This window comes from Prionailurus viverrinus, chromosome E2 (assembly GCF_022837055.1).
Source record: "Prionailurus viverrinus isolate Anna chromosome E2, UM_Priviv_1.0, whole genome shotgun sequence".
NCBI classification, from domain to species: Eukaryota; Metazoa; Chordata; class Mammalia; order Carnivora; family Felidae; genus Prionailurus; species Prionailurus viverrinus.
The window spans coordinates 34,555,390-34,699,568 of NC_062575.1; the positions used below are offsets into that span (position 1 = coordinate 34,555,390).

General features: G+C 40.9%; 2 protein-coding genes and 1 non-coding gene across 9 annotated transcripts in view; all 3 read right to left on the reverse strand.

The window, feature by feature from the left end:
• Nucleotides 1-1,637: 1,637 nt before the first annotated feature.
• TENT4B (terminal nucleotidyltransferase 4B) lies at nucleotides 1,638-77,218 on the reverse strand. 5 transcript variants are annotated; one of them, XM_047836416.1, is made up of 13 exons: nucleotides 76,397-77,215; nucleotides 22,499-22,622; nucleotides 20,688-20,734; nucleotides 19,089-19,209; nucleotides 17,083-17,190; nucleotides 14,615-14,743; nucleotides 13,650-13,863; nucleotides 11,886-12,012; nucleotides 11,683-11,786; nucleotides 11,392-11,579; nucleotides 9,436-9,600; nucleotides 7,706-7,751; nucleotides 1,638-2,040 (listed from the first exon to the last, which is right to left on the reverse strand). In XM_047836416.1, the coding sequence occupies exons 1-13, from the start codon at nucleotides 77,029-77,031 to the stop codon at nucleotides 1,988-1,990; spliced, it is 2,061 nt and encodes a 686-aa protein (XP_047692372.1). In that variant the 5' UTR covers nucleotides 77,032-77,215; the 3' UTR covers nucleotides 1,638-1,987. The 5 variants fall into 5 exon arrangements, 4 of the variants coding, with proteins under 4 accessions (XP_047692372.1, XP_047692374.1, XP_047692373.1 ...); XR_007147464.1 differs by lacking the exon at nucleotides 1,638-2,040 and adding an exon at nucleotides 2,894-2,904 and having other exon boundaries at nucleotides 6,815-7,751; XM_047836418.1 differs by lacking the exon at nucleotides 7,706-7,751 and having other exon boundaries at nucleotides 76,397-77,216.
• A 14,649-nt stretch (nucleotides 77,219-91,867) lies between these two features.
• On the reverse strand, nucleotides 91,868-91,974 carry LOC125153854 (U6 spliceosomal RNA). Its single transcript, XR_007147596.1, has one exon. It is a non-coding gene; the product is annotated as a U6 spliceosomal RNA (small nuclear RNA).
• A 16,239-nt stretch (nucleotides 91,975-108,213) lies between these two features.
• The window catches only part of HEATR3 (HEAT repeat containing 3), a 40,237-nt gene continuing 4,271 nt past the window's right edge, over nucleotides 108,214-144,179 (reverse strand). Inside the window, exons 4-15 of one of the 3 annotated variants that reach the window (XM_047835942.1) lie at nucleotides 143,946-144,058; nucleotides 141,582-141,691; nucleotides 138,724-138,864; nucleotides 136,744-137,021; nucleotides 132,355-132,445; nucleotides 132,090-132,247; nucleotides 131,740-131,822; nucleotides 130,678-130,814; nucleotides 124,080-124,168; nucleotides 117,158-117,301; nucleotides 113,513-113,689; nucleotides 108,214-109,035 (exon numbers count right to left, since the gene is read on the reverse strand). In XM_047835942.1, coding sequence (XP_047691898.1) covers nucleotides 108,913-109,035; nucleotides 113,513-113,689; nucleotides 117,158-117,301; nucleotides 124,080-124,168; nucleotides 130,678-130,814; nucleotides 131,740-131,822; nucleotides 132,090-132,247; nucleotides 132,355-132,445; nucleotides 136,744-137,021; nucleotides 138,724-138,864; nucleotides 141,582-141,691; nucleotides 143,946-144,058 — 1,644 coding nt within the window. In that variant the 3' untranslated portion in view covers nucleotides 108,214-108,912. The remainder of the gene's footprint in view (nucleotides 109,036-113,512; nucleotides 113,690-117,157; nucleotides 117,302-124,079; nucleotides 124,169-130,677; nucleotides 130,815-131,739; nucleotides 131,823-132,089; nucleotides 132,248-132,354; nucleotides 132,446-136,743; nucleotides 137,022-138,723; nucleotides 138,865-141,581; nucleotides 141,692-143,945; nucleotides 144,059-144,179) is intronic. The other 2 variants (XM_047835943.1, XM_047835944.1) reach the window with 2 other exon arrangements.

Genomic DNA, 144,179 nt, shown 5'->3' on the forward strand with positions numbered 1-144,179 from the left:
CAAGATAAGCTCAAGTACTGGATATTTCATAAATCTATCAGTTTAGAAGGGCTCTGGGGTATCTGACATGTTAATGTACTAAAGCTACCTGCAAACAAAAGTCAGCATCATAAAAGGAATGAAATAGACCTCTGTCTGCGTAGACAGGGAAAGAGCTCTCTGGAGGGTAGAGGGATTACAGAATACCACAGTATGTTACCACTTATGCAAAAGGGGAAGAGACTCCCTGACATGTATGTGCAGATAGGTTTATGTATGTAAATACATTTTTAAAAATCTAGGCAGCTACATCCGCAAATATTAAAACGGTAATGGGGCGCCTGGGTGGCCCAGTCATTTGAGTGTCTTGACTCTTGATTTCAGCTCAAGTCATGAGCCCAGGGGCATGGCATTGAGCCCCGTGTTGGGCTTTGTGCTGAGTGTGGAGCCTGCTCGGGACTCTCTCGCCCTCTAAAAATAAAAATAAATAAATAGAGCAGGTAGCTCCAGGGAGCTAGGTGGGATTAGAGGATGAAGGGTAACCAGATCCTTACATTTAGATATTTACATATTATTTACATTTCTTCACAATGGAGCATTCACACGTTAGTTGAGAAATTAAGTAAATGCACTGTGTCTAGGTAGATGGACAAAGTCGTCCTGTATATTCAGTTCATTCTCTAATTTACCATTTGAGCAACTTCTGGGATGCTAACAAGATATTTTGATTATACTCTTTAAAAAAAACAAAAAAAAAAAAAAAAAGGACATTTCCAGTACATGTGCAAGAAGAGACCAGGCTGGGGAGGGGGGCGGGAGAGCTGGCTTTACCAGCCTGTTGTCTAGACTGCTGAGCTACTCTTCACTCTAAGTCAGCTTGTGATGATCTGGAAGCAAACTATCCAGGATTTTCTTCACCACCACTCAGCTGGGTTCCAGGCAACCACCGTCAGTCCAAGTCCTAGGGCTTCCCCCCTTGGGAAAACACGCTCTGGTTGCACTTAGTTATTAACCCCACTTCTTTCTCTGTTCTTTGGAGAACCAAACATTTTCATTATTCTATTTTTAGTCTGTGTAACTCGTGGCTCCACAAAACCTATGGTTAAAGTATCTCGGGGCGCCTGGGTGGCGCAGTCGGTTAAGCGTCCGACTTCAGCCAGGTCACGATCTCGCGGTCCGTGAGTTCGAGCCCCGCGTCGGGCTCTGGGCTGATGGCTCAGAGGCTGGAGCCTGTTTCCGATTCTGGGTCTTCCTCTCTCTCTGCCCCTCCCCCGTTCATGCTCTGTCTCTCTCTGTCCCAAAAATAAATAAACGTTGAAAAAAAAAATTTTTTTTAAAAAGTATCTCAACTTCTTAGTACAGCAAGCATAACCCCTTGCGTCAAAGCAAAGGATACAAATGGGGCAGTATTTGCAAGTAAGCAGACTGTGGGGAGTTGGCTTCAGTCTTGCAGTGGCTGTGGAGACCCGTGCAGGAGAGACCCGTGCATCTTAAAGCATCTCCCACTCCATGACTGGCATTACAAAGGCTGGAAGCCCACAGAAATGCTATCTATGTACAGAAGAATCTCTCATTGGTCTAAACAGGGTCGTCTTTAGAATTACAAGATAATTTTTTTAATAGCCATTCAAGTCTTATATAAAGGCTCATACCAGAGGTTTTGAAGATAAATGAAAGCACAAAGCCTTTATTGAATTGCAGATTATGAATAATAAGCCCAATGGTAAGCACTGGGGGCAGATGTGCGTAGAAATGCAATTTATAAAATTTTCGAGGCAAACAATTGATGTCTTTGAAGAAATCGTCGTGAGCTTTAAAAAAAAAAAAGCAAAAAGCGAGCTTCCAGGTGTGCAATTCATTCATAGTATTGGTAACTGGTGCCCAGTGATAATGACCTCAGGAAATGTCGAGATTTCATAAACCATTTGTATCAAATCTCTTTTTCTGGTAAATTCCTTAGTGCCTCTGCAGCGGTAACTAGACAAGAGTGGAAAGCTTTCAAGATGACTCAAACCTCCAGCACCTCACAGGAGTCCACATTTCTTAACACAGAAGGCAATGCTGATCAAGGGAGGAAATAAACGAAAAGGTTATTAAAAACAAACACTGGCGGGCCAAACTTCTAAATATATACATCTATGTATATTTCGCTAAAAGATGTTTATCTCTATAGCCCTTCACGTTTTATATCCAGAAACTATACTTTCACCACACTGTGCGATAAGACAGTGCTTTTTAGAGGTGAGTGCAGTGAACACTTTGATTGATACTCTTGTAATAAGTCTTTGGAATATTTTAGGATTATAGGACTTTCAAGAGACTTTTTAAAAAGTGACTCCTTAAAATTTAAATATGTAAAAACCAGAGCAGGAGCTTCCATTTTGGAGATTTCAGTTTAGGGACAAAGAGACAGGTTATGACAGACTGCAACCAAATATAAAAGGTAATCACAAAATGATTTAGGCAACAGCCACGAACTGCACAGAACCCAAGTTGAAAGGGGAGATAAATTTCAACTCAAAGAATCTGGCTGATAACCAATAAATAATTTCATTCTCTTTGGAAGGTACAGGTCACTAATCCATGAGAGACAGCTTCACCAAGTCACTGTCTTCGATAGTTTCTCCTAGGCCTCTGTCTCCCCTCCCCACCTACCACACGATTCTGCTAATGCCCAGCTTGTGAGACTTCACAAGCTCTCATTATTACAGCATCTTGAAGGTAAAACAACACTCCTAACAAATTTATCCAGACTGTTTTCTTAGCGGAGACCCGGCCTGTAATCAGGCCACATGGAAACTGCTGCTTTGACCAGGAGTCAAGGCCGTGTAGAACCACAGAGACTTATGTTAGAATGCAAAAATAAAGATAATGTGCAAATATCAACAAACACTTTCACTGAAAATACACAAATTAAGAGACTGTCTGTTATTGTCTGTTCTTAGCGATACAGCTAACATTTCTCTCGGCAAATCCTGGCGATTCCTCAAGTTCATAACCACCAAAGGGGATGTGCTATCTCCATCTGTCTGGTTCAGTCTCTTCTACGGTGTTCCCTCCTTCTGGCTAGTAGACTGTGGACTAGGTTACACTTAATAGGGCATACACTTAAGTAGAAAATGTAAAGGCCAAATACTTAAAATCAAAACCCTGCCTAAGAGTAAAACAAACATTAGCAGTGTATTAACTGAAAAGCTGCCCTTAAGTAAATATTTAATTCTGGATGTCAAATACATCCGCAGAGTTTATATAAAGCAATTCTTCTGCTTAATTCTGTCAACATTCAATTTATACAGATATTTAGGTCATTATCTTTGATGAAAAAAAAAAAAAAGGTGCTCAAGGCATAAAGTTAAAACAGCTCACAAGAAGACGGTAAAGAACAAGGCTTCTGGGTCACGTCAAGTTTCCGAGCCATGCAAATAACTTCCACGGTCAGCTTGGACTAGTTTCTCAGTTATGTTAAATATCAAGTAGCGTATTAAAATTTGTTCTTTTAATGTTCATTCCGCCCATAAATATTTTGATAAAATAGAGTCTTGAGGTTCAGAAGCTGAGGCAAGATACAGACATCACTTCCAAGAACTGCTTTTACACATCTTTGCTCCCACTGTGATGCTGCACCATTCTCTAAATACATCACTAGATGAATTAGGTCACTGATGAAAATTAGGATAAAGAGTAACTATTAAATATAACTTCCTACTCAATTAAGTTCAATAGAGCCATTTATGGAATATTTTCCTCACAAAATACTTGATGAGAATGTTACTCTCCACTAACCGAAGTAATTTAAATGAGCTCAGAGAGCAAGAACTGATGGATAAGAATAAACTCTTCTAATCATTAATTTAACATTTCAATATTTATCACAGGAAAATTAGGAATGTCTTTTTTTTATATGTTACCATTTAGTTCTTGAAAAGTTAAGTGAGAAGCAACCAATCTCCTATCAACATTCCTAGTCAGTGATTGAAACACTAAGAGATCAACAGCATGTAATAATCAAAGGAACTGATCAGTTTTGAACTGTACATCCACATTAAAATAAAATTGAAATGTAACTATGAACAAAAAAAAAATCAACAAAACTTATCAATAATACCCAATAATGGTGATTTCTAGGGACTTCTACAGAGCAACCTTGATAACTACATCCTAGTCAGTGGGGAGGTCTTTGCAATGAACACATTGCAGTAAGAGGGCCCTACAGCTCACCGTGGCCATCCGCTCTCCTGGCAGGCCTACAGCTCTGGAAACCCCAAACACGAGTCCATAGGTTAAGACAAACACAACTCACACTAACCATGACACAGGGGAGGGAACGAGAAAACACATGGAGGTACGAGACTTCAGAGGAGAAAGACTATTAGTAACGCTCTCCCTCGCATGCATGTTTTTACCCTGTGAAGACTTTACCCAGGAATATCTGGAGCCACAGCAAATAATCCAAGTATTAATGACAGGCTCAAAATGCAAGTAAAAGTAAAACACACTCAAAATAGGACAAAAAAAAAAAAAAAAAGAAAAGAAAAATAGGCTGTTGAAGCCTGGAGGGCAACTGTATGTAAAACCAGTAGATCCCGAGAGCAAAGCTAGATTTGAAAACCACATGCAACATCTCCAAACAAGACAAAGACGCTAAAAACCAGGCTCCTTCACGGACACCTCAAAACTGCAGGAAAAAAATGCATTTACCTTTGTCATCAAAACATAACTATTCAGGTTTTATGCTGACGTGTCTATGACCCATCAACACTTCTGAAAACCAGTACTGAAATGTTTATCAGAACTTTTCAAGGCGCTCCAACACCGACCAGGCACACATACATGACTCCCCGAGAAATGTCACCACAGTGAGGCAGAATTGGTGAAATCCCATTCTACAAGTACGAGCAAAGGAAGGTTATGACTCATGAGTATGGATGGACTGTAATATTTAAATGACACATTTCTGATATACTCACAAAATCTTCATAGAAAGTATTAAAACTCAAAAGAGAAAAAAAGACAGGAGTCAAATACAGAGATGAAATGTACAAAACAAATGAGCAGGCAAACTAAAAGTTCTTGAAAGTATTTTACTTCAGATTGAAAAATGAACAGCTTCCACACTGTTCATTGCAAGATACACAGTATTCACGAATACAATGCTGGTCATTTGAGGATATGTACACACCTCAATTTCTCCTTCATGCTTTTTCTTTTAGAAAGATACTGTTTACCAAAAAGAAACTTCAGCAGTACAGGAAAAACTATTTTCCCAATAAATTTACGAAAACCTAAGATTCCCAATGGAATCAAGATTATCTTCCCGCTACCACCACCTTAATATAATCACATGCTTATTGGAACGCTAATATCTGCACCCTAAGAGTACATTTACTTTCAACAATGAGGGTGATTCTTAAAACAAAACAAAACAAAACAAAACTTCAGTGTGGTAAATGTAACAATGGATCTCTGCAAGTATTAAGTGTCTGAAATAGGCAGCTAATACTGGATTTAATATCATTTTATAAATAATTGTTCCCTTAGCAGTAAACATAAGTCTACACATTCACAATAGTCCTAGAAAATAAATACTGTGATTAAGCACAATATGTTATGACAAACTAGTTTCAAAACACAAAAGCTCAACATCTTGATAAAAATTCTGATCAGAATAAAATGTGACTCTAAAATTTAAAACATTGTCAAAATAACATCACATTTAAAATTTTCCACGATTTACACAAGTATCATGAGTTTCCAGTTGTGGAACACATTTTCCCATTGTGAATTAAAATACGAACATATTGAAAACTGTCAATTTCAGTGATAACATCAGTTTTGGTCTTACTTTAGCATTATTTTCTTTATAAAAAGTTGCACTAAGTGTCCATTAATGATCTGATTGGTCTTCAGTATTTCATAAATGTATATAAAAGAAATTCCTAAAAGCCAATAGTACTTTATATGTATATATATAAAAGAATCTCATTTCCCAAATGGCTGTAATTAACAGAGCCACATACACTGATGCTAAACACAAGAGCCTTCACATTGAAAGAGAGCATTTTCAGAAATGTCACTTACATCCTATTATAGTCAACATTCCCGAGTTTCAGACTCAACATGTGATGGGTAACAGAATTATACATCTCATTTGCGCTCAAAGCTGACCACAACCAAAATTTACAGTATGATTGAAACAAGCCAATGTTTTAAAAAGTTTTAATTAAAGATAACAATTCCATGGAAGGAGAGGATAAAGAATGGGATGACAAGAAGTATTTGGTCTTAATAAGGCAATACAAAATAGATCCATTATCAAAGACCATTTAATTTTTAAAGATCAACAATACCAAAAGCATAAAGTGGAGTATAAGAAAATAGTTTTTTATAAGTATGATTTAATTAAAGCTGTTTACAGTTAATCTCTCCCACAGTAGTTAAGCATGGATTTAGAAAAGAAGAAGAGACGAGAGAACCAAGCACACACTGCACACAGGGTTGGGAGCCAGCATGCAAAGTCTGTGGGACTCGGGGTTTCACCGCAACAGGAATGGGACCAGACGCGGGCGGCCTTTTTTTTTTTTTTTTTTCCCCTATTAGGAAGAAAAACAAAACAAAACAAGACTGCAAAGGAAACAAACACAAAGTCATGTAATTGCCCATTGCCCAAGACGACAGCACTATAGAAAACAGTTGCAAGTTAATTCTTAGAGATGACTAGAGCTTTTCAGTGTTTACACAAAAGTACATAGTACGTTTTTTTTTTCTTTCTTTTTTTCTTTTTTCTTTTCTTTTTTTCTTTTTTTTTGCTTTTTTTTTTTTTTTTACAAAATAAAACGTCATTTGCCACCATAAACCTTTTCTTTAGAGGAAAAATTTTTGCAGCAGGTCACAAGGGTTCTAGAGTAAGTCATTTCAATGCTGAGGAAAACAAATTGAGTAATAGAACTAATCACTTCCCTATATATGGATGTTAAGATGACAATTCAGATTATTTTTGAAACTAATCCTGAGAAAAATCTGTTTACAATTTAAACAGTAATGTTATGTAAAAAGTATTAACAAATCCACTATTACAAATATCAATTTCCTATATGGTCATCTATATATACACACAATAAAATGGTAAATATATGCAAAAATATTAAAAAAAAAAAAAAAGAAAACATGCACAGATCACTTTCCCCTTTGGAATCTGGACTTCCTATAAGATACTTTTGTTTTCTTTCCCCACCCCATCCTCTGAAATTGGTTTTTGTTCCTATCACCCTACCCACACTGAATATTATTCCCTATAACTCTGCATAAAGCCAATGAGAAATATATTTATTTTACATTCAAGCTTTAAATCTTAAAATGACCCTGTTGTAGCATATGACTTATCAAATGAGCAGCCTTTTTTTTTCCCCCTTTTTTGCTTGCTTTTTGTTTTTGCAGTTGTCAGTCTTCATGATCCATTCCGTGGCGAGCTGGGAAAAAACGCAGTTGCTAAATCAAAGTCTGAACAGTGTAAGGCTCCCGAGCGCCAGGAGTCCCTATCCAACTGTCCTGAGCATGAGACCATTGCACACAGAAGACAGTCCATCGCACAACGCCGACTATCTACAAAGGTCTGAGAGGGGGGCATCCCTCTTGTGTTTCCTCTTTTTGCCATGGTAATACTGATTATTTGATTTGCCTTGATGCTGTTTGTTTGTCATCAAGGAACCATGGCTTGTTTGAGTTGTACCTTGGAAGCCTTTGCTGGAAGAACGAAAGAGCCTTGCTGATCCATGCTGCAGAGAAAGAAAGCGGTCAAAGAGACATCAGTATTGTGAATTCAGTGGAGCACTCACTAAGACCTGACTCAGGGAGCTTTCAAATGAGGAATATGCCAAGTTACCCAGCAGGCAAAAAACGATACTTCAGGGACTCAGTCTCCTGAGCTCTAAAACTTTTGTTTCTTTTTTTTCATGGAAACACTGGAAAACACAGACCATTGCCTTCCTTGCCTTGCCCTCTTCCCTCTTCAGAGTATATGGAATGTGAAACTTTTCTCAAGGAACCTATCCATCAATATACCACATAATAAACAGCATTACCGAAGAAGCTCTTAGACACAAAGGTGTGCTGCCAGGTCAGGGGTCATCACGGACCCCTGATCACTGTCAGGTCACGGTCATCTTACATCCTGCTATCACCTGTCACTCTGTTGCTGTTTCTACATGGATGTGTGTTTGGTGCACATGACCAAGGCTGTATAGGTGAAGTAGATTCTGGGAGTCAGACATGAGGTGACTGACGTAACAGTCCATCTCTACTCCAAGAGGCCTTCCCCAGGGTCTCCACCGTACGGAGAGAGGGTGAGATGGCCTTGGGTCAGAGCCCAGTATGAAATGGCTTCTTTCCTCATTTTGATTCCTTACTCATGATTAATAAAATTTTAGACAACTTACACAACTGAAAATAGAGTATTCTCTGTGGCCTAAGTCAAAGCTGATGTTCATCGACAGCTGACCCACTATCTGATCATTTCAACACAAGCAACTATGTACTGAATATTAAAATATAAAAAAGGTGAGGGTGCCTGGGTGGCTCAGTCGGTTGGGCGTCTGACTCCAGCTCAGGTCATGATCTCACAGTCCATGGGTTCGAGCCCCGTGTCGGGCTCTATGCTGACAGCTCGGAGCCCGGAGCCTGCTTCTGATTCTGTGTCTCCCTGTTTCTCTGCCCCTCCCCTGCTTGCTCTCTCTCTCTCTCTCTCAAAAATAAATAAACATTAAAAAATTATTTTAATATCAAAAAGGTAAATAAACATTAAAAATAAAGAAAACAAAATATAAAAGAAGGATATATTACTCCCAGATGTGCAAAACATTGCCATGAGGTCATGCAAAAGCTTATAGTGGGCTTACTTCAAGTACAACTGAATCTTTTAAAAACTCAGTTAAGGGGCGCCTGGGTGGCGCAGTCGGTTAAGCGTCCGACTTCAGCCAGGTCACGATCTCGCGGCCCGTGAGTTCAAGCCCCGAGTCGGGCTCTGGGCTGATGGCTCAGAGCCTGGAGCCTGTTTCCGATTCTGTGTCTCCCTCTCTCTCTGCCCCTCCCCCGTTCATGCTCTGTCTCTCTCTGTCCCAAAAATAAATAAACATTGAAAAAAAATTTTTTTTTAAAAAATAAAAACTCAGTGCAATTGTTTAAATGCTGAATCTGTACTAAGGTGGGGTGGCCGGGACGTCTTATGAGGACCAGTCGCTAAATGCCCACAAAGGTTTACATTACAGTGGCGTCTCATAATGATCTTCAGGACACCCTGTTACAGGAAGCATTGTGCTTTGGAACCTCTTAGAACAAAACAGGTTTGTTCTTCCAACCTAGAGTTTTCTTCAAACCCACAATGTGTATATATATTCACGCTTGAGAAATTCTAAATAGTCTGTATTGAATATGAACAATTAAAAACACACAAATTCCACACACCTGAGATTTGTTGGTGCTGTTGGAGGTGTTACTGGTCTGGGTGCTCTGCATTTTCCCAACCGCCTGGGATGATTCCAAGGACACATCCTGCGACCCTACCCGGTTCCCAGTGGACGGACGGCAGAGCAGCTGTTTCGGGGTTTTGCATGGTGTCGCATCAGAATCCTAACATAAGTCATATGAGTTATTATGTGACGTATTAGTAATTCAGATATTCATCTTTTAGACTAAATTTAGCCATTTGGGAGTTAAGGGAAGCACCTTGACGAATTGACAAAATTAACCGCTTGAGTTGCCTCCACAAATTTCCCTCCAAACATCTTAGGTGGCTTATTTTATCAGAAGGTTTCTGTTCGTTGTTAAACCTATTGTCTAGACCTGACCTTGTTAATAAGCCTGGAAGGGGCTCACAGAGGTCCAAGTTTATCTGCACCTCCACTGATAGGAAATGAACCACGGTACAGTGCAAAGAGCACGGCAAAGATAAGGCCCCAGGTCCCGGACTCAACGTCTTCAACCAAATACAAAACGACTGATTCAAAAGGCTCAATTTCTGCGCATCTGTGATAAACAATCAGTGAGTGCTCCAACCGAACACCCCGCGTGGTTAAGAACTTCCGGGAGACGACGGGCTGAGCCCCACCTGTTTCTGGGCTGCCTGGGACACAACTGTGCTACTTCTCTGCTCAGGTCTACCCTTCACCTTCACACTCATAGTCCCTAAAGCTCGCTCTTGAGGCTGTCTTTGTGTCTGCCCCACTGTGTCTGTGACCTCTAGCTCAGCTCCGTCCTCTAGAACTCTCCCCTAGGAAGGAAAAAGGCACGCAGGTAGATGGTGCATATGAGGATTCATGATTCCATTACGATCCGTGGTCATTGCCAACAACATAAAATGAAGTCCCTTCCACAGTTAGATTACTCTATATGTCACAGACTTAATGAAGTCAAAATTCAAATAATGGGTAAGCCCATTTTATATCTCAAGGAAGCACACTCACAATTAACCCTGATGAGGAACAGTAACTGTAGGTATAACTGTAAGTTAGAGTCCGAAAGCAGAGGTGGGGCTGCCGAGGGATTCGGGGAGGGAGGAATGGTTAGAGGTGGCTGATGGGTTTCTTTCAGGAAGATGGCAATATACTGGGCTTAGTGGCAATGGCTGCACAACACTGAATATACTGAAAACCACTGAACTGTGTATTTTAAAATAGTGAACTTCATGTTATGTGAATTATACCTCAACTGAAAAAAATTCAATCAAGAAGTTCAAAAACATTACTGAGTGGAAGAAGCCTTACACAAAGGAGTATACACGATAATGATTCCACTTATGTGAAATTCTGGAACAGGCCAAACTAATCTGTGGTATTAGAAAATCTTAAGAGTGGTTACCTCTGGGGTGGAATTCGGGACTGACTGGAAAGCGTCATGAAGGACCTCTCTGGGATGATGGTAACAGTCTGTACTTTGTTATAGTTGGGGTCACACATGTGCACACAGTGTTAACATTCACTGATGCACAATTTAGATTTCTTTGTACATCAATTTTGTATCAAAAGAAAAAACGAACCAAATACTGAATACTGGTCAGTAATGAGCACGCTAGAGTATTTTAGGGGAAGTGTACCGATGTTTGTAGTTTACTTTGAAATGTATCAAAGGATAAGATGAATTAGTGGATAGAGGGATGGATGGATGGCTAGCTATGGGATAAGTACGTAACATGTTAATGGCAGAGTCTAATGGCGATGTATATGGATGTTCACTAAAATTCTCTCACTTTTGCTGTATGCTTCAAAATTTTAATCCAATGTTGGGGACATGTACAATCAATATAAGTTATTAAAATTTCCCAGTAATAAATAAGCAAAGGAATTAAGTTTAGCCCTCTAGACAGCTAACCCCCCAACAGAACTCCTAAGCATAGGTTCAGAAAAGCCACGTCCTCATACTTACGACATCACTAGAGCTGGACTGTGTGGCAGAAGAGGAAGACACTGGACCTGATGAAGAGTTTGAAGAGTGTTTACTAAGAGATTCCGAAGTTTTACTTCTACATTTTCCAAGGGCTTCATTTTCTTCAGATAGATTATTATTACATTTATCTAACTGCTGAGTATCTACTATCAAGGTAACACCATTTCCTGAAAGAGTGGCAAAAGATTGGAAAACGTTTCTTCCCATTAAACACACACAACACAGAAGAGCCACTAATGTTCGGTCAATCAATCAATGAAAAACTCTTACCATTGCATGAAGGCTCAGGCCTATTCTGCAAGCCCCACTGTTTTGATATCCAATCTCTGTACGTGGCAACTTCGTCCGTTACTCTAATTATTCTACCTAATATGCTGCATGCGTTTAAAGAAAAAAGAGGGAGTACGTTAATTCGGAGATACGAAGCCACAACCAATTTTGACCCAAAGGGCTGTCTTTAGTTAAGCCTTTACCTCTCCGTTTCATTGTTGGGATAGTATTTCGCTATTGGTGATACAGCATGACTCAAAACAACATAGGCATAATCAAAGGCCTGTTTCACTTGCATGGCCCCATATGAACTCCTTCCAACATCATTACCTTTAAAAGAAACATATATAGAAGATAGTAAGCGTGACCAGTGCTTAATAAGAACTAAATGTGCACAGGCCCTCTTCCAGAAGAGCAAAGGTAATTGCTTTCCTTATACAGTTGCACAAAGAATCTGGGCAGAGCGGGTGGCCATCCCCACAACTCCCCAGGCTCTGAATGTGTGTATCCTGCAGTAAGTACATTATGGCATATAAATTGCCTCAATGTATTCTGGCCCCACAGGGACTATCTTACATACAGTCATGCAAACAAAGGAGTTAACTGCCTGCTCTCTCCTAAGAGTGAAACCAAGCTAAATGAGATATCCCTGTCTTTTGTTTCTATTAGCTATCTAAATATCTCCAGCACTAAATTATAAGCTCCTGAAGCAAGGAGCATCTTGCTGAAAATCTTTGTGCCCTTTACGTAGAGAAGCTTCCTGATAAACATTTCCTCCATGAATGAACACGTAGAACTATTAAGGTTTACAATATGGCACAATAAGCCAGAGAAGGGCCCCTAGATGACTACTCTCTTAACTCCCTTTCCTTAATCATTTTCAAAGTTAACACAGTGAAGCAAACGACTAAAAGCATCTCCACTGAAGTCTGGTAATACAGAATCTAAATATCCTACAATGATAGCAAGAAAAAATAGTGCCCAGAAAAACTAGGATACAAGCAAACAAACACAACCCCATGACAGCAAGGAAGGAATCTGCTGTTCCCTTTCAAGCCACCATGAAGCTGGAAAAGGCACAGGGAGACTGTGCAAAATTAAAAGAGGAAAGAAGGGGCTCAAAAGGAAAACAGTCTCTCTGAACCCTTCTGCTCATCATTTCTGAGCTGTATTACCATGTTTATTGCCTTGTAGGGCTTCAGGAACCTCGCTCAAAGCCCTGACTGACAATGGGCTAAAATCAGGGCCAACAAGGTCACGACAAAGAAGAAAAAGGCCTGCAAACTGGAGACGCGCACAAGCCACCCAAACCAACAGCTAGTATCTATACTCCTTTGCCTCTCAGGGCCAAACAGCCTCTACTCCCAGCTCACTGGGAATATGCAGCGTGTTTTTCTGGCGTGTGTGTTGTGTTTTCATGTTTTCTTGCAAGATATTTTGAGGAAAAATAATGAGTACAATTAGAAGTTAATTTTTTATTTTCACTCTCTAAAGAGAGTTGTGGAGGGGCACCTGGGTGGCTCAGTCGGTTAAGCATCCAACTTTAGCTCAGGTCATGATCTCACGGCTCTTGAGTTCAAGCCCCACATCAGGCTCTGTGCTGACAGCCTTGGAGCCTGGAGGCTGCTTTGGATTCTGTCCCCCCTCTCTCTCTGCCCCTCCCCCGTTTGCACTCTGTCTCTGTCTCTCAAAAATGAATAAATGTAATAAATGTTTAAAAAATAAAACAACCTATAAAGAGAGAGAGAGAGAGAGAGTTAGTTAGTTGTGGGGCTTTTAAAAAAGATTTATTTATTTATTTAAGTAATCCCTACACCCAACATGGGGCTCGAACTCCTGACCCCAAGATCAAGTCATACGCTCCACCTACTAAGCCAGCCAGGTGCCCCTCTTCTAAAAAGAGTTTAAAGTACAACAGTGGCAATGCCCTTTCTTTGAATGCCCACAAATTTACCTAATTTCAATACCTGGTTGTAAAGGATCTTCAATATAAAGCATCGATGGCCTGTAGCCATCAAGCATATTTTTCTGTACTTCATCTTTGGCCACATACGAACCACCATCCTTTATCCGGATGCCAGTCTTTAAATAATTGAAGTGTCGTCCGTATAATTCAAAAAATTCTATTAAAAGAACACCATAGTTTGTATTGGGGATGCAAGCATCTTCCCTGGGATGTAACTAAAACCAGGAAAAAAAAAAAAAGAAATTATATTGGATTTTCTCTCAATTATCAAGGTGGGTAAAATAAGAGACATCCTCACTCCTATAAAACAATACTATTAGAATTCTGGTTAGGCTAGCAGCCAACAGGGAACTGGAGTAACGGCAGGCTGTACTGCTTCAGACAACACTAAAGCCCCACCAGTACAGAACTGGTGGGGGACAATTTATTTACAAAATTCAAGGCTGAATTTCACAGCTGCCCTAGGATGCTAACAGGGCTGGCTTGGCCCAAAACGTCAGGGAATCATTCTGACTCATGAGCGGAGTCGGGCCATTGACAGCACTGCGGTTCATGAACACATTCACAGACAACATTAAGACTTCTAAATCACTCCACCCAGATAGCAGATCTCCATTCCAGCTAAACTTCCAAGATTTGTTGCTTAGAAGATACTATTTTTGACATTTATACTACCACTTACACTTACAAAAAGCACGCCATACCTATGCATGTTAAAATTTCAGTGAAAATTCTTAAAACCACTAGAACATATGGGGTTAAAAACAAACCAAAAATTATTTCCTGAGATTTAAAAATACTTATTTATAAAATTATAAAGAGTCCCATTTTAAAGTGAAAAGTCATAAGTAATTAAGGGAAGCATTCCAATTAGAGCTTGATTTAAATTTTTTTCCAAAATGATTTCCTGATGGATTAATTTTATTTTAGTGTACACGAGGCATGATATATAATCATACAACTTACCTGAAGGAAACTGACTGCCATTAAAAAGAGACTATAAGAACCAATTCCACCTGTAAATACTTCATTAAGGTCCCTCTGTAATAAGAATTGTTTCAATACTAAAACCAAGTACGGTAATACAGGATATTTCTGAAAAAGAAAATTGTATTTTCAGTGAATTCCTACATCAGTAATCGTGCTAAGCATCAACAGGAGCATAAACTGGGTCCTTATATTAACAGACTTTAGTGGAGATATCCAACACACTTAATTTTCTATTTTAAGAGCAAGCTATAAAAAAGTAAGCTATAAATAATTAAGGATTTTCTCCTCACAACGAAGGATCTAAAACATGTAGATGTAAATAATGGCATCCAAGCACTCACTATGGGACAGAAACACTAGCAATATATATTTGATGACACTGATTTATGGCCATTACCATAGGATAATTCACTTGTAAACAGGTTAACACCAACAGTACACAACAATTCTCAACTTGTAAAGTACTACATCAGTGGGGTTTTAAAGAATCACTTTTCTTAGGTGGCCCTCCACCAAACAGACCAGGGTCCTTCAGAGGACGGTGCACAGCCTAGGAGCAGGGGCACTAAGGGTCCTGCCTGCCGCCTTCCATGTGGGCAGGTGACCACGCTTTACAGAGATGGTGAGGACACCTGAGCTGGCAAACATGAAGAGTGTGGGTCCATCCTTCACTCATGCTCATACTCATTAAGTGCTCTCCACAAGCCAGGCCCTAGCTAAGGACGCTGAGGGGAATACAGCAGGCCCAAACATCTAGAAAGAAGTCTTAACAGCCATCACCGAGGAGTGGTAGAACTACTAGTGACTTGTAGTTTGTTCTTGACACTCTGAACACACACTGGTACTGCTTCCAAAAGAAAAAAGTCTCTACTTTTGCAAATCATGTCAAAGTCGGCAAGCATGAGAAATAACTACAAATCTATGGAGAAATAATCATTTTTAAACGTTATGGTTGAAGTTGTAAATAGTCTCTTTAAAGAACAATCAGGCACATTTCCAACAGACTTTGATCTGCATGTATCCTTTGACTTGTGAAATTCCACTTCCAGAATCTTCCTACAAACATTTTACAAGTGTAAAGAAAGATGGCAGGTATGGACGGATGTTCAAGCACTTTCTACAATAGCAAAAAACCCTAGAAACATCACTAGAGGAATGCTACACAAAGCATGACATGTGCTGACAAAAGACTATTGTGTCGTCAAGGAAAAGAATGAAGGAAACCTGTCTGTGCTGATACATTAAGTATAAGACAATGTGTACATAGCACGCTATTCCTTTTGTTAAAAATTTCAAGAGGATAAACAAGCAAAAAAGAGGATGACTGGGGTGCCTGGGTGGCTCAGTCAGTTAAGTGTCTGACTTCGGCTCAGGTCATGATCTCACAGTTTGTGAGTTCGAGCCCCATGTCAGGCTCTGTGCTGACAGCTTGGAGCCTGGAGCCTGGTTCAGACTCTGTGTCTCCCTCTCTCTCTGCCCCTCCCCCGATAGCATGCATACTCCCTCTTGCTCTCTCTCTTAAATAAACATTTTTAATGTTTTTTAAAAAATTAAAAAAAAAAAAAAAGGTTGATGATGGCAAATCCCATGAAACCGATCTAAGCATATAAGGTATAAAGTGACTTGCTTTTCGTTTTCCTTTGGTAGTGGTAAATTTTCTATCATGCACATTATTCTCAATTTTAAAAAGGTTTCCTTTCTGGGAAAAAGAAAATTTACATACACCCAACACCTCCAAAAAGAGTGGGATTATGGACAGTATTTTTCTTTTTCTGCTTTTCTATACTCTGCACATTTACATGAGAATATAATGTTTACAACATGACAAAGTAGTTAAATTTATTTCTTACATGAAGAGAAAAAGGTGAATCTGTAGAGTTGATAAAAGTATTGTGAACGGACAGAAAAGATATTCTACATAAACCAAAGCAGTTAACATTTTTAGCTTAATGAGAAAAAGGCTGACACGTCTAAGCACGTGAATGCTTTGAAGATGTTGACAAATTCTACCCCATCTTGACAGAACCAATGAAAACAGACATTCTATCACTTCAAGACAAAGTCAGGAAACCTGCAGGAACTACCTTACAGGTGATTTGGGGGCCTACAGAGGTGCTTCACCTAAACTCTTAAGAGATTAAAGCAGATGACAAGAATCAACTGTTTGGCTCGATTTCAGCCCTTGTCTCCCTAAAAGGAAGGATCTAGAGCAGAGAAGTTCTTCAAAACGCTTTCCCAACCCTTAACCTTAAGTCACGTTATAAATTACTGATTATTACAAGCAGATTCAAGGAAAGTAAAACCATCCCACAGAAAAGAGGCAATTGTCAGCAATACACACATAAGTATAGTTTAGCAATGCATATCAGGACACCACGACAGAATCACAAAGCAAAACTCCACTCCTAGTAGTTTCACTGCATAAACACTATGCCTTCTCTGACCTTGGTAAAATCTTTGATGAGGTCAGCTGCTCGCACGCCATTCTGTACATTAAAGCTGATATCAACTTTCACTTCAGTAAAAGAATCTGTCAATTTAATAATAGGTACCTAAAAGAGAAGAAAGGCAAAATTAAAATATGTGGACCAAGTTAAATAACACACCAGAGGATGGGAAAGGTTACTAGACTTAAGGTCTTGACCTCCTCATACGGACAGAAAAACTCTTGAGTGTTCTGATTACTACGTACTACACAGTCTGCTTGGTCTTCTAGATACTTCACATATTTAGCACGGAGCCTCATACAATGTATATTATCATTTCTATTGGTTGAGAATTTTGAAATCAGGTAACAAAAAACCTTTCTCAACCTTTTGTACTTTGGACCTTTCTCAACATTTTGTACTTTGGACAACAGTTTCCAACTCGATCCTTATGATTAATGTCAGGTGTATCGGCAAATTGTTCCTAATAAGAAATCTGCTCTCTTAAGTCTGTTAATTATTGGCATTATTGGTCAGTTTTGCAAATAGCCCATAAAACAACCTACCAAGAGAAGTTAAAACCTGAGAATTATTCTCAAATAAAAAATCACTGGATGGTTTATAGAAGATATTAGAAATTCTCTTAAAAAAAAAAAAAAGGCTTGGGGCACCTGGGTGGCTCAGTCAGTTAAGCTTTCAACTCTTGATTTCGGCTCAGGCCATGTCTTGCGGTGGTGGGATCAAGCCACATGTTGGGCTCCATGCTAAGCTTGGAACCTGCTTGGGATTCTGTTTTTCTCCTTCTCTCTCTGCCCCTCCCCCCTCCACCAAAATAAATAAATAAACTTTTTTTTTTAATTTTATTTAAAAAAAGGCTCTATTTGCACTGTGTATTAGAAAACTCAGGTCAGCAAACTCTATGTACCAGAACTGGGTTTTCAAATTAATAGCTTTTTATAAGCTGTTTTGTTCTAAGAAAACTTAATATACAAAACTCCGAACTTCTAAAATAGATAAATTTATTTCCATAATGAGCATCTATGAAAGTTTTTTAATGGCTATTCTAGATAAGAGTTAAAATATCGAGTTGCTTGATCTACAAAATTTCAATTACAGCTGACCCTTGAACAACACAGGTTTAAACTGCGTGGCTCCTCTTTTACACAATTTTACACAATACTGTACTGTATTTTCCTTATGATTTTCTTAACATTTTCTTTCCTCTAGCTTACTTTATTGTAAGAATATAGTAGTATATGATATATATAACATACAAAATATGTGCTAATCAACTATTTATGTTATCAGTAATCCAGTCAACAGAAAGCTCTTAGCAGTTAAGTTTTTGGGGGGTCCAAAGTTACATGTGGATTTTTACCAGTGTGGGGAGTTGGGTCCCCTAACCCCCATGTTGTTCAAGGGTCAGCTGTATGAAGAATTTTTTTAAGGACACAAAGTAAGAGAGGACAGCAACATCCTCTGTGTGACTATAAAACTGTTAAATAAATATCCAAATTTTTATTTACACTTTTTAAATATAAATACACTTAGGGGCGCCTGGGTGGCTCAGTCGGTTAAGCGGCCGACTTCGGCTCAGGTCATGATCTCACGGTCCGTGAGTTCGAGCCCTGCGTCGGGCTCTGTGCTGACAGCTCAGAGCCTGGAGCCTGTTTCAGATTCTGTGTCTCCCTCTCTCTGACCCTCCCCCGTTCATGCTCTGTCTCTCTCTGTCTCAAAAATAAATAAACGTTAAAAAAAAAAATTAAAAATAAATAAATAAATAGAAATACACTTATATTTAAAAACTCTACAGTATTATATATGATAAAATGGAGTACTATATTTTAAAGAAATATATAACGACAACGAGTTCATCTGTTTCACATAAGGTAGTGTGATCATTAATGAAACCAAAGAATCATTCACTGAGAATCCAACTATGCTCTCCAAAACTAAATTTTAATTTTGTAAGCTTCATGCATAAGTAACTAGAGATTTTAAGATGAAATGCTAGAAGAACTTACAGTTGCTTTGTCTAGAACTTTGACCGAATCCTCATCTGCAACTTTATGTTTCCGGAGAGCTTCTTCCAGGGTCCAGAGGGGAAGGTTCTCCCACTTCCCAAATACCACAAGATCAATGTCACTGGGCACAGAACACACACACAAAAGTTGTTTGAAGAAGAAACTGTACCTGTTTTCACTTGCATTCGGGCTTACTTACAGACTTCAAAGTGCAATTAAAACCTATTTCTCACACTGCCCAATGAAGACTAAATGTGCTGTTCGTAGTTTTTTAGAGCAGAAGTGGAGGGTGGGGACTTTAACAACCTCCTCCTCCTAGTTTTTTCACAGAAGTCAGGCCTCAGGAAATGGTGATTCTGAAAGAAGTTAAAACCTCAAAAAATACCAGTGAACGTTTCCTGTTCATAAAGGTTTCTGGGACTAAAAAACTTAAGACGTTCTTACATGGATGAGATTAACTAATTAACTCTGATTTAGATTATTAAGTGTAAAAAGAAAGTTGCAAATGGTTTATCTAGGATCCTACCATCTGTGTAAAAAAGGAAGAAAACATACACACATTTCCTTTTCTAGGTATAAAATGTTCCTGGAAGGATGTGCAAGAAACTGGTACCAAGGAGCAGGGGACAGAGGTGGGATCCACACTTTTCATTGCAATTTTTTGTGCCCTTTTCAATATGAACTATGTGAATATACTGCCTATTCATAAAATTCAATTAATTTTTTTAGAGTGACACAGGGTTTTGCTGAAAGTCAGAATCTAAATAAGGAAAAATATTCATGAACTCAAAGTTGAATACTTTATGGCCTCTGTAGGCCTATGATAGCAATGGGCAGAATAGAAATTGCAAGGATCCATCCACATCAACACATTTTTTGTTTTTAATTTGGGTAAAGTAGATCAAATCAAGCTCAAATAAAAAATCATGATGGATGCCTATAGTTAAAATCATACTGTACTGCACACTCAAAATTTTGTTAGGAGGTTAAATCTTACATTAAGCATTCTTACCACAATAAAAGCAAAAACAAATACATGATGAAATTTCAGTATGTAGAAAACAGGTATTTACACCTTGGGGAAGCCTTATCATCCCCAAAAGGTCCTGCCCTGCCCCAGACTTCAGGGCCATGACTGCCGTGATTGAAGAAGACTAAAATTAATAAGGGACCTTCCTCAGAGAAGCTCCGGGTCAGGATGTGGGAACAAATCTAATAGTAGGAGTTCGTAATAAGAAATGACAGACCTGCCATTCCAGAGTAAATGCGGCTTTACAGTATAATCGGGTGTTTTGCCAGAATATTATATCAACCTCTGTGTTAGTGGGTTACGTTACAGAAGTGAACAGGCAGGGTAGTTCATTGTTAACTGATTCCATTTGCTACATGTTCTCTTTACATCTGACAGGATACAGATATCAGTTTGAGAAGATCATCTGAAGTGATGTTCTACCCCCAAGGTAATTCAAATAAAATACAGATAAAGTGAATTTGCATTCTGTAAATCTGTTTTGTTCCTACTCGCCTACATTCAACAGCCAAAATGAACACATTCTAGAAAAGGGCACAATATCCTGAAAGCTTCATAAATGTACTAACCTAGTAGGTAAATACAGGCCAGTTTTAAAGCTTCCAAATATCTGGACCTGAAATAGAAAAAAATTATTATATTAAGGTATTTATCAGATGAAAAGCCACCATGCTTTAGAGAAAGGTTGGTTTTTTGCTCCCCTCTATTGGTATTTTTTGGTACTACAAGGGCACTTTTTAATAACACCACGCTTTCATGAAGCAGGAATACTGTATCTCATAGGCAGACATTAGGAATATAGTTTAAATTTATAAGGTTAAAAGAACAAATGTACAGACTGAAACAGAAAACTCTCAAAAGTAATACCCAAGTTACTCATGCTCCCTTATAATCTAGAGACATGTTCAACAAATCCTTAATTTTGATTCCCTAAGCAGGACTCTTGTCATGGGTTACTGAGTTAGGGTCAGACTACTTCAGCTGCAGGCCAGCTCCATGCAGAGCACCAGGCAGTGTCATCCCAACAAGAAGCTGTGGCATAAAACTAGACACATCCTATCCCAACCGTGGAGAAGAGTGGAAGATTCAGTGTAGGCAAGTAATTGCAACAAAGGATGAATGGTGAAAAAGCTCAGCCTCTGAGGTGAGATGCACCCAGGAACCTAATCACAGCTACATGTTTTTCACCTGTAAACAAAAATATGGTTAAAACCCCCCCACCTCTAAAGGAGGAAGATTCATTTAAATCAGAGTTTCTCAACCTCAGCACTACTGACATTCAGGGCAGATAACTTCACGAGGGGCTGTTCTGTGCATTGTAGGATGTTTAGTATCAGCCTTGGCCTCTACTCACTATATGCCAGGAGCACCTCACCAGTCAATGATAACCAAAAATGTCTCCAACATCGCCAAGTGACCCCTGGGTGGCAAACTCACCCCCCAGCTGAGAGCTACTGATTTGGATCACACAGGAGAATCAATGTGAACACACAGAAGCTGCTCAATAAAATATTAGTGTCCTCTCCTCTTCCCTTTACCTACAGTATCTCATTTAAAGCTTTTCTGTTTTGCCACCTGAACAAAAGAAACTTCCCTGGCTTCCCCTTTATCATCCCAAGACAAAGTCTAAAGAAAAGCCATTTAACACAGAGTAACAGATTCTAATTTCTTTGAATGAATAAAATTGTAGAACAGACCCTCAAAAAAACCTCTAAAAAGTATTTAGTTTCAACAAGAACCACAAATAAGCAAAGAGGAAATCCTGGGCAAAAGTCCTATTCACCAGGTGGGTCTGCACGGGGAGACAAGGAGGGGCCAGAAAGAAGAAAGAAGGAGTGCCAAGATAGGAAAACAGACTGATGCCTGCATTAGCCTAAGAAAATGAGCTTCTTAGGACCTAAGAGATTCCTACTTGACATTTTCATTCAGCTATGAACACTTACAACGGTAGGCTGGAACAAAACAGTAATGGGATTTTGATCTATCAGATCCAAAAACACAGCTACTACAAAAAAAGGCCTGCCTTGTCTGTCTTCTCTTTGTACTAATGCTTCCTAAATATAGTTTACCTCTAGTCTTGCTCTTCAGCACTGCAAAGAAATAGTTTTAACTAAGTCATCCGATTCACTGCAAATAATTAGGAGGCCCAAAATTCTTTTTTTTTTTAATAGGAAATTTATTGTCAAATTGGTTTCCATGCAACACCCAGTGCTCATCCCAACAGGTGCCAGGAGGCCCCAAATTCTAAAGGCTAGAGAAGACTATCGCCCCTAAGTGTACAGACGCCTGCATGTGGGGACTCTGAGACACCAACACGTGCCCTCCCCCGCTACGGACAGGGATGTTGCCCTCAGCACGCAGCAACCAGACAGATACTCACGTCAGCGCTGGGCCAGAGCTCCTTAATCACACTCTCGATCCTGTTCACCACCTCCATCCGCATCTTTTCTTCCTCCGGTCTCGGAGACATGTATTCATAAAAATCACTGATTTCTTCATGCAGACTGAAGGGGGAAAAAAAAGCAGAAAAGCTAATGTGGGCAGGGCCAGTCTAATGAGAAATCACTATCTTAAATAACCTTATCTAATTAAGTCTTATGACTCCGCTGATGACTTTATGTTCATAGATTTCTACCTAAATGTTAATGCTATAACTGATGCTAGCCTAAAGTGGGAATATACAGAAGTTAATAGAAACTGCCAAAATAGTTACATAAAATAAGAAGTTCTAATAAGTCTTACCAGCCGCTCTCATAGCATTTATTATCTGCCTGTGCAGAACCCTGCCGGGTGTATGCATGCTGGTGATTTAAAAAAAATTTAAATGTAATACGTAAGGCCTGGCCTCTGCCTTTACACTTCCAATCCAGCAGACACACACAGAATCCAGATGACACAGGCAAGCTTCCTGGCCAAGGGGACCGGCCATCTTACCCCTCTATAATCCATTCCTCACAGGAACAAAACAGCTTATCTTTTGTAATGTTTGCTTAGTGAATCAAGAGTCAGATGAACAGGAGAGTCAGTGAGCATCAGCAAAGACCTGAAAAGAATGGCTGGCAGACAAGGCTCCATGGAGGAGCTAAAGACTCCCTGAGACCAAGAGGAACAAGGCTCATCCAGGAGGCACTGAGCAAACTGGACAGGCTGAGGACAACAGAGGAGGGAGAGAAGCCACCAAGGAATGCAGGCACCTGACCACAGTAGGCTCGGACTTTCCTAGGGGAACAAGGAGCTACTTCAATGTTTCTGAGAAGAACCAGGGAAAGACTGACTTTGAAAATGCAGCGTTTAAAGAAGATTCATCTGGCACCCGTGCAAACAATGGACTGGCAAAGAGACAAGACTGGATGCAGAGAGTAGTCCATAAATTACTGCAACTGCAGAAGGGCTGGATGAAGGCCTAAGGGAGGTGCTGGAAAGGAATGGGCTCCAGAGACATATCACACACACACACACACACACACACACACACACACACACACACGCAATGGCTGGGCTACAGAGCTCAAACAACAGTAGGAAAAAGGGAGGGAGGAAGGGTGCCTGTGAGTGCTGAAGCCTGACAGGCTGGGGAATCAACGAACAAGATGAAAGGAAAAACCAATGAGGCTGGCTACGGAGTTGAATGCAGTCAATTAATACCAGAGGACAGAAGAAAATGAAGGCAGCAGGTACAGCTCTGAGCAGTGACCTCTGGGAGGGAAAGCGAGGATGAAATGGAGGGAGATCTGCTAAACTTGTGTTGAATGGGGGCGACCCGGGAGGCCGGCTCCAGGGGCAGGCCTCACAGGGAGGGTCTCCTCTAGTACAACTGTGGTGGGCCAGGAGGCCAGGAGAAAAACACTTAACAGCAATGGCTGCCAAGTGCCTGGAAGAAAGAGGGGCACCCTGGGGAGGGGGGTGGCCACGTAGGGTGGCCTTGTAGTAACACAGTCTTGAAGGATCCCGGTCTAGAGCAGCTACAGGATTCACGGCAAACTGGAAACACCAGGAAACTAAAAATGGTTTTGAGGAAGGGAAAAAAAAAAAGATGTCTAATTCCCAACCCCCACTTGGCTATAACATTTTAAACATGGCTAAGTAAGCAATCAACAGTTTCTGCCTCTTCTAATGTTTTATTTTTAGGCTAACAGTCAAAAAACCTTGAGTTCTAGACTCAGACTTTGCCTGAGGGCAGTTGTGTTCCTTCAAAAAGTGACTGGCGCTTCCCAGCCTCGGTGTCCACAGGCACAAACTAGGGGCTGGGAACCAGGATCCTTTTCAGGCCTTAATGTCAAAACCTGGGCCATTCAGTAAGGAATGATTTGTAGCAGTGTTCTGCATGCGTACTATGCAATACTGCAGAAAAACTGGGTTTTAAAACTCCAGACAGTCCTGCACATGAATCCAGAGACTCCCAGTGGGGTCGACTCTTCCCAGGTACGCTTTTGGGTACCTTAGGATCTTCACCTTCTGATTTTCTATAAGGATTATTCCTTTTTCTCTAAATCCCTTTCAGCTTTTTTTTTTTTTTTCCCTCCCTTTCAGCTTCTTGAAGACAACAGCTAAAATAATCAGTGTAGAAAGTTCAGAGCTTGCACTGCTCTTCTGCATGTGTCTTTGGAAGGATGAGGACCACAGAGAAAAAGGAAAACAAACAGATTTCTTCTTATCTAACTGGATCGTTTGCTATAAATGATCAAAGCGTATTTGTGGTTCAAAAGCACTAGGGGATACTTCCATTTTAACCAATGAGGAAAAAGACCTCCTAAATGTGACTGTATCTACTCCACAGAGGCCCACTTCCCGTTTCTAAATATAGACGAAAAATACGTAGCCCAACTTCCAGTTAATCTTCAAATCACAAGAAACTGAATAAGGATTTATTCTCTAAACATTACTGAGTGCCTGTGTTCAACACACTAGAAGGAAAGAAGGCTAGTCAAACATGATCCTTGCCCTTGGTAATTTCCATCTAACGAAAAGAAATATGCATTCAAAGTAGTTTTGTGATGGGTAATATATAAGTGCTACACTGTTCCACCACAGGCAGGCTTCAGATGACCAGAAGGAGAGCTTGCCAGTGACAATAGCTGCAGGGAATGGAGTGAGTTGCCTTGCAGGGTAGTGAGGTCCCTGTCGCTGTGAGTGTAAATAAAGAAGCTAAATGGTCATGAGGCAAACAAAGGTCTAATAAGACATTCTTTTAAGATTTATAAGCAACCTCTACACCTAACGTAGGGCTCAAACCCACAACCCCGAGATCAAGAGTTGCATGCTCCACTGACTGAGACAGCCAACTCCCCCAAGACACTTCTGAACTTGTAAAAAGTAGAGAAGATTCTAAAATTCCCATTTATCACTAGATTTTAAGTTTCTAATTAGCATATTAAGTTATGTAAGCTTAAAAAAATTTTGTTAATCTTTATTTATTTTTGAGAGAGAGACAGAGTGCGAGCAGGGGAGGAGCAGAGAAAGAGGGAGACATAGAATCTGAAGCAGGCTCCAGGCCCTGAGCTGTCAGCACAGAGCCCGACATGGGACTCGAACCCACGAACCGTGATATCATGACCTGAGCTGAAGTCGGATGCTCAAACGACTGAGCCACCCAGACGCCCCAAGTTGTACAAGCGTTTAAAATAAGACCACCCTAGGGGTACCTGGGTGGCTCAAGTCGGTTAAGCATCCGACTCTTGATCTCAGCTCAGGTCTTGATCTCAGGGTGGTGAGTCCAAACCCTGCATTGGGCTCTGTGCTAAGTGTGAAACCTACTTAAAAAAGAAAATCTTTAGGGGCATCTGGGTGGCTCAGTCAGTTAAGCGTCCAACTTCAGCTCAGGTCATGATCTCATGGTCTGTGAGTTTGAGCCCCACTCTGGGCTCTGTGCCGACAGCTCAGGGCCCGGAGCCTGCTTTGGATTCTGTATCTCACTCTGCCCCTCCCCAACTTGCACTCTCTCTTGCTCTCAAAAATAAGCACTAAAAATAAATAAAAGGGGCGCCTGGGTGGCTCAGTTGGTTAAGCGGCCAACCTCGGCTCAGGTCATGATCTCGCGGTCCATGAGTTCGAGCCCCGCGTTGGGCTCTGTGCTGACAGCTCAGAGCCTGGAGCCTGTTTCGGATTCTGTATCTCCCTCTCTCTGACCCTCCCCTGTTCATGCTCTGTCTCTCCCTGTCTCAAAAATAAATAAAACGTTAAAAAAAAAAAATTAAAAATAAATAAATAAATAAATAAATAAATAAATAAATAAAATTAAAAATCTTTAAAATAAGACTACTCTGAACGTTAATATTCCATGGAACCATCTCCCTATTTAGGAAAAACTGGTTCCACAGGTTATCCGATTTCTTTTACTGATTTGCATGTGCAATATTGGACGAGGGAAAGAGGAACATGGAAAAAAGGAGGGCCACTAAAGCTAAAACAAACTTGAACAATAAGAACACAAGAACCCATCTCACGTCAGCCAAGGCCATCTCCTTCCCACACTGAATACAAACATGACTTCCTCTCTTGCCTATATGTAACTAGCTGCATGTAAAATACTTAAAGACCTGAGTGTGAAATCTTAGTACATTTAGGAAATCAACTTCCAGTATAGCTTTTACATAATCTTGAGGGGACTCTATCTCTATGGACTTTTACTGGCATGGCACCATGTATATCTAGGTGCCTAAAGAATCCGGAAGGAACAGAATCCCATTTTTGGAGTGCCCACTACATGCCTGGCACACTTTATTAAGGTCAGCACAATGACCTAATAAAGACTGGAGACTAGAGAAACTTTGCAAGCTTGCTTTCACAAATTAACGGAACTTTATGCCTGTGAAATCCTCCACTTACACAGGGGAATTTTCAGTTCCTCCCACATCTGGATCAAAACTCAGTATGATTAATTAGTAAATACAGCTGAAGGCCTCATATCCAGTTTTACAGTTTCTCATTTTAATTAGAAAATATAACTCTTGATCAAAACTCATGTATGACCAAAGCACAGTGCCCTCTATTAGGACATCAGTGGAGGATGATGTGAGTTGGAAAAGTGAGCAAGAAAGCACACCACACCTCCTCTTTACAAAGGATAAGTATGTAATATAAAAGCAATATAAAGTAAGTGTCACTATGTAACTGGAAAGGATGCCATGCTCCAAAAAAGAATGAGAATCAAAATTAATTTGCTGGGGTAAAATTTACGTTGACCTCAAAATTAATGGTAACACAAAAGTTTAATGTGACAAAGAAAGAGATATAAACAAAAAAAGTTTCTGTATTTTAAAAACTACAACGCACAGACAATTTAAGTCAAAATAGAGAAGTGAAAAAAATCACTTTTGCTCTAAGATAAGCTCTACCAGAGGAGAAATGCTAGCCTTTCCAAATTATACAAATTCCATAATGCTTATCATATGGCAGGGTTAAAAAAAAGGCTAAAAAAAAAATGGCCCTCAGAAAGCTCAATTTCTTGCTATAGAAAAGGGAAGAACTTGTTTTCACCTGGACTGCCCAGGGATGGATGTGAGCAGCTGAGGAGTTCAGCACCCTTAAAGCCAGAGGCAGCCTCCCAGATTCATCCCAGGCCAAGGCAGGCAGAGGAGCCCCCGTTGGCCGCCACTGCGGCTCAGCCCACATCCGTTCACGGGCTAACACCCGTTAACTGAGGGACACCTGCTGGCCTGCAACACGCCTGGGCCACCTCCACACATCAAGGTCCAGCTTTTCAGTTTTCAGAATTGAAGTCCTCATTAATTATTAACTTCAGACTCACATGAAGGCACTGGCAAAGTTCTATTTAATTACCGTCCATAACAAGATACCCACCCCCCTGCAAAAATGCTCAGGTTAATAATAACTAATTTTGACAAAGACATATGGAAAAGGCACCTGCATGCTATGTGTGAAGGTATAAATGACCACGACCTCTCCAACAGTTGTTGTATTCATTGATGATAAAAAACATTTCTATGAATAATTTTTAAAATTCCCCTTCTTTCATTAAAATCAGGATTCTGAAGAGACACCTGCACTCCCATGCTCGCTGCAGCATTACTCACAATAGCCAAGATATGGAAACAACCCAAATGTCCACGGACCAACGGATAAAGAAAACGTGGTCTATACCTATGACATTATTTAGTCTTTAAAAAGGAAATCTTCAAAGTTGCAACATGGATGAACCTCAAGGACATTATGCTAAATGAAATAAGCCAGTCCATTTATAATGTGTTACCCAAAATAGTCAAACTCACAGAAACGGAGAACAGAATGGTAGTTGCCAGGGGCTGGGGAGATGTTCAATGGGTATAAAGCTTCAGTTAGGCAAGATGGATAAGCTCTGGAGTCCTGCTGTTCAACAGACCCGTAGGTAACAATACTGTATTATGCACTTAAACATGTCTGAAGAGGGCAGATGTCATATTATGTTCTTACTGGAAAAAGGGGGAGGGGGACACAAGGAAACTTTTGAGGTGCTGGATATGTCTATTACCTTGATTGTGGGGATGGTCTCATGGGTGTATGCATATGTCCAAACTCATCGGGTTGAATATTTGCATTAACCAAGCATGGTGTTTTGTATACCCACTATACTTTAATAAAGCTGATTTAAAAAAAAAAAAAGTCACTTCCTGGGGTGCCTGGGTGGCTCAGTTGGTTAAGCGGCTGACTTCAGCTCAGGTCATGATCTCATGGTTCTTGAGTTCAAGCCCCACTCTGCGCTCTCTGCTGTCAGCGCAGAGCCCGCTTCGGATCTTCTGTCTGTCTGTCTGTCTGTCTGTCTCTCTCTCTCTCTCTGCCTCTCCCTTGCTCATGCTCTCTCAAAAATAAAAAAACATCAAAAAAAAAAAAAGTCCCTTTCTTTTCGCCCTTCAGAAGCATTTCCACGAGGGAATGATGATATTCACCACAGTATTACCTGGAATACGGAAAAACTGAGAAACAACTCAATGTCCATCAATGGAATCCAATTAAATAATCACAGCAGTACTCACTGACCTTCTCTTAAATTATAGCCAATAAGCCATAGAAAAGAATGAAATAGAGCTATATGAGCCAATAGAGGAAAATCTGAGATTTGTTAAGTTTAAAAGAAAAAGCATAATGTGTTTCACAAGATTCATTTTATGTTCATTCAAAAGACACACACACACATTTCTATCTTCATTCCAAATTTTCTAGGAGAATTGTTAACAGCAATTACCGATCACCTTAAGGACAGGGCATGACAGGACAGTTAGGGAGACTAAAGGTTTTTTTCACATCATGCTGTACTAGTATATGCTTCTTTCTAAACCACCAGTGTATATTTGTTTGTCTGCTTTTCTAAAGGGGTTATTATCAGTTTAAAGAGCTTATAGGCCATTTGTCATTTTTTAAATATTTTCCCAAGTGTGTGTGCGTGTGTGTGTGTGTATTTCTCCACACCCCCAACCCATATAACAGGATTTATATACCATACTGTTTACTGTGATTAAATCTGGTGAGTGAATTGGGGGTGGGTGGGGATTCCCTTTTTTTAAATGTATACATTTATATAGTCTACCTTGCAAAAAATACATGCATATTAATTCCCATTATGTGTGCGTGCGCATGCATGCATACACATATATTTAAAAAAAAAATTTTTTAAGTAAGCTCTATGCCCAATGTGGGGCTTTGGGCTTGAACTCATGACCCTGAGATCAAGAGATGCATGCTCTACCAACTAAGCCAGCCAGGTGCCCCATGGTTGTATATTATTATTACTTTTTTAAAGTTTATTTTATTTATGTATTTATTTTGAGAAAGAAAGGCACAGAGAAAAAAGGAGAGAGAGAGAATCTGAAGTAGGCTCCGTGCTGCCAGCACACAGCCTGATGCAGGGCTCAACCTCAAAAACCCATGAGATCATCCATGAGCGGCAACCAGCTGGACACTTAACCAACTGAGCCACCCAGGCACCCCAGCCCACCACTGTATATTTTTATAACAAGATCTTTATAACAATTAATATTCACTGAAGAAAACTAACATTTAAAGGAGAAAAAGACTCAAGTATCTAGCCTCACACATCAAAAGGTTATATACCTAGTCACTGGAGACCCTGAGCAACTGTAGAAGGAACTCAGGGGTCAGCCTGTGAGCAGCACTGACCCCTGGGGACAAAGAGGGACCCCAAATTCACACACACAGCAACAGACACATGACACAACATTTGGGAAGCTACTACATGCCTGACACAGTATGTGTATTGAGTTTCTGTTGGTGTCTGACTCACCCTTTCTAGGGATTTACAGACTTAGATGTGTGTGTATACAAGACAAGTTTCTGAAGAGTACACAAAAACTGCTGTAGTCCTCTGGGGAGGGGGGACTCTGAGGTGCTGGGATTTATATGCTGTACAGTTTGATTTTTCTGAAATGCACGTAGGCACCAAGAGACGTAACTAACAGCAAGCCCCGGGGCGATCCTGGTGCAGTCTGAACATCTTCAAGGAGGCTCTAGAAGCCGATTTTTACAAAGAAATTGCCACACACACACACACACACACACACACACACACACACACACACACTGGTGCTCCTGCATTTCCAGCTGCCAGCTAGACACCCTACCTAGATGTCACCACAAAATCAATGAATCCCAAACTAAATTCCTTATCTTTCTCCAAAACCTATTCCTTCTCCTTGTGTTTTCCTCCTTCAATTACTGTTTCCCCAAATGGAAACTTCAGTCTTTCCTGGTTCATCCTTCTTCCTCATCCTCTGGAGCTAACAGGTCTCCATATGCTGTCCCTCCTACAAACACACACAAACAAAAAACTTCCAAATCAGACTGTGTGCTGCCTTACAGCTCCAGTCCTTTCTCTCTGTCTGTCAGTGCTCAGACTCTACAGCAGCCTCCAAACTGGCCTCCCTGCCCCTGGCCTCTCCCTTCTTTAGGCCATCTTCCACTTCCTCAACCGACTTTGCTTCACCTCCAAACTCCTTATCAGGACACTTCCTACCTTTTTAGGCTCTTCTCCCCAGTATGGCCACCAGAACTTCCAGGCCTTCTCAAGAACCCTAATCCTGCCTGGGCAGGCCTGTGTCTGGAAGACCTTCTCACTCAGCCTTTGAGAGCTCAAGTGTTACCTCCTCGATCAACTTCCCAGACATGACATTCCTTTGGATCCTCTTCAGTGCTTCTGAACCGCTCTGGTCCACTCCTGCTTCCCACCTAGCAGTCAACCCCAGAGCCATTACCTGCCTCCAGGCCTCCTCATTCGGACTCGGCTCTCCTGCCTTCATTCGGCTGTGTGCCCAGATCCAGGATGCAGCACAGAAATGCCTCTTTAGGAAGGGACCCTCAGATCACTGGTGTACATCTATCCACACCCACGTCTGGTGATAAAAATGGCGATTATATGCCTTAAAATGAGCTCAGTACCAGGATCCAAGGAGAGGGACACCCACACAGTGTGGGTCAAAATGTCAGAACAAGAAAGGAGGGCAATTTGGCCCAAGAGCTAGAGATGTCCATCAGAGGTAAAGATGGCTATTCTACTTTGTCAAATGCAGCCTAAGGAGACAAGTCTGCACATGCACTGAGATACGGCTACAAGAAAATATCCCCGGTGAACATGTAGGTTTTTTTAAAGCCAAGGCTTACAAGTATTTCAAAAGTGGAATACCTTATTATTTTAAATTTTAAAGTCTGCACCATGTGTATGATCTTCTACAATATTGATAAGGATACAGCAAGGTTGCTTGAAAAAAACCCATGCCTAAGTTAGGAAGATCACCAGTATCAAAGCTAAAGAAAAAGCCCTCTATCTCTTCTATTTATTGACAAGAAATATATTCATACCCCCAAATAATTCTCACTGTACTCTAAAGACGTAAAAGGAGGGAGAGGGGCATCTGGGTGGCTCAGTCAGTTAAGCGTCTCACTCTTGATTTCAGCTCAGGTCACAGTCTCCCTGTTAGTGGGTCTGAGACCTGTGTCGGGCTCTGGACTGACAGCGTGGAACCTGCTGGGGATCTTCTCTCTCCCTCTCTCTGCCCCTCCCCGCACTCTCTCCCCCCCCCCCCCAAAATTAATAAATAAACATTGAAAAAATAAATAAATAAGGGTGCCTGGGTGGCTCAGTCGGTTAAGTGTTCGACTTCGGCTCAGGTCATGATCTCGCGGTTTGTGAGTTCGAGCCCCACTTCAGGCTCTGTGCCGACAGCTCAGAGCCTGGAGCTTGCTTTAGATTCTGTGTCTCCCCCCTCTCTCTGCCCCTCCCATGCTCAGGCTCTGTCTCTGTCTCTCCATAATAAATAAATGTCAAAAAAAATCAAAAATAAAAAAAAATAAATAAAAGGAGGGAGAAAATATGGATGATGGCATAAAATTATTCAAAAGGGAAAATGGTCTACAGTCTTACTTCTGCAAACTTTGCAGGCATTTAAAACTGTTACTCATAGTTAAGGAGTGTCCCGTTTGCCCTGTCAACCCCTTCTTGGTTAGGACATGGGAGTGAAAGTGCAGGGAACAGATCCTGCCTCTGTGTCCTAGAGTATAAAGTTTTCATTTTTCTTCATCTTTTCGGAAGCGCTCATACCTGCTTTCCTAGAAATGAGAGCATTCCTTTCGATGCCATCGTCTGTTGCTCTCGGTTTCTGGAGCACAGCTTTATTAGGCCAGTGTTTCACAAGGATGGCTTTTTCATTTCATTTCCTCTCTGTCCCTTCGCCCTTTACTGCTCTGAAGAGAGATAATGAAAACCATCTGACTTGTTTCCCCAAGACTCTTACTTTTGACACCCTCCCCAGGCACTACTTTCAAGCAATTATAAGGTAAAGGAGAAGAGAGAAAAAAGGGAAGGACTTGCTTTATTTAATTCAGCCATTAAATTCTTTCCCCTTCCAGTAAAAATTCTGAACAACTCCGTGACTCTGAGTACATCTAAGAAAATCGGGACAACGCTGGGAAGCTCAAAGAATAGTTGATAGCATTCCCCAAACGAGATCAAACATCTTGACATAAAAGTTTAGTTATTAAGTTTACTCCCCAAAGGGGAGGTCTTCAAATATTTGCTGAGTGGAAAAAACAAATAAATGAGGTTGAATCTTTCCTTATTGGCAAGGTCCAAATGCCAATGAAAGTAGTTCACTCTACAGAAGTTTGTTACAGTCTTAAAGAGAACGATAGAGTGTAGATGTGTTTCCATGCAACTCTGATACCAAAATTTTATTTTTTATTTATTCATTTATGTATTTATCTTTGATGAGGGGCTGGTGTTTAAGAACAAACACTGCTCCATAAATATATAAGCACTGGGAATGTCTTCCCCTGTGCTGGGGTTCTGATAAAAAAGGCACAGAACCAACACAGGGGTACCTCACTTTCGAGGACTACTACTCATGAAAATCCAGATATCTAAAACATATTAGAGGTGACTATTTGCTTAATAAAGAATTTATATCAAACAGGGTAAACTCCTGATGCACATTTAAAGTACTGTAACTATGGGTAATGATTACCTTGGCTAATGGACCTGGGAATTAGCCTAACATGGAGAAAGGCTTCCATAATCTACTGCTTTTTTTCCTGAACTGTTGAGATCTTTCAGATAAGTATTGGTATTGTTCACAGAACTTTTTTTTTTTTTTTGAGAGAGAGTGAGCATGTGAGCCAGGGACAGGGGCAGAAGGGAGGAGAGAGAGAGGGAGAGACAGAGAGACAGAGAATCTTAAGCAGGTTCCATGCTCAGCCCAGAGCTTGACACAGGGCTCAATCCCATAAACGCTGGAATAAGGCCTGAGCTGAAATTAAGAGTTGGATATTTAACCGACTGAGCCACCCAGGTGCCCGTATTGACAGACTTTTAAAGTTGAAGTGAAAAAAAATGAAAACAAATGGATTTCACAAAGAATTTTACACATTCACAGAAAACCTACTGTACGTCAACCTAGGGTAACTTTATGAGGTCCTATATTCTTTCAGAATTACCAATATAATAAACTCTGAAACAAAGTATGGGAATTTACAGCTGTTTGGAAAAGTACGTGGGGGGAGGGGGACATAAAAATCACCTTTAGCTCCACCCCCTCTAACAGCAGCAAACACAGTAGGGGGTGAGTATGCGCCAGACATATACACTGCCAAACACCTGCTGCAAATTGCTTTCTTTACTCCACACAGCACGTTAGAGTCAGTGGACAAACACAGTGGTCATCTGATACTGTAAGGAAGAATCTTCAATTACCACATATTATTCCAGGATATGACTATACCATAATTTTTTCTACCAGTCCTTTATCGCTGGGCATTCAGGCTGCTTCCAATTTTTCACTACTATAATTAACATGATAATGCTACCTTTGCACATAAATCTGTAATCAACCCTAATTTTTCTCTTAGAATAAATTCTTAGGGGGGGAAAAAAAGAATAAATTCTTAGGGGGCACCTGGGTGGCTCAGCGGGTTGAGTATCCAACTTGAGCTCAAGTAATGATCTCATGGTTCATGAGTTCGAGCCCTGAGTCAGGCTCGTGGCTGTTAGCACAGAGCCCGCTTTAGATCCTCTGTCTCCCTCTCTCTCTGCTCCTCCCCTGCTTGTGCGCTCTCTCTCTCTCTCTCTCTCTCAAAAATAAATAAACCTTTTAAAAAAAAAAAGAATAAATTCTTAGAAGTGGAATCCCCTTGGTTAAAAGTTATGAACAGTTAAAACTTTTGAAGAAAATTTCCAAAATACCCTCTACCAGAATGGACACTGATGTAGCCTCCCACAGAAATACATGAAGACCCTTCCCCAAACTCCACAGCAATGGGAGGTATTTTGGGTTTAGTCTTTGATTCCTAATATGGTTAGAAATGTTCTCCATGTTTACTGAACATTGTATTCTTTCTTTTTCAACTCATTTCAATAAGCTATTTGATGGAATTAACATAGTAGCTTAAAGAATATCAGTTGGAATCCAACCTGAGTGGGGGCTTTATGTCTCCAGGCCCGTGTCCCATCTGGGCAGTGAGGATCATGGCACTTATCTTGGCAGGTTTCTAGAGGGATTCAACAAGAGCACGGGCGGGATTTAGCACAGGGTTTATGGCTTACTTAAGTACATAGTAAACCCTCAGTACGTATCATCTATCACTAATTATCATTAACAAATATTTGTTGACTACTACAAAGTGGGAGGCACTAAGCTAGGCACTGAGATACTACATTGAACAAGGCAGACATACCCCCAGCCGTCACGAAGTTTATGGCCTATTGGGAATTAACCTCTTTTTTTTTTCTTTAATTTTAATTTTTATTTTTTGTGTTGCGTTTGTCTTATTTTCTTTCTGATGCATTAGCGTTCTTTCCATATTATGGCTATTAACCTTTTGCCACAGACAGCAAATACACTCCCTGTTAGTTTCTCCATGTTGTGAAGTTGCTTCAGTGAAGTTGCTTCGTAACTTACACTATGAACCTTTATCTAAGAGGAAGAGACAGCTAAGGTAAATGAACCTAACTAAAATAAGAAAGGTCAACTCACACGTAACCTCACTGCTGGGAGGCACAAGAGAGTGTAGAGGAGGTGGTGTCTGAGAGCCCCACGCCCCGTCTACAGGAAGTGGCTCCACTTAATGCGGCCAGTTGCTGCCACATAGGAATCTGAATCCATTGTTGCCAACACTTCCCATTTTTTCAAGATAAGCCAGAAATCCTGACTTGTAGGTAAATTTTTATTTTACAATCCTAGCACGGGGGCCCCTGAGTGGCTCAGCTGGATAACTATCTGACTTCGGTGCAGGTCATGATCTCACGGTTTGTGAGTTCGAGCCCTGCGTCGGGCTTTCTGCTCTCAACGCAGAGCCCACTTCAGATCCTGTCTCCCTTCCTCTCTGCCCCTCCCCAGCTCGTGCTCTCTGTCTCAAAAATAAACACATGAAAAAACATTTTTAATTAAAAAAAATAAAATTCCTGCACAATTTTCAAAAGATAAATTACACAAGACAAAACAGTGTAGGCAAAATAGAGCACGTGTGTGCAGTCTGCTCCAGTTATTAGGCTATCCGCCCGTAGTCTCTGCTTTTCAGCCCTCCTTTTTCTATGTCTCAAAAGACTTTTTTTACTTTGAGATTAGAAAAATATCTGACTATAAGGAGAATGAGAAGACCAGCCACAGACTGGGAGAAAATATTTGCAAAATACACAATGTGATAAAGGGCTGGTATCCAAAACACACAGTACAAATAACTCCTAAAACTCAACAATAAGAAAACAAACGACCCAATTAAAAAATGGGCAAAAGACGAATAGAAATCTCACCAAAACAAACAAACAAAAAAAACAAAACAAAACAACAAAAAACCCACCACAGATGCCAAATGAGAGTATGAAAAGACACTCGACATACGTCATCAGGGAAATGCAAATTAAAGCAACAAGAAGACGGTTCCATACACCTATCAGAATGGCCAAAATCCAGAACCCTGACAACATCAAATACTGGTGGGTGGGTGGGAGGGTGGGTGGAGCAACTGGAACTCTTGTACATTGCTGGTGGGAATACAAAATGGTACAGTCACTCCGGAAGGCAGTCCGGCAGTTTCTAAACACACTCTTACCATAAGATCCAGCAACCATGCGCCTCAGTATTTACCCAAATGAGCTGAAAACTTGTCCACACAAAACCTATAAACAGATGTTTAGAGCAGCTTTGTTCACAATTGTCAGAACTTGGAAGCAATCAAGATGTCCTTCAGTAAACGACCAGATAGAAAAACTACGGTACATCCAGACAATGAATATTACTCAGTGCTGAAAAGAACTGAGCTATCAAAGCCATGAAAAGTCATGGAAGAAACTTCAATGCATCTTACTAAGTGAAAGAAGCCAATCTGAAAAGGCTACATACTTTATGATTCTAACTACATGACATTTTTTCTGGGAAAGGCAAAACTATGGAGACAGTAAAAGGTTCAGGGGTCACCAGAGGCTGGGGGAGACGAAGGGATGAACAGACAGAGCACAAGATTTTCAGGGCAGTGAAACCACACCGTATGATATTATAATGGTGAATACAGGTCATTATACATTTTTCCAAACCCACAGAAGGTACACCACCAAGGGTGAAAACTAATGTAGACTATGGACTTCGGGTGATACTGATGTACCAATGCAAATTCATTGATTGTAATAAATGTACTCCATGCTGGTGGGGAATGGGAAGAAATCTCTGTACTTTCCACTCAATTTTGCTGTGAACCTAAAACTGCTCAACAAAACAAAGTCTATAAAAAAAGTTGACATTATTTCTTCTAGTTAGTTTTTTTCCCCTGTTTAACGATCACTTACTTATTTGGAATTTTACTGAATATGGTCAAAGGCAGGGATGTAATTTTTTTTTTCAAATAGTTAACCAAGTGTGCAGCACCCTTTACTGAATACTCCATCCTGTTCTTAATGACTGAGTATACATTTGCCACCCCAGTCTGCCCAATACTCTGTCTCCACCTTCCCCCAGTAATTCTGTCACCCCGTGCCGCACCCACCTTGGGAACAATTCCTCTCCTGATTGTTCCGTGTGGTTCTGGTGAAACTGCACAGCAGAGACAGCTGGAGTCCTGGATAGAACTGGCATGGGTGACCCTGTTAGTGCAGCATCCCATGGTCATGGCCCAGGGACGGGCACATGACCCCAGCAGCACACACGGCGTCCTTCCTTAAGATTTTACATACTGACAGCAAGAAAGGTCATTTTCTTCCTTGACCTCTGCTGTAAAAATAGAAGCCTGGAAGTGTCAACAACCACACCTCCTTTTCCTCTAAGCTGCAGAAAGGAAGTCCATCAGCAATAGGACAGAAAGGAACCAACCCTGAGAAACAAGCAAAGTCAGGAGAGAGAGGGCATTTGAGCCTCCTCTGGAGTCACCGAAGCCAGTTATCACCCCAAGGGTACTCCAGGTACTTGACAAAATAAATGCCTTTGTTTGGTTTTTGCTTAAACCAAGATGATTGATTTTCTTTCTCTTGCACTTGAAAAAGTCCTGATTTATACACAAAGCCTTTGTCTATATATTAAACTCATGCATAGTTGGGTCAGGTGTTAGGCTTTCTTTTCAGATCTACTGCTATTTCTATCTATTCTAGGGCTCAGATTACTCTTTAAAATTCTTGTATAAATCTATAAATACCTGATAGTACAAAACCAATCCTCCCCCAAACTCTTAGTTTTCAAAGTGTTCCTCGCTATTCTTGCCTGTTTATTCTCCTGGATGCTCTTCAAAATCATTTTAACAAGTCACTCTCCCCCGTCAGAAAAAAATTCACTGGGATTTTTCTTTGAATTACATTAATTAAAAAATTAACGAGTTGGTTTAACATCTTCAAGTATTCTATGTCACCACTGTAACGTTTTTTGTTTTCTTCATATTTCTGGCATTGTTTTAAATTATTTGGGGAGTTTTGATGCTGTAGTGAGTAAAGTCTTTTTCTTTTTTTAAATTATATCCTCTGTTACACAGCAAAGCTATGGACTTTTGTATGTTTATTTCATAATCGACCAATTTTCTAGCCCTACTTCACAGGCTAGAATTACCAAGATAAGGCCAAATAATATAAATAATTAACAGACAAATTTCATTTAAGCCTCCCTCAGTAAACTCATTTTCAATAAACATGTGTTATACATTTTGCCAGTATAAAGCAACATGGTAGTATCTTTCTTGCATTATAACAACGATGACGATGACTAAAATAAAATAAAAGCCACAACTCTAAGTATGTGGCTTCCCTCTAAACAAATTTTACAAAGAAGCCAGTAAAATACAGTAAGAAACAAAAATTCTTTAAATTAAACAGAAACCCACAACCCTAATAAAAAAAAATAAAAATAAAATGTTGGCTCCTCCCCCCACCCTATTCCTAACTAGATAATTTTCTTAACAGAATAGCAAACAAAACAAAATAGAAACAATACATCTGATACTTTCACTGAGTGGCCAACCAGCATATCACAGGAAGACCTGTTTGCTGGATGTGCATAAAATTTAAAACATTTGATTATAAAAATGATCTGGACCCCATACTGTTTCATCAGGTTAAATCTCTCAGACCAAATTTATTTTAAATACAGTAGCTCTCTGTTTACCACCTAACTTCTCTTGAAAATCTGCATAAGTCCTTAGCAGTCCCACCTCTCTGCAATGCACTGTGAAGTTCTTCGACACTATTTCTTCCACTCCAAAGTGAGGCCTGAGAGGACGGCTATTTTAAGAGTATTTCTAATATGTCTACACTGGGCCACACAGAACTTTATCACAATAATGCTTACTCACCAACCGTGTTAAGACTCTCACTGAATTTATCCCTAATCCCTGAAAACAGTTTAGAGTTCTTAAGAACTACAGACAAAATAGATCTATTAGCCTGCGAAATTAAAGCATATGTATTATATACACTTTGCATACGTACACATTTTTTGGAAGACATGAGTACTTTGATAATTTTAAAAGCCTTGTAATAGTAATAAAATAACGTTGCGATTATTCTTCACTCACAGAAGATGAAATATGTAAGTATTGCCAGACTTTCATCTCTACATGCTAAAGCTTTAATAATGGTAAAAATATGCTATATCACCATACCAGACATGATTTAAAGCTTTTCTGGGGCGCCTGGGAGGCTCAATCGGTTAAGCCTCTGACTTTAGCTCAGGTCATGATCTCACTAGTTTGTGGGTTCGAGCTCTGCTTCGGGCTCTCTGCTATCAGTGTGGAGCCCGCTTTGGATCCTCGGTCTCTCTCTGGCCCTCCACTGCTTGGCATGCACGCACGCACATTCTCCTTCTCTCTCTCTCAAAAATAAATAAACGTTAAAAAAAATGTTTAACTTTGCTTTTGGTTTCATAACTCTGGACCATCATGTGCACACCCGTAGCTGTGCAGCATCCTTTGGATCAGCCTGGGGTCTGAATATGCCCTCTGGGGCTTTGCTATCAGCTCATTCTTACCTTGCCATTCTGACTGCCGCCCTTTCTCTCTTTTCAAGCTCCTATTCCACTTAATACAGGCATTTAAAAAAGTAAACTCACGAGAGCTTAAGGGCTCGGCTTCTCCAAAGAATCAAGCTCCCAGATCTGGTGCAAGGCTTTGAGAGCTACACAGACAGGACCAGAGTGCCCTGTGGAGGGGCCTCGCCTTGACAAAGCATCTTGCTTCTGTATGGTACTCCATATTTTTCAAAGAGCTCTTATCTATTCCCTCTTTCAATCACCTACAATAATTCTGTGAGGCAGGCTTGGCAGAAGTTACTTGAGCTAAAATAATTTTTTCCTTCTTGGATGGAGAATAATTTCCCTAAGCTCACACAGAAAATCAACAGCAGAACCAAATCCGAAAAACAGGTCTCCTCACTGGAACACGCCAACCATTAGGATCAGAGAGGTAAACTTACTTTCAAATCCCAGCTAAAAGTTTTCCAGCTGAGTGACCTTTCAGAATTTACCAACTTCCCTCCGTCTCAGTGCTTCCATCTGTAAAACAGGGATGGTAATACCCACCCAGCAGCTCAGTGAGGCCCCCAGCCTGCTGCCTGGCACCTGGTACACTTTAGAGCCCTACTGACCCCAGGTTTCAGCTGCCTGGGGTCTTCATGAACTCACACACACACACAAAGGCGATGACAGGTTACCCAAACAGCAGTCACTTAATATGGCCCAATCCTTCTCAGACCTTGTTCACCTTTCTCATCTTACCTACATTCCCACAGACACTTATGGAAAGCAAAGATGTGCCAAGAACCATGCCAGAAGTTAGCTGGATCACTTAATCTTTGTTACATAAGGCACACATCCCATCTGGGATTCCAGCATCTGCTACTCTGAGCTTACTATTCTTCCTTTCCAGCAGCCTGACTCCCTTAGCCCTTGGCCCTTTGCCTGGAGCAAAAGCTAACTCCAAAGTGTTTCAAAAAATAACCCAAGTATCACAAGAGTTCCACAGCACCTCTAATACCCACTAATTCCTTCATACCACAGATCAACAAACCACACCCACAGGCCAAACCCAGCCCATCCACTTCCTACTTCTGTACAGCTCACGAGGTAAGAATATCTTTACTTTTTTTAATATTTATTTTTGAGAGAGAGAGAGAGAGAGAGAGAGAGAGAGAACACAAGCAGGGGAAGAACAGAAAGAGAGGAAGAGAATCTTAAGCAGCCTCCAGGAGGCTGGGGCGGGGGGGGGGGGGGGGGGAGGTGGGGGGGGTGTGTGTGCTTAATCTCATGAACAGTGAGATCATGACCTGAGCTGAACACAAGAGTCAGATGTTCAACTGACTGACCTACCCAGATGCCCCAGAATATTTTTACATTAAAAAAATTTTTTTTAATGTTTATTTTTGAGAGAGAGAGAAAGCCGAGTGGGGAAAAGGCAAAAAGAGAGGGAGACACAGAATCCGAAGCAGGCTCCAGGCTGTTAGCACAGAGCCCAATGTGGGCCTCGAACCCACGAACTGCATGATCATGACCTGAGCTGAAGTTGGCTGCTTAACCATCAGAGCCATCCAGACGCTCCTGTTTTTACATTTTTAAGTGGTTTCAAATCAAAAGATGAATAACATTTTGGGACAGGTATGAGTTAAATGCAATTCAAATAACCGTATACAGGGGCCCCTGGGTGGCTCAGTCGGTTAAGCGTCCGACTTCAGCTCAGGTCACGATCTTGCGGTCCATGAGTTCGAGCCCCACGTCGGGCTCTGGGCTGATGGCTCAGAGCCTGGAACCTGCTTCCGATTCTGTGTCTCCCTCTCTCTCTGCCCCTCCCCTGTTCATGCTCTGTCTCTCTCTGTCTTAAAAATAAATAAACGTTAAAAAAAAATTTTTTTTAAACAAATAACCGTATACATACAAAGTGTTACTTGTATAGCCATGCTCATCCATTTACATATTTTCCATGGCTGCTTTCATGTAGGACAACAGCAGAGTTGAGTGGTTGAGACAAAGGCTTAGAACCAACAAAGCTTAAAGTATTTACTACCTTTACAGGGAAATGCTGCTGACCCCTGCTCTATATGTAAACTCTATAATATATCCAACAATAACTTGATAGATCAAGTCTACCAACTTACATCAAGTACTGCCGTGCACTACCTTGTCCATGACTTTGGGGGGTGGGTGGGTAAATAAATCTATACAGTTAGACTTACAGTTTTTATTTATTATTATTTTTTAGACATAATTTTTGGAAGTACTATAGTAACAATGGTCTCCTCAACATTTTCAGTGCTCCCATCCCAGTTCATATCAAACAGTCAACTAAGGTCATACTTGTTACTTATTAAAAAGACTTACGGGCACCCAGGTGGTCAGTTAAGTGCCTGACTTTGGCTCAGGTCATGATCTCACCCTGCATCAGGTTCTGTGCATACAGCTCAGAGCCTGGAGCCTGCTTTGGATTCTGTGTTTCCCTCTCTCTCTCTCTGCCCTCCCCAGCTCACTCTCTCTCTCTCTCTCTCTCTCTCAAAAATAAATATTTTTTACAAATTTGAAAAAAACTTAGTGTTAAGTGCTATGTGCTTGCCTATACAATGACATTTAATTATAAACTAAAATTTAAAATACATATTTCAAGTAGCCATTAGGATGGCACCTATCAAAAAAAAACAAAAACAAAATAATAGGTGTTGGCAAAGATATGGAGAAACTGGAACTCATCTTGCGCATTGCTGATGGGCATGTAAAATGGTGCAGCCGCTGTGGAAAACAGTATGGTAGTTCCTCAAAAAGTTAGATATAGATTTACCATATGATCAGCAATTTCACCTCAGGGTATATAGCCAAAAGAACCGAAAGCAGGGACTCAAACAGATACTTGTACACCCACATTCATAATAGCATTATGAGCAATATTCCAAAGGGTAGAAGCAACCCAAGTGCCCATCAACAGATGAATGGATAAACAAAACATGGTATAATACGTGCAATGGAATATTGTTCAGCAACTAAAAAGCAACTAAAAAAAATTCTAACATGTGCTACAACATGGATGATCCTTGAGGACTTTATGCTAAGTGAAATGAGCCAGGCACAAAAGGACAAATACTGTATGATTCTACTTTTCTTAAGGATCTAGAGTAATCAAGTTCCCTATCATTGAGACAGAAAGTAAAATGGTGGTTGCCAGGGACTGGGGGAGAATGGAGAATAGGAAGTTAGTATTTAATGGGTACAAAGTCTCAGTTGGGGAAGATGAAAAAGCTCTAGAGGTAGACAGTAGTGCTGATGACTGCACAGCACTGTGAGCATACTTAATGCCAGCAAACTATGTACACTTAAAAATGGTTACAATGGTGGGGTGCCTGGATGGCTCAGTCAGTTAAGCATCTGACTCTTGATTTTGGCTCAGGTCATGATCTCAAAGTTCATGAGTTCGAGCCCCACCTCAGGCTCTATGCTGTCAGCATAGAGGCCGCTTTGGATCCTTCTCCCTCTCTCTCTGCACCCCCCTTGCTGCCCCTCCCCACTCTCTGCCCCTCCCCCTCGTTCTCTCAAAAATAAACATTTAAAAAAAATGGTTAAAATGGTAAATTTTAAAGTATGTGTATTTTAACATAAGTTTTAAAAATTTAGCTAACCAAAAGACTTGTCATTAATAAAATATGACATACCCAATACAATAGATATAAAAAGGAATGAAGTACTGATTTATGCTATAATATATAGATGAACTTTGAAATCACCAGTCACAAAAGACCACTTATTGTATGATTCCATTCATATGAAAGGTCCAGAACAGGTAAATCCACAGAGACAGAAGCAGATTTTTGGCTGTCGGAGCCTAGGGGGGCGGGGGGAAGGGAAGTGACTTCTTAACGGGTATGGGGCTTATTTGGGGATAAAATGTTCTGAAACTACACAATGGCAATCATTGTACAACACTATGAATTACGTGCCACTGAACTGTACTCTTAAAAATGTTAATGACGGTAAATTTATTTTTGCGTATTTTACCACTATTTTAAAAATAAAATAAAAAATTGCACTGTTCAGGGGCCCCTGGCTGGCTCAGCTGGTAGAGCATGTGACTCTTGATCCTGGGGTTGTGGGTTCGAGCCCCATGTTGGGTGCAGAGATTACTTAAAAATAAAATCTTTAAAAAAAAAAAAATGCACTGTTCAAAAAAAAAAAATTGCCAACAGCTCACTTAGACAGCAAATAGCTAAACAGCAAAGACACATCACTGAGAACTAGGCCCTAGCCTACTACTAACACAGCAATATGTGTTATGTCATATAAATGCTATTAGTCTGGCCAAAAAGGGGGGGGGGGGCATTTTCTTAATAAATGTAATTCTCTGGTTATTTCTTGACACAAATTTGGAAAACTATTATATTGTTAATAGGAAGATTTCATCACGTCCTGGAATTAGATGAGAGCACTACTTCATGTCACACACAGACGAGAACAGTTTGATTTTAGGTGCTATATATAGGAGTTCACGCCAGTAAGAAATGAGCTACACACTGGAACACTGGAGAGAAGGCGTGAAGGTGATCTCTTCACAGGAGGCAGCCCAGGGCCCCAGTTCATGTCTCAGCCATTTGCCCCCAGACCTGTCCACAGAAGGGAGAGGGCTCTTCCTCCAAAAAAAAAAAAAGCATCAGGGAAACGCTATCTTCAAGTAGAAACAAACGCCAAACGCATTTAGAAGCAAAGGAACATGAAGGTTGTTGCTCTGCAGCTCTATCTCACTGTAACTCACTTCCAATATTTAAAATCAAACTGGCAGTCTCGCACTTTCAATAGGGACAGCTCAGTTGAGAATTTAAGTCAGAAGACATGGTCTTCAAGGGTTGTCACGTTAACCACATAAAACTAATGTAATAAAAGCCAACCTGACAGATTCTTGGCAGCAAAATTATTTGTAAACACATATATCATGAGCTTAGATTAAGAATAGAAGCTTTTGGGGCGCCTGGCGGGCTCAGTCGGTTAAAGTGTCCGACTTCGGCTCAGGTCATGATCTCACGGTTTGTGGGTTCGAGCCCCACGTCGGGCTCTGTGCTGACAGCTCAGGGCCTGGAGCCTGCTTCAGATTGTGTGTCTCCCTCTCTCTCTGTCCCTCCCCCACTTGTGCTCTGTCTCTATCAAAAATAAATAAAAATGTAAAAAAAAAATTTAAAACAAAAGAACAGAAGCTTTTATTTTGGTTGTATTCAAGGGAAGAAGCAGTAAAGTAAAAACACTAAAAATAAGCAATATGAGAAACCAAAGTTACAAGAATAACCAAAGCTAATAAATGCAATTAAGAAAAAGAGGCAGACGCCCAGCTAAGGGGAAGGGACCCTTTACCACCATCTAGGACAGAGGCAATACAGAAAGCAGGCAACAATGAGATGCCCTCTAAATGGTTACTACAGAAAAAGAAAAGGAAAACAAAAAAGCAAAACAAGCTCCTCCTGCCAAACTTGAAGGTCAGGATCCCTACCTTAATTATTTAAACTTGAGGGGGAAAAATTAAATCCACCAGCAGCAGAGGAAATAAAACAGTGTTTGTCAAACATTGAGAAGTGCGTCTCAAACCAGGTCTGCGGATACTTCTCCCAGTCTATACACTCTCTGTGAGAATTTTTAAATTGTGTGTTTTCATTTTAATATTACCCTAAAAACATTAGCATAAGCCTGTTCTGGATCATCCAGACACTTCCCTGGAAACAGAGAGCTGCCCAGGGATTTCCCGGCCCACGTGTGCTGTTGTGCCTACCACGAGGCTTAGGCCAAATAACAGGATGTTAATTGGTCTGTACCAATAGTCAAGAACAGAGTAAGAACTGATAAGTGCATAACGCACATATCCAACTAAAGGTCAAATGGCACCCCTGCACAGTTTTATTGTTTTCAGACTTGAGAAAAGTGGGGAGAGAACAGAGGAGTCAGGTGGCCAGGTAAAAAAGGCATTCCCAAATTCCCAATGCATTCCCAACACCACAGCAGATAATACTATAGTCGCAGTAAATGTACCAAGTTGAGTAAAACATCATCTGTCCCATAAAATTGATTTTAATTTTATTGGTTTTGTCATTTTATCTATATCTAATTTGTTAATCTGTCTTGTTTTTAAAATCTTTTAAGCATAAGAAATTCATCCTTGCGTGTATTCTTACATTACAATAAAAATAACTTAAACTAGGGGTGCCAAGAGGAGTCAACTGGGGAAGGACAGTCTTTTCCACAAATGGTGCTGAGGAAAGATTTGAATGGGCTTTTCTTCAAAGAAGATATACACATGACCACTAAGCAGAAAAGATACTCAACACCATAAGCCATTTGAGAAAAACAAATCAAAAGCATTTCAACCCATTAGGAGAGCTATTATAAAAAGGAAAAAGAAAAAAGAAACAGAAAATAACAAGTATTGGTGAGGATGTGGAAAAAAATCAGGACTTCCCTGTACTGCTGGTGGGAATATAAAATGATTTAGCTGTGGTGGAAAACAGTTTGGCAGTTCCCCAAAAAGTTAAACATAGAATTATCATATGATCCAGCAATTCCACTCCTAGGTATAAATCCAAAACAACTGAAAGCAGAAACTCAAGATACTTATACACCAATGTTCAAAGCATTAATCACAATAACCAACAGGTGGAAACACGGCAAATATCCATCAACAGATAAATGGATAAATGAGATATGGTATAACTATACTGCAGAGTATTAGCGTAAAAAGGAAATTCTGATACATACCACAACATGGATAAAACTTAAAGACATTACACTAAATGAAATAATGAGCCAGATAACTAAAGGACAACTATTGTATGATTCTCCTTATATGTGGTACCCAGAATAAGCAAATTCATAGAACAAGTAGAACAGAGGTTAGTTGTTACCTAACAACTGGGGGGTCGGGGGGGGGGGGGGGACGGAGCATAACTGTTTAATGGGTATAGAGTTTCTAGTTGGGATGATGAGAAAGTTCTGGAAATGGATAATGGCAATGATTGCACAACAATGTGAATGTATTTAATGCTACCGAACTGTATGCTTGAAAATAGTTAAAATGGTAAATTTTAGGGGTGCCTGGCTGGCTCAGTCAGAAGAGCATATGACTCTTGATCTCCGGATTATGAGTTGAAGCTACACATTGTGTGTAGAGATTACTTAAAAATAAAATCTTTAGGGGCACCTGGGTGGCTCAGTTTAAGTGTCCTACTCTTGATCTCGGCTCAGTCATGATCTCACGGTTCATGAGACTGAGCCCTGCGCTGGGCTCTGAACTGACATCACAGAGCCTGTTTGGGATTCTCTCTGTCCTTCTCTCCCTCTTCCCTGCTTGTGCTCTTTCTCTCTCAAAATAAATAAACTTTAAAAACAAAAAAATAAGGGGCGCCTGGGTGGCGCAGTCAGTTAAGCGTCCGACTTCAGCCAGGTCACGATCTCGCGGTCCGGGAGTTCGAGCCCCGCGTCAGGCTCTGGGCTGATGGCTCAGACTGGAGCCTGTTTCTGATTCTGTGTCTCCCTCTCTCTCTGTCCCTCCCCCGTTCATGCTCTGTCTCTCTCTGTCCCAAAAATAAATAAACGTTGAAAAAAAAATTAAAAAAATAAAAATAAAAATAAGGGGTGCCTGGGTGGCTCATTGGATTAAGCATCTGACTTCAGCTCAGGTCATGATCTTGCATTTCATGAGTTTGGGCCCCGCATCGGGCTCTGTACTGACAGCTCAGAGCCTGGAGCCTGCTTCAGATTCTGTGTCTCCCCCTCTCTCTGCCCCTCCCCTGCTTGTGCTCTCTCTCTCTCTCAAAACATGAGTAAATGTTAAAAAAAATTTTTTTAATATATATAAAATAAATAATAAAAATAAAAACAAAAAAATAAATAAAATCTTTAAAAAAAAGTAAATTGTATGCTATATATATTTTATCATACCACAAGAAAAACTTAACACCAGATATGTGCCAAAAATATTGTTTTGGTTTTCTTTTAATGTTTATTTATTTATTTTGAGAGAGAGAGAGAGAGAGAGAGAGCAAGGGAGAGTCAGAGAGAGAGGGAGAGAGAGAGAATCCCAAGCAGGCTCCACACTGTCAGCACAGAGCCTGATGTGGGGCTCAATCTCATGAACCATGAGATCATAGCCTGAGCCAAAATCAAGAGTCAGATGCTTTACCAACTAAGCCACCAGGCAGCCTTCTGTCAAAAATGAGAAAATTTGAGAGACACTGCTACAGTTAGAATTAAAAATTGAACTATTTATGTAATGTTTAAAAATACAGACATAATCAATATATATTGCTAGGAACATAAACACAGGAGCATAAAGACATAAATGAAAAGGACATATATCTACCTGTCTTGCAAGAGTGGTTACGCCTGAGAAAGGGGGGAGGTATATGGGAGGCGTACCAAAGGATGTTCAAGTGTATCCAAAAAGTTGCATTCCTTAAATTTCAAAACGGAGGGAAGGAGAGAAGGGGAAAAGGAGAGAGGCAGGAAAAAGAAAAAAGAAGTCAAATTTGTTAAATCCAGTAATCGGGTTCATCATGTTACTTTAGATCCTCTCCATACCTTTAAAGTAGTTAATAACAAAAATATGAAATGACTAAGAATCAAAAGTTACATAATGAGCCGCTCTACACAATAAATGAGCAGACGGCCCACTGACAGGCCGACTTACCATCAACAGAACCTTCTACTTCCCTCCTCTCTCTCCACAGATCTAAGATGCCATCAACAGCAATCAGAACTGCCAATCAGCCTTCACTAGCCAGACTTACCTCACACTCTGAGCACACAACTGGTCCTACAATTTTTGCATGCCTCCCAACTGCCAGTTAAAGAAATGCTAGTTCCCATTAGCAGTAAAACTGCAGCCATTTTTACCAACGAACAAATAAATTCCTATCAGGCTAGCAATACAGTAAAGACTCTTTCATCATTACTTACTGTGAGTTATCTGAAAATTGTCATTAATAAAAACTGAAAACAACTGCAACTTTTGCCAGTTATATCAAGACTGTACAAATATGATCAGGGTAGAAATAACCCTGGAGTCAGCCCCCACCCAACATATCCAGGCACACACACAGACCAGGTCTCTTCTCCTCCTTTGTAGCTGAAACACTATTTCTATTTCACTACTAACACTATTTCATACTGTGCAAGTATGGGAGATGTGAAAGCATACCAGGTCAAAATGAGACTAAGAACCAAAAGGGGAAAACTCCTAGGTATCTACCCACAAGAACTGAAAATGCAGCCCACACAGAAACCTTTCCTAGCAGCATTATTCACAATAGCAGAAGAGTGGAAACAGCCCAAGTGTCCAGGACTGATGAATGGATAAATACAATGTGCTCTATCCGCACAATGCAATGTTACTCTGCCACATAAAGGAATGAAGCTCCAGCACCTGCTACAACATGGATGAACCTTGACAACATTATGCTAAGTGAAAGAGGACAGATACCACATATACCGTAGGATTCCATTTACAAGAAATGTGCAGAACAGGCAAATCTATAAGGACAGGAAATAGACTGCGGACAGCCTGGGGCTGGGGAGTTTTGGGGAAAGATAGAGAATAACTGCTAATGGATATGCGGTTTCTTTGGGGGGATAATGAAAATGTTCTACTTAATTCTGGTGATGCCTGCACACAACTCTGGGAAAACACTAAAAACCATTTGAAGTGTACATCTCCAATGGATGAACTATATGATTGTATGATTTTTAGCTCAAAAAGGCTGCTATTTAAAAAAAAAAAAAAAAAAAAAAAAGGAGGGGGGGCAGGACAGGCTGCCATCACAGCCCTAAAAAGATTCTGCCTTAATTTGTATGCACATAAGAGGAATAGAACCTGTAAGTCAATAAAAAGATGTATACATCCAGGAAATTAATGACTTATACAAACCAAAATAAATGAAAACAACTTAACATTTTAGTTAGTACGTGGACTAAGGTAACAGGCAAATTGTTGCAGACCACATTACATTAGGACCCAAAGTGTCTAGAAATCCCAGGGTCACCACTTAACTGAGGCCATTCAGAACTTTTAATGTAAAAACTACCTAATACTTGAGTCCCAATAGCTTCTTACATGTCACTACAAAGTCCACAAATCTGTACCTGCCCATCTCAGCTCCCTCCTGGGCACTGCTGGTTTCACAAGACAAAGCATCCACAGAAGGTAAAAACAAAAACAAACAAACAAACCACAGAAACCTCTTTTTACCATTAACTTTCTTTTATTTATCTATTTATTTTTTATTTTTTTAATGTTTCTTTATTTTTGAGAGAGAGAGAGTGAGCAGGGGAGGGGCAGAGAGAGAGGGAAACACAGAATCCGAAACAAGCTCTGAGCTGTCAGCACGGAGCCCAACGCAGGGTTTGAACTCATGAACTGCAAGATCATGACCTGAGCCAAAGCTGGACACTTAACCGACTGAGCCACCCAGGCGACCCTCTTTTTACTATCAACTTCCTTACCAGTGAGCACATATTACATGTCCTTAAATTTCCCATTACTTAGGGAACTTTGTCTCATTCCATGGAAAGGTACATGGACCCAGATAATTCTTTGGCATTCTTCTTCACTGAACAACACAATCGCCCATTTCTGGAACTGCTGACTCCCTCACCTTACCTTGCTCCCGGTCATCTGATCTTCTGGCCAAGGACAAACAGCCACTGTTCTAAGTCAGTGGTGCCAAGTCCACCATCACCTATCAGATATGAGTTGATAAGCATGAGAAAAATGAAAACATTAACACACTAGTGCGAATCCAACGTAAAATGACAAAACAACACACTGACATCGATGTCAAAACACCAACACCAACACCATAAACCCACGGGGCAAAAATCTCACAACCCTATACCAAGACAAAAATAAGTAAAATGATAAAAGCTCATCTACTTGGGGGGAGAAGAGAGGAGCCTGGGTAGCCCCCAGAAAGTGGTAAAGCTCCTCCCCCTTCACTGTTAGCCTCACAATCTTCCTGGCAACATAGAAGAAACCCAGCGATCTTATTTTGAGGAACACAGATGGAGAAAGTAGATGAAAAGCAAACAACGCTTTGCGCAAGTATGCTTCCAGCGCTTTCTTCACACTAGAAAATCAAAAGTGACTTGGAAGTCCAACAATAGGGGAGAACTAAAGTAAAACTTCGTATATTCACATAGGAAAATATATTAAGCCCCTCCAAGAAAGGCTGCATTTGTAGACTATGTAAATACATGGAAAAGACCACGCAAAATGTAAACTAAGGGAAGCACTAACACTATTTGTGTTGATGAAAATTATTTTTAAAAACGGATCTTTTACAATGACACAAATAAGAATTTATGGAGACTAATAAACAGTTGACACTTTATAATGAAAAGCTTCTTTGAAATGGCCAAGTTATTATTTTATGGTCAAATTGATCAAATATACAAGAAAACTTACCATATACCCAACCTAAAGTTTCTAATGCTATTGCAAAAGGCAAGCACCAAAGAAAATGCAGAACACATCAAATTCTCTTGATATTTCTTGCTGTTTTGACACAATTATTCTGGCTACCATTATCTGTTAATTGTCTTCACATCACTACCCTAATTCAGCATTTTTTACAAAATGTTTCCAAGTCAGCACCCAGCACACTGGCACTGGGTACACAGTTATTAGCAGACGTAATTCGGGGTCTACATGGCAAACCCAAAATACTCCTCGTATTTATGACAGTTACAAACAAAAAGCTGACACATGCTCTGCCATTTTGTGCCTTCACTCAAATACCTGCAAGTTCAGTGACGCCCAGCAAATTCTCCTGAGTCAGTTCAATCAGCTTCTGCAGCAGGGCCTGGCTGGAGGACGATTCGGCACTGAACCGTACAGCCCCTGCCCCAGCAATCACACTGCGCACGTGCACACAGAGCCATGCACAAGAATGCTCCCTGCAGCACTGGGAACGGCCTCCGTGTTCATCAATAGGAGAATGGCTTAAAGAACTATGGTACAGCTATACAGCTGCACAGAAGTGGACATGAAAATAAGCAAAAGTTATGGAATAGTATTTATTTTCTTTGCTCAGTCTACCTGATACGGAAAAGTTCTGGAAGAATCCACAGGACACTGGGAACCATCACTATCTCTGAGGAAGACGCTAGGACTCAGAACGGCAGTCATATGGGACTCCCGACTTTTCTGTAACGTTTCAGTTTTTACAAGGAGAATAAATTCATGCCTCATTTATATAATTAAAATTTAAGAAATATCTCTGGGTCATAAACTGCATGTGCTTTATCTAGTATTCCATTCAGGGAATTCAAATCCATATGAACGCAGGCAGCTCGAATCTAAGTGCAAAAGGGCATTGAAGGCACAGTGTCTTCACATGTAAATACACAAACATTTCCCTCTATACTCCTCCAACAATATAATCTTCCTCGCTTAAAAACAAATCCAGACCCCGTCCTCTACAAAAAAATATTTTTAAAAAGGTGCTTTTAGTACAAGACCAAATTTTTAAAAATTTTACACACCATCTCAAATTCTTTAAGAAGCAGTTTTATTTTTAGTGTAAAAAAATAACAGCATTATAAGGCCTGAGCCAAGCTTCACTTCATTAAAATGATATCTGCTGCCCATGTAATGGTTCTGAAATTGTTTCATTCACTTGGTCTGGTTTTAAGCAACACAGAAAAATTAGTATTCCACCTTGAGTGTGGCCTCGGAGGACTTCCAGTACCTCACAGTCCTCCTGGACCAGGAAGGAGTCCTTGAACAGCAGCGGGGTCTGAGGGTTCTGAGCTCCCTAAGGGATTTGGGAATCAGCCAGGTTTGGGAAGCCATGCTTTAAAAGAACCTTTAAGCAGCACCTCTCAACTTGTGCTGAATATGATCATTATTTTTTAAAGTATGATGGGAAAGCCACCCTTCCCCCCTACAGACCTATTAAATCAGAATCTCCGGAGAGCAGGTTCCAGTCATCAGGAATTTTTCCCCCTCAGATTGAGAACGCTGCTTTGAAGTAACTGGTTTAGGAGTCACTGATCTCAAGCTCATTAAGCAGAACACCATTATCTGCATGGGTTGTAGAAACAGTGGCCATGCTAGGGGAGGAGGTAAGACACCAATGCCGGTTTTATTTGAAATCAGAGTTTGGACTGATAGGGCCCAGACTACTGATACACAGAGACCTGTTATAAAGTAGGACTAAGAAGCTCTGGTTTCAGGTAAAGATAAAGTCACTCCATTAGCTGTGAAACTTGGTAAAGTCATTTAACCTCTCTGAGGTTCAACTGATCACTTTTTTAAAAAGGATTGAAATAAGTGACCTCTGAAGATCCTTTGATCTCAAATCCCAGTAGCTACAAATCAGTCAAGGCCACAAGCAGGGTGGTCCTTAAATAAATGCATGAATATCTTCTATAAGTATCAGATTCATCATATATACATTTCTGTCTTGTCTACATAAAAATCCTATTCCTCATCACACCATAAGAAATCCTAACTGAACATAATTATGTTCTATCAGATCAACCATAAAAGAAATTAGGGGGGTGTCTGGGTGGCTCAGTCAACTGAGCGTCCGATTCTTGGTTTCAGCTCAGGTCGTGATCTCATGGTTCATGAGTTTGAGCCCTGCATTAGGCTCTGCACCTACAGCACAGAGCCTGCTAAGCATTCTCTCTCTCCATCCCTCTCTCTCTCTCTCTCTCTCTCTGTCCCTCCTGCATACTCACTCACTCTCTCTCTCTCAGAATAAGTAAACATTAAAAAAAAAAAAAAAGAAAAGATAATTAAACTAGTCAAATAAGTCCCAAGATAAATAAAAACATTTGGCATAAAAGAAAATTTCAAATAACTCTTTAACCTTTTCCTTGGCAACATTCTAATTTTTAAAAAATCTTTCCATTTTAAAATATTGTATTAAAATACACATAACAGGGCGCCTGGGTGGCTCAGTCAGTTAAGCGGCTGACTTCGGCTCAGGTCATGGTCTCGTGGTCCGTGGGTTTTAGCCCCGCGTCGGGCTCTGTGCTGACAGCTCAGAGCCTGGAGCCTGTTTCAGATTCTGTGTCTCCCTCTCTCTAACCCTCCCCCGTTCATGCTCTGTCTCTCTCTGTCTCAAAAATAAACATTTAAAAAAAAATTTTTTTTTAACAAAAAAAAATACACATAACATAAAATTTACCATTTGAACCACTTTTCAGTGTACAGTTCTATGGCAGGAAGTACATTCACAGTGTTGTGTGACCATCACTACTATCCACCTTCTTTTTATTATTTATCTTTTATTATTTATTCTTTTTATTTTTTATTATTTTTCTATTTTTTTTTAAATTTTTTACATAGGCTCCACAACCAGTGTGGAGCTCAGTGTGGGGCTTGAACTACTCACAAACCTGAGATCAAGACCTGAGCTGAGATCAAGAGTCTGACACTTGACCAACGGAGCACCCAGGTATCCCTACAGAACTTTTTAAAAGACCACTTTATTGATTAGAACTTTGCAATCTTCCCCAAGTGGAAGTCTGTACCCATTAACACTAAAATTCTCCTTTCTCTTCTCCCGGCAGCTCCTGGCAACCATAATTCAACTATCTGGTCTCTATGAATGACTACTCTCTAGGCACCTCACAAAAATTGAATCATTCAATATCTGTCCTTTGTGACTGGGTTTTTTTTCATTTGGCATGTTATCAAGGTTCATCCATGTTGTAGCACATATCAGAATTTCCTTCCTTTTTAAGGCTAAATAATATTCCATTGTATGTATATACCACATTTTGTTTCTCCATTCATCCACTAACAAATACTTGAGTTGCTTCGTTCTGATTTTTCTAACCATATGTCATTTTGAATGAAGTCACATACAGTAGAGATGAGAGAACCTTACATCACCAGCGTCTCTTATAAATAAATAAATAAATAAATACATACATACATACATACATACATACACAAGCAAGCAAGCAGACCACACTCTGCAACATAAAACAGACCTTCACATATTTAAAATAACAGAAATTGTACAAAGTATGCTCTTGAATTACACTAGATATCAGTAACAAAAAGATAGCTGAAAAATCCCAAAATACAATATTTGGAGATTAAACACAATACATGGAGATGAAATAAAACATAGGTCAAAGAAGAAGTCTCAAGAGCTATCTCTAACTAAATGAAACTACAACTTATCAAAACTTGTGGAACGCAGAGAAAGCAGGACTTAGAGAAAATTTATAGCACTGAATGCAAATATTAGAAAGATGACAGATCTAAAAATCTAAGAACCTAAGTTTCTACCTTATGCAACTAGAAAAATATGAGCAAATTAAATTCAAAGTAAGAGCAAGCAAATAAATAAAGCTGGAGCAGAAATCAATAAAAATAAGATCAATAGAGAAAAATCAAGGAAGCCAAAAGGTAATTCTTTGAAAAGACCAATAAAACTGATAAATCTCTAGCCAGGTTAATTGAGGAGAAAAAAGAGAAGACACAAATTACTATTATCAGAAATGAAAGAACGGTCATTACTACTAAGCCCAAGGACATTAAGAGAATAATAAAGGATTATTATGAACAACTCTATGCCCACAAATTAGATAATCTAGATGAAACAGACCAATTCCTTGAAAGAGACAATCTATCAGAATTTACACAAGGTGAAAAGAACAATCTGAATAGGCCTATATCTAGTAAGGAAACTGAATCAATAACTAATAACCTTTTAAAACTGGAAACAGATGGGTTCACTGGTGAAATCTCCCAAAGCTTTAAGGAAGAAATTATCTCAAGTCTCTACAATCTCTTCCAGAAAACAAGAGAGAAAATACTGTCTAATTCATTCTATGAGGCAAGCATTACCCTAATCCCCAAACCAGACAAACACATTAAAAGAAAGAAAAACTACAGACCAATAGCTCTCATTAACACAAATGTAAAAATCCTGGACAAAATACTGGTGGACTAAATCAAACAATGTACAAAAAAAAAAAAAAAAAAATATATACCATGACCAAATAGGATTTATTTCAGGTATGCAAGACTGGTTCAAGATTCAAAAATAAATTTATGTAATCCATCCATACATCAATAGACTAAAGAATAAAAAAAAAAATCCCACAATCCCATCAATAGATACAGAAAAAGCATTTGAAAAAATCCAACACCGAATCAAAATTCTCAACAAACTGAAAACAGAGGGGAAGTTGCTCAACTGGACAAAGAACATATACAAAAATCCTACCGCTGATATCATGCTTAATGATGAGAAATTAGATGCTTTCCTGCTAAGATTAGAAACAAGGCAAGATGTCTGCTCTCACCACTTTTTTAAAAAAACTTTTTTTAATCTTTATTTTTGAGAGAGAGAGAGCGAGCAAGCAGGGGAGGAACAGAGAGAGAGGAAGACACAGAATCCCAAGCAGGGTCTAGGCTCTGAGCTGTCAACAGAGAGCCCAATGTGGGGCTCAAACTCATGAACCACAAGTTCATGACCTGAGCCGAAGTTAGACGCTTAAACCGACTGAGCCATCCAGGTGCCCCTCATTCTCACCACTTTCATTCAACATCATATTGGAAGTCTTAACAGATGCAACAATACAAGAAAAGAGAAGTGTACAGATTGGGAAGGAAAAAAATAAAACTTCCTTTGTTTGCTGATGACACGATGATATGTAGAAAATCCCAAAGAAACAACAAAAAAATTCCTGGAATTAATAAACCATTAAGGTTTCAGGATACAAGGTTAATAAAACTCAATTATTTTTTGTTCTATACCAACAATAAACAACTGGAATTTGAAATTTAAAATGCAATACCATTTACATTAGCATCCGAAAAAAAGCAGAAATACTTAGGTATAAATCTAACAACATACGCGTAAGATCTCTATGAAGGAAACCACAAAACTCTAAAAAAATCAAAGATCTAAAGAAATGGAAGACAATTCCAGGTACATGGATAGGAATCAAGATGTCACTGTCATTTCTTCCCAACTGTATCTACAGATTCAAGGAAATCCCAATAAAAATTCCAGCAAGATTATTTTGTGTGTTATCAATAAACTGATCCTAAAATTTATATGGAAAGGGAAAAGATCCAGAATAACCAATACAACACGGAAGAACAAAGTTGGAGGGCTGTCACTACCTGACTTCCAAGACTTAGTATAAAACTAATCAAACAAAACAAAGTAATCAAGACAGTATGGCTAAGAAGACAAATAGATCATAGAACAGAATAGAGAGCCCAGGAGTGCCTGGGTGGCTCAGTCAATTAAGCGTCTGACTCTTGATTTCAGCTCAGGTTATATCTCATGGTTTGCGAGTTCAAGCCCCACACTGGGCTCTGTGCTGACAATGTGGAGCTGTTTGGAATTCTCTCTCTCTCTCCCTCTCTCTGTTCCTCCCCTGCTTGTGCTTCTTCTCTCTCAAAATAAGTAAATAAAAAGAATAGAGAGCCCAGAATGAAACCTACACAAAATATAGTCTACTGATCTTTGACAAAGGAGCAAAGGCAATAAAAGCAAGAAAAGATGGTCTTTTTAGCACGGTGACAGAAGAACTGGACATTCACATGCAAAAAAATGAACCTAGACACTGATATTCCACCTTTCATAAAAATGAACTCAAAATGGATCACAGACTTAAATGTAAAACACAAAACTATAAAATTCCTAGGACATAACTTAAGAGAAAATCTAGGTGACCCTGTGTTTGGCAATGACTTTTCAGACACAATACTGAAAGCACAATCCATGAAAGAAAGTATTGCTAAGGTGGATTTCACTAAAAGTAAAAACTTCTGCTTTGCAAAAGACACTGTCAAGAGAATGAAAAGGCAAGCCACAAATTGAGAGAAAATTTTTACAAAACACATATTGATAAAGGACTGGTATCCAAAATACACAAAGAACTCTTAAAACTCAATAATAAGAAAATAACCCAATTTAAAAAAACAAGACCCGAGCAAACACCTCACCAAAGAATATACAGAGGCAAATAAGCATATGAAAAGATACTTGACATTATACGTCACTAGGGAACTGCAAATTAAAACGAGACACTATTACACACGTATCAGACTAGCCAAAACCCAGAACACTGACAACATCAAATGCTAGCAAATATGTGGGATGGCAGAAACTCATTCATTGCTGGTGGGGATGTAAAATAGTACAGTCACTTTAGAAGACAGTTTGGCAGTTTCTTAAAAAACTAAACATACTCTTACCATAAGATCCAGCAATCTTCCTCCTTGGCATTTACTCAAATGAGCTGAAAACTTATGTAAACACAAGAACCTGCATACAGATGTTTTATTCATAATTGCCAAAACTTGGAACAACCAAGCTATCTTTCAACAGGTAACTAGATACATAAATTGTATTACATCCGTACAATGGAGTACTATTCAGCAATAAAAAAAATAAATAAAAGTAAAAAAAGAGCTATCAAGCCAGGAGAAGATATGGAGGAAATCTGAATTCATAGAATGGAAAGCAGACACATACTACATGATTCTAACTACATGACATTCTGGAAAATGTAAAATTATGAAGACAGTAAAAAAATCAGTGACTGCGGGGCTCAGGGAGAGAGGGGAGAATGAAGCACAGATTTTTTTTTTTTTTTTTTTAATTTTTTTTTTTTTCAACGTTTATTTATTTTTGGGACAGAGAGAGACAGAGCATGAACGGGGGAGGGGCAGAGACAGAGGGAGACACAGAATCGGAAGCAGGCTCCAGGCTCTGAGCCATCAGCCCAGAGCCCGACGCGGGGCTCGAACTCACGGACCGCGAGATCGGGACCTGGCTGAAGTCGGACGCTTAACCGACTGCGCCATCCAGGCGCCCCGAAGCACAGATTTTTAAGACAGTGAAACTACCCTGTACGATGGTATGATGATGCATACAAGTCATTATACATTTGCCAAAACCTACAAAACGTACAAAACAAAGACTGAATCCTAATGTAAAAACCATGGACTTTAATTGTACTGCATTGATAATGCAGCTCATCAGTCATAACACGCAAGATGGTAATTATAGGAGAAATGGGATGGAAATAGGGGAGAGTGGGAGGATGAGGATTCTGTACTTTCTGCTCAATTATTCTGTAAATACAAAAGTGCTCAGGGGCACCTGCATGGCTCGGTTGGTTAAGCGTCCGACTTTGGCTCGGGTCATGACCTTGTGGTTCGTGGGTTCAAGCCCCATGATGGGTTCTGCAGACACGGCAGAGCCTGCTTAGGACCCTCTGTCTCCCTCTCTCTCTGCCCATCCCCCACTCATGCGCACACACATGCTCGCTCGCGCGCTCTCTCTCTCTCTCTCAAAAACAAATAAACATTAAAAAAAAGTGCTCAAAAAAAATTCTAATACACACACACAGATGCCTTGTGGTGGAGAAAAAACAGAGGAACAGCTACCTCAGGACAGAAAAGTCCTTGACTGCCTCTATGTTGCCCAGGCCTCAGAGATGACCTTATGTACTGACTTCCACAGAAAGGGCTACGACAAACTCCTAAGGAAGCTGAAGCCACACTGTGACCGGGGGGTTGGGTTCTGGTCATCATCTTGGAGCCTTCTTTTACAGAGGCCATGCAGCCCTTTCTTTACACAGCTGCCACCATGCTTGCTATGTGGTTTTTATACGTAAATAGCGGCTTTTAAAATAAATATTTGATTGGGGGGTAAAAAAAAAATCACTTGATTTACTAGCGATAGGAATCCTTCCTATAATGCTGTATGGGTTATGTTAGCCTGAGGGGAGGAATGATTCACACTAAGGTAAAAGAATATTAACACAAGAGGAAGAAATACAATCCAAGTTTAATTTCAAGCAAAAATAAATGTGTTACTCCTGGTTGCTGGCATTAAGGCTGTGAGAACTCCGTCCCCTAAACAGAGGCTCACAGGCCACTGGATCCACCATGGTTTTCTTCAGCTAACACAAGTTGAAAGCAAAGGTCAGGTGTGGCTGCGGGCAAAGGGCTCCCTTGGCCAGTCCCAGCCACCGACCAATAGCCAAGCACAGCTCACTACAGGGCGAATTACTTACTGCTTTTTCCACACATCGTGCACTAGCCAGCCCAAAGCCATTTCAGCTTTTTGCATGCAGCCCACATGCTTCTCTCTGCTCATTAACAGAACCAGTCAGAAGTTATATCTCCTCTTCTCACTCCTATCCTGTGTCCCCAGTAAGAATTGTACCCTAAGGATAACTTAACAGCTGAGGAGGAAAAGTTCCTCCTTTTAGGGGTGTTCCAGCTGACAACTGATAAAGGTTCAAGAGAATATCACAACTTTACAACCCTAACAATGAACTAGTAAATATACGCAATGATCATTAATGGCTACTAATATCACAAAAGGAAAGACACTCAGACATTATGTATCTTATGGGAAAAGTACAGATCATCATCTATGAAGTATACTTGCAAAGAAAAAAACAATAAAAAAAACATAAATAAGCTGCTAGATCTAATTACAACTTTATAGAAAATACAGGGGGACAAAGGAACATATTAAATCGACACCACAGGAATGCAATCAGCAAAACTCAGCAGAAGAGTCTACAGGAAAAACTCAATTTCTTCAACAAATAAGTTAATGGGGAAAAGAGATGGCAGAGAACACTGTAGTTCAAAAGGCATTCCAACCAGGGCACCTTGGTGGCTCAGGCTGAGCATCGGACTCTTGATTTCCACTCAGGTCATGATCTCACAGTTTGTGGGATCAGGCCTTGCGTCAGGCTCTATCTATGTTGACAGCATGGAGCCTGCTTGGGATTCTCTCTCTCCCCCTGTCTGTCCCTCCCCCCACTCACGCACACACTCTCTCAAAATAAATAAACACTTAAAAAAAAAATGAAGGCATTTCAATTAACAGCAATGCAAAACCTCATGTGGATTCTGATTTTAACCACTAAAAAAACACTTATGGCACAACTGGAGAAACATTAACATCGGATATTTGATGCAACTAAGGAATTAATGTTCATTTGTTTAGGTGTAATCATGGTATTGTGACTATGGTTTCTTTTTAAGTCCTTATCTAAAGACACATACAGAAACATTATACAAAATGATGTGACACTTGGAATTCACTCCAAAATAATGTGGGGTGGGAATGAATGCAGGGGGGGCTGGTGAAGTAGTCTGGTCCACAACTGATCACCGCTGAAGCTGCATGATGCATACATGGAGGTTCATTATTCTATTCTTTCCACTTCCACGTTGCTTGTAATTTTCCACAGTAAGTAGATTTTACCAAATTAATTGGAATAATTTCAGATCTCAAAATTCCTTTGGTTGAGGTCAACCATTACAGTAGAGCCTGCTGACTATCTCAGTTATGCTAAATACCGTATAGCCAACCTGCTCTTTCAGAGCTTATCATTTGAAACCGATACAATCAGTTTTTCTTTTCCAACCCTCCACCACCTAACCAATCTTTCAAAATGTGAGCAAAAATCTCCACTCAAAGCTTGCCCTTACATCACTAGTCAAAAGCAACCTCTCTCTCATGCACTGCCTATCCAACCAGACCATAATTTTCCAGAAGGCAAGGAATATGTTTTACTGTCATTACTTCTCACAAAATGTCTAGCACAATAGTCTGCACATAGCAGTTGATTATCCAACCAAAAAACATGTGGATCAGTTCTGGCCTGTGCAGAGATGAGTGGCAAAACCAACAAGTAATATAGTATCAAAAGCAGAGGACACATTTACAAAGTCTACAGGTCATGAAGAATGGATGAACACACTGTGGTAGATCCATACGATGGAATACTACTCGACGTTAAAAAGTAACAACAATATTACACACAACAGTATGGCTGAATCTCCAAAACGTTGTGGTAAGAGACAGAACTTAGGCACAAAAGACTACAGAGTATATACCATTTCATTTACATGAAATCCTGGAAAAGGCAAGTGGTTGCTTAGGACAAGAGATGAGGTAAAGGGACTTGCTGTAAGAGCATCAGGGTACTTTTTCAGTGATGGAAATGTTCTGTATCTCTTCCTGTATCTTGATTGTTATAGTTACACAACTATATATATTTGCCCAAAGTCCCTAAATGGTACAATTAAAATGGGTGGCTTTTATTATAAATCATGCCCTGATAAAACTATTTCACAATCATAAAACTAGATTTAAAAATTATAAACATTTATAATAGGACAGACCAAGAACTCTTACAAATCAATAAGACACACATAAAAGAAAGGTAGGCAATGCTCTTTCTGCCATCTTTCCGTGCCCCATAATGGTGTGCATGAATGTCCCAGCAGATCCGCTCCAGAGCACTAACAGTACTAAGAAGAGAGGCAAACGCCAAGTTCTTATTAGGCCATGCTCCAAAGTCATCTTCCAGTTTCTAACTGTGACGATGAAGCATGATTACATTGGCAAATTTGAAAATCACTGATGATCACAGAGCTGGGAAAACTGCTGTGAACCTCATAGACAGGTTAAACAATGTGAAGTGATCTGTCCCAGATTTGATGCACAACTCAAAGATCTAGAAAAACTCCAGAATAATTTGCTCCCGTCCCACCAGTTTGGTTTCACTGTACTGGCAACCTTAGTTGGCATCATGGACCGTGAAGAAGCAGGACGAAAACACACAGAAGAGAAAATCCTGGGTTTTTTTTCTAGGGATGTAATACATAAGCACAGATAAAATGCCTCAATGGAAGAAAGAAAAGAAAGGAAGGAAAGAAGGAAGGAAAGAAGGAAGGAAAGAAGGAAGGAAGGAAGGAGGCAAGGCAAGGCAAGGCAAGGGATGGGTGCCCGGGTGGCTCAGTCAGTTAAGCACCGGACTTCAGCTCAGGTCCTGATCTCAATAGTTCGTGAGTTCTAGCTCCGCGTGGCACTCTCTACTGTCAGCACAGAGCCCACTCAGATCCTCCGTCTCCTTTTCTCTCTGCCCCTCCCCACTCACACTCTTTCTCTCCCTCTCTCAAAAATAAACAAACATTAAAATTTTTTAAAAAGAGGAGCACCTGTGACACAAGAACAGACACTCAGATCAATGGAACAGAACAGAGAACCCAGAAATGGACCCACAAACATATGGCCAACTAATCTTTGACAAACAGGAATAAAGACAGTCTCTTCTGCAAGTGGTGCTGGGAAAACCGGACAGCGACATGCAGAAGAATGAACCTGGACCACTTTCTTACACCATACACAAAAATAAACTCAAAATGGATGAAAGACCTAAGTGTAAGACAGGAAGCCCTCAAGGAGAAAGCAGGCAAAATCCTCAAGGAGAAAGCAGGCAAAAATCTCTTTGATCTTGGCTGTGGCAACTTCTTACTTAACACGTTGCCAGAGGCAAGTGAAACAAAAGCAAAAATGAACTACTGGGACCTCATCAAAATAAAAAGCTTCTGCACAGAGAAGGAAACAATCAGCAAAACTAAAAGGCAACCAACAGAATGGGAGAAGATATTTGCAAATGACATGTCAGATAAAGGGTTAGTATCCAAAATCTATAAAGAACTGATCAAACTCAACACCCAAAAAACAAATAATCCAGTGAAGAAATGGGCAAAAGACATGAATAGACACTTCTCCAAGGAAGACATCCAGATGGCCGACACATGAAAAAATGCTCAACATCACTCATCATCAGGAAAATACAAATCAAAACCACAATGAGATACCACCTTACACCTGTCAGAATGGCTCACATTAACAACTCAGGCAACAACAGATGTTGGCGAGGATGTGGAGAAAGAGGATCTCTTTTGCATTGTTGGTGGGAATGCAAGCTGGTGCAGCCACTCTGGAAAACAGTATGGAAGTTCCTCAAAAAACTAAAATAGAACTACCCTACGACCCAGCAACTGCACTACTAAGCATTTATCCAAGGGATACAGGTGTGCTGTTTTGAAGGGACACATGCACCCCCATGTTTATAGCAGTACTATCCACAATAGCCAAAGTATGGAAAGAGCCCAAATGTCCATCCATGGATGAATGGATAAAGAAGATATGGTATAGATATACAATGGAGTATTACTTGGCAATCAAAAAGAATGAAATCTTGCCATTTGCAACTACGTGGATGGAACTGGAGGGTATTGTGATAAGTGAAATTAGTCAGAGGAAGAAAAAAATCATATGACTTCACTCATATGAGGACTTTAAGAGGCAAAACAGATGAACATGAGGGAAGGGAAACAGAAATAATATAAAAACAGGGAAGGGGACAAAACAGAAGAGACTCATAAATATGGAGAACAAACTAAGGGTTGCTGGAAGGGGTGTGGGAAGGGGGATGGGCTAAATGGGGAAGGGGCACTAAGGAATCTACTCCTGAAATCATTGTTGCACTATATGCTAACTAATTTGGATGTAAATTAAAAAAAAATATGTAGGTTTGGAGTTTGATCTCAATAGTGACTAAGGTTTTTTAAAAAACAAAAACAAAAGCAAAACAAAAAAAAAGAGGGGCACCTGGGTGGCTCAGTTGGTTGAGCGTCCCACTTCAGCTCAGGTCATGATCTTGTAGTTCATGAACTGGAGCCCCACAGGGGGCTCACTGCTGTCAGCCTGTCAGCGCAGAGCCTGCTTCAGATCTTCTATCCCCTTCTCTCTGCCGACCTTCCCCCCGCTTGCACTCTCCCCAAAAATAAATCTTTTTTTTTTAATTTTAAAAAAGAAAAGAAAAAGAGCTAGGCTAGGAAAATAAGAAATTCAAACAAAATTAATAAATAGCCAATTAATGTGAAGGTATATACAAATTACATCAGTAAAATACTATTTTCCCCTATAAAATTGGCATAAACTATTTTCTTTATATTGGTTTTAGTAATTTAATATTTATTTAATTTTTTTTAAACGTTTACTTATTTTTGAGACAGAGAGAGACAAAGCATGAACAGGGGAGGGGCAGAGAGAGAGGGAGACACAGAATCTGAAACAGGCTCTAGGCTCTGAGCGGTCAGCACAGAGCCCGACGTGGGGCTCGAACTCACGGACCGTGAGATCATGACCTGAGCCGAAGTCGGACGCTTAACCGACCAAGCCACCCAGGCGCCCCTAGTAATTTAATATTTAGCACTGGGAGGGTTTAGGGGAAACTGGGACTCTTACACACGGCTGACCCAATCTTTCCACAAGAAAGGGTGCAAAAGCCTTACGAGATACAAACACCGTCCAGTCTAAAACTATGTGTCAAGACAATTCACACAGAAAGAATAGTCTTTAACCCATGGTACTGAGATAACTGCATCTCCACAGGCTAAAGAATGAAGCTGGATCTGTACCTCACACCATATACAAAAGATGAACTCAAAATGGATCTAAGACCTAAATGTGAGGGTCGGTAGAACAGGCAATTCTTTAGGGTGCCTGGGTGGCTCAGTCAGTTGAGTGTCCAACTCTTGATTTCAGTTCAGGTCATGATCCCAGGTCCCACACTGGGCAGAACCCACATCAGGCTCAGCGTGGAGCCTCCTTGAGATTCTTTCTCCCTTCTTCTGCCCTTCTCTCCTGCTCATGCTTTCTCTTAAAAAAAAAAAAAAAAAAATACTAAGAACATGGAACTCTTGGGGCACCTGGGTGGCTCAGTCGGTTAAGCGGCCAACTTCGGCTCAGGTCATGATCTCGCGGTCCGTGGGTTCGAGCCCTGTGTCGAGCTCTGTGCTGACAGCTCAGAGCCTGGAGCCTGTTTCAGATTCTGTGTCCCCGTCTCTCTGACCCTCCCCCGTTCATGCTCTGTCTCTGTCGCAAAAATAAATAAACGTTTAAAAAAAAAATTAAAAAAAAAAAAAGAAGAACATGGAACTCTTGATCTCAGGGTCGTGAATTTGAGCCCCATGTTGGGCAGAGAGATTATTTTTAAAAAATAAACAAAATTAAAAAAAAAAAAAAGACCTAAATGTAAGAGCTAAAACTATAAGACTCCTGGAAGTAAACCATAGGGTTAATTTTCATGATCTTGGATTAGGCAGTGGTTTCTTGGCTATGACACCTAAAGCACAAGCAAGAGAAAAAAATAATAGATAAACTGGAATTCATAAAATAGAAAAAAACAACAACAAAAACCCCTGTACTTCAAAGAACCTATCAAGAAAGTAAAAAGACAATCCACAGAAAGGGAGAAGTACCTGCAAATCATTTACCTAATAAGGGTCTAGTATCTAGAATATTATAAGAACCCTTATAACTCAACAAAAAGACAACCCAACTAAAAAATGGCCTATAAAAGCACATGAAAAGATGTTCACCATTAGTTTTTGCAAACGCAAATCAAAACCACACTGACATACTACTTTACACCCCCTAGGATGGTCATAATCGAAAACACAGATAATGAAATAAGCTGATAAAAACATGGAGAAACTGGAAACTTCATACATTGCTGGTGGGAACAAAAAATGTTACGGCTGCTTTATGTGATCCAGCAATTCCACTCCTAGGTATTTACCCAAGAGAAATAGAAACGTATGTCCACATGCAAACTTGTATATAAACGTCCATCGCAGCGCTATTTGTAACAGCCAAAAAGTGGGAACAATCCCATTACCCCTCAAATGATAAATGGACACACAAAATGTGGTGTATTATACAACGGAAAATTCAGCCACCAAAAGGAATGAAATACGGACACATGCGACAACACGACGAACTGTGAGAACATTACACTAAGTAAAAGCAGCTAGACACAAAAAGCTACGTATGATAGGATGATTCCATTCCTTTTTTTAAGGGCTTTTTTTAAAGTTTATTTACTTGAGAGAGAGAGCAGGGGAGGGGCGGAGCAAGAGGGAGAGAGAACTCGAGCAGGCTCTGCACTGTTAGCACAGAGCCCGACGTGGGGCTCAATCCCATGAACCGTGAGATCATTACCTGAGCCAAGATCCTGAGTCGGACACTTCACTGACTGAGCCACCAAGGCAACCCAACATGATTCCATTCTTATGAAATGTTCAGAATAACAAATCCATAGCGAGAGAAAGTCTGTATGAGTTTGCCAGGGGCTGAGGGTGAAAGGTAGAGTGGGGACTGATAATGGGTATGGGGTTTCTTTCTGGGGTGATGAAAATGTTCTGGAATTAGGTAACAGAGATGGTTATACAATCCTGTGTTATTCTAAAACCCCTGAACTGTGCATCTTAAAAGGGTGAATTTGATGGCATGTGAATTACATCTCAGTTAAAATAGTAGAAAATGAAAGAAATAATCCTGTCTGGAGCAAAGGCTCATCTAAAAATGCGATTTTTAGGGCCACCTGGGTGGCTCAGTCGGTTTGAGCGTCCAGACTTCAGCTCAGGTCATATCCCATGGCTTGTGAGTTCAAGCCCTGCGTCAGGCTCTGTGCTGACAGGTCGGAGCCTGGAGCCTGCTTTGGATTCTGTGTCTCCCTCTCTCTATCTGCCCCTCTCCTGCTCACTCTCTCTCTCAAAAATAAATAAAAACATTAAAAAAAATTTTAGCGTGATTTTTATACAAAACAAAAAATTGGAAACAAAGTAAATGTCCAACGGGGGGATCAGTGAAATAAATTAAGGTGCATTAAATCCATGAATACCATGCCCACACATAGCAGGTACACAGAGTCCTACTAAAGGTCATGAGGTATTAAAAATTGCCTTAGAAATAAATTTTTGGGGTGCCTGGGTGGCCTGACTTCAGCTCAGGTCATGATCTCACGGATTGTGGGTTTGAACCCCACATCGGGCTCTGTGCCGACAGCTCAGAGCCCGGAGCCTGCTTCGGATTCTATGTCTCCCTCTCTCTCTGCCCCTCCCCAGCTTGCACTCTGTCTCTGTCTCTCTCAAAAATAAAATAAAAAATGTTAAAAAAATTTTTAAAAAATAAAGAAATTTTACATGAAAGATGTTTGTCCTATTAATAATTTTTTTTCAGTCAAAAAAAGTAGGCCCACAATATTCTAATGCCCTCCTCCCAAAGAAGAAAACAACCTTAGAGTAAAACCAGTTCTAACTCCTGGACTGCAGATTGTGAGACAATAAATTTTCATTATTTAAAACAACTTTTTTTAACTCTTTGCACTAAAAAATAAATTCTAAGTATACTCACTATAGAAGTCCATATTAATAAAAAGAAAAAAGGAAATATATGTATACATACACTAAAAGTTTAAAAATATTCACACCAGTATGTTAACAGTAGTTCATATCCTGGCAATAGTATTATGGAGGCTATTTTTTTACTTCTTTGGTTTAGGTATATTTTCCAGTTTCTTGGCAATTAGTATTAATTAGTAGTATTTAAACTATATGTTGATTTTATTTATTTATTTTTAAATGTTTATCTTATTTTTGAGAAAGAAAAGGAGAAGGGGGAGGGCCAGAGACAGAGAGGGATCGAGAATCCAAACAGAGGATCTAAAGCAGGCTCCGTGCTGACAGCAGAGAGCCCGATACAGGGTTCCAACTCATGAACTGTGAGATCATGACCTAAGCCAAAGTTGGAGGCTCGACTGACTGAGCCACCCAGGCACTCCTTTATGTTAATTTTAAAAACAAGTATTCTAAGGGACAGTGGTATTAACACCTCACACAAAGAAGTAAAAAAAGGATGAATAACTAACTTCAAGGAATAAAGATCTCAAAATTTCGAAAGTCATCAGACACCTAACACTTCATTAAATACCAATCATTGGAAACTAACTTTTAAACCTCTATGACCATGATCCTAACAGATTCTTATTCCTGCTTTGGCAGAAATTTATAACACTTGACGGTACTGAAAGTAATGTTATTTTGACAAAATCAAAACACTAAGGGAAAAATGAGGGACCAGGTCCCAGATCTCAGTCCAGAAAATGGTTCTGATGAAACACAGTTTACTCTAGGATAAATTTGAAGATAAAAGTATTCACTCTGCACAGTCTGAACACATTGTTCAGATATAAAAATACTGTAGAAAAACTTCACCATTGGGGCACTTGGGTGGCTCAGTCAGTTAAGCGTCTGACTTTGGCTCAGGTCATGATCTCGCAGTTCATGAGTTTGAGCCCTGCGTTGGGCTCTGTGCTGACAGCTCGGAGCCTGGAGCCTGCCTTGGATTCTGTCTCCCTCTCTCTCTTCCCCTCCCCCACTCACACTTTCTCTCTCTCTCTCTCTTTCTCTCTCTCTCAAATAAAATGAACATTAAAAAAAATATTAGGGGTGCCTGGGTGACTCAGTCAGTTAAGTGTCTGACTTCAGCTCAGGTCATGACTTCACAGTTTGTGAGTCTGAGCCCCACATCAGGCTCTGCACTGACAGCTCACACAGCCTAGAGCCTGCTTTGGATTCTGTGTCTTTTGGTCTCCACTACTCACATTCTGTCTCTCTCTCTCTCTCTCTCTCTCAAAAATGAAATTTATATTTATATTTATATTTATATTTTTTAAAAAAACCTCACCATCAACAACAAAAACCAACACTAACAATAGTGTTTACTCCCCAAAATATAGCCAAGCCAACAGAAAATAAAGCTTACTCATAACATATGAAAGGACAGGACTCTAAATTCTGAAATCAACTCTGCAGTTGTTTTTTTTTAACATGTTTTTTATTTTTTTTATTTTTATTTATTTTTTAAAGATGGGACTTTAATTTTTTTTAATGTTTATTTTTGACAGAGAGAGAGAGACAGAGACAGAGACAGAGACAGAGACAGAGACACAGTGTAAGCAGGGGAGGAGCAGAGAGAGAGGGAGACACAGAATCCAAAGCAGGCTCCCGACTCTGAGCTGTCAGCACAGAGCCCGATGCAGGGCTCAAACTCACAGACCGCGAGATCATAACCTGAGCCGAAGTCGGATACTCAACAGATTGAGCCACCCAGGCGCCCCTTTTACGTGTTTTTTTTTTTTTAATATGAAAATAAAGCTCTACTTCATACTAGTTTCTAACTAGTTTCTAAGAAAAAGCAACATGTAAAGGAAACACAGCAAAGTACTTCAAAGATAAACCAAAGTAAAAGTTAAAATGAGTTTCACTTAAAAATTTTTAATTAAGGACATTCTCAATACTGCCAACAAGTTTTTAAACGAAAGTTAAAGTTAAAATTAGGTGAGGTTATTTATGAGGTTAATATGATAAAAACACAACGAACCATCACTACCTATAACAGAACAGCTAAAATAAAAAACAGCGATAACACTCAATGCTGGCTAGGATGCAGAGAAACTGGATCTCACAGGGCTGGTAGGCATGTAATATGATACAAAACTCTAAAAGAGAGTTTAGCAGTTTCTTTCAAAACTAAGTATGTACTTACCATATGACCCAGCACTTTTAGGCATTTATCCCCCCGCCCCCATGAAACCTTATGTTCACATAACAACGTGTATGTGAATATTTATCGCAGCTTTATCTGTAACAGCCCAAAACTGGAAACTTTTGGGTTATGTCCTTCAACGGGTGAATCATTAAACAAACAGTGGTACATCCACACTTTGGAATACTACTCAACATTAAAAAGGAATGAACTATTAATACATGAAAACAATTTGGATAGATCTCCAAGGAATTATGGTAAGAGGAAAAAAGCCAAAGTAACATACTGTGTGATTCCATTTATCTAACACTTTCAAAATGACAAAATTAGAGAGATGGAGAGATTAGTGGCTGCTCAGGGTTAGAGATGAGGGTGGGTGTGTGCAAGGGAAAAAGGGGGTAGCATGAGGGATCTCTGAGGTGATGGTACCTTGATGGTGGGGGTGTCACACAAATCTACACATGATAAAATTGCACACACACACAAACACAAATGAGTGCATGTAAAACTGGGGAAATCTAAGCAAGGCTACAAATTGTAACAATGTCAATTTCCTGGTTTTGCTATGAAGCTATAGTTATATAAGATGTTACCACTGCATGAAACTAGGTGAAGGGAAGATGGGATCTCTCTGTACAGTTTTTTGCAATTTTCTGTCAATCTGTATTTCAAAATAAAAAGTAAAACAAAACAAAACAAAACAATCAGATGGGGCTATGCATGAGAAGCTTGATACAGCAAACAGAAAAAATTTAACACAGCATTTGGAACATGGTAAAAACGCTATCTACCATGAGCACTCTGACTTTATTGAGTACTTTTAATAAATCAACTAATTTGAAAACACGGGTTCTGCAGACTATTCAAACTACTTCAGCAGAGAGAATGATTGAAACTAGAATTCCTGAGTTTAGTTATCAGATACCACATGAAAAATCTCTTACATACATGGCAAGATTTTTTTCAGATTTGAAACTGTTCGAGTAAGAAGCCAGTATAAACATCTCCATATTGTTTTTTCCTCAAACCTCCAGCTTCAATCTCCATATGGCTTGAAGCCCTTAGTATACAAAAGTCTCTTAGATCATCAAATAACTTAAAAAATGAAAACAGATATATCACTTGCTGTTCGAATCCAAATTAATGTAAAGCCTAGCTCAGGGCCATCCTCAATTTCAATATTCTCTTAGGGGAAAAAAAAAAAATCCATGTCATGTTCAAAATGGTAAAATGAATTTGAAGATGCTGGTGTCCTGAAGCAGCTGAGTCCCTAGCAAATATTCCTAAGGACAGAAAGAACATTCTACCGGCAGTCCTCTGAATTCCTCAAGCAGGCTCTGAGCTGTCCGGTCAGCTCTGTAGGAAAAGAGCAAAGACAGGAGTCTCAGACCAGCTGCTGGGAACTAGATTCTAATTCTTCAAATTAGCACCCTCTTTGGTTTATAGCCCCCTTCAGGATTACTCCACACCTATGTGTGTGTAAGTGATTATACATCCAGTCTCTAGTGCCGTGGGTGTGATCCTGAAATAGTTTCCTCCACTAAATATTACTCCAACGGATTCAACAGAAGGAAGAATAGAAAGCTGAGTGAAATTACACAACAGCTTGCTTTTCTATTTTCCATAGAAAAAGTGGCTGAAATTTTTCTCAGCTTCAGCAGGTATAAGAATATCTAACTACAACCATCTGACCAGTCCCATATCAGCAAGGGAGCCCCTAAATTTTCTTCCCATGGGTTCTTCTGGACTCCTAACACTAGGATTTACTAGTAGGGGTTTCAGGGGAGTATTTGTGATATAAGGCCATCCGTCACACCAGGACCAGCACTGTTCTAACACGCACTCCGCCGCCCTCCCCCCGCTCCCCCCGCTCCCCCACTGCCTTGGACTTTTCTAGTATCCCCTTCCTATCCTTCCTTCACTGCAATATATACTAAACCTTCTGCGGAAACCCAAGGTAGACTCCAAAAAGCTCTATTTACTCACTAGTCTTTTGTTTTTCAACAGCTAAAAACTTAATAGGGGATGAAAAAGATACCACATCCTGAAATACCAAGGAATTCTGACAGTGACAGTGTTCACTGATCACAGATTTTAGACAGAACACGAGTTGTGGCGTGAAGTATCTTAGTCGAACACACCATACCAGATTTGGGGAAATTCTCAAATACAAACTGCACTGTTAGTATAGAATCAACACTGTAGAAAACCTAATGTCTTTTTTTTTTTTCTTCCAAGATTTTATTTAAAATCCAATTAGCTAACATAGAGTGTAGTATTGGTTTCAGGAAAACTTCCTGTCTTACTGAAATCACATTTCAGTACCGAAATGCAGCAAAATTCAGAGACCCGAAGATTCCAGTTCACTAAAGAATTACTGTGGGCTACATTTGTGAATGCACAAAAATTAATACAGCAAGCACTTGGAAAAAGGCTTCTAAATTCTCTCATACTCAACCCACGTTAATCTATCGGATCACTTACTTTGGAGCCTAGCATCAACACCAACCTACTGATCACACAGTATAGAAACCAGCAGAAAGAGGCCACGATGCCAGTGCTGAAGAAGAGTGTCAGCATCTTGGAACTACTGTGATACAGTGTACAATGCATGTGAGGAAGGACCCGGCCCACTGGGCCACTGGAAAGACTACACCTTGGCTTGGCCCCCAAACTTCAACTCCCTGTTAGACAGTTCCACCTAAACCCCACCGTATTTTTCATTCCAAATCAACAATCCCATCCTTTATTGGCAATAATAAAAGCAACGTTTCCCCACTCTAGTTCAAAGCTGTGGTGTGATCAGTGAACCCGGGAGCCAGAATCCTCTCCACCCTCACCTTACAGCATTTCTCACACTCATTCATTCTTTACCAGTTCCCATCCCCATCATCGCAGTTCAAGAAATTATTCCTTAAGCCCAAGTTTTCCAACGGGGTCTTCTTGATGTCCCACCGTCAGATTCCTGCTCCAAAACATTATTTTGAACATGTCATCGAAGCCTTGAAAAAAAATATCTACAGATCTGGCAGTGCAGCCAACACAAACCTATCCTGATGAGCTTGGAGAAGCTCCAAGCACCTTCCACAAGAAGCTTCTAGAGACAGGGGGACTCGGGACCAAGGGCTCTGAATCTCCATACGTTAACTGCGTTCGCTTTTTGTCGTGGCTTCTTTCTCCATGGTAATGAACAATTAAATCTTTGAAAAGGGTTTCGTGGCTCATTTTCATGGACAACCAGAAGGAGCAGGTGGACTGCTTCCTACACCACAGCCAGCCTTGGAGGAGCATGAAGTCCAAGAAGTAGAATACTGAAAGCAACTTTAAAAAGGGGGGAAAAGAAAAAAGGAACATGAGCAAACCCCCTAGCTCTGCGGGTACATGGAGAAGGCTGAGATGGTGAGCTTATACGGATTTAACTTTGAAAGAGGAATATGAAAGCGTCAGGATGAAATCCAAATATCATACTCTACATTTAAGAAATGTCCATCCTAACTAGTGACCTAGTGGGTAAGAGGAAACATGTACATAAAAGGAAAAATAACCACAAGCAGGCTACAGCAAGAGCATGAGGCAAGTACTTCAAGACTCCAAAGGAGGAACACCAAGAGAATCAAGGACCTGGACGATGGAGAAGTATCTTAGGATCCTGAACTGTATCTTAGGAATGTTCAGGGAGTATGCTGACCACTTTGGCTGAGGCAGAGATCACAGAGACCAAAGATGAGCGACAGTATATGTATACAGCTGTCCTAGAGTTCCAGCCCGTTGTTCAATGTGCTGCCTTCTCCTCCCCCTACCTGGACTGTCAGCTCAGAGGCCAGGAACCACTACAATCTGTTGACCTATCAGCTAAATGTGAGTCCCAAGAACTCAGAATGTTAGTAACAGTTTTAGCAAATTTAATCTCAGCATAGCATAACATTGAGATGCCCTGTGAATTCAGATTTTTAAATACCTGTACTAAAAATAGCAAAACTTCTGGAAAAGTCAAGACATAAGGACTCACAAATCAAAGCAAGAATTTTTAAACACCCAGCCACTCTTACAAAAACACTCTTACGAACTGCCTGATAGAAAATTTTACTACTGATATCTTCTAAAGGAAAAGGCAAAAGAATGGAAGGTCTGATGAAGTGATAAACAGTTTTAAAAACAGGTTTACAATCAGTTTTTAAACAGTAATCTATCTGGGAAATGGAAATTCCTCCCCTAAATCCTTTTGGGGGCAATACATTTGAATCAAGAATAAGAACATCCTGCCTCTACACAAGTTCAAATGTGAGCCTTTTACAGTATCCCCAACATTACAAAGCAGGTAGAGGAGAGGACAATTTCTAACCCATCAAAAAGAAGAACAGCCAGTATTCTGGATTTCTTCTCTATCTCTGCTAGACATATATGCAAAAGCTTCGGTAAAATGAAACCAGGGAACTCCAAGGTTTTAGTTGACAGTGATTGCTTAACTGGAGCTTTTCCTGTGAAATGAAACTACCAGAACCTTCAAAACATCAATTTGCTTGTCGCTAAACCACAGGTTTATGCTCCGTCTTGGAAATGCGAACAGGATGGAACCCATGAGCCTTTTATTAAAACGTGATGACCATGGAGAGCGCCCTTGAAGCATAGCAACAGAGGACTCAACCCTAAAAGGTTCCCCTCTGGAAAGTGAGGACAGGTTTGACATGTAACCCCAGCGTGCCAGTCCTAAAACGCTGGACTGCATTTTCCATAAAAGGTGGGAGTTGTAATAGTAGCATATAGCAGACACCAGCCCACTAGAAGCAGATGGGAACCCACCAACTCATTTTACCCAGACCTCCAAAAAGGTACACAGAACTGTCTGTGCTTGCCAAAGCAGGGCAGATCTGAATGGGTGAATCTAAGAAAACGTTTCACAAAAGATTACTAATGGTAATTTCATGTGCCTACTGTAGCCCCCAGTGTAAAACTGGATCTGAAAAATGAAAAGCAATTTGAAAGCTCATTCTCCATACTCAAGCGACACACACACACACACACACACACACACACACGCCCCAAATTTTTTATTTTACAAAATATAAATGACTCAGTAACCTATTCCAGCACAGGGGCCCTTCTAGAAGGGAAAGCTAGCTGGAAACATTCCCTGCTTATGTACATAGTTCACTAGGGATCAGGTAAGATTCCATTTTGTAACAGCTGAACTTTAAACAGAAAGTCATTAATGGTGCAACATTCACTCATTAGCATAAAGTTACCCCCTACAATGAAAAGCATTGGCTGTATCTGCCAGGATGACAACTTTACAGTAAGAAGCTGGAGCCAAGGTCCATGAACTCCTAGAAAGTTCTATCGGCCTCAGAAGAGCTCACCATCTCCACCAGCCTAAACTTAGCTGTCACCTCATTCCTCAATCCCCACAGAAAAAAAAGCATCGCTAATGCAGGATTTTTTTTTTTTTTAATAAAAAAAATTAAAGATGGGCAAAAGGGTCAACAGCAGGCAAAGCCTTACGGGGCTGAAATGATTCCTGTTTGGGATTGGGGGAGGGGGAGGAGCTTTCTGGATGTTTCTATTCTTGGCAAGGAAAGCACCTCCAGGTCCTGTACCATCAAATGGCACTAACACAGGAATGTTCTCAGGAAATCAATGATTTGTCCATGCTAATAGATTTCATCTTGGGGTGTGCTGGTGGGGAGCAAGATGGGGAGGATTGGAGGGGGGAGAATGGGGAAGGTGTGTGTGAATAGGGGGGATGGGAGCAAAGAGTAGATGGATAAGGGGGCCGGGGAAGGTGTGGACTGTTAAGAGGGAGAGTGTGGATGACTAAGGGACGTGAGGGCAGGGTGTGGATGGCGGAGGGTATGTCCAGAAAAGGCCTGGAAAGCTGGGGGGGGGGGGGGGGGGGGCGGGGAGGTGTGGACCGCTATGGAGTGGGGGAAGGTGTGAATGGTGGAGGGATGGAGGGATGGCTGGCCATCAGCCCCCTCAGAAGCAGCAACGAAGGCAGGCCAAGAGGGGTGGCCTCGCCCAGGCTCCCCCTAATCCACCTTCTGTGGGCGTGTGCCCGGATGCGCGTATGCAAGGGCCAGGCCACCAGGCCGCAGGGCTACCACTCACCCCACGACTCCCTGGTTGTAGTTCCTCCGCTTCCACGGGGTCCCGCTGTACACGCCCCCGCTGCCGTCGGCCCGGCCGCCCCCCGCGGCCCGCCCTCCGCTGGGCTGCAGCAGGCTGTAGTTGAGTCCGTAGGTGCTGGCCTTATTGTCGCGCTTCCTCTTGTTGCTGCTGCCCGAGGCCGGGTCCGCGGGCTCCGCGGCGGGGACGGCGGCGGAGGAGTGTGGGGACGAGGACACGGAGGGGGACGGGGACGCCGAGGAGCCCGCGGCAGCCCGGCGGGCCCAGGCCGCGGGCTGGTGGTGGTTGTTGTTGTTGTTGGTCGTCTCCAGGGGCAGGAAGTCCCGCTGCTCCGCGGACTGCGCGTGGCCGCCCAGCAGGCGCTCCCCGGAGCGGTACATGCCGGCCGGGGCCGGGGCCGGGGCCGGGGCCGCGCCGCCCGGACTGCCGGTGCTGCTGCCGCTCCCGCCGGTGGCCGTGCTGCTGCCGCCGCCGCCGCCGCTCGCGCCGCCGCTGCTGTGACAGTGGTGGTTGAAGTAGAGGTTCCTCAGCCCCTGGGTCGTCTCCCAGATCTGCATCCACAGACTGTTGGACGGTCCGAGCTGCTCTGGCTGGAACCAGGCGATCCTCGGATCCATCAAACGGCGGCGGCCGCTGCCCCCGCCCCTCCCGGCCGCCCGCAGGGCCGCCGCCGCCGCCGCGCCTCAGGCGCACGCCCGGCCTCGGCGGCTGCTGCTGCTGCTGCTGCTGCTGCTGCTACTGCTGCTCGGGGCCCGCCGCGGGCGGCGCGGTCGCGCAGGGAGCCCGGCCGGCGCCGGCGGCGTCGCTCCCGCCCTCGGGGGCTCCGCGGGCCCACCCCCCTCCCTCCGCCCCTCCGCCGAGCCCCTGTCACTGGGGTCCCCGTGCAAATGGCGGCGGCGGCTCTGGAGTAGGGCAAGCGGCAGCGGCGGCGGCGGCGGCGGCGGCGGCAGCAGCGGCGGCGGCGGCGGCGGCAGGACGCGCCTGCTCCGTAGCGTCCTCGCTCCTCCGGCCCCGGGGCGGGGCCTCCGCCCGCTCCGCCCCGCCCACCCCCCGCCCCGCCCCGCCCCGCCCCGCCCCGCCCCGCCCCGCCCCGCCCCCGCCGCGCCGCGCCGCGCCGCCCGGCTAGCCCCGGCGGCCGCGGCGTGCGTCACAGAGGCCGTGGTGCGGCGTGGCGGGGGTTGCAACCGCCCGACTTAACCGTCCCCGTGGCTCCTGAGGAAGGGGCCGCTCGTACCTGGGCGTTTAGGCGCCCGTGAAGCGTGCGCCGCCCTCGGTCTGGGTTTCTCGGTCCCTGAGACCGGGCGAGGCCGGACGGACACCGGCTCCGCAGGGAATGGATTGTGGGAGGCACCGCCCCCTCGTCCTCCCCTCCCCCACCCAGGGCCTCCGGTACCCGCCCCCCCCCCCAACGCTCTCGCGACCCTCTCGAGAACTCCGCTCCAAGTCGGGTTCGGGCATGGGCGGGGGGGGGGGGGGGGGAGGGGAGAAGATGCGCCCCACTCCCGAGCATGTGCTCGGGACCCTGCGTGGACGCGGGCTGCGCGGGCTCCCCACCGGTCCCCGCGCCATGCGTGCAGCACCCCAGGCCCTGGCGGAGCATCCCCCGCCCCAGCTTAGACTGGAGAGAGCTGCGCCAGCCCGCATGGATGTACGCGCATCTTCGTTGGGTCTGTAAGCCAGGGGCTCAGAACCACCGTCACACACCCAAAACCCGTTCTGCACACATAACGCACACAGAAGCGCGCACAGCTGCACAGGCATGGAGACTGGCACACAAGCTGCTCGGCGTGTAAAGAATTCTCACTTGCCATCAGGTGCACCGGCAGCCATAGAAAGCTCTCCTCGGTTCAGAATTAACTTAAAAAAAACAACCCCCAAACCTTTTAAGCCCAATATCGTTGGCATCAGTAGAGATTTTCCACAAAGTGGTTATTTGCATGTCTTCCCAATTCCTGTGGTAAAAACTACAAGGAAAAGGGAATTTTAAGTATTTTAAATACTGAGAAAAAATAAGTGAGCATGTTTCCTGTGTGCCCTCTGAGGTTGGTCCAAAGTCCAGAAGGAGTCCCTGATGCCTGATTTTGACCTTCTATTTTGGGAGCTCAATATCCTGGAAAGTTGTTTGTTAAAATTTTTTAACGTTTATTTTTAAGAGACAGCGTGAGTGGGGGAGGAGGAGGAGAGAGAGAGGGAGACACGGAATCTGAAGCAGGCTCCACGCTCTGAGCTGTCAGCACAAAGCCCAACACAGGGCTCGAACTCAGGAGCCATGAGATCATGACCCAAGTAGGGCTCTTAACCGACTGAGCCAGACAGGTGCCCCCCAATATCCTGGAAAGTTTTTATTGTTGTTGTTGACTGTTGTTGTTGTAGTTTTGGGCAAAGATGAAAAAATATTTATCAAATTAATAAGCACTGCTCTACCGTTTTTCTTGCTGAGAGAATAACATACCCCTCCAAAAAACCCTAAAGAACTTTGGTTCATCTTATTGGTTGTTGATTTACTACATATCAGTATTAAAAGTGTTCTCAGAATGAAATTTGCTGTATACTGTGAATTACAAAGCCAGGAAAATAAGTAGTGGTACTTTTTAGGCTATACCTACTGACAAATGATATAAAAATAAAGCATTTTAGAAACAGGTTTATTTTGACAACTTCAAATTTGTTTTAAAAATCAACCAAGAAAAATGAAAAGCTGAAAAAAGTAAGCATTATCAAGGTCCCCACTGTCTAGATATAATCACCTTGAAGACTTTGTTAAACATTTCCAAAAATCTCTCCCTGCACATGTTACATGACAAGATAGCTGTTTTTATTTTTATTTTTATTTGTTTATTTTAAGCATTATTCGGTCTTTAAAAATATTTTTTCAGGCATCCAAGAACACATTAAATGCCACTGATATCTAAGCAAAAAAGTATTCAAACTAAGTGTTCATGTCAGAAATTAATATTTGTTATATCTGAAAGCTCATTTCTTTAGACAAACCTCAAGAACTACTAAAGTTCTGGCAAAATGATCAAATGAGTTAATATAAATAAAAGAACCTTGTGAAGTGTGGGCTGAGAGGCAAGACATTACTGTTTGTTCACCTGCAGGGAATGCTGACTGGTTAGCCCCATAACAACACATCCATGTTTCAGGGCATTCATTCAGTAAATCTTGGTTGAATGTCTATCATCCATGCAGAACTGAGCTAATTGCTTTAGAGAGGATCAAAAAGCAACCAGGGTCTTTGGCTGCCTTCCATGAATTTACTGTCTGGTTATGGAGGAAAAAAAGGTAAATATCTAAAGTCAAACTGCAATTTATTCAATTAATTTCAACAAATATGTCTTGAGCAAATTATGTACCAGTGCTGGGGATACAGCAATGAACAATACTGATGAGGTTCCTGCTTTCATGGACTTTACTTTCTAGTGGGAAGGCAAGCATATAAAGTCAGACAGTGGATAAGTGCTATGAAGAAAAAGAAAGCCAGCAAAAGGGATAGTGACAGTGTGCTATTTTTAGATAGGCTAACCAGGGAAGGCTGCTCTGAGGAAGTGATATTTGAGCAGGGACTTAAATGAGGCAGTGGGCCATGACCATCTAGGGAATGATCCATCAGGCAGCGAGAATAACAAGTGCAAAGGCCCTGAGGCAGGTATGTACTTTGTGTGCAAGATGGCAAGGAAATGTAATTGAGTGTTGAATGTATGCCATGCTATAAAATTGTAATGAATGTTGAATGTGTACCATGGTATAGAATTATTATAAAGTATTTCTTGCGGAAGTTTCCTCAAAAATCATCCAGTTTAAAGTAAAACAGAAGGGAATATTATATACACAAAAATGTATTCATTTCCCCCAACAAATCTGCAGTGTTTTGTCTCAAAATAATCTACAACTGCATCCAAAGAGACTACACTAATTTCAATAATAAATTTTGATTACTCAACCTTTTCATTTTGCTATTTAGAACAAAAGAACAGACACTTATTACAGTCTTTAAAACCATCTGCATTAAATTGATGAGCCAAAAAAAACACAGCTATCACAAACCCAGACATTTTGCTCCATAATCTAATGTCCTATTCATTCTCAGTATTCTTATTCTTAGGGGGGAAAATGTTGAGTCGATGGTTTCAACTTGAAAGATTCACTGAAACATCAAGTTTCTGCAGAGTCAAAACTGAGTGGAAAAATGAGAAGAAAGCCAGTTATCAAGCAAATTTAAATATGACTTCATTGATTTATCAACTTGGATAAAACTGAAGGGAAATTTCACACACATACTACTGCACGGTATTATTAATAATTGTCATTATAATTAAATCTTAGGCAGTATGTGACTATATTACTTCAGAGTTAACAAGAACCATGAATAGTAAGTCATAAATTATTAGTATCTTCAGCGTTTGGGCTATGACGTATTTGCTCCAGGTGTTAATCGGGCTTAGGGCCCATTTACGAACTTTCCCCTTTTGCACACAATATACATCATTGTACCATGTTTTTTTCTCCTTCATGAATACAAACAGGATTTCAAGTAGGAGAATCTGTTTCAATGACATTTCAAAATAATAGGCAATGTGGAAGCCCGTGTCTTGTTCCAGACAGTCAAAATTTCTTCTTTTTTTTAAGGTTTTTTTTTTTTTGGAGGTGGGGGAGGAGGGGGAGGGGAGGAGGGGAGAGGTGCGGAGAGAGGGAGAGAGAGAAGCCCAAGTAGGCTCCTTGCTGACAGCCCCGAGCCCAACGTGGAGCCCGATGTGGGGCTCAAACCCAGGAATGGTGAGATCATGACCTGAGCCAAAAACCAAGAGTCAGATGCTTGACCAACTGAGCCATCCAGGTGCCCCAGTCAGAATCTCTTCTATTCCTTAGAAACAAAATTGCTCAAGTTCTGTGCCATCCTATGATCTTTGGAGTGTGTGTATGTGTATGTGTGTGTGTATGTTTAAGAGCTTTATAGTATAATTTCTATATTATAAAATTCACCCATTTAGAGTGTACAATTTAATGAATCATTTTAGTGAATTTACAGATCTATGCAGCCATTGCCACAATCTGATCTCGGAATGTTTCCAACCCCAAAAAGATTGGTAAGGCTCATTTGTAGTCAATCCATTTTCCCAACCCCATGCCCAGGCAAATATTAATCTACTTTCTATTTCTATAGATTTGCCTTTTCTGGATAACCTCCATTTTGGTTGGTGTTTCTATAGAATTTGACCATGGCAGTGCTAAAGCACCCACAGAGAATTGCTTGCCTAGCCTAATGGCAACTAAAAACAAAACAAAAACTGCCAGAATTTCTGACCAATCTGTAAAAAATTCCAGACATTTTCCAGATTCAAGTTTATACAAGGCTGGTAAGGCAGCTCCTTCAACCATCTTTCCTATTGTACGGGAAATAGCATCCTTGGCCATGAGCTTGCAAAGCAGGCTGCCCCTGGACAGCCATTCTCCAGAGAGGAAGCCCAGAAACTCAGCCAAGATCCAGCACTCAAACAACCCTTTGCATTCTACCATTTCTTTTTAACATATCACTGCTGTGGGAAAGAGAGAATAAGGGGGATAAGGTGGTCTTGCCTAAGAAGGTACTCACCCACAACTGCTTTTGTCAACTGTCATTGAGCAGCCGAAGCAGAGAAATTCCATTTCTAAAGACAAAGGCTCTTACTAACCATCAAAATCTCACTCCAGAATATTCTCTCGCTAGAACATACATAACTTGAAATGCAGTCCAGACCTTCTCCTCCAAAAAGTTATTTGGTACGATTATTAATTAATGTATCAACTTGACTGCCCATTGAGTGCCCAGATTAAACATTTTTTCCAGGTGTGTCTGCAAGGATGGCCCTGGAAGCAATTAGCATTTGAATGGGTGGATTTGGTGATGTAGATTGTCCTCCCCCATGTGGGTGGGCCTTATCCTATCAGTTGAGGGCCCAAATGAAACAAAAGATAGAGGAAAGAAGAATTTGTCCCTTTTTTCTTGCCTTGCTGATTGAACTAGGACATTTCATGTCATCTTCTCTAGCCCTCTGAGCAATATTTATTTACACTGCTGGCACCCTTGGTTCTCACGCCTTCAGACTCAGACTCCATAGCACTCCATACCACTGGTTTGACTGGGTCTCCAGCTTGCAGATAGCAGACTGTGGGACTTCTTAGCCTCCGTATCTGTATGAGCCAATTCCTCATAATAAATCTCCATATAAATCTCTACATATGGGTATATACTGTACAACAAATCCAAATAGGTCATATATATGAAAATGAGAAGTGGGGGTTCTCCTGTAACAAATGTCTAAAAATGCAGAAGCGGCTTTGGAACTGGGTAATGGGGTAGAGAATGAAGTTTGGAAGTTCATGCTGGAGAAAGCCTACATGGCACAAACAGACCTTTATTTCTTTATTTGTAAGATTTTATTGTTAAGAAATCTCTACTCCCAACATGGGGCTCAAACTTACAACCCCAAGATCTAATGTCACACACTATACCGACTGAGCCAGCCAGATGCCCCACGAATATACCTTTAAAAGTAATTCTGGTGAGGGACGCCTGGGTAGCTCAGTCAGTTGAGCGTCCGACTTTGGCTCAGGTCATGATCTAACGGTTCATGGGTTCAAGCCCCATGTCGGGCTCTATGCTGACAGCTCAGAGCCTGGATCCTGCTTCAGATTCTGTGTCTCCCTCTCCCTCTCTCTGTTCCTCCTCCACTCGCACTCTGTCTCTGTTTCTCTCTGAAAAAATAAAAGATAAATAAAATAAAAATAAATAAAAGTAATTCTGGTGAGAGCTCAGAAAGAGAAGATGAGAACTGTAGAGAAAGCGTCAGTCGTCTTAAGGAATCCCTAAGTGGTCAGGAGCAGTATGTTGGTAGAAATATGGGCAGTAAAGGCCATTCTGATGAGGTCTCACATGGAAATAAGGAACGTCTTACTGGAAACTGGAGGAAAGGCGTTCCTTGCTATAAAGTGGCAGAGACATGGCTGAACTGTGTTTGTATTCTAGAGTTTTGTGGAAGGTAGAAATTGCAGGCAATGAAACTGGATATTTAACTGAAGCAATTTCTAAAAAAAGGGTTGAAGGTGTGGCTTGGCTCCACCTGGCTGCTTATAGTAAAATCCAAAAAGAAAGAAATGACTTGAAGATAGAATTGTTAAGCTAAAAGGAAGTAGAACTTCATGATTTGGAAAATTTTCTGCCTAGGCATATTGCAAAAAGTGAGAACATTAAGGATATGGCCAAGTAACCATTTGAGTTATTGGCTAATGAGTGTGGGTGTGAACCACAGATTCATCAGCCACCCCAGGAAGAAAACTGCCAGCAATAGGAGAGGGGAAAGAATGAAGGAAGGAAGGCTGTCAGACCTCAGGGGTTTCACAGGATGAGCCCATAGAACTATTTAGCTGAGATCATGCGCTATTCTTTAAAACAAGGGAAGAATGACCCAAGAGGCAATTCGGAGACTATTGGGGCTGTCCTCTTGGTTTCAAAATTTGTATTACTTAAACACATAGATGCATACAACACATGACTTCACATTTTAATGATTTCCAAAATAAAATCACTTCTTCAGCACTCACTCGCGTAACTGGTGCTCTGCCCTCCCTGTCCAAGCACCACCTACTCTATTATTCATTTCCACCTGATTCCCCTCCAGGACGTTTTGTGGCAAGCATCTTCACCACGAGAATTGCTACAGACAGAATTGAGTATGTTTGGAGCATGTACATCATGCTTTGCCTCAAAAGGCAGCAGAAAGGCAAATTTTATTTCTGGACATATGTAAGTCAAGCCACAGGGGCCTTTTCTAAGGTAAAATGCACGACACAGGGTGCCAAGCTTTTCCCTTATTGTATATCTAGCCCAAAAGACATTTCATTCGAGAAAAAATTGGATAATTTAAGTTACAGAGTTACCCTGAAGTCTTTGGACAGTCTAATAGGCTTTGAAAAATGCAGCCAAATAGTAAGGGGCAATTTCTGTATTTGTTTGGTGGAAGTGAAAAAAAGCCAACTGAAAATTTGCAGGCTGAGAACAAATGGACAGGACCCATTGCACGGCAAGGAAAAGTGAGTCAGAGAATAAAGCACAGACTTCTGGGAGGTCACACACCATATGCCACAAATGGAAGCTGCTGAGGTTACCACCTATCAAAAACAAAACAAAACAAAACAAAACAAACAAAACAAAACAAAACAAACAACAACAACAAAAAAAACCACTGCCACATCCTGTTAGTGGAACAGTTTCAAATTTGTTGCCCTGGTCTGCTTTGAAACTAGTCTATATAACACATTTACGATATAATGCAAGTCATGTATCCCAAGTCTGGAGAGAATATTTGAGACTCGGTTATTCATTCTCAGTCATTGTGAGGGACTGTGGCCACAGCAACACAAGATTATTGACCTCGTTCAAAGTTCGAACACTGGACCTGAAAACACACAACCAGAATGAATGTTCAATGATTAATCAACATCTGTGAATTGATGGCTAAAAAGCAGTGAGTTATAAGATAGCATTTCTATCTAGCTTTTTAAATCATAATTAGTTGTATGTGCATGTGTGTGTGTGTATGTGTGTGAGGGAGTGTGTGTGTAAAAGATTACAATTTCTCACAGGTGACAAAAGCTGTATCAGCTTATTCTATCTGCTCAAGCCACACATCTTGCCAATGTGTGGCTGCAAGGTCATAACTTTGAATGCTGTAAAGATCAAAAGCAGCACTCACCCTCTTGGCCAAAATAACATCCTTCCTCGGAAACACTCGGATACTTTAACTAATTGGTGTCTTTGCCATTCATTCATTCATTCATTCCACCATCATTTTTTTTTTAATTTTTTTTTTAATGTTTATTGCTGAGGCAGAGAGAGACAGAGCATGGGTGGGGGAGGGACAGAGAGAGACGGAGACACAGAATCAGAAGCAGGCTCCAGGCTCTGAGCTGGCAGCACAGAGCCCGACGCGGGGCTCGAACTCACAAACCGTGAGATCATGACCTGAGCCGAAGTCGGTCGCTCAACCGACTGAGCCGCCCAGGCGCCCCTCTTCCACCATCATTTAACACTGGGGTGTAAAGATGTGTCCTGGTGGCACATCTTTGGACTCCCAAGGGGTAAGAAGGAGGAAAGAATGATCAGGGAAATGATCTAGCTCAATATATTTCAAAGTGCAAAAAGTGCACATCCCTCCCATCCCTATTTGTAATAGTGCTGCATTCACGTGTAGCAACCACTTCTGTTCTAAAACTGTTCAAATCCATTTCACTGTCATCAGGAAGTTGAGAAAATTTGACTCCAATGGAGGATTATGCTTATCTATATAGTACTATATGACCTATAATACTATATGATTTTCCCAAATCACTAGGAATTCCATATCTTACAATCAAACATGAGAAACCCCTAAATAATGTTCTCTTACTTTTATTTCTTTTGTAGCCATTCCAACTCATAAAATATGCAAGAAGCAAGAAAAAAGGAAAGTGCATAAGAAAGTTTCTTGAAATGTCCCTGTGGAGTTGGACCCGCCTTCATGTGATACCATATAATGTGCTTCCAGGGTTGGAGTAGGAAGATAAAAAGTTCACTCATTAGAAGTCACACACACATTTGGAAAAATCTCAACTTCAAGCACCCATTTGAATTACAATACACAAAAATCTGTGTTTCTCAGATTGTCAAAGATTAAACAGTATAATAATAATACCCAGTGCTGGTGAGGGGATGGGAGAAACTAGTCTTTTTTACTGTCCATGGAAAAATAAAGTGGAGAAAAAGCTTTAGAGGACTATCTTGGTCCTATCTATCAAGTTTAAAATGTGAATATCCTTTGACCCAGTGTATTAACTTGGCTCCAGCTGCCGTAACAGAAAACCAGAGACCGAGTGGTTTCAACAACAGAAATGTATTTTCTCACAGTTTTGGAGGCTGGAAGACCATCAAGGTTGGTTTCTGGTGAGACCTCTCTTCCTGGCTTGAAAGTGGCATCTTCTCCCTGTGCCCTTACATGTGCACATGCAGAAAGAGAAAGAGCTCAGGCGTCTCTTCCCTTCTTGTAAGAACAGCAGTCATATTGGATTTGGGCTCTACCCTATGACTTCATTTAACTTTAATTACCTCCCTAAAGGCTCTGTCTCCAAATAGAGTCACATTAGGGGTTAGAGCTTCAACATATGAATGGGGAAGGAGATCACAAATAGAGTCCCCAGCACCCAACAAATCTACTTTTAGAAATTTATCTTATGTGGGACACCTGGATGGTTCTGTTGGTTAAGAGTCTGACTCTTGATTTCAGCTCAGGTTGTGAACTCACAGTTTTGTGAGTTCAAGCCCCGCATCAGGCTCAGTGCTGACAGTGTGGTGCCTGTTTGGGATTCTCTCTCTCCCTCTCTTTCTGCCCCATCCCTTGTTGTGCTCTTTCTCTCTCTCAAAATAAATAAATATTTTTTAAAAAAAAAGAAATTTATCTTACATGTTTGCATGTGTGCACAAAGATCTCTGAATAAGAATCTCCCAAAGTTGCTTTGTGTGCAGTAGCCAACATAAGCATACATCAGGAGGGGGCTAGTTAAACAAATTAAGGTACATTCGGTCAATAAAATATTACTATGCACCTGTTAAAATAAATGAACCAGCACTAAACATGTTGACATAGAGAAATCACTAATACATCATTAAGTGGAAAAAGCAAGGTGCAGAGCAGTGTATAGAATATGATCCAATTTCTATTAAAACAACAAAAAAGCTTAAGCACCAATATTTTCTGGAAGGATTTGTAAGAAACCATTGAGAGTCATTACCTCAGAGGTAATGGGGGACTTGGAGCATGGTGGGGAGGGGCTGTCCCTTCTACCCTTCTGTACTCTGTGTACTCCACCTGCTTACACTGCTGTGTGGAGGTATGTGGCTTTTGTTTAAAAATTGGGGTAAATTTCACATAGCAAAAACTTCACCATTTTGACCAATGAGAAGGATATGATGCAGTGGAACTTAGTGCATTCCCAATGTTGTGCAACCATCACCTCTATCAAGCTCCAAACATTTTCATCACTTCAGGGGGGCAGGTACTCCTCATCCTCCCCTCCCACAGCCCTTGGTAACCACTAATCTGCTTTCTGTCTCTATAGCTTCACCTATTGGGATATTTCATATAAATATAATCATATAATATGTGGCATTTGTTCCTGACTTCGTTCACTTAGGTTAATGTTTTCAAGGTTCATCCATGTTATAGCATGTGTCAGTAATTTATTCCTTTTAATCCTTTTTTTTATTTTTAGAGACAGAGAGAGAATCTTAAGCAGGCTTCACACTCAGCAAAGAGCCCAACATGGGGCTCGATCCCACGAGTTGGAATGAGTTGGGCCAACATTCAAGAATTGGGCACTCAACCAACTGAGCCACCCAGACACCCCAGTACTTTATTCCTTTTTATGGCTAAATAATATTTCACTGTATGAATATACTGCATTTCGTTTTTTCAGTCATCCATTAATGGCCATTTGGGGTGTTTCGTTTTGGCTACTGTGAATAATGCTGTAATGAATATTCACATACAAGCTTTTATTTTAATACCTGTTTTCAGTTCCTTTGGGTATATACCTGGGAGTGGAATTGCTGACTCATCTAGTAATTCTATGTGTAATTTACTTGAGGATGAATGTTGCTTTTTATTGTGTTTAAATATTTAATTTCAAGGGCACCTGGGTGGCTCAGTTGGTTACGCATCCACCTTGGGCTCAGGTCATGACCTTGCAATTCGTTAGTTCAAGCCCCGCATCAGGCTACGCACTGACAGTGAAGAGCCTGCTTCAGATCCTCTGTCCCCCTCTCTTTCTGCCCCTCCCCAAATTGCATGTGCACGTGCTCTCTTTCTCTCTCAAAATAAATAAATTTTTAAAAAATACTTTAAAAATATTTAATTTCACACCACAAATTAAACTGTATAGGACAAGATATTTAAAGATCTTTTAGTATAGTTTTGTATTAATGGACATTGTCAATGGACATTATTTATCTAAATTAAAACAGTAACTTGGATTTAACAATATATTTTGCCCTAGGGCCTACTAGATATCTTGTATAAAATGGACATCGATGTTCTTGCTGTCGAAAAGTGTCTCTCAAAAGTATTCTTTTGATAACCTTAATATCCTTAGATAAAATACAATGCAATAAATAGTAATTATTCTAATTTTAGAGATATTGTTTGCTCATTCAGAAAATAACTATTGACCACACCCATTCAGGACTGTTATTTCAAAAAACATATAAAATAACAAATGTCAGCAAAGACATGAAGAAACTACAACTTCTGTGCACTGTTGGAGGGGACAGAAGATGGTGCAGCTGCTATGGAAAACAGTATGGAGGTTCCTCAAAACATTAACAGAACTACCCTATGATCCTGCAATTCCATTTCTAGATATATACCCAAAAGGATTGCAATCAGAGACTTCATTATATATGTACACTTTCATAGCCCCATTATTCACAGGGTAGAACCAACCCAAGTGTCCATCAACAGATGAATGTGTAAACAAAATATGGTGTGTATCTCTTGATAGATAGATGATAGATAGATAGATAGATAACATAGATATAGATAGCTAGAGATAGCTGTATAGGAAAATAAACACACACACACACACACACACACACACACACACACTGGAATAATATTCAGCCTTAAAAAGGAAGGAAATTCTGATGCATGCTAAGACATAAATAAACCTGGAAGACATAATGGTTTTTGTTTGTTTTGTTTTGTTTTGAGACAGAGAGAATCTTAAGCGGGCTCCACACTCAGCACAGAGCCCAACCCCACGACCCTGGGATCACTACCTGAGATGAAATCAAGAGTCAGACACTCAACCAACTGAGCCCCCCAGGTACCCCTTGAAGACACAATGCTAAATGAAATAAGCCAGTCGGAAAATAACAATTATATGGTTCCACTTACATGAGGTACCCGGAGTAGTTACATTCATAGAGAAAGGGAGTAGAATGGTAGTTGCCAAGGGCTGGGGGGGGGGAGTTAATGTTTAATGGGGACAAAGTTTCAGTTGGGGAGAGTGAAAAAAGTTCTTGAAATGGATGGTGGTGACAGTTGCACAACAGTGTGAATCTCTTTGATGCCACTGAACCATACACTTTAAAAAGGTTAAAACGGGGGTGCCTGGGTGGCGCAGTCGGTTAAGTGTCCGACTTCAGCCAGGTCACGATCTCGCGGTCTGTGAGTTCGAGCCCCGCGTCGGGCTTTGGGCTGACAACTCAGAGCCTGGAGCCTGTTTCCGATTCTGTGTCTCCCTCTGTCTCTGCCCCTCCCCCGTTCATGCTCTGTCTCTCTCTGTCCCAAAAATAAAAACGTTGAAAAAATAAAAAATAAAAATAAAATAAAAAGGCTAAAACGGTGAATTTATGTTATATATATTTTACCACAAAGAAAAGGAACATACACATACAACAAAAGTAAATAAAAATAACTACTGAGCCCCTACTAAGGGCACTGAGGGTCTAGTGGTGAACAAAACATATAAAACACAGTCCCTGGGGCGCCTGGGTGGCGCAGTCGGTTAAGCGTCCGACTTCAGCCAGGTCACGATCTTGCGGTCTGTGAGTTCGAGCCCCGCGTCAGGCTCTGGGCTGATGGCTCAGAGCCTGGAGCCTGTTTCCGATTCTGTGTCTCCCTGTCTCTCTGCCCCTCCCCCGTTCATGCTCTGTCTCTCTCTGTCCCAAAAATAAATAAACGTTGAAAAAAAATATTAAAAAAAATAAAACACAGTCCCTGCCTTTATAGAGCTTACTATCGAGTAGGGGAGACAAATAATAAATAAAAAAATCAATACACACACACACACACTCACTTATAGCCACATACATGTGTATCTTTATAAAACCATATAGTGTATTTTTATTTTAAAAAAAAATTTTTTTTTCAACGTTTATTTATTTTTGGCACAGAGAGAGACAGAGCATGAACGGGGGAGGGGCAGAGAGAGAAGGAGACACAGAATCAGAAACAGGCTCCAGGCTCTGAGCCATCAGCCCAGAGCCCGACGCGGGGCTCGAACTCACGGACCGCGAGATCGTGACCTGGCTGAAGTCGGACGCTTAACCGACTGCGCCACCCAGGCGCCCCTAGTGTATTTTTAAAATACAGGTGAGCATTTTTTTCTGTAATGTTCTTTTCTCCACAGTCTTAGACATCTCTCAGTGTTAGTCCATGTGACTACTTGCCTCCTTTTTTAACTCCACACAGAACTGCACATGGAGACAGGGCTGCAGTGATATAGCCATACCCCTGTGAAAGCGACATGTAGGTAGCTGGCCATCTTTTGCTGGTATAAACACTGCTCTCAGGAAGATCTTCCTAGAAGCTCATGTCATTCTACCTCTTAAAAGCAGGTCGTTTAGGGGCGCCTGGGTGGCTCAGTCGGTTAAGCGTCCGACTTCGGCCCAGGTCCGTGAGTTCGAGCCCCACGTCGGGCTCTGTGCTGATGGCTCGGAGCCTGGAGCCTGCTTCCGATTCTGTGTGTCCCTCTCTCTCTGCCCCTTCCCCGTTCAGGCTCTGTCTCTCTCTGTCTCAAAAATAAATAAACGTTAAAAAAAAAAAAATTTTTTAATGTATTGCTAAAAAAAAAAAAAAGCAGGTCGTTTAATAACAACTTTATTTGTATTTTTTTAATGTTCACCTTTTTTCTGTATTTATTTATTTATTTTTATTTATTTATTACCATGTATATAGATTTTATTAGGATTCCAGTCAAACAAGCAAACTGGGAAAAAAAAGATTAAATACAGTCATTTTCAGACCACAAAAAGTGATAGGATTTGCTGCCAGTGGATGTGCACTACAGGCAATACTAAAGGGTGATCTTAAGACAGAAGGAAAGTGAGGTGCAGGGAGGAACAAGGAGCAATTAAAGTGTTAAATATGGGAAATAATCTGAATGAAATGACTAAGCAAAGTAACATTAACAAAGGTGACACATACAAAAATCAACTGCATTTCTAAATTCAAGTGGCAGTTTGCAAATAAATTTTATGAACAGAAACCATCCATAGCAGATTCAAAATATCAGATTCCTAGGAATTAGTTTAACAAAATCTGTGAAAAACTTCCTAACAGAGTATAATAGAATATAGTGGTAAAATTTTTAAAGTCCTAAAGAGACAGAGATATATCTTGATTCTAAAGTAGAAGACTCATTATTGCAAAAGTGTTCAATTCTCTCCAGATTGCTTCTGCTTTCAAAACAATCCCCAATTTTTTTCTGTGGAATTTTGCAATATGATTTCAAAATAGAAATGCCAACATATAAGAATAGCAAAGACAATTTAAATAGACAAAACAAGGTGGGGAGACTTGCTGTACTAGATATCAAGATTTATTATAAAGTTACAGTAATTAAAACAATATTTTATTAGTATCAGATTAGACAGATCAAAAAAACATAGAACACTTCACGAATTTGCCTGTCAACCTTGTGCAGGGGCCATGCTAATCTTCTCTGTATCGTTCCAATTTTAGTATATGTGCTGCCGAAGACAGCACTTATCTTTATTTTTGAGAGAGAAAGAGACAGAGCCTGAGCAGGGGGAAGAACACACAGAGAGGAAGAAGAATCCGAAGCAGGCTCTAGGCTCTGAGCTGTCAGCACAGAGCCCGACTCGGGCCCGAACTCATGAACTGTGAGATCATGACTTGAGCCAAAGTCAGACACTCAACCAACTGAGCCACCCAGGGGACCCTTTAATGTTTATTTTTGAGAGGGGGCGGATAGAGAGAGCGGGAGATCCAGAATCTGAAACAGGCTCCAGGCTCTGAGCAGTCAGCACAGAGCCTGACTCAGGGCTCGAACTCATGAACCGCGATATTACGACCTAAGCCGAAGTTGGACACTTCACCGACTGAGTCACCCAGGGGTGACTTATTTTTATTGTTTAAATGAATCCCCAGGGGTGCCTAGGTGGCTCAGTCGGTTGAGCATCTGACTTTGACTCAGGTCATGATCTCACAGATCGTGAGTTCGAGCCCCGCGTCGCGCTCTGTGCTGACAGCTCAGAGCCTGGAGCCTGTTTCAGATTCTGTGTCTCCCTCTCTCTGACCCTCCCCCGTTCATGCTCTGTCTCTCTCTGTCTCAAAAATAAATAAATGTTAAAAAAAATGTTTTTTAAATAAACGAATCCCCAGACCTATCCAAGTAATCATCAAGGTGATCCCCCTTGACAGATGCAGAAAAGGAGGCTCGGTTTAGATAAGCAAGTTCTTATAAATTTTTTTATACTTGTTGTCTCTCCTAAACGAAAACACTGTTCTTCAAACCAGGGTTTATTATTGCTCTGATTTTCCAGGGTCTCATTTCATCTCATTCCTGCTGTGTAAGAACTTAGCAATTGGCTTTTCAGCTGTACTTTCACCCGTAGTTCAGCAAGAATTTCCATCCACACACTCCTAGATTAGATCTCAAAACGTAGCCTTGAAGTTCGCTGTTTGGAGCTGAGAACCCACCGGCAATTTTCAGTTTGAGGGTGAGAGATTTCCCTCTTGAACTTGCCTCCCCTGTAACTGGCAGCGACATGACAAATGTGGGGTGTGTCGTCAGATTTTCCCACTAGAACTTTTTTTAATTTTTAATTTTTTAAGTTTATTTATTTTTTGAGAGAGAGTGTGTGTGCAAGCAGGGGAGGGGCAGAGAAAGAGAATCCCAAGCAGACCCTGCACTGTCACCACGGAGCCCGATGCAGGGCTCAAACCCGTGAACTGTGAGATCATGACCTGAGCCAATATCATGAGTCCCACACTTAACTGACTGAGCCATGCAGGCACCCCTAGAATTAAAAAAATTTTTTTTCAACGTTTTTAAATTTATTTTTGGGACAGAGAGAGACAGAGCATGAACGGGGGAGGGGCAGAGAGAGAGGGAGACACAGGATCGGAAACAGGCTCCAGGCTCCGAGCCCTCAGCCCAGAGCCTGACTCGGGGCTCGAACTCACGGACCGCGAGATTGTGACCTGGCTGAAGTCGGACGCTTAACCGACTGCGCCACCCAGGCGCCCCACCCCTAGAATTTTTAAATACATTGTCTTCCCAGTTCAAACAACTATATTGTTCTGATCCCAAGTAGACGAAATATAATTTAATCTCAAATCAAATTAATTTCTATTAAATAGAGATATAAACTGACTTAAGTAATCTTTGATATCTGCAAAAGGAAATTAATTTGATAACTGGAAATGAGAATTATCTTCTATCCTAAGGCGAGAAATCTAAGATAATCGCCTTGCACATTGACTAACGCTATTCCATGAATGGCTAATGCACAAAGCTATTACACACGCTGAATGTAAATTTATGAATTTATAAATCTCACACATGCACAATTTTCTCCCCTAAAACACAACTTTAATATATGCCTTGTGTTGCTTTGGGTTCTCCCAGAAGCAGACACTGAGCCAATGTGTCAAGTGCAAGCAATTTATGTGGCAGGTGATCCCAGGAGACATCAGCGTGGGAGAAGGGAAATCAGATAGCGAAGGGAAGGCAGCAATAAAGGTTTGTTTTCAAACAGGGTCCCAGTGTGAGCGACTAAGACTTAATCCTGCGGGAGAACTCTGGGATCTCAGAGCCACCCCACAGAGGGGGCAAGAGTGCTGGGTATTTATTTACACACTTCTTCCTGCCAGTCAATGATGGAGGGATTTTCTCAGGGTGGCGGGTCAGGGGGTGGGTGAGTTTCATCCACTCCTTACACTTCTGAGCTGTCATGTTGGGGCCAAGGAGGACCTAGGGGCCAAAGAAAGACCTCAGGCAAGGAAGTGGCAGGGGACTGGCAGCTGGAAGTCAGGCCAATGTGCACCAAAGGGGTAAGGATGTGTGCAAAGCAGCATTGCCACACCTTTCTTCCTGAAACTTCTAAGTAAACTTAATCGCCTCTTTTCTTCTTTTCCCCCAGAATTTATTCCGCCGTCCATGTCATTACACAGATCACAGAGACTCACAGGTCTTTCATTCTCTACGGGGACTCTGCAAGCACCCCCCTCGCACAGACAGGGAGGAACAGGGACTTGCTCACCTCTTCATCTCTAGCAGGAAAGAGCATGGTGAGAGCTACAGGACACGTGGCTTCCAGATGCCTGGTGCTTTCTAAAGCCGTCTTTAAAAATCTAGAACACAGGAAGTTTTCTCAGGTTGCTGGTTGTCATTTTTCTTTCCAAATGTTAAAAGAAGAAATTTGGGACAATTTGGGGAATTAAAAATACGAAGTTCTTGGGGTGCCTGGCTGGCTCAGTCAGATGAGCGTCCGACTTCGGCCTAGGTCATGATCTCACGGCTCGTGGGTTCAAGCCCCACGTCGGGCTCTGTGCTGACAGCTCGGAGCCTGGAGCCTGCTTCAGATTCTGGGTCTCCCTCTCTCTCTGCCCCTCCCCTGCTCACGCTCTGTCTCTCTGTCTTTCAAAACTAATACATAAATATTTAAAAAATTTTTTTAAAATACAAAGTTCTAAATGTATATATGCCAGGGGCGCCTGGGTGGCTCAGTCGGTTATGTGTCCAACTCTTGATCTCGGCTCAGGTCATGATCTCACGTCATGGGATGGAGCCCTGAGTCGGGCTCTGTTCTATCAGCGTACAGCCTCCTTCAGACTCTCTTTCTCTCTGCTCCTCCCCTGCTCACGCATGCTCTCGAAATAAATAAGTAAACACATAAAAAAATAAATGTATATGTCAAATGGTTTTAAGTACTAAAGAAGAAAAATACATCAGAGAAAGGGTGTATATATATATATTATTTTTCTTTTTACCCTTCAGCAATTCAAACTCTAGGATCTTGTGCCCAGTCATACAAGTAATAGAATATTCACTGCAGCATTATCTGTAGTAGCAAAAGACTAGAAACAATCTAGATATCCATCTACTTAAGAACATTTGTATAGCATTTAACATGTTAGGCACTTTTCTGTGTCTTACAAATATTCACTCACTCAGCCCTCAACAACAAACCTGTTCAGTGGCACTGTCATTATTCATTATTACCTTTTTCAGATGAGAGAACTGAGGTGCAGAAATTAAGTCATTTGTCCAAGTTTACACAGTGAGAAGGGGGTAGAGTCAGGATTGGAGCCCACACTGTCTGGCTCGAGTCTAATCGTTTAGATTAGAGATCAGGGCTGGCTTCCTCTCTAAGACAAGACTAAATTATGGTTCCAACCCTTCAATGGAATTCTATAGAGCTGCCAAAAAGAATGAGGGCAGTTCTGTACATGTTGATACAGAAAGATCTCTAAGATATTAACTAACAGCATCAAGGTATTGAACAGTGTGAAGAGTAAGCTACCATTTGCATTCCAAAACAAGGGAAGAACAAATATATGTCCTTTGTTATGCGAAGAGAATTTCTGGAAGGCTGAATGCAAAACCAGTAGGGGTACCTTTGGGGGAGGAAATGGAAGACACAAAAATTTTTCACGGACTTTTCTGGCATTAATTATTCATCAGATACATGTAAACCTGTTTTATGATATGTATGTTAAATATAACGTTAAAAAATTAAAGGAGGGGCACCTGGGTAGCTCAGTCAGTTAAGCATCCGACTCTTAGTTAGGTCATGATCTCACTGTTCCTGGGATCAAGCCCTGCATGGGGCTCCATGTTGTCAGCACAGAGCCTGCTTGGGATTCTCTCTTTCTCCCTCTCTCTCTCTGCCCCTCTCCCACTATTGCTCTCTTTCTCTCTCAAAATAAATAAATAAACTTTAAAAGCATAATAAAAAAATAAAACTTATTTTTAAAAATTTAAAGGAATTATAACTTCTTTCAATAGAGCAATGGGAAAAGGTCATGTTTTGAATTTTCCAGAACTTATTCTACCTTATAATTCAACGTGACAGACCAAAAGTGAAAACTCCCATATCATTCATATGGCTTTAAATTTTGGAGGAAGGGGATGGTTTATCAGGATATTTTATCGAACTGTGAGATGCATTAAATTCATGTGCAAATTTTAGTGAAAATAATTGCATAATATAGTTGATTTTGTTATTAGAGTGTGTAATGTTTTAAACACTGAGACAATTTTAAACATTTTCTGACTTTGTACACTGATGTTTGTAATAAAAAAGGAAAGGGGTGCCTGGGTGGCTCAGTCGGTTGAGAGTCTGACTTTGGCTCAGGTCATGATCTCATAGTTTGTGAGTTCGAGCCCCGCATCTGGCTCTGTGCTGACGGCTCAGAGCCTGGAGCCTGCTTCACATTCTGTGTCTTCTTCTCTTTCTCTGCCCCTTCCCTGCTCATGCTCTGTCTCTGTCTCTCAAAAATGAATACACATTAAAAAAAAATTTTTTTAAAGAAACAAAAAAGGAAAAAAGTTAGGCAATGATTTCAAACAGTTTTGTAAAATCATTTCAGCTCCGTGTCCTGTACCTGTTCTACTGTCTGTAATTTAAAATCTGGTGGCCCTAAAAACGATCCACTATTCCAATTAGTTCAATAGCATTCATTAAAAAAATTCTTAATTTCTTTTGATTTTACTTGAATAACTTTGTCTTTTATGTTAAATAAACTCCAGAAATTGGTCCCTATAAATGAGAGTAGCAAAGTGTTTTTCCTGATTTCATACTAAATGGAAGTAATTAAAGAAGCTCCTTTATTCAAAAGAATTTGTTCTTTACATGGACAGGCATATATCGCTGAAAATGTTAAAATTTTAGGGCAGCTGTGTTCTCAAAATTAGGATCCCTATATAAGATTAGGGAGGATAAAAATACATTTAAGCAAATACTGGAAACCACTTGCTTATAATTTCTCACTCTGCATAGAAAAAGCATAACTCAATTTAATTCTGTTCATTAAATTAAGAAAATGCTCAATTAAGTGAACCAAAATAGTTTCAATTAAAGATACAAATTTCTCTAATAGGGCAAAATTTGAGAATCTTCTACTATATAAAGACATAACAGGGGCGCCTGGGTGGCGCAGTCGGTTAAGCGTCCGACTTCAGCCAGGTCACGATCTCGCGGTCCGGGAGTTCAGTTCGAGCCCCGCGTCGGGCTCTGGGCTGATGGCTCGGAGCCTGGAGCCTGTTTCCGATTCTGTGTCTCCCTGTCTCTCTGCCCCTCCCCCGTTCATGCTCTGTCTCTCTCTGTCCCAAAAATAAATAAACGTTGAAAAAAAAAAATTAAAAAAAAAAAAAAGACATAACATTTTTTTGGTTAGATACTATCTAACGATAGAGCAAAAGAAAATCCTGTGGCTGGGTGGCTCAGTCAGTTAAGGGTCCAACTCTTGATTTCACCTCAGGACATGACCTCACTGTTCATAGGTTCAAGCCCCACATTGGGCTCTGCGCTGAGAGTGTGGAGCCTGCTTGGGATTCTCTCTCTTTCCCTCTCTCTCTGCCCCTCCCCTTCTCTCTTCCTCTACTTCCCCTACCCTCGCCATGTGAGCACATGTTTCATGACCTGAGCTAAAGTCAGACACTCAACCAACCGAACCACCCAGGCACCCCAATTTTTAAAGATTTTTAAGTAATCTCTATACTCAATGTGGGGCTCGAACTTACAACCCTGAGGTCTAGAGTCGCATGCTCCACTGACTGAACCAGCCAAGGGCCCCGTGACTTGCCTCTTTTGCTGTGTTGACATATTGATCTGTAGACACAAAAGCAAGGGCTCATAAAACTGCTTATGACTACTATGAATCAAGGCATTGGCACCAACTCTACTAATAGTAATTGTATTCTTCCCTATCATGCACTTACAGAAAAAAAGAGGCAGCTGTACTTAAGAATGTGCTTGATGCTGTATGTTAAGCATACTGAAATTTTATTTATTTTTAATGTTTATTTATTTATTTTGAGAGAGAGAGTGTGCATGCCAGAGCAGGGGAGGGGCAGAGAGAGAGGGAGAGAGAATCCCAAGCAGGCTCCACAATGTCAGCACACAGCCCAATGCTCAGCTTGATCCCAATGAACCGTAAGATTGACTCAAGCCAAAATCGTGAGTTGGATGCTCAGCTGACTGAGCCACCCAGGCACTCCAGTAGACTGTAATTTTTAAAAATGTGCTTAATGAATTAGTAAAAAGTATTAATTTTATTAAGCCTTGACTCTTGAATACATCTCTTTCCATATAGATTTCAGTTTTTCTAGCACTTTTACTAAAAGGACCATTATTTCTCTATTGAATTAATCTGGCACCTTAGTGGAAAAGCTTTTGGCCATATAATTATCGGTCTCTTTCTGGACTTTCAATTTTATTCCAATGATCTTTATGTCTTTCCTTATGACAATATTGTACTGTCTCAATCACTATAGCTTTACAATAAGTTTTAAAATCAGGTAGTAGAAGTTCTCCAAATTTGTTCACCTTTTAAAATGTTGTTTTGGGGGCGCCTGGGTGGCTCAGTCGGTTAAGCGTCCGACTTCGGCTCAGGTCATGATCTCGCGGTTCGTGAGTTCAAGCCCCACGTCGGGCTCTGGGCTGATGGCTCGGAGCCTGGAGCCTGTTTCCGATTCTGTGTCTCCCTCTCTCTCTGCCCCTCCCCCGTTCATGCTCTGTCTCTCTCTGTCCCAAAAATAAATTTTAAAAAAGTTGAAAAAAAAAATAAAAATAAATAAATAAATAAACGTTAAAAAAAATTTAAAATAAAATAAAATAAAATAAAATAAAATGTTGTTTTGGATATTCTAAGTCCTTTGCATTTCCACATAAATTTTATTTTTTTAATTTAAGTTTTTTTAATGTTTATTTTTGAGAGAGAGAGAGAGAGAGACAGAGAGAGAGGTAGGGAGGGAGGGAGGGAGGGAGAGAGAGAGATATCAAGTGGGGGAGGGGCAGAGAGAGAGGGGGAGACACAGAATCCGAAGCAGGCTCCAGGCTCTGAGCTGTCAACACAGAGCCCAATGCAGGACTCGAACTCATGAGCCATGAGATCATGACCTAAACTGAAGTCAGATGCTCAACTGACCGAGCCACCCAGGTGCCCCTCCACATAAATTTTAGAGTCCGGTTGTCAATTTCTACAGAAAAGCTTGCTGAGACATTGATTGGGATTGCCTTGAAGCTATACAGCAGTTTGGGGAGAGATGTCATCTTCCAATCCATGCACTTTTTCCATTCATGTAGGTTTTCTTTAACATCTCTCAACCATGTTTTGTAGTTTTCAATGTACATCTATTACATATCTTCTATAAATGTATTCCTTCATACATTTTTGGATGCTAACACAAATACGATTATTACCTGAATTTCCTTTTTGGATTCTTCATTGCTAGTATATAGAAATACAACGGACTTTTTAATGTTGATCCTGTATCCTGTGATCTCACTAAGTTTACTAATTCTAGTAGCTTTTTTGTATGTTCTTAAGAATTTTCTAAATACATGACAACTGCAAATAAAGTCAGTCTTGCTTCTTCCTAATACATATTCCTTTTACTTATCTTTTTTTTTTTTCCTTTATTACACTGGTTAGGATTTCCAGTATAATATTGGATATAAGTGGTCAGAATGAAAATCCTTGCCACATTTCTGATCTTAGGCAAAAATAATTCAATCTTTCACCATTGAGTATGACATCAGCTGTAGGGTTTTTGTAGATGTTATTTAAATGGTTAAGAAAGTCTTCTACTGCTAGTTTGCTAAGAGTGTTAGATTTTTTTTTTCAAATGCTTTTTTTTTTCATCTATTAAGAGGGTCATATGGTTTCCACTTCCATTCTGTACAAATAACAGAAAATGTGAATCAACTGGTTTAAACCATAATGACTTTTTTATCTTATAAAAAATCCAGTGAAGGGGGTGATTAACTCCCTTCTGTGGCTGAAAGATGGCCCCAGTAAGTGCTGCTTTTGTGTTCAATTGTTTGCAACATGTTGTTCTGATTGAAGTATAGGAGGAAAATCTCGACTCACAGAGATATGATTAATATAAGCCAACCACAGTAATTCCATCCCCTTATCAGTGGTAGAAGCAGAAAGAGGTATTTGACCCAATTCTGCCTGCTGACATGTGAGGATACAACAGACTGGCTACATGCTGACCAATTCTGGCTCCTCTTTTGGGGCACAGACTAAGACTCCATTTCTCAGCCTCCTATGCTGTTAGGTTAGGGTGGGGAACTGGTTTTGGCCAATGCAATGTGGGCAAAAATAATAGTTGCCACGTTGGGGCTTAGCCCTAAAATGCAAGTGAGATCCTTAGGTCACTCTCTCCTTAGTCACCCATAAGGCTAAAAGAAAATGACTCCAATATCGTGGAAGCATGTAAAAGAAGGATCCTAGATTCCCAAGAGAGCCACCCAGCTTGCACAGAACGGGAATGTGAGTGGGAAATAAATTTTTATTGTGTTGAGCCACATGGTCATTGGGATTGTTTGTTACAGCATATAACATCAAGTGCTATGGCTGATACAGAGGGGAGGTTTGCTGCGGGGGGTTCTGGGACAAGTATTCAGCCCTTAAAGAGACAAAACAAGGAGAAAGTCCCTTTCCTGGCTCTGGACACTGATGTCTCCAGCCGTCTTCCAACCACAAAAGGGAGCTACCCTGTATGCTGAAGCAGGAAGAAAAAAATGGGGAAAGAGACTGGAGATCTGATGATGCCAATGAGCTTCTGAATCAACCAGCCCTCACTGGATTTTAAGTGAGATAGTAAGCTCACTACAATTTAAGACAGTAGATCCATGTTTTCTGTTGTTTACACTCAAAAACATCTTATCTGATACAGTAACAGAATAAACTCATCAGTTTTCCTCCAGCCTACTCCTCTTCTGGTGTTTCCTACTTTGGTGAAGGGTAACACCATCCAACAAGTTACATAAGCCAGAAACTTGAGTCAACCTTGATGCCTTCCTCCATCTTGCTGTTTTCCCCCTTGTGTCTAATCCATTACCACCTGCTGTTGTAACTTTCTACTTCATCAACACCACCCTGATCAGAACCAACACCACCTATTTCCCAGACCACCCCAGTAACCTCCTGGCTGGTCTACCTGTTTCTCTCTGGCTCACCTCTAATCTTTTCTTCACTTCGTAGCCAGAGCAGAGGTTTCCAAGATTGTAGTGTGATCATATCATCCCTCTTCTCTATCTGTTTCTGCTGAAAAGTATTTGAAGTACTTTATTTTCCCATTTGCTTGTAAGATAAAGATGCGACATCTTAAAAAACCCTGGCAGTCTGGTCCCCACCTGCCTCACTGGTCATACCCAGCAAGGAACACCCACCACAGGGGAGCTTCTACTGGCCCCTTATCCTTGTCTCACTCTCTCTAGCCCCAGGATCTTTGTACATGCTGTTCTCTCTTCCTGGAAACTATTCTCCCTGCTTTTTCTCTTAGTTAACTGCTTCTATCGTTTCTCAGGAAAGTCTTCCCTGGTGTCCCATGTAGCTTCGTAGCATCAGGTACCCTCCCCCTTGGTAGCATTTGTCATATCCGTAATTTTACATAGATTGTATGTCTCCTACTAGCCCTTAACCTCTGCGAGACAAGGGCTATATTTGTTTACCTTGGTGTCCTCGGTATCTAGCAGAATGCCCAGCACACAGTTAGGAACTTCAATAAATCTGAACAAGAATGAAATGCTCTTAGGGCACCTGGGTGGCTCAGTTGGCTCAGTCGGTTGAGCATCCGACCTTGGCTCAGGTCCTGATCTCGTGGTTCATGAGTTCAAGCCCCACATCGGGCTCACTGCTGTCAGCCTGTCAGCACAGAGCCTGCTTCGGATCCTCGTCCCCCTCTCTGCCCCTCCCCTGCCTGCACTCTTCCAAAAAATAAATTTAAAAAGAAATTAAAAAATGAAGTGCTTTATGAAGAAAGGGTAAACACTCTTAGTGTCTAGAACAGTGACCCCTGATCTTGTCTAAAGGGTTAGAGAAAGTTTCCCTATGGAATTGCTAATCAAACTGAGTTTTTGTTTGTTTGTTTTTAAGATTTTATTTGTAAGTAATCTCTACACCCCACATGGGGCTCCAACTCACAAGCCTGAGATCAAGAGTCGAGTGTTCTACTGACTGGGCCAGCCAGGCACCCCTGGGAGTTCTGAAGGACGATTAGATAACTAGATGAAAGGGGAGAGGGGGAGGGGGCCTGGGGCAAGGAGGAAGAAGCCCGGTAGTGGGTATGCATATACATGCTCACACAAATGAGTAAAGGACAGAATGGCTGAAGCTTAGAGTGAGGCAGAGAGCAGAACAGGAGACCAGAGGGTCAAGCAGGACCAGGCTATGCAAGGAGTTATGGGTAGGATAATCCTATAATTTAATGTCTAAACTGGAGTACTTTTCAGCCTTTTAAATATTCATTTTCTAAGTTTTTATTTTAATATAATTTCAAACAACGAGAAGTTGCAAGGATAGTTCAGAGAAGTCCATGTACCCTCTCCCGATTTACTGTTTACCTTTTGTCCATTCGCTTCGTGATTCTCTCTACATTTATATATAAATGATTATTTTTCGGGATCACTGGAGAGTAAGTCAAGGGACCTGCCCCTTTACAAGGACATTCTCTTTCATGACTACAGTGATAGAAACAGGGAATCTAACACTGATAAAACGCTATCATCTACTCCACATCGCAAGTTGGACATGGTCAGTTGTCTCAGTCCATTATAGCTCTTTCTATCCTGGTCCCATCCCCAATTCTAGATCTCACAGTGTCTCATCAATTTATTTTAATCTTCATCCAGGGCCGTTTTGGCAGTCAAATACAGTGCCATCAATAATTATGCTGGGGGACGCCTGGGTGGCTCAGTCGGTTAAACATCTGACTTCAGCTCAGGTCATGGTCTTGCGGTTCGTGGGTTCGAACCCCACATCTGGCTCTGCGTTGTGGGCAGTGCAGAGCCTGCTTGGAATTCTCTCTCTTTCCCTCTCTCTCTGCCCCTCCCTGACTCACGCTTGCTTTCTCTCTCAAAAAAGTAGGTAAAAAATAAAGACTTTAAAAAAATAATAATTATGCTGGTCTGACAGGCACAATCCTAGTCAGGCAAACCTGGCCGTGTGGTCATGCTACTTGCAGGATATAGCAAAGGATTTGAAACTTTGTATCTTGTGAGTAAATGAGTACACATAAAAGCAAGTGAGAAACTTGAGTTACTTCATGTTTCAACTACTTTCACTTCATTCATTGGGAAGAAAAACTAAAATGGTGGTAAATATCTGTGTAATATTTATTAAGAAACAATTGCATCTAGAGTTGCTCAGAATACCTTCTAACTTAAACCTTGAAGAGTAACCAACTGCAGTACAAAATTGCAATTCTCAACCTGATGCCCATAAATCAGGTAAATAAATCAAATAAATCAAATAAATCCAAAAACACTCTGAACCCCTAAGCAAAATATAAAGGTATGCGCATGTGGTGATTTCAAAATATGTCTACTGGGGCAGCCAGCTGGCTCAGTCGGTAGACCATGTGACTCGATCTTGGGGTTGTAGGTCCAAGCCCCACATCAGGGGTAGAGATTACTTAAAAATAAAATACTTTGAATACGTACAAATAAAAAACTTTGAAAAAAAATATGTCTACATCTAACAATTCTTTAATACATCTCACTTCAAGAAGTGCAACTTAGGGGTGCCTGGGTGGCTCAGCTGGTTAAGCATCTGACTCTTGATTTTGGCTCAGGTCATGATCTCATGGTCTGTGCGTTCAAGCCCCGCATTGGGCTCTGTGCTGACAGTGCAGAGCCTGCTTGGGATTCTGTCTCCCTCTCTCTCTGCCCCTCCCCCGCTGGCGCACCAGCTCTGTCTCTCTCTCTCTGCCTCAAAAATCAATAAACATTAAAAAAAATTTTTTTTTTTAAAGCGCAACTTAATTTTCCTCTACGTGAGCATGGATTGGACTTATGACTTAACAAATAAAAATGTGGCAAAAGAGACGATGTCACTTGTGAGACTAGCTTTCTCCTCCTCTCTCTTGGAACACTGACACTGGGGGCAGCCAGGTGCTATGTCATGATGACACTCACAGTGAAGAATGAGGCCTCCTGCCAACAGCCATGTGAGTGAGCCACCTTGGAAGAAATCTGCCAGCACCGGTCAAGACTTCAGTTGACTGCAGCCATGGCCAGCATCTTTGCTGCAAGCTCGTGAGACCCTGAGGAAGAAACACCCAGCTAAGTGGCTCCTGAATTCCTGGCCCACAGAAACTAAGAGATAATAAATTTCATTATTTTAAGCTACCAATTTCAGGGTAACTTGTTACACAAAAGATAATTAATGCAGTGCATCTAGTTGAGGAGTCTATGATTTTCATCAGATTCTAAGTGAAATTAATGACCTGAAAAAGGGTGAGAATTATTACTGTAAAACCAGTACTAGATTTCTAAGTCTTTGGTCCTCATCCCAGAGTTTCTATGGGCTTATGTATGTATTTATTTATTTTCCTATGAGTTTATTTTGTATACAATTTGGGATTAGGTTCGACAAATGAGAAGATTAAACTCTCCAAACCACCGGAAGACTCAAAAGAATGTTTAAAAATGCTGTCTCGAGAACAGGCAGAGAAAAGCAAACCTTACCCCAACCTATCAAACTAAGATCTAACAGAACATCTAATAGAAATGAAGTAGTTTTCATTTTCAAAAAGAAAAGGCTACCATTAGACCTAACGATGATTCTGACATAACAATACATTCATAAATTACTGTTACAGAAAAAAGCCAAGTTATAGAACAGTATGTTCCCATTACAGAAACAATGTATTATTCGATGGATGTATAGATGGATATGTCCAGAAAAAGTTCTAGAAAATTACAGGCATTTTCCGGCTATACGCAGCAAAAATTCATCGTGGCTATCAAAAAAATAAAGTTTACTATAAAATTCTAGGGTAGGTCACAAAATTGACAAGAGGGGAGGCAGATCAGGGTCTATAAGTGGACAGTAAATACAGGCACAGGGCACAATGGACCCAGTGCAGTCATAAGGATGGTCTAATAAGCTGCCCCAGAAAAGAAGACCCCATTTGTCCACAGGCTTCACAACTTTCCAAGTCCTATGGTGGAATCATCCAAGAGGCCAAGAATTTCTTTGGTAACAGACAATCTATGAGTATCATGGTCTATTTAGAAGACTTAAAGCATTAATAGGACAGAAACAATGAAAAACTTTCTTTTGAAGGGACAGATGTATGGGCTACACATGTACTAGAAATCCATACTTCACAAAAATCAAATGGCACAGACAAGGAGTCTTCTGCTCAAAGTGGATATTTTAAAATACTATAGTATGATTTTATTATTGTTCCTGAAAATAAAGAATTTCTGGATATTGTGAAGTGAGTTGTAAAATTGCTCATGTCCTATCTATTGGCTAAATACAATCAAATATTGGTCCATGCAATTTCGAAAAGGCAGGAAGCCTCCAGCAGAACTGGGTGAACAGGAATGCCGAAAAGATAAGGGCCCTTCCCTATCCTGACAACTCAAAGGTACTTCTTCAAAAGGCTAAATAAAAGCAAGAGATAAAATTGCAAATAAAGAAATGTAATTAAAGGACTGTTATTTCAAAATCAATTCTGTTTTAAAATAAAATAGGGCGCCTGGTGGCTCAGTCAGTTAAGCATCCGACTTCGGCTCAGGTCATGATCTCACAGTTCGTGAGTTTAAGCCCTGCACCGGGCTCTGTGCTGACAGCTTAGAGCCTGGAGCCTGCTTCAGATTCTATGTCTCCCTCTCTCTCTGCTCCTCCCCTGATCATGCCCTGTCTCTCTCTCTCCTTTAAAAATAAATAAAAACATTAAAAAAGTTAAAATAAAATAAAATAATTTCCATCTTAAAGGTCCCCCCCCCCCAAAAAAAAAAGTTAAAAAAATGAGAAGTAAAGCAGTGATTTTCATTTCCTTTGGGCAAACATGCCATGGTAGGTTGAACACTTAAAAATATCTCCTAAAACAACAGATCTCACCTGAGTTTGTACTTCAACACTTAAAATAGTGCTCATTTCTACTGGACTATTCTGGATGATTTACAAATAAATATAGTTTGAAGTAGATTGTTTGAGGTGGCTGGGTGGCTCAGTCAGTTAAGCATCTGAGTCTTGATTTTGGCTCAGGTTGTGATCTCACAGTCGTGGGATGGACCCCATGTTGGACTCTGCGCTGACAGCACGGGGCCTGTTTGGGATTCTCTATTTTTCCCTCCCCTGCTTGTGTGTGTGTGCATGTGCACTCTCTCTCCTCTCTCTCGAAACAAAAAAATATTAAAAATAAAGATTTTTTTCCCTATAGTCATACAGGAGAAAATGATAGTTTCTATTATACTGTGCCGTGAATAATTTTGCATGCTCTACTGAGCTATTATGTAAACAGAGCCACAAAGTATATTTAATCTTTTCCCATCTTTCCCTGTTGTTCAAATAGCAAAATTAAATGTAACGATATAAGCCAAACTACCAATGCCTTAGACTCTGAAATTTCTGGATGGCATGTTTTCTATGTAAGACCTCCCCTTCTAGTATTCTACGGGACGACTGCTTTAGAGGTTGCTTAATAAAACAGAAACTCACTAACATTTATTCATTCAACAAATATTCATCAAGACCCTACTAGGTATTAGGGCCTGTGCTAGAATTAGACATTTTATTTTCCTTGAAAATTATCTGAAGCAGAGAGAAGTCTGAGGCTGTTCTTCATTGAAAGAATCCTCTCAAAACCACAATGAGATACCACTTCACAACTGTGAGAACTAGTATCCAAAAGAAAACAAGGGTTGGTGAGGATGTGCAGAAAAGGAAACCCTTATGCACTGTTGGTGGGAATGTAAGTTGGTGCAACCACTGTGGAAAGGTACAGACATTCCTCAAAAAACTGAAAACAAACTACCATATGACCCAGCAATTCTGCTTCTGAGTATATATCCAAAGGAAACTAAAACACTACCTCAAAAATGTATCTGTACATCTCATGTTCCCTGCAGCATAATTTATGATAGCCAAGACATAGAAACAAGCTAAGTGTCCATCAATGAATAAAGAAAAAGTGTGTGCGTGTGTGTGTGTGTGTGTGTGTTCACCCCCCGACACACACACAATGGAATACTACTCAGCCACAAGGAAAGCAATCCTGTCATTTGCAACAATATGTATGGACCTTGAGGACATTATGCTAAGTGAAATTAAGTTAGAGAAAATTAGTGTATGATCTCACATATATGAGGAATCAACAAAAAAACCTAAGCTCATAGATACAGAGAACATATTGGTGGTTGCCTGAAGTGTGTGTGGGGGGGGGGGGGGGGATGGCAATATGGGTGAAGGGAGACAAAGGTACAAACTTTCAGTTATAAGTCATGGGGATGTAATGTGACGGGGACAATAGCTATACTGTATTGTGTATTAGAAAGTTACTAAGAGAGTAAATCTTAAAGGTTCTCATCACAAGGAAAAAAATTGAAGTGTGTGAAGTGACAGATGTTACCTAGATGAGAAAGGTAAGCCCTACACTAGGTACTGGGCCTTTTAACAGGACAACTGAGATCAATTGTGGGGAAATTTCCAAATCTTCATCAACAACTCTTCTGATCAGGCAAATGAATGGACAATGGAGCTGGTCCAGAACCACCACCCCCCACCCCCCCACCCCCCGCCCTCAGACAATGATGTCACTGAAACTCCCCCATCCCCTGCTCCAGCTGTCACCCTATTAATGCAAGGACATTGAAGAGTAATGCTGGGGATTCCTGCTGTAAGTCTTTTTAATGTCTCACATACAGTCAAAGCAATATCCATTAGCAAGCAAACAACCCAGGAACAGGATTATCTGGTATCTTAAAAAAGACTTTGTAAGACACAGAGTTTTCAATTACCAAGTTATTTATTGAAAAATATTCTCTCCTAATTGATTCCATATCAAATTAAACAAGGAGTGATGTTACACAGCAGTAACTGATCAGCTCCATTTGTAGAGGATGACAATGGTCTCATTAATTCATTAGTATATTCTACTAAATAGTTGGAATACAAACTCAATCCACTCACTTCTTCGGAAAAGGTAAATGTAATTGCTTTACTTCACACCAAAATCCTTTTTGAAAGCTTGTCTTCATATTTAGTTAAAGATTCCTCTAATATAAAATGATACTTGGCTTCCTCACTCTGGCAGCACATATAAAATGATACTTGCTTTAAAGAGCATCCAAGCAATGCTTTGGATTTTCTCTTCCTGCAAAATTCAAGGAAAACATGATTGTTTGAAAGTTTCTTTGCTGCTGATGAAGAGCCACCTGAGATTCCTTTGTGTTTCTACTCTTCCCCTCTTCGTGTTTCCAGTGATTAAAACATGCAGGAAACATCACTTACAGAAACTAGAAATGCCACAGATCCCAGAGCTCAAAAGAGAGTTTCCGACAGGTTTTGAAGTTTTTGCAAACTTCAAACTAATGTACAGGATATGGGGATTTAAAAAATGACTTTTAGAAACACATACACTCAAAGGAAACCCTTCGGTACTTTTTAGCATTGAACACTTGGGGCAAGAACTGGTCTTTCAGTAGTTCAAGTAGTCAGTCTTTTCTCAACAGTTTCTTGGTAAGCGACAAACCTTCTCAAATTCATCTTCACATTGTCGAGAACACACAGCTGATCTGGACTGTATTTACCTCTCCCTTCTTTTCGTATCTGCCAAAAAATCATATGTGATTTGACATACATTACTAATTCCTTTAGATAAGATAGCATTTGATTTTGGGTGTATTTATTTTCAGAAAAAAAAAGCTGCTAGAATATGGTGATTCTCACTTTCCAAGGTAAAAGAATATAGTGTGTGAGCCATAAAGATAAAGTAAGATTATGCACCTTGTAAACAATAGTTACAAGAACGACTGAATTGTAGCGTTCCAAAGAATAAGGTTTATGGTATGTAAACTAGACCTCGCCTCCAGTCTAGAGCAGTGGTTCTGAAATTTTAGCATGCAACAGTATCATCTGGGAGCTTGTTAAAAAAACACAGGGCACCTGGGTGGCTCAGTCAGTTAAACGTTTGACTTAGGCTCAGGTCCTAATCTCATGGTTCAAGAGTTCAAGCCCCACACTGGGGTCTGCTTGGGATTCTTTCTGCTCCTCCCCAACTCAGGCGCATTCTCTACAAATACATACATACATACATAAAAACAAAAACAAAAACAGATGGGTGGGCCCATCCACAGTTTCTGATTTTCAGCATGTCTGGACTTGGGTCTGGAAATTTGCATTTGTAACAAAACACCAGGTGATTACGATGCTGCTGATCACAGGGCAATTTCGAGAGGCACCGCTCTAGAGAAGTTCTTTAGTTAAAATGCATTGTATAAGTGGGTTCTTCTTTTTTTAATGTTTACTTGAGAGAGAGAGAGAGAGAGAGAGAGAGAGAGAGAGAGAGAGAGAGAGAGAGAGAACACGTGCACATGCACAGGAGAGGGGCAGAGAGAGAGGTAAACAGAGAATCCCAAGCGGACTCTACACTGTCAGCACACAGCCCAATGCAGAGATCGATCCCACGATCCCATGTGAGATCGTGACCTGAGCCAAAACTCAAGTCAGATGCACTTAACTGAAGGAGCCACCCAGGCACCCCTGAGCATTCAATTCTTGATTTTGCCTCAGGTCGTGATCTCCTGGTTCCTGACACCAAGTTGCACTGGGTTCTGAGCTGACAGCACAGAGCCTGCTTGGGATTCTCTGTCTCTCTTCTCTCTCTACCTCTCCCCATGCTGGCGCACCCCCTCTCTCTCAAAATAAAAATAAAAAAATAAAGAAAATATCTTTAGGGGAGGCTGGGCGGCTCACTGGGTTAAGCATCTGACTTTGGCTCAGGTCAAGACCTCATGATTTGGGAGTTCAAGCCCCACATCAGGCTCTGTGCTGAGTGGTGAGCCTACTTGGGATTCTCTCTCTTTCTCTCTCTCTCTCTGCCCCTTCCCCCCCAAAATAAACTTAAAAAATATATATACTTGAAAAGAGTCGAATGTTCAACCAACAGAGCCACCCAGGCACCCCTTATATAGTGTTTAAATGCAACTCGGGGCTAAATATATACCAAACAGTCTTTAATGCAATTGTGGCTTCATTCACAGAGGAGCTTCATATGAAAAACTACAGGCTGCCTTTCTGGCTAACAAACTTCACTAGGGCTTTATACCTTTGAGAAAAGAAAAACAATTAAACATCATTACCAGAGCAATGCATATTAAGTAGGAAAATCAATTGGAACAGAGGTTAGGGGTTATTTTGCTGGTTCATAGTTTACATAACTCCTCCCTACACACTGGTTTCTGTAGTTTGAAGGCTCAACCACATCTGCTTTCCTTGCAGCTGCAGGGAAACAGGGGATATTTTCTCCTTGCCTTGCAGACTCCTCTTGCAGAAGTTTCAAGGCCCCGTACCCTCTAAGAACAATTAGACACACCCACTAATATTGGTATGGAAATATCTCTAGGAGACAGTGTTAGGTGAAAACACACAAAGTACTGGGTTGGGAATATGTTAGTCTACGGTTTGGATAACAAAGGGGGAGACACTAATGCACATCCGTCTTTATGTGGAGAAACATCATTCAATGTGGTTACCAATGAGGCAGAAAACAGGGGAGAATAAAACGTCACTGCTTAAAAAACAGACAAACATGGGCAAAGTGGGCCAAAAGGCACAAACTTGCAGTTACAAGATAAATAAGTCATGGAGATGTCATGTTCAGCATGGTGACTGTAGTTAGCAGCTCTGATCACACATTTGGAAGTTACTATGAGCGTAGAAGCTTAAAGGTTCTTAAAAGTTCTCATCACAAGAAAAAAAAATTGCAATTGTGTGTGGTGATGGATGTTAACCAAACTTATTGCAGTAATTATTTCCCCATATGTACACATATCAAATCATTATGCTGAACACCTAAGTCTAATACAAAGCTACAGGTCAAATGTATCTCAATTAAAAAAAACCCAACAACCCAGGAAACAAAAAAGCCTACAGGCCTCAACTAGGGATAAACCGTTCAACTTAAATTACACACTGGTGAATCTTAATAAATGTCAGCCACTATTACTACGTTTTTAAATACATGATGCTGAAACATAAAAATGTTAAAAACAAACCAATACTGATTTTTTTTTTTTTTCTTTTTTAATGCTTATTTATTTTTGAGAGAGAGAGACAGAGTGTGAGCAGGGAAGGGGCAGAGAGAGAGGCAGAAAGAGAATCCAAAGCAGGCTCCAGGCTCTGAGCTGTCAGCACAGTTGGGGCTTGAACAAACGAACCGAGAGAGCATGACCTGAGCCGAAGTTGGTCACTTAACCAACTGAGCCACCCAGGCACCCCCCAATACTGATGTTCTTAAACCAACACTGACTCCAGATGTAACTATGACATAGAATGTGCATGGTGTGCGTTGCTGTTTTTCTTTTCTTCTGGAAAACCCTTTTGCCTCAAAAGAACTTAAGAAAATTTAAGGTATTAGACATATAAGGTTGGCTTTAGCTCAAGCAGTTACTTCACAGTTATTAAATTATTAGACATAGTCATATTCTCCTAAAAAGTTATCACAGAGTTCTCTCCTCGAGAACTGAAATCTGCATTAGAAGCCTGTTAGATAAAAGAAATATACTGGAAAACAACAGAAGTAGGCTAATTTTTCACCAAAACCTCTATTCTTTTGACAAAGATTTTAAAGCAACTGTTTAATTTAAAATCTAAAAGCAAAAAATACAAGTATTTTTATTTCTCAAAATGACATAATTTAGAAATGGAGATTTTGTATTTATTTATTTTTATTATCATTATTATTTATTTATTTTTAAGTAACTCTGTACCCAACATGGGGCTTGAACCCACAACCCTGAGATCAAGAGTTGCATGCTCCACAGACTGAGATAGCTGGGCACTCCCAGAAATGGAGACTTAGGTAAGTGGAGAATGGTAAACTTAAACTTGTAGACATGTGATTCAAGGCTGTTTTTAAAATTCCTAGTTGCAGGGCGCCTGGGTGGCTCAGTAGGTTGAGCATCCAATTCTTCATTTCAGCTCAGGTCATGATCTCACAGTTCATTGTAAGCGCAGAGCATGCTTGGGATTCTCTCTCTCTGCCCCTTCCCTGCCCTCTCTCTCACACAAAACTTAAAAAAAATTTTTTTTAAATTACTGGTTGCTTTCCCCCAGCCACCAAGTATTTGAAAATTACTTTTTAACTGAAAGTTAGTTTTGATGTTTCTATTGAAACAAAAAATAAATAAAAAGGGGAAGCCTGGGTGGCTCAGTCAGTTAAGCATCCGGCTCAAGTCATGATCTCACAGTTTGTGGGTTTGAGCTCCGTGTCAGGCTCTGTGCTGACAGTGCAGAGCCTGCTTGGGATTCTCTCTCTCCCTCTCTCTCTGCCCCTCCCCTGCTCGTGTGCTCTGTCTTTATCTCAAAATACATAAATAAACATAAACAAACTAATAAGTAAATAAATGGGCCAATGAAGGTAGCTACATTCTCCAACAGAGATCAGCCTGGACTTTGCCCTTTTTTCAGAGCATCAAAGGGAAATACTCATAATGTGGAAATCCAGCTGTAATAAATTACCTCTAATGATATAAAATAAGTTTACAGTGTATACAAAAGTGCTTTGTAGGCAACAGACTTCAGTGCTTCTACAGGAGCACTGTTAGCACGACTGAACTGTTGTGGCAAGGGGGGGACCTCATCTACCCCTTTTCGGCCCACATCACAGTGATTCAACAGAAAGGACGGAGCTCTGACTCAGCCAACAAGCATTCTTCAGTTCTGGGGATGAAGTGCTCTGTGAATCACTGCGATTGCATGAAGGGAACTACACACACCCCCTTCTCATAGGACGTTGAGACCTAAGCATTTCTTTTTTTTTTTTTTTTAAATATTTTTTTAATGTTTATTTATTCTTGAGAGAGAGAGAGCGAGTGACAGAGAGTGAGCAAGAGAGGGGCAGAGACAGAGGGAGACGCAGAATCCGAAGCAGGCTCCAGGCTCTGAGCTGTCAGCACAGAGCCCGACGTGGGGCTCGAACTCACGAAGTGTGAGATCGTGACCTGAGCTGAAGTCAGACACCCAACTGACTGAGCCACCCAGGCTCCCTGAGACCTAGGCATTTCTAAACAGAACAGCTACATACCTTCGTTTTGAAGACTGGCTGGAATTCTTTCAGAGCAGACAACAGTTTAATTTGAATTGAGGCCCTTTCAGCTTCTTGCCCATCTGCAAAAACATCGAAGAGGGCATCCAAGGCTTCCCCTGCCACCACGAGGGAGGGATCTTTAGTGGCAACCTCAAGCAGAAAGCACCCGATGGTCTGGAGACAACAAAACACACTGTTATTGTCCAATATTCTAACCTCAGTTTCCAAAATCCATACTAACTTTGAATGTGGCAACAATTCACACATGGTCTTTTAAAACTTAGAAATGCCAGAGACAAATTTTTTTGAAAGAACTGAGGCACCTGGGTGGCTCAGTCAGTTGAGCGTCCAACTCTTGATTTCAGCTCTAATCATGATCTCATGGTTTTGTGAGTTTGAGCCCCGTGTTGGGCTCAGTGCAGAGCCTGCTTGGGATTCTCTCTCTCTCTCTTTCTCTCTCTCTCTCTGCCCCTCCCCTGCTCATGCTCTGTCTCTCTCAAAATAAATACACTTAAAAAAAATGTTTTTAAAACTTTGAAAAACTAAAAATTAAAGACTTCACATGTATTTATAAATACACCATGTATAATATAAACTAGATAAATTAAGTTTACATTCCTAAATAAACTAAATTAAAATCCATAAATGATCTATGAGAGATTGACTTTGGAAATTAAATTTTTCCCATCTCCCTCAAAAAGCCTCCCTGTCATGTCAAGATGCAAATAAATATATGTTAAAAAAAAAAAAAAGTGCTTCCCTGTAATGATCTTTAACACCCATCCATACTTTGACAATTAGCTGGCTAATGAACAGGCCATTCCCAATCTGCGAAGAATTGTTCAAAAGTAAACTTATTTTGTTTTGGCTGTTCTCCTTCATCCTTTATGTCTTAAGGGTAATGTGCACATCTGGTACTATCAGTGGGAGAGTGGAAATGCTAAGAATAGCGAGTCCAAGCTCCAGCTGTGACGTAAATAACAGCCTGACTCTTGGACAGTTCATTACCCACTCTGGGCCCCAATTTCCTTATCTGAATTTAAGTAATACGGACAACCTCTAGGATAGTGTTTAGATTCAATATTCTATAATAAAATATGAAACACACAGTATCACATACGAAGTAGTCTTATTAAAAAGATTAGCCTGAATCTGAATCTAACCTAGCCTTTAGATCTAACCTCCAGTTTGCAGAAAATACAGACAATAAAAGAACAAGCTTAACAACACAAGGAAGCAATCAGACAAATCCAGAAGGTTGGACACTATGAGACAACCCTAGGAATTGAGGAAAAAAACAGGTGGTGGTAGGGGTGCCTGGCTGACTCAGCTGGTACAGTGTGTGACTCGTGATCTCAGGGTTTTGAGTTCAAGCCCCACGATGGGCATAGAGCTTACTCAAAAAGAAAGGAAGAAACAAACATACAAACAGGTAGTGGTAGGCACTGCCAGGGAGAAGTTTCCAGATTGAGAGAGGCTTAGAAGATCCACAACCAAACACAACACATAGACTTGACTTAAATCCTGGTTTAAACGAACTATCCATAAATAAATGTTTTTGAAACTGAAAACATCTGAATATGGACCATGTATGAGACGTGATTGCTGACTGTGTAAGGTGTGATAATGGTGGTTATGTCACAAACTGTCCCTATTTTTAAGACATGCATACTGGGGCGCCTGGGTGGCTCAGTCGGTTGAGCATCCAACTTCAGCCCGGGTCACGATCTCGCGGTCTGTGAGTTCGAGCCCTGCGTCAGGCTCTGGGCTGATGGCTCAGAGCCTGGAGCCTGCTTCCAATTCTGTGTCTCCCTCTCTCTCTGCCCCTCCCCCGTTCATGCTCTGTCTCTGTCTCAAGAATAAATAAACGTTAAAAAAAAATTAAAAAAAAAAAAAAGACATGCATACTGAACCAACAGGGGCAAAATACCATTATGCCTTTAATACCGAGCTTTAAAACATTTTTTAAAAAAATGTTTAATGTTTATTTATTTTTGAGAGAGAGAGAGACAGAGTGTGAGTGGGGGAGGGGCAGACAGAGGGAGAGACACAGAATCGGAAGCAGGCTCCAGGCTCCGAGCTGTCAGCACAGAGCCCGATGTACAGCTTGAACCCACGAACCATGAGATCATGACCTGAGCCAAAGTCGGACACTTAACCGATTGAGCCACTCAGGTGCCCCTCTGCTTTGCTTCATGCTTGGAAATGTGACTAAATACAAACATTCAAAAAAATCTCATGTTATGGCTGAGAAAAACTTGTTGCTCCACTCAAGTGGACCTTGGGAATTACAGTGTTAAGGGGCGGGAAGTGATTGAACACGCACATGGCTGTACGCACACACAACCACACAGCTACATTCTCTCTCGTTTATGTGTCTATATATCTAGAATAACACAGAAGAAAGGGGTAACAGTGGCTGCCTCTCTACAGTTAAACTGGGGGAAAGTTATAAAGGGAGAGGAGTTTTTTCATTAATATTCTTTTTACTTGTCTGTTTTGTTACGTGCAGGTATCTTTTCAAAATAAGGTTCTTAAAAATGAGTCATGGTTCGGGTGCCTGGGTGGCTCAGTTGGTTGAACGTCCAACTTCGGCTCAGGTCATGACCTCATGGTTGGTGAAGTGCAAGCCCCATGTCAGGCTCTGTGCTGACGGCTCAGAACCTGGAGACTGCTTCGGATTCTGTGTCTCCCTTTCTCTCTGCTCCTCACCCATTCATGCTTTGTCTCTCTCTCTCAAAATAAATAAACGTTAAAAAAAAATGAGTCATTGTTGTAAAGGTGTTAGCAACTTAAGTACTTCCTAACAAATGGTTTACTACCCATGAATTAGTAATTAATACTTCAGCAATTACCACAATGAAGGGTAACTTTACTATCACTGTCCTTTTAGTTACTAGTGATGCTGTGTCTCGAGCAGATTAGTTCCTGAGCGACTGTGCCTCGACGAAGTGCTGGAAGCAAGTATGTTGAAGCTTGCGGCTTCAAATTTACGAAGTGGCATCAGAGGGGACTGTGTGGTACTGTTCAGAATGCACGTTGGCCGGGCGTGCTAAGAGAACTGGCGAGCGGTTCCTTCATCACTAGGAGAATGGAACATGCTCATATTTTATGTAACAGCAAAAGCAGAGGTACCTGAGACAATGCTGAACTCGTCTTTCACTGCAGACAAGTTCATTTTTGAAAAAGTATCTCTGGAATAAAGTTAAACGGCAAAATGCAACTCAACTTTTCAAGTACCTAATTCACGTAGGCAGATCAAGCCAAATTCAAAGGGCATATTTTAATAATGTACTTTAGTAAGCAAATTCTTGATAGGATTTCTTCTCATGATGTCCACAGAAGTTTTTAAATATCCCACACTGGGGTGCTTGAGTGGCTTAGTTGGTTGAGTGTCCGACTCTTGACTTTGGCTCAGGTCATGATCTTACCCTCATGAGATTGAGCCACTCATCAGGCTCTGCACTGGGCATGAAGCCTACTTGGGATTCTCTCTCCCTCTCCCTTTGCCTATCCCTCGCTCACTCATGTTCCCTCCTTCCCTCCCTCTCCCTCTCTCAGAAAAAGAAAAAAAAATCCCACACCAACAATTACCCTGTTTCTAATGATTTAACATTTTACATTAGAAGCATATTGTTTTACCTTAAGAGTTTCCAGTGTTCCATCTTCTTTGGCAAGGACGCTGCCAGTGATTCCTAAAATACTAACAACGTTTACTCTCACCCCTGTATTACTACTATGAATGCCGGCTGTGCACAATGTCATCAGCTGATCGGGAGTCATGCACTGTTGAAAAGGAAGAAGAGAGTATTTATGGTGTTAAACTCGACCAGTTCCAATAGTACGCACAACAGGACTGACAGGAATGTCACTAAGAAAAGTTATTACTTACTCTAATCGCTCCTAAATACAGCTGGTATTCTTGAACTAAGATGAGGCCTGTTCATGTCACTGTTATTACTCAATTTACCATAGCTGTAGGACTGTTAAGAGGGGCTTCATTTCCTATTAGTTTCATTTGAAGACTTTTGGTCAGATGTACGCAGACTAAAGAGATTCAAGTTTCTTTTTAACGTTAATCATAAGAACATTTTGAAAATGTAAATAAAATCCTGTAGCTTTAATAAAAATTGGCTGAATCTATGTAAGAACTCACCCTGAGATGTGTGTGGTATGGTAAATTATTAGAGATTGTAAAAACCATGAAATTATATAGTGCTTCTGCCGTGTAGTGATAATTTTCATTTTAAGATAATCTGAACACATATGTGGACGCAGGTATCACAAGAGAATTCGAATATCATGTTGCCAGGCTATCACCTGTGAGGAGCAGCCCAGCATGGTAACTAAGGGCTTTGGATTTGGAATCTGACATCCTGAATTCACAACCTGGCTCTACTCCTTACCACTTAGCAATCCTGTGCAAAATACTTGACCCCACTAAGTTCTCCATTTCTCCATGAGTAGTGCAGGGACAGTGATCACCATGCAGAGGGGCTAAGAGGATTAAGTAATGCACACAAAAATGCACATATGTATATACACACACACATATAAAATACTGAACAGGTTTTTTAATGTTTATTTATTTATTTTGAGAGTTGGAGGGGAAGAGAGAGAATCCAGAGAGAATCCCAACCAGGCTCTGCCTTGTCAGTGCAGAGCCTGACATGGGTCCTGACCTCACAAACTGTGACATCATGACTTGAGCTGAAATGAAGAGTAAAGTGCCCAACTGACTGACCCAAGTGCCCCAAGATACTCAACAATTCTAAACAAGCTCATTTCTGAATCAGCTACACTGCTTCTGCCAAATCTAAAGGAAATAGCTAATAGGCTCAGGTTTCTTAGAAAACACTCTACTGGAAACAATCCCACCAACCACAGGATTGTTCACAGCCAGAACAAGGCTGCTATGAATGATGAAGGCAGGCTGCTTTACTACCAGCATGACTCACAAACGTTAAGTCGCCCAGTGTGCACAAACCTACAAGGTAGAGAACTAGACAGGGGAGCAGGACAGTCACACTCCAGTCTTAGTGCCGTCATTCAGCACCTCTAGTCCCTGGTTTCCTTTTTTTGTAAAGCATTAGAGAGCCAGGGTCCTTCTAGTTCTCAAATCCCATGCTCATGCCCAATACATAGCCAATCTGAAAATCTATGGCCTGAATATATATGAATGCCTAGACATTAACTGGGCATGAGCAGGGAGTAATTCTCTTTAAACATCAGACTGACCCAGTAAGCTACTGCTGAAGATCATGCAAAATCAATAAAAATACTTTATATTTCTATAGGCCCTACAGTATAGGGTCTTCTAATCCTCTCTCCATTATTACCATTCCCATTTCAAAGAAACTAAGGGTCAAAAGTTATGTTCTTGAAAGAAAATTCTCAAATATACAAAGAAAAAAAATTTAAGGTTTATATATTAAAGACCAACAGCGAATACTGTATTTGACAGAAAAGCACCAGAGACATTCTCACTATGCTGTGGACCAAGATAAAGTGTCGGAAGCACTGCTCTAGGGTGTGGCCATGGAGTAGAAGTAGGAAGGAAGACAAGATGGCCAGAGAAAGGGAGGTCCAGGAACTTCAAAGCCAGGTCACTTGCATCTATGTGGGGAGCATCTATGTGGATCCTGAAGTCACCTAGAATCATGACAGGACTATTGAAGAGTAATAAAGCCCAACAGCAGGAATCTTTAAGGAACAAAGGGTGTCTTGGGCACCCTATGGATGGCTATAACCAAGAGAAGTGGGTGGTATGGTCCAATGACATATTAATCAACACTGGAAGATTTGAGAAAGGAAGGAGCAAGGATGGTATAGCACACTGGTACCCAAACTTAGTGTGCATGCCAATCACCTGGAGAACTTCTTCAAATATAGACCACTGGGCCCCTCCCCAAAGTTTCTGCTTAAGTCGACTGGGGGTGAGGCCCTAAGATTTGGCCTTATATATGAAGAAGAAAAAGACCACCACCAAAATAGCAAAACTGAGAAAACACAGGAACAGTTACAGAAAAAAAAAAAAAAAAAAAAACAAAAAACCAAAGGCCCTTAAAATACATAAAAAGACATCCAATCTCCCCAGAAGAAGAGAAATGCAAATTAGAATGAGATATAACTTCTCAGCTATCAAACTGGTTAAAATCCAACATTCTGACAATGTACTCTGCTGGTGTGGCTACAGCAAAATAGGCACTCTCACTGCTGGTGGAGATTCAAGATGGCTCAAAGTCTAAGGAGCGGACTACAGCAGTAATTAGCAAAATTAGAACTCCATCTCTTCTCTGACCCAGCAAGCCCACTTCTAGGCATCTATCCCCAAGACTCAATGGCAAAAACACAAATTAACATCTGTAAAAAAGTCATTTGCTGCGGTTCTATTTATAATAGCAAAGACTGACTGGAAAGTAAAATACCCACCAATAGCAGACAGGTTGAATGAATAAGGAACACCTACACGACGGAGTAAATAATATGAAGCTGTAAAAAAAGATGTAAGAGGGGAGCCTGGGTGGCTCAGTTTGTTAAGCATCTGACTCTTGACTTCAGCTCAGGTCATGGTCTCATGGTTTGTGGGATCGAGCCCTGTGTCAAGCTCTGTGCTGACAGCCTAGAGCCTGCTTGGGATTCTCTCTCCCCCTCTCCCTCTAATCCTCCCCAACTTGCGCACATGCTCTCTCTTGCGCACAATCTCTCTCTCAAAAGAAATAGTAAATTTAAAAAAAAAAAAAGAAATGAGAAAGATACCTATGTACTATGATGATTAATAAAGGAGGGAAGAACAGCAAGGGGCAGAAGCACTACTTTGAAGAAAGGGCTGAAATACAAATGCCTACATATTTGCTTATGTTTTTAAAATAAGAATGATAGAATGATAAATCAAAAACCAAAATGGATGGTTACCGGAAAGGGAAGAACAGGGCCAAAGGGATACACTCTGAAGTGTACAGCTCAGTAGCAGGAAGTACTTTCACACTGTTGTGCAACCAGCCATCACCCATCCACCCCCAGAACTCCATCCCCTTAAACAGGACGCCCCTACTCTCTCCTTCCCCCTAACCCCTGACAGCCATTGTTCTACATTCTGTCCTTATGAATTTAACTGTTCTAGGTACCTCATAAATGGAATCATACAATATTTGTCCTTTGTGTTTGGTTTATTTCACTTAATGTAATGTCTTCAAGGTTCACCTAGGTGATAGTATTACAATTGCGTTCCTTTTTAAAGCTGAAAAATATCCCATCGTATGTATATATTATATTTTCCTCTGAATATATCTTGTTTCAGTTTGTGTGTGTGTGTGTGTGTGTGTGTGTTTTTGAACTAGGCTCCATGCCCAACATGGGCCTCAAACTCACAACCCTGAGATTAAGAGTCTCATGCTCTACCGACTGAGCCAGCCGCTCCAACCTGTTTTAGTTTTGTTACTGAAACTGTGTAAAATAAAAATTAAAGCAAAATGAGAAAAGGACTCTTAAAAAAAGGAAAGCTAAAACAATCGAAACTAACTTTATAACAAGCCACAAAGACAATTTTTTCAAGCAACTTTAAAACACAGCAATTTGTACAAGAAATCTTAAACTGGGGCGCCTGGGTGGCGCAGTCGGTTAAGCGTCTGACTTCAGCCAGGTCACGATCTTGCGGTCCGTGAGTTCGAGCCCCGCGTCGGGCTCTGGGCTGATGGCTCAGAGCCTGGAGCCTGTTTCCGATTCTGTGTCTCCCTCTCTCTCTGCCCTTCCCCCGTTCATGCTCTGTCTCTCTCTGTCCCAAAAATAAATAAACGTTGAAAAAAAAAAAAAAAAGAGTCTGTTAAAAAAAAAAAAAGAAATCTTAAACTACATTCAGTTGTGTTACTGTTAGTAGTAACAGCATTGTTATCTTGAAACTATTAAATACATTCTGTAGGATAAAGCAAATAATTTCAACATCACTAAGAAGCAAGATTTGCAGTACCCAAAAGATACAATTATATATCAAAAGTTAAGTAAAAATACTTTAGCCTTTTTACTTAAACTGGAAATATCAGCATGACATTGTGATTTATTTTTTCTCTTCCCATGAAATTCTTATTTCCTAGCTATTTCCACTAAAAAAGTCCAGAAGCAACGACAACATAGCAAAAGTATTCCAAAACTTAATTTCCCACTAAAGATATTAGGGCTGCTGGGGAAAATGACTCCAGGTTTCAAGCAGGAAAAGTACAAGATGAGTCTGGGACAGCTGCTTGTACCCAAGAAGCTCTCAAATCTAGTGGGCTCAGGAGCCACAGAGAAGAGACTTCTACTACTGACAGATGGGATCATTTCTTTTCTTTTCTTTCTTTTTTTTTTTTAGAGGGAGGGAGGGAGGGAGGGAGGGAGGGAGGGAGGGAGAGAGAGAGAGAGAGAGAGAGAGAGAGTGTGGGCGAGCAAGAGGGACAGAAGGAGACAGAATCCTAAGCAGGCTTCACACTCAGCACATGGGGCTTAATCCCATGACCCTGGGATCATGACCTGACTCAAAATCAATAATCAGACACTTAATCGACTAAGCCACTCAAGTGTCCCAACAGATGGGACAGTTTCTGCATCAAAGAAAAAAAGCTTATACTAGAATGAAATACAAATCTATTAAAAACCACGAGTTCATAATGATATTTAAAAAACCTCACTGGGGGCACCTGGGTGGCTCAGTCGGTTAAGCGTCCGACTTCGGCTCAGATCTCACAGTTTTTGACTTCAAGCCCTGCATCGGGCTCTGTGCTGACAGCTGAAAGCCTGGAGCCTGCTTTGGATTCTGTCTCCCTCTCTCCCTGCCCTCCCCCACTTGGGCTCTGTCTCTCTCTCTCTCTCTCTCAAAAATAAATAAATGTAAAAAAATTTAAAAACAAAACAAAAAAACACCTCACTGATCACTTTCTGAGACTGCTGAGGGCACTAACATGTTATTCTGGAGAAAAGTGTAGGGATGCAGAATCATATACACTTATCCCATCTTTCTGGTATGGACTTTATTTCAAAGTTACCAAATAACGGAGGAGACAGAAAGTTTCTCTATAGTAGAATCACAGCTAATAAATGTAAAAAAAATGACAAGATTAGAATGTGTCCATTTTGCAACCACTGATAAAATAACGGATCTAGACAACAGTAATCCCTGCTGGCTACAACCACTAAGGAATCCACTGATTAATCTTAACATCACTATTTATGAAAATACATAATTTGTGATAGGAAAGTAGAAAATACAGACAACACTATGAATTATTCTTGCCAAAAAATTTGATCCCAAATCTAATTAAGGCTCTAGACCTACCTTCCTAGGATATATGGACCACAGAGGGACACATTAACATTACCATTGTTAGCAACCAGCCAAATCTCAGAATGAGAAAAATTCTTCAAGACAAATAACAGGTTCTTCAATAAATAAATAGAAAAGGGAGAGGGGTGTTGGTAGGGGAAATGTTTTAAATTAAGAGATTTAAGAACCTGTGAATATACTAAAAACCACTGAATGGTACACTTCAAATGGGTGAATCATATGGTATGTGAATTAAATCTCACTAAAGCCGTTAAAAAAAAAATTGAAACGGAGGTATCAACCAAAAGCAATGTGTGGATCTTGTTTGGGTTCTGATCTAAACAAAAGCAACTGAAAAAGACATTTTCATGGCAATCAGAAAACACTGAACTCAGACTGCATACATCAAATGATGATAAAGCAATGTCTGTTAATTTGGGGGTAATGGTACTGTGGTCATGTTTTTTAAAAGTCCATTTTCTGTCACAGACACGTAATGAAGCACATAATAAAATACTTACGGGTGAAATAAACACAATTTGCTTTAAAGCAGTCCAGGTAACAAACACAAAGCGTAAGGGAGATAAAGAGAACAAGAAGGCCAGGATGTTGCCAACTCAGTGACACCTGTGGTTGGTGATACTATTATCTTTGCTTTTAGAGATGTTTGAAAATTTCCTTAATAAAAAGCAAAAAATAAAAGTGAGGAAGCACCTATCACAGAGATGCCCGTGGATCACTGTGGAGGGCCAGGAGGCATGCTTGAAAATTTCTGTAAACTGTTACAGAAGACTGATGGCTTTCAGAGAACATATTTGTGACTGTACGTCAACCAAGTTACATCGATAAAAAAGATTGTGTGTGTTGGTGGCACTGGCGGGAAGAAGGAAAATATTTTACTTTTTATTTTAAGCACATATGATTTCTCTTTACAAGGATCATACATTACTCTTCAAACAAATACTTTTAATATGTTTTTTTAATGTTTATTTTTATTTTTGAGAGAAAGAGTGGGCGCAAGTGGGGAAGGGGCAGAGAGAGAGAGATAGAGGATCCAAAGTGGGCTCTGCACTGACAGCAGAAAGCCCGACATGGAGCTCGAACTCATGAACCGTGAGATCATGAGCTGAGCCAAAGTCAGACGCTTAACCAACTGAGCCACCTAGGCGTCCCCCCCAAAATAAATACTTAAAAAAAAAAAGTTATTAACTTTGCCTCCATAATGCAGAATCTTTGCTGGTTTCATATAAAAATTTTTAAGAATCTTACCTGAGAAATGTTCTTGGAGGCCATTGTTTGCAAAAGGGCCCTCAAGGCACTACTTATGGCTTCTAGAAAGTCAACATGCTTAGCAAAATCTAAAACACAAAAGTGAAATACACATTTGTCTTTCTCTAAGACAAGTTACTTTGTAGGAAAAGAAACAATCAAAACACCGCATGTTAAATCTTAATATATGCTATTATAATTAACACTTTTGATATTGAGCCCGCATTTCCACAGTTCTTTGTGAGCTACATACTTGAGTTTGAAAAGACGTCCACAATTGAAATAATCATAACAAGGGAGCATTCTACGGATAGTCCTTGCCTTCCAGACACTGGATTTTCATTTGATCTCCTTCTTTAGCACGTGCTAAGCCTGAGCTAGCCTTCGTAGACGGAATTCAACCTTTCACAGGTTGCCATCACGGTGCTAGGCAGAACTAGCATGGAGATGTCTCCCAAATCAGAGTACTTCCTCACCGACCTAAGTCCACTACGTAGTCAACAACTGTTGTTTGCACAGGGCTAGGCCACTACACCTCCATGGCTTCAATGGTTTCTATGGTTTTGACTGACCCAACTTCCCCTTCCCATTCCTGCTCACTTTTACTCTTTTCTTACTGTCCCTTCTTCCGACACAGGACAAATGGAACAACAGCAACAAACAATTATGTTTACAGTTATACAGAAGGGTGTGGGTCACCCAGGCAGGCTAGCTCTCTAACGTCTTAGGTGGGAAGGGAAAGTGATGGATTTGCTGTGGTAGATTATACATTTTTTTTTTTACATTTATTTATTTTTGAGAGACAGAGCACAAATGGGGGAGGGACAGAGAGAGGAGACACAGAATCCGAAGCAGGCTCCAGGCTCTGAGCGGTCAGCACAGAGCCTGACGCGGGGATCAAACCCACAAACCGCAAGATCATGACCTGAGCTGAAGTCGGACGCTCAACCAACTGAGCCACCCAGGAGCCCCTGCTGTGGTAGGTTATATATTAAATAGCCACAATGGTACTTCCATTTCTGCATGATCTTCCCAAGCCTTGCCACATCCCATAAAGATGTAAAATCTATTTCCCCTCCCCTTGAATCTGGGGGGGACTTTGTGACTTCTATAAGCAACAGGACACATGAACACGACAGGCTAGGTCCTAAAAGGCACCACGGCTTGCACCTGACTCACATGTGTTTGCTCTTTTTTCTCTTTCAACTCTTACCCTTGGAACCCAGCCACCATGTTATAAGGAAGCCTAGATCATATGAAGAGGTCACCTATGGGTGTTCCGGCTGACAGCCCCTGAGCCAACTATCAACATATGAGTGAACAAGACTTCAGAAGTTCTGCCTTCCAGTTTTCTGGCAGAAACCCTAGAGTTTCTCAACCCTAGCACCATGGACATTTTGGACCAAACAATTCTTTGGGGTCCCTTCTACACTGTAGGGTATAAGAGCAGCATCCCTGGCTTCTCCCCTCTAGATAACAGCAGCAACCCCCAAGTTATAAGAACAAAAAATACCTCCAGACATTGCCAAATGTTCCCTGTGGGGAAAAATTGCCCCTAGTTGAGAACCCCTGGCCTAGACATTGTGGAGTAGAGACAAACCATCTCTGACCTATAGAAACCCTGAGAAAAACTCATGAGTATTGTTTTAAGCCACAAAGTTTTGGGGTGCTTTGCTATATGGTAACAGATACCTTGGCTTTCTGCCTCCTGCTGCCTGGGGCCCTAGAAAGGTTCCAAACAATGCCCTTTTCTGGACTGCCTGCATGAGAACGTGCCAGCTTCTGCATAGATTTGAATCAAATCTGCGTATTTTATTTTTTTGACCTTCCTTTTCAGATATATCTTACGTACTGAAGTAGGGAGTTCCTGTAAGTTTCACAGAACATACACTAAGCTTTAGGATCAGACAGACCTGGGATGGAATCCTGCCTTTGACTTTATATGACCTCTCATGTTGGCCTCTGGTCAAATGTTACCTCCTCGGAGAGGCCTTTCAACGTAAACCCATCTAATACGGCACCTGAACCAATTATGCTTGTCATTTTTCTTCCTAGATAAAATTACATTAAATCTATGAGATTGTAAGTTCCGTGAGCACAGTAGTCTTGCTTATCTCATCCACGCCTGGATCCCTCAGACCTGGAGAGTGGAACATGGCATAAAGCGTTCAATAAATATAGCTAAAGAAATGAATGCCCCAGAAGGAGTTCCTCAACCTCTCTAAATCTCAGCTTCCTTATCAGGAGGGTGGGGTAATGAGGCCTTGCTCATAGAGCCTAGCACCTAAAAGGCACTCAAAAATCGGTGTAAGGTCATTACTAATAAAATTCAAAAAGTCACCATACTGGCTCTGAAAAGTAAGTTATATTTATATTTGATTACAGCTATTAAGTGTAGCCCTAGACACTCATGAACTGCACATAAAACAATTAAACAACATCATGAAGAAATAACTGAATACAAACTAGAACACACTCGAAACAATTTTTTTCTATCTTCCATTCTAAGAAAAATAACCATTACTTTAGATTCAAAACACTAATCTAAACCACACTACTATTTTACATTATGTGCAATTTATACTTTCCCTAAATTAAGGATTATTATTTGGATGACTTTTATTTAATTCACATTTCTGGTCATTTATCCATTTTGGGAAAGGAATTTCAAACTACCCTGCCTTTCTGAGAAATTCCCAGTAAAAGGTCAACAAATATGGTATTGTTGAAGAAATTAAGTAAAGGTCAATAGAAGTTAAACAAAAGAGGTGACTAAAATGTCTTTCCCCTCAACTTTGTTCGGCATGTAAGAATTTGTAGCACATCTTAATGCAGGTAAATAATCAACTCACAAGTAATTAAGCAGCAAATTTTATTTAGGTGAATTGTTCAGACTGATTTTCAATTGCCTTCTTTCCCTCCCTCCCTGTCTTCCTTCCTTGAAAGTTTATTTGAGAGAGTGCGGGGGAGGGGCAGAAAGAGAGGGAGAGAGAATCCCAAGCAGGCCCTGTGCTGTCAGCACACAGCCTCACGTGGGGCTTGAACTCATGAACCGTGAAATCATGACCAGAGCTGAAGTTGGACGCTTAACTGACTAAGCCACCCAGGCACCCCCCAGAACCGTAGTTCAGCATTAAAAGTAAAGTAAGTTAAGGGCACCTGGGTGACTCAGTCAGTTGAGTGAGTGACTTCGGCCCAGGTCACAATCTTGCGGTTCATGAGTTCAAGCCCCACATCAGGCTCTGTACTGACAGCTCAGAGCTTGAGACCTGCTTTGGATTCTGTGTCTCCCTCTCTCTCTGCCCTTCCCCCGCTTGCACTCTCTCTCTCTCAAAAATAAGTAAAAACATTTAAAATTTTTAAAAAAGTAAAATAAGTTAGGCAGAGTTGTATGATCCTCATATATTTAATGTTCAGAGATAATAACACAAGGAGTTAGAGACATTTAGCCCCATCCTCCACAAAATTCTCCAATAACAGTTCAAACCACCCACCTAAAACCCACAAGGTTATGTAACTTAATAAATCTCTGTTTAAAAGGAATTTTAGAATACCATCTCTAAATACAAGCAATTATCCTCTATCAAAAATTTCATTCTGATAAGAAAAGGTTATGTCAACAATACCCCTGGACTTGGAATTTACTTAAAGCGTTTAATTCTAGTTTCCTACAGTTCAGAAACTTCCCATTATTTTTCCAAGGCTGAACTTAGTCTCATTTTCCTGTGATCTTCCAGGTAATAAATGTGCAAGCATCAGGGACCACAAATAGCCAGCTGAACTGGGAGAAGCATACCTGTTCTCTGCACAGCAGAGGCACAGCATATGTGCACTTACTCAAGTGAAACAAACTCTTTCTGCTAGTTGGAGATGGGGCTTCCAGTTCCTTGACTGGACTCCCACTGAAAAAATGGCTCAGAGGCAAGACATGACAGTTTGTTCTGCCAGTGAGGCAGATAGGATCCCCTGCGGTTAGGCAGGTATTAGAAGCAGTGATAGGCTTGGATAGGTCATGCTCCCCTGGGAGCATGGCTGTGCACAATCCCATTTGGCCCGGCTCCCTACAGGGCACCCATGTGAATGGGTGGATGGGAGAGGGCCTGAGCAACAGTAGCCCCCTCCCTCCCCTACCATGGGACATTCAGCTGGGCTGACAGGAGCCACAATGTCAGCAAAAGTCAGATAAAATATCCCCCTCTCCAGTGACCACCCCCCCCAACACCATCCAAATCTCCGCCTGGTTCATAAGACTGGGAGACAAACACAAAGCTACGGCGGGGGCGCCTGGGTGGCTCATTTGGTTAAGCTTCCCACTCCTGATTTTGGCTCAGGTCATGACTCTCACGGCTCGTGAGTTCGAGCCCCACATTAGGCTCTGCACTGACAGCATGGAGCCTGCTCAGGATTTTCAGTGTCTGTCTCTCAAAAATAAACAAACATTGGGGGAAGAAAAAAAAAAAAAAGCTATAGTTATCTGGCCACCTCATGCTGACAAGTCACTTCTGTAGCTTGCCCAGTCCTGTCCATATCGTGTGTTAGGTGTGGCTGGGCACAGTTTTCACATGATCGCACCGGTGAAAGAATGCACAGCCTGAGATCACTGGAAAATTACATCTGCTGACTAACTAATGTTGGAAGGTCAGGAGAGACAGAATAACTATATACGGGTTTCTGAACATTTACTCAATTTTTAAAAATGACGTAGAACTTCTGAAACATGCACTATTAAAACCACAGCACCTCGTATTAACTTGATGGAGTGCAAAATAGATGTCTAAAAGAACTGGGAATTGGGTACCTGACTGGCTCAATCAGAGTTGCAAATGACTCTTATCTCGGGGTTGAGTTTGAGCCCTATGTTGGGTGGAGAGATTACTTAAAAATAAAATATTTAAAAATAATGATAATTTAAAAATCTTTAAAACAAAGAACTGGGGAGCAACTCTCGAATGAATGTTTATACAGACACTTGCATGTAGTCAAAATCGACCATGTTTTGATCTTTTAAGAGTTTCAACTTTTTTTTTTTGAAGTCTTATTTATATAAGTGATCTCTACCCCCAACATGGGTCTCAAACTCATGACCCCAAATCAAGAGACACATGCTCCTCTGAGCCAGCCTGGTGCCCCTAGGAGTTTCAGCTCTTGACTTAATGGTGTGTCTAAAAAGAGGAGAGATACGTCAAGTAAATACTTTACAATGAGATTTGTGAGTAATACACCAATGGTAACACAGCGAGGTTACATCTTATTTGGTGGTTAAATTCTAAGGTTAGTACAGAAAGCAAATATTATATATCTTCAAGTTTACCCTCAAAAACTCCCTAAAGACACTCTGAAATTGAGGATCTGAGAGCAGCAAATTCTTATCTCCCAAATTACTCTCACTGCAGACATACATGTTAAGTAGGGCAATGTGGAGAATTTTCCTTTGCTACATAAAGTACTATTTTTCCCTCCCTCTCAGTCTCTCATTGTTTGTTTGGCTTGAGCTGCTATACTGTCATGTGACCAAGTCAAATGAGATTCTACTACCACAAACTATGAAAATCTGTTAGAAGAACATGCATTAACCCTTATACAGCTAGGTCACTTAGAAAAAATAGTTAACTACATATGGCATCTCCCTAGGTCTCTATGTACAAATGAAATTGATCCATATTAGAGACCTTGGTAATACCTCTTACCATGCAAAGGTATTTGAAAATAGGAATGTGTTAGAAAAAAGCAGGGTACGGTATTGTTATCTGGTAGTCTACCATTTGCCTTAAGAACACATGTATATACTTTTTTTTCAAATCATATACATATTTGATATTGAGAATTTCTCTGGAAGAACACACAAGAAACTGGTAACAGTGATGGACTCTGGGAGAGGAACTGGGTGGTGTGAGGAAAAGGAGGGAGGCTCTCTGCTTTATGTCCTGTAGTAACTTGTGAATTCTGTGATACATGTATAGATTACCCAATCAAATATAAATCAATGGTTTTATGTTTAAGAAGAAAAATGAAGAAAAATAAAGACTAAATAGGGTGGCCAGGTGGCTCACTCAGTTAAGCGTCCGACCTCTGATTTTGGCTCAGGTCATGATCCCAGGATTGTGGGATCAAGCCCTGGGTCGGGCTCTGTGCAGACAATATGGACCCACTTGGGATTCTCTCTCACTCACTCTCGCTCTCTCTCTCTCTCCCTGCCCCTCTCTCCCTCTTGCTCTTTCTCTCTCAAATAAAAATAAAAAAAGAAAAAAAATCTAAGAAAGAAAAAAAAAGAATGCTTAAAAAAAGAAAGAAAAAGAAAGACTAGAGAATTACCTGAATATCTTAATGGGGCTTAATATTTACGATATTTGTGATTCACCCTTATTGGCGTGACATAACTGGATGCAAGAAATCTTAATAATAAAACAAATACAACCCATAAACCAGCATATGGGCTGGACCCTATACCTCTGGCAACTATAAATATGACTCTTAGTGCTTGGGAAAGGTTTCTTCAGGTTGGATGACAAACACAGTACAATGCCAAAGTCCAAGTTCCTGGCCCTTCAAAATTCTGCTTGATCCAAACAGTCTTTTGCAATGAGGCCTAAATATTTACCTGGCTGTGAAAAAAGCAGCTGTGACAGATGTTGTGCAAGTGTCTGAAGAGCTGCGGCTCCCCCCAGATGGTCCACATCCAGGAGGGATACGAGACTCTGGAGACACACGAGGGCTCTGCACTGAATAGTGTTCATCCTGGAAAGGAAGCGAAAAAAATGAGGTCTGTTTCCCTAATGCGGTCTGTTACCCAACAGAATCCAGCATTAACTTTCCACCTAAGCTTCAGGCTCTAGCTGGGAATATCTGCAAGCAGAAGGTATATGGCTATTAACAAAGAATCTTAAGGTGAACTGTTTATCTACCTAATCAAATTGCTTGAGCACTCAGGGCTCGCGGCACAATTACTCACTTATGAGTCACAGGGAATCTGCTTTAGAAAAATTTTTATGCACAGCAGCATCTGAACTATTTTTAATTGTGAAATATAACATACGTAAAATGCTCAACACATATATAGAGTTTAATAGTTTATTCATATTTTATAAAGCAAACACTGTGCACCCAGATAATAAACACCGCCAGCACCCCCACAGCCCATCTACCCCTTCCCTATCACACCCCACCTCTCTGACCCCTAAAGGTCACCACTATCCAGACTTTTATGGTAAACATTTCCTTGCTCTTCTTTATAGGTTTATCACCTACGTATGTCTCTTGAGACAAAACAGTTAAGTGTTACCAGGTTTTGAACTTTGTAAAAGTGGAATCACAGTGTGATTATTCTTTTGTGCCTTGCCTTCTTGCTCAATGTTCCAGTTCGGTTTATTTTTATTTTTATTTTTTTAGTGCTGTACATATTCTGCTGCATGATTATGTCAAAATTTATTTATCCATTCTGCTGCTGATGGACACTGAGGTTGTTGGCAGGTTGGGGCAACTATGAACCACACTGCCATGTACATTCTCATGGCTTAGTGCACATATGCACCCCTTTTTCTAGGGAATACACATAAGAATAGAACTCTTGAATCTGGGGGGAGTCAGCATCTTCTATTTAAAGGCCCATCGTTTCACATAATCACATAATAACAAATAGTTTTGAAAATAGAAAAGTTCTTACTTTCTAACCAAAGATTTCCAAGTGGGACTTCTAGAACATAGGTCAACTGCAATGCTGTTTGGAAAGGCAGTTTTCTCAAAAATCTAGATTTAAAAGAAGGCAGTAAAGCAAAGGTTAAAGAGTAGTGTCATTTTACACAAGATCCCTTTTTCAAATCCCAACATGTTACCTCTACGTGAAATGGTCAGACATGGTGAGGACCTACTTACTGTTCCTCATACTCCCGGTACCGTTAGTCCTAGCTTGCTTCCTGCCAGTTACCTACAGTGTGAGCAAACCTCTTTCCCATACACAGTGAATAGCTAGCCCTCCCCATGCTCCAGAATGAGGCTAGACTTAAAACAGACTACCTTCTTTGGGATGAGGTAGTTGGTGAAAGCAGTGTGAACCTCATGGGAGAGGCAGAGGGGAGAGAGCAACTGGCCACCACACTCGCTGAAGGAATTCTCCATAAATGCATCACTCTCATCGCTGCTAGAAAGCTCTTCCCACTCATCGTCGGAGGGATCTGGGAAGAGTGCGAACCACACATAATTGGAATATTTAAGAAAATCCTCATGGAAGCTGCCCTTTCAGTCCAGGGGGAGAATGTCTCAGTGTAAACTGGTGACAAACCTTCACTGCAGCACATGTTGACGATAATTTCCAGAGCAGTCTGCTGAGCTGTCAACAATGCTATGGCTTCTCTCAGTTCCTTGTCAGTGGGCTTTAAAAAAAAAAAAAAAAAAAAATCAACCAACCAACTCTCAATGTTTGGGAAAATATTTTCACGTGGATGTCCTTAGTTAAAGCCTACTACATGATTTCTACCCTTGGACTAGAGCGCTTGGGGGATGGGGCAGCCAGAAGAAAAGTCCTAACGTGCTCAAGTACAAATAAGCATTATGATTCCTCTTGGCACTGTGCAGCAGGCCACTGATAACTGTGCTTCCATCTCTCTGAATGGCTGTTCTCTAAGTGTTGCTTAGTTAGCTGCAGAGAAGAGGTAAATATTCAGGAATTCTGAACTGAATTCACCCTGAAACTTAATCTAATGTGTTAAGAAGGAGCTCAGCCCACTAAGATTAAAACAAGAGCTCATTTCAGAGACCAGGCACTTATCCACAACAAACCTGCTTTTAGATGCTTACACGTCCTCTTGGAAAAGACTGCATTAACAAGAATTACTAACAAGCCCGTATACGCAGACAGGCTTGCTTCCTGGCTTTCTTTGAAGACCGCAATAAAGCATTTCTTTAAGACTGAAAAAAGGGGAGAACTTTTTTCCTCTGGAAATAATTAACATGAACTTATCAATTACTATTCTTAAAATGGGCTGTATAAATTTACATGACCTTAATTCTCAAGTTACCTATGAAAAGTGAAATAGCTACACTGATATTCCAGAAGAGTGCGTAAGCTAAAAATAACGTGTATTTCATTGTCTGAATGCTTCCCAAATTCAACAGGTTTCTAACTGCCTTCTCAATGCCTCTACAGTATTCTATTTAACAGATACACTGTCATTTATTAAGCATTCCACTAATTTGGAATATTACAGGTTACTGGGATATGACATTTCCTCAGATTTACTGGGTCAAAGGGACATCTACAGATCCTGTGACATGTTCCTATTTTCCCTTCAAAAAGGTTCATACTGATTTACAATCTCCCACCAACTTCTTGTACAATGATTTGACTGTAATTTTGAACCATGTTCAAAACTATTTATTTTTATTTTTTTAAAGTTTTATTTATGTAATCTTTACACCTGATGTGGGGCTCAAACCCACGACCCCGAGATCAAGAGTCACATGCTCCTCTGACTGAGCCAGCCAATGTTCAAAATTATTATTAAAGAATAATAAATAGGGGTGTCTGGCCAGCACAGTCGGTACGGCATACAGCTCTTGATCTCAGGGTTGTAAGCTCAAGCCCCACACTGGATGCAGAGGTTCCTTAAAGTGAAATCTGGGGCACCTGGGTGACCCAGTCAGTTAGACATCCAACTCATAGCTTTGGCTCAGGTCGTGACCTCATGGTTCATGGGTTTGAGACCCCGCATCAGACTGATGGTGCAGAGCCTGCTTGGGATTCTGTCTCCCTCTCTCTCTGCCCCTCTCCCCAGCTTGTGCTCTCTCTCTCAAAATAAAAAAAAAATTTTTAAATAAGTATCTACAACAAAAACAAAATAGTAATAAATTTAAAATAATAAAAGATAATACATTTATTAATAATTATTTTAAAAGCAACGTGTTAATTTAAAACATGTAGCTTAGGAATCCCTCCATTTGTATTCCTTTTATCACTGGCAAGAATGTACATGAAAATTATTCCTATCTGCTGTGCATATGATGTTCAAGTAAACATTAGAGTAGACTCAAAGTTAAGTAAGATATGTTGTTGCTGAGCTCCCATTCCCTTGAGATGTATGAAGATCTGACTCAGCAGAATCCTGAAATTAAGTTCTACTTCTTTATGTAATTCTCTTGCTCAGAACAGTTCCCTGCTTCTTACTGTCATCAAACTAACATAAAGAGCCAATCTAGATGAAATGTTATGACATCTGAGATTTGCTTCAAAATGTTCAGCACTGAGATGGGAGAGAAGGTGGGGAAATAGATGAAATAAAACAGACTATGATTTGATCACTGATAACTGTGGAAGCTGGGCGAGGGACTCCTCTAGTTCTGCCTATGCTAAAACAACAACTTGGGCTGGTTCCTTCTCTACATATTTGTGGCCATACCTTCTTAAGTTAAATGATGTGATTAAAGGTTTTGATGCCGAAGGACTCCTGCACCAGCCACCGGGCAGTGAGAAAGACCAGAGCCGACAAGCATTACACACTTTATATTCCTGGCACATACCAGCATGATGCCCAGCACCCTACTGGCACTTAAACACTGGCTGGCTGACCAGCGTGTTAACCATCCTGTCTACTGGGTTATGTTAATAGACTTTAAAAAACAAGTTTTGTTATGAGAAAACACTGCATTTTATAAGCACCAATGTTCTATTTTTAAATAATAGCTGGGAGAGTAAGTGCCTAAATAACAGTTAAATATCAACATTTTTTACACCATGGCACTTTCGTCTTGGTAGACATGGATCTCAGTCCCCACCTTCTCCCCCTAGGAGTCCCTTGGAAGCAAGGCTGAGGGTGGAGAACTCCAGGGTGCTGTTCTCCCGCTCCCCGGGAGGGGTTTCAGGTATTTCAGGGTTCCCTGACAGCCCACCTGTAATCTCGGCTTCTGCTGACGGGCATTTGTCGTGGTAAAACGTGGTCTGTGTGCACAGGTTGGGATAAGGTCAGCACAATACCACGGCTGCATAAGAGCCTCCAAGCCCTGATCTGTCACTTTCCCCAGATGGAAGCCATGTATGTCCCAGATCCAGGACTGACCCTTCCCGTGACAACTGAACAGAAAAATGTTCCTAGGGTTCTTTATAAATACCCCTTTGTGAGGATAAGGCACACGGCTATGCCTTTCTCTATCTTGTTTTACTGGCTTTAAATTATACTCAGACTACAGACAAAAAAGAAATCTGGGGTTCAAATATGTGCCTGCCTGCACCAAAAGGGGTGCCATGATTTTGAAGCGACTTTATGTTTGCAAGCAGCTCCAGGCTTCTCACTTTCATATTGGCCCCACAACTCACCGCGCTGCTGTGTACCTAAGGGCTAGCCACGGGGGCGGGAGAGTAGCTCCAGCTACAACATTTTGACTTCGCTAAAGTAGCACCGATCCGTGCTTTACAAGACTTTGTGAACCCAGGAAAGTAAGATACTGTTATATTTCTTTTCAGGTATATTCCATTTAGAGAATTTTTATTGGGCACCAACTTCTCAAAACTCTAAGACACTGACTAAAGACAGCTCTCAGTTTCAGTTCACTTTATACAAATCGGGACAAGCCACATGCAGAACTGCAGAAAGTGTGAGGGAATGGAAATAGCACTCTCCCGGCCCAGGCTTCATCCTCCTCCTTCGGAATGAAGAAAGCCAGCAGCCTCACTGATCTCCCCTGCCTCCAGGCCCCCTAACGACACCAACCTGCTTTCGTCATGCTGTTCCTTCCCCATCCTAGACAGTGAGGTGTTCTGTCCAAAAAGCCTGCTCTGACTACCTCTTCCTCTCCTCTCCCCTCCCATCAGGGCCATAGATCTGGTGTGCCTCTCTATAAAACACTACTCCCTCAGAAATCTGTGCACAGCCCTATCACTGCTCCTGGCACGGCATATTATAATACATCCTAATTATGGGTCTGTCCTCCCAAGATGGAGAAGGTCCCTTAAGATGAAAATGTCTTGTCTTTCTAGCATCAGCATCTGGCATGGTGCCTGGCACACTGCAGGAGCACAGAAAATGTGCACCTGAATGAAGAAAGCCAACCTGCTGTCCACCCTGCTCTCCTCCTTGGGGGAAATGTTTTTCCAAGGTATGGCTCCATCTCTGCTGACCGGCTCCGCTGACATGCTCCCTGCACCTAAGTTTGCTCACCTTTACTCCGACACAAGCATGTCACAACCACCCGTTCGGCAAACCCTAAAACCCATCAATTCTCATAAGCACCCAACCTTCTCTGCCCAGCAGCAGTGGGCAAACGAGGGCTTGCTATTTTTAAGGATAAATACTAAAAAGAGACAAGAATGCAAGGGACAAGCCAAGCAAAGTAAAAATTCCTTTAGTTTGAAGATAGTCTGGCAAAATATGTAACAAAGAGGGGAGACACAGGAGTTAGGAAGGTGTCTGCATGCTATTTAAAGTGTTCTAAAAGGACGGGTCTATCCCCTCTTTGAAATATTCTGTATATAAAAGTTTAATTTTAGATAGATTTCTTTTCCCCCTTTGGGAGTAGATTTATAATGTGACCATGAGAGTCGATGGGGAAAAAGGACTGATTTTTACTGGAGTTCACGTCATATTTAATTTTGCTGTAACATTTTTCTGCAAAGCTTTGGCGACCTATTAAAAGAAAACAGCTGTATTAATCCAGGATTGCAAGCATCAATCTGACTTACTGGAAGTAAATCTGAAATGAAAGTTTTCCTTCTGACTTTTCTTTTATGAGGAATTTCTTCCATTTCATCGTCTTCAATCAGATGGTCACCATTGGCATTCTCTCGTATCTCCTCCGTCTCTGCTGCCGCTTTTAACCTTTGAGTTTCGGCCTCCTTCATTTGAATAACTATTTCACCAGCATCCACTTCCAACACTTCCGATAAGATCTTCAGTATGGCATTTATGATTTCTGCCTGACTCTTGGATGGAATAATGTCTTTTAGGTTCCAAACTGTTCCTGGGGGGAGGGGAGGGGGAGAAATGCACATAAGGAATCCCCTGTGAAAGCTTTTATTAAATCCAGTTTCCATGAGATTGGTTCTTTAAGCTCAGATGGGATTTCAAAAAATGTCAAACCCTCCTCCACCCCTGTTTAGTTTTTATTAAATGTCCACACACACAAAAAAAAGCTTTGCACAGAGGCAGCTCTCTTTGTTACCATCCTCCGCAATCATCTCCCTTCCTTGGCACTCAATGCCTTTCTCTGATACACCACACAGCAACAGACCAAGAGAAGGCTGATCAGGTTTCACTTGAAATGACAAATTAAGTTGCCCACTCTCTTTCATCTTAACCTGAGCTGCCCTCCTAGGCAGCTTCTTATACTCCAGGAGTAGAATTAAATGTACTAAAATTCCAAGGTCTCATGGAAAAACCAGAGAGCAGGTTCTACAGAACAGGAGCCACCTGTTACTCGTTAGTCAGTTAAAATAAAAATACTTCCTGGTACCTACCCAAAAGAAGTGAAAGCAGGGACTCGAACAGATATGTGTATACCCATATTCACAGCAGCATTACTCAACAGCCACAAACCCAAGTGCCCAACCATGGATGAATGGTTAAACAAAATGTGATAAATACATATAGTGGAATAGTAGTCAGCCTCAAAAAGGAAGGAAATTCTGACACATGTTACAACATGGATGAACTCAGAGGGCGTTATACTAAATGAAATTAGTCACAGTTGGTACAGCTTGTTACTTTTGATCTTGGAGTCATGAGTTTAAGTCCCATGTTGGGTGGAGAGCTCACTTTAAAAAAATTTTTTTTAATTTTTTTAAAATAATAAAACAGGGGGCCTGGGTGGCTCAGTCGGTTAAGCATCCGACTTGGGCTCAGGTCATGATCTCGCGGTTTGTGGGTTTGAGCCCCGTGTCGGGCTCTGTGCTGACAGCTCGGAGCCTGGAGCCTGCTTCTAATTCTGCATCTCCCTATCTCTCTGCTCCTCCCGTGTTCATGCTCTGTGTCTCTATCTCTCAAAAATAAACATTAAAAAAAATTTTTTTAATAAAATAATAAATTAGCCAGCTTCAGAAAGAAAAATACTGTATAATTCTACTTATATGAGGCACCTAAAGAAGTCAAATTCATAGAAACAGAAAGTAGACGGGTGGTTGCTGGGGGCCGGGAGGAGGGGGAGATGGGGAGTTGTCCAATGTGTACAGAGCCTCACTTTTGCAAGATGAAAAGTCCTGGAGATTGGTTGCACAACAACGTTGAATGTACTTAACACTACTAAACTGCACACTTAAAAATGGTCAAGATGGCAAATTCTACGTTACATGTAATTTTTTTTAATGTTTATTTATTTATTTTGAGAGAGAGAAAAAGAAAGAGAGTGCATGAGCAGGAGAGGAACAAAGAGAGAGAGAGAGAGAGAGAGAGAGAATTCCAAGCAGGCTCCATGCTATCAGGAGCCCACAAACCATGAGATTATGACCTGAGCTGAAACCAAGAATCAGATGTTCAACCAACTGAGCCACCCAGGCACCCCTATGCATAACCTCTTGAATCTCCACTTAAATATTAAATTTTCAGAACAGACATATACCGGAAAGTCCTGATGTGGTGAAATGAACGAATGATTGAATTTTGGCCCCCATCTCTACCCATTACATATTACTAAAAAAGGACACTGTCGCAAAATGGCTAAATTTTACCTGCCACCAATGTCTTTAACAGAATGTAGTCCATGGAACTGACAGGAGAAAGCATTGCTGACTCCAGTACATGCAATGCTGGGGCAGTGAAAGAGTTCAGTAGCTCTGGGTTATCTTCAGTCACTGTCTGCAAACAATATGCTATAAAGATAAAAATTAAGAAACAAATGAATTCTGCTAGGGTAATTTATACCAATCTAACTCATCAGAAAACATCTGCATCTTTACAACTTCTTCAGACACAGGTAGCTTTTGTAAGATAGATACGCTTTACCTCAAGCATGATACATGCAAATGAGGCTCCTCGAAGATCAGTGAAAGACTTTTTTCTTTTTCTTAATTTCTAATTCTTTATACAATATACTTTCACAAAATACAATTTTAAAGGCTCTTAAATGTTGTGACAACATGGAATTGCTATGAACATTTACAAAAGTTTCTCCTCAATTTCTGTACTTACAGTGGACTGGTAGTAAACAGCCTGTGGACCAAACACCAGTACACAGACAACACTCTTAGCAGCTCCACTGTCAAGAACAAGCCCCAGGTTTGGGGTCATTCTGGCTTCCTTTAAATTTAGCATGACCTTAAAACTTAGGGCACTTATTTCTAGCGAAGCAACATTTCTTTAAGAAAAAAAGCATCTTAGGGGCACCTGGGTTGAGTTGAGTCGGTTGAGCGTCTGTGGCTCAGGTCAGGATCTCACAGGTTGTGAGTTTGAGCCCTGCGTCAGGCTCTCGGCTGTCAACATAGAGCCTGGAGCCTGCCTCAGATCCTCTGTCCCCCTCTCTCTTTGCCCCTCCCCCTGCTCGCTCTCTATCAAAAATAAACAAACATTAAAAAAGACTTAAAAAAATATTTTACATAAAAATATGAGTAAACTGAGAGATGGCTACAGTATTCATAGACATATGGTCATTTAGCACTTACTTCCTACCTTGTACTAAAACAAGATAATGGATTACAACTTGCAAATTAGAAATAATTAACTGAAAGTACCAAAACAACTGGGATTGCCTGACGGGTCTGGCAGAAGAGACCTCTGAAGCACAAAGATGAAGCAAGCCCAAGTTTGTTTTTCTTAGTGTGATCCAAACAAACCCATTTCTTTCAGGTCTCAAAATTTCAAAGCTGACCATACCCATCCAAATTAGTCAAAATATATGCTACTTCTGTGATCTAGTTTGGTTCCCAAAACACATTTGTATACGAACCCATAAATATGCATGTGTGTGTGTGTGCGTATATATATATATACGTATGCCCAAATGTAATTTTTTTCACTAAGAGACTAACTAAATTCACTTTAGCAAAAGCCTAGAAAAACTATGGCTGCTACCATAAAGACAATACAAGAGCAAAGAAAGCCATATTAACATAAAGAACAGTGTCTCAGAAGTTCACTTTACTTCACGTGAATGTTGCTTGATTTTCAAACCAAAGTAACTTGACATTTGTTTAAAAAATCACGAATCTAGCTAAATGCGGAAATAAAACACTATTATACAATTCAAAATTATTTTATTCTGATCCATCTTTTAGAAGTTTATTAGAGAAAAAAATTTTTAAATAACTAAATCTACAAAAGATACAAAAACAGAAGTCAAGTTTTACTTTTAAAAGCTATTAACTAGGGGTGCCTGGGTGGCTCAGTCGGTTGAGCGTCCGACTTCGGCTCAGGTCATCATCTCATCATCTCACAGTCTGTGGGTTCGAGTCCCACGTCAGGCTCTGTGCTGACAGCTCAGAGCCTGGAGCCTGTTTCCACTCCTGTGTCTCCCTCTCTCTCTGCCCCTCCCCCAGTCTCACTTTGTCTCACTCTGTCTCTCAAAAATAAATAAATATTTAAAAAATTAAAAAAATAAATAAAAGCTATTAACTACCTTTTGTCAATTTCCCTCATTGTAAGAAAAACTGTCTTCTGAAATGAAAAGCCACCTACAAATTTCCTAGTTCAACTGTTTTTAAGATCCACATTTACTCATAAATCACCCTTCCACCAAAGATTCCATTTTGAGAAACTGATTTAAAATTTGTTCCCAGTATTATTGATTCCACTATTTTTTTTTTTTTTTCTGTTCTCTTAAAAGTATCCAGTAGAGACAAAAGAAGCATCACTAAGAGGAAACACACTTAGTCCACGCCAGGAAAAATGCATAATTAAATAAAAGGACAGCTGGATACCTGGTCATTATAATGGGTAGAAAAGAAATGCTTTGCATCAATTATTTCTCCACTGTCCCCAGAGTTCTGTTGAGCCACCCACCCTCCAATCTGTCTCCTGAAATGAATAAGGGATCCTCACTTTGGCTCTCTCACCCCCCAGAGAGAGAGTGAGGGAGCCAAGGCAGCTGAAGCTGCCAGCCTGGGCTTTCTCTGTCCCACAGAAGGGAAGCAGACCTATGTGAAATTTCCATCACTCACTTTCCTCTCTCAAAAAAAGCACAGGTTATCAGTGTTCTGCTGGGAGTATGAGATAGTGGTACAAGACATTTAAATAAGTCTAGATTCCAATTAACTTTGGTTCAAAGGCCTGGTAGTTGTGGGTTACTACTTCTCAGTAAATGGGAGATAAAAGCTTCAAGACTTAATAAAGCCTAAGAATGGTAATACACTAGAAACCGCACCTGCTCACATAATTGCCTTCCTCCCTTTCAGAGTGAAGAGCAGGAAAACTGTATGAGTAAGTAAAGTATTAATCATAGATTTTAAAAGATCCAAAACAAACAGAACTGAGTTACACATTTATATATAATGAGAAAAAAAATCACTCCTGTAGAATAAACATGCTATGTTGGAATAAAATTTTTGAATAAGGCCATACATACTTAATAAATCATCACCTTTTCTTCACTTACCTACTGAAATAGCCAGGTCAACATTGGTGGAAAACCTACTTAAATACTTTAATACAATCTCCAAACACCCTTCTTTGTTGAATATAGATACTGCTCTACTACTGCATTCACTAAATTGAAGGGGGAAAAAAAAGTTTTACTATTCACATTTTAACATTAAGAAATCAACCACAGAAATTCATGAAAAGATAAATTAGGCTTTATAAACGAACTAAAGAACTGGAGTCAAGCACCCACCATTTTTATAGATGAAGAAACCAATGCCCATTCATACACACTGTACATAAACAAAAGTGGCCATCCGTATTTTTATGTCTAACACACTAGGACATTTTAACCAATCTCTTTACCTGCATGCCAGTTTCCTTATAGGAAGCTAGAGCTGGAAGAGATCTTAGAAATCACTACCATTTACTTCTAATCCTCATTTCATACAGGAGGAAACCTAGGCCCCAAAAGATGGAGTGATCTATTCAAAGATCACACATTTTATTTGTGGTGGTTCCTTGGGTCCAGCCTACTATTCCTCCCACCGTGTAACAGTAATAGTAAGATAAAGTGAGGATAAAAGGTCTCTATGCTTATAAAACAAAAAGCACAAATTTAAAAGAAAATAAAATGAATTTTATTCACTCCTTCTAGACTATTATAATCAGCAAGCAGAATTTGCAGTCTGCAGAAGAGAAATTGCTATCATAAATATAGTTGAAGCTACACTATCTTTTAATAAAAAAAATCAGAATTAATGTTAAGAATGTTATTAATAAATATAACTAAATATAATAAGTATACGAAATACAGGGTATAAAAGAAAGGTAATTTTAATAATTTTATTCCTGTTTCCAGAGAAAAGTATCCCTCTGTTCATACCACATATACACATGATACAATAAAACAGTGGATCAGGTTATTAAACAGAGGTGACTAAATTACGAAATTCAATCTTGTTATCTAAAGATAAACTACTTTCTGCCTGACTCTCTGTCCATCTGTCTACCTACCTACCCCACCTAGTTACTACAGCACTGCTATGAGCCTACCCTTAAGATGGCCACAGCAGAATCAAATATAGTCAGGAATATAAGGCATACATGCGTTAAGATCATTGTAAATATATACACATGTATACAACTTAAACATATAGGATTTAAAATCATGAAGCATAAGACAAAACTGTGAAAAGCTATAACAACTGGAAACGGTACTGTTAGGGCTCACAGGCATTCAGGAAAGAGACACTGTGAAGACTACTTTTTCAGGCTCTTTTCAAAGAAAATTTTTTAGGGCGCCTGGGTGGCGCAGTCGGTTAAGCGTCCGACTTCAGCCAGGTCACGATCTCGCGGTCCGTGAGTTCGAGCCCCGCGTCAGGCTCTGGGCTGATGGCTCAGAGCCTGGAGCCTGCTTCCGATTCTGTGTCTCCCTCTCTCTCTGCCCCTCCCCCATTCATGCTCTGTCTCTCTCTGTCCCCAAAATAAATAAACGTTGAAAAAAAAATTTTTTTAAAAAAAAGAAAAATTTTTAAAACTTCTAACAATTAAATAAGCTAAAGTTCCTGGGTACAGGAAACTGTAACCACCCACTTGCTCAGTTCCTCAAATCTGATCTCTCCAATTTTCTGGTGGAATGCATCCACTAGTTTGAAATGAAATCATCGGCACGTTCAGACTGCTGTGTGGGCAGCTTTTCAGTATCCAACTTAATCCTGTTTTCTGAGATACATCTGTGCTTTTAGGTCAGAAGGTATCATTGCTGCTGACCAGAAAATAAGGAACTATGACACAATCCGGTTAGAAAGGTGGGACATAAAATAGGGTAGGAAAAAATAAGTCCAGGTAGTGTTTCTAGCCATTTCCATTTCTAAAAGCAAGTCCACACCACCCCGCCACTGCTGCAATCATGGAGAGCATGGCCTTCTTCCTACTGGGGACAAGGGAGCTCTTCTCAGGCGTCGGCGGTCCTGTCAAATGGCAACTGCTAGGGTGGAGGAATAACGCACCAGCCAAGGTCTGTGGCCCTGTCTCGTCCAGGTGCTAGACCGAAGGAGCTGCTGCACAGGGGCTTGACTAGCTTGAAGACAATGACCACTCAAGCGTATGCGGGCAGTGGAGGGTAACTGGGGTAGAGTACATGGTAATGGCCACGATTCCTCTTATTTCTGTCAGCAGCAATGATTGGAGAGAAGTCATAAAGCAAAAACAGAGACAGCGATGCTATGAGGAAAAGGGCTTGGGAGGCAGGGCTGATCTTAGATCACCTAAGATCACAGGCCCACCAAGGAGAACAGAGCTCTCTCTACAGTTTTGCAGAAAGAGCAGCAGCCTGAGTAGTGTTGAAGCAGGAGGCTGTGTTCGGAAAGCACCTTACCATATATTCCACAGCACATTCATGGCCTCATTGACTATGTTCTCAATAGAATTTCTGTTCTGATCTTTTTTTTCCTGTGGAGACATCTCATTTGAATCCAGTCCGGCACTACACTGCAACCAAATATCATGATTAGTACCCTGGTTCAAAAGAATAATTAAACAAAAAGGCTAATGATAGTGAAGAACCACAAAAACTAAACATCAGAAATTATAGTGGTTAACGAGCTTATCA

What these genes read in the sequence shown, in the direction of transcription:
- TENT4B (XM_047836414.1), bottom strand. Translation starts at nt 77,031, where the DNA reads ATGGATCCGAGGATCGCCTGGTTCCAGCCAGAGCAGCTCGGACCGTCC. An exon ending in GGCCTGTATTTACCTACTAG is followed by an intron (nt 19,210 to 20,687) that starts GTTAGTACATTT and finishes TTCTGTGCCCAG; the next exon opens with TGACATTGATCTTGTGGTAT. An exon ending in GCCTGAGCCTTCATGCAATG is followed by an intron (nt 11,580 to 11,682) that starts GTAAGAGTTTTT and finishes CCACTCTTTCAG; the next exon opens with GAAATGGTGTTACCTTGATA.